The sequence below is a fragment of the Carassius auratus genome, chromosome 28 (genome assembly GCF_003368295.1).
Source record: "Carassius auratus strain Wakin chromosome 28, ASM336829v1, whole genome shotgun sequence".
NCBI lineage: Eukaryota > Metazoa > Chordata > Actinopteri > Cypriniformes > Cyprinidae > Carassius > Carassius auratus.
The window spans coordinates 19,997,456-20,101,796 of NC_039270.1; the positions used below are offsets into that span (position 1 = coordinate 19,997,456).

The 104,341-nt window shown below is 38.8% G+C and overlaps 1 protein-coding gene across 4 annotated transcripts; it reads right to left on the reverse strand.

The window, feature by feature from the left end:
- Positions 1-560: 560 nt before the first annotated feature.
- On the reverse strand, positions 561-75,655 carry bahcc1a (BAH domain and coiled-coil containing 1a). Of its 4 annotated transcripts, none has more exons than XM_026208901.1 (29): positions 75,358-75,655; positions 72,738-73,042; positions 34,856-35,038; positions 29,154-29,279; positions 26,819-28,972; positions 26,399-26,513; positions 26,104-26,309; positions 25,794-25,949; positions 23,170-23,414; positions 22,267-22,612; positions 20,734-21,594; positions 18,826-18,992; positions 18,352-18,488; positions 17,906-18,019; positions 13,586-13,700; positions 13,212-13,428; positions 12,822-13,016; positions 11,931-12,104; positions 11,586-11,848; positions 10,782-10,862; positions 10,452-10,581; positions 10,217-10,334; positions 9,574-9,649; positions 7,995-8,103; positions 7,751-7,861; positions 7,114-7,251; positions 5,756-6,933; positions 5,057-5,293; positions 561-4,695 (listed from the first exon to the last, which is right to left on the reverse strand). In XM_026208901.1, the coding sequence occupies exons 2-29, from the start codon at positions 72,907-72,909 to the stop codon at positions 4,486-4,488; spliced, it is 8,334 nt and encodes a 2,777-aa protein (XP_026064686.1). In that variant the 5' UTR covers positions 72,910-73,042; positions 75,358-75,655; the 3' UTR covers positions 561-4,485. The 4 variants fall into 4 exon arrangements, with proteins under 4 accessions (XP_026064686.1, XP_026064684.1, XP_026064687.1 ...); XM_026208899.1 differs by having other exon boundaries at positions 18,826-18,995; XM_026208900.1 differs by lacking the exon at positions 75,358-75,655 and adding an exon at positions 73,168-73,373 and having other exon boundaries at positions 4,486-4,695; positions 18,826-18,995.
- Positions 75,656-104,341: the final 28,686 nt, after the last annotated feature.

A 104,341-nucleotide genomic window follows, 5' to 3' on the forward strand; every position in this document is an offset into this window, starting at 1 on the left:
CATGTCAGCTTTGCTGAGCACACACACATTGGGATTTTATGATGCATAGATCCTCAAAGATGTCAGTTTTAACTCTCCTTGTCAGGACGCATGATCCCCACAATCTACGATATACCTGGACCACACACACTCTTTTCATACACTCTTTCATAGAAACTTACATTGTACAGGCTGTTTAATCATAAACACAACCCTCACAGTAAACATGCTTAATTTTTCTAGAAACATAATGTAGCACGATTTATAAGCCGTTTTCCTCATGGTGACTAAAATTATCTCCATAAGAGCAAACATCACTTTTTGGACATTTTAAACCACACACACACACACACACACACACACACACACACACATACACAAACACACTTTTTTTTGTATATTAGTAATGTGAGCAGGCTTTTAAACTCAACTTGAAATAAAAACTGACCCACTTTTTTATTAATTAATAATAATCAAACATTTAATTGTCTAAAACTATTTAATAATAATTAAATATCCCTGGTCTCATCCAAAGTGTTGAAGTACTCCACCAATTAATCAAATTAAATCCAAGTCCAACATTTTTTTTTTTTTTATGTGATATTTATTCATAAGCCCTCTATAAAAATGTTTAATACTAAACCACGTTTACAGTTGATACTCATAAAGTTTTTTGCCTTTGTTTTTTTTTTTAGTAAAACATTTACCCCAAAATCAAACCTTACTTTACACATGTACAATCTTTACAATGTTTCGAAGCAAAGAGAGAAAAAATATATATATACTGGAACATGATAAACATATAAAGATATACATCATTTTTCATTCAACAAAGTTATAACATCTCGTTAATCAGAGATTCTTGGACAAGCGGAATATTAAGTACATGCCTTGCGGCGTTTAAAGAAATCTGTTTAATAGGACAGACGTTCCTGCGTCCTCCTCATCACTTCCTGTTACCCACCAGCCTTTGCAAAAAAAGCTTAGAAATGCTGAGTGCCGTTCAAATAGTTAGCCAAAGTAGTATTGCACCTTCGCCATGAACAAGTGACCTGCTCTTGTAACATATCAGACGTGCTGACCTGAATACCCTTGTTCCCTCCGCAACAAAACACCTTTGACCTTCATTTGGGAACAGAAATTAAGTTTCTCCCCTGATATAAAAGGAGACTGTAACCAATGGCAGCTCTGAATCTGTGTGTAACCACTAGAGCTGTGACATACAGACAGGTCCTCTGATAATATGCATGCTTAACGTATGCTAAGTACATTCACAACTCTATCCAGTGCCCTCTTTTGTCAAAACAGTCAAACGTAAAGGCAGATTACAAAAAGGCACACGTACCCACACACTTAGACCTTTTATATAAACCTAGCTCTGATGACATGAGGATCTAACAGATCCTAACATCCTACATTTCAATCATACTGGAAATACAATGACTTTTATTAATGGGGAACAAGTCATAAGTACAGGCTATGCTCAAAATGGAAGAGTAGTGTATGACTTGAGTAGAGTATGAACGATGTGCTGTTTTTGCTGTTTACTGCCAAGTTTGTAAAAATCATAAAAAATAAAAGTCCAATTTTTTGTGTAATTCACATTTGGCATTTTGATCAAATAATTAGTCAGATGATACTTGTTCGTAAGTCACACTGAAAATGTAAGGTCAGGTTGAGCGCATTGCATTGTGGGAGACAGAATTCCATGCTTTATGTATACTGCACATTTTGGCAATGTAGTAGGTGATTCTATACACACAGAATATACATACTATATACTCCAGAAGTAAGAAAAGTGTGCTACTCCAGACACATATCCACACACATGCTTTTCTTCCAGGCTCCCTGCAATAAGCAAATTACAAGGTCAAATGTGGCATTGGGGAGACTCTAGAAGTACATTTGTATATCTGAAAGGATGGGGGTGAATGGTCAGTGAGCAACGTCACTTCCCCTGCAGGGTTGAAGCTGTTTTTAATGGGGTGGCAAGAGGTGAAGGTTTGACTTTAGCTCAAGCCGTATGCACGTTAGTAAAACACTTTTGGGACAAAATAAGACATCTTCATCATGATCTATTGGTTTGGTAATGAAACAGTAACACTGGCAATAAATACACACTAATGATAAAACAATATCTAAAAATAATAATAATACTTTGTTCAATACAGTGAAGATTGCATAAACATAAATGACTATTTTTGGCTATGATTGAGTGAGCCTTTTAAACAGTGGATGCTCCTTCATACATGAATGCGATTGTCCCTCACACTGAACAATGAGTGCGTGGAGTACAGTCTGACTGTAAGCCAACTTCTCTATGAACTCCAGCTGTGCCTAGTGCTCTAACAATCCCTTTCTTTTCTGACCCTGGGATACTAGAATCAGGTGAATTTCACCATTAACAGAAATACTCGTTTTGATGGGTGCTAACTTTAGAAATGCAGTAAAAACGTTGTTGAAAAGTGAAGAAATATGTAAATACAGTGCAGGATGCATTTGAAAAAAAATAAAAAAAAAAATAATAAAATGCATCAGATACAGTAATAACACTTTTCCGTGTCCTTCTAGTATTATATACCAGTATTTAAGGTGAATCTCACAAATTGGGTCAAGAACAAAAAATCATTGTGTCCAGACAGACCTTCTGATTTTCATTACTGTATTATGGTACGGAGAATGACATTATGCTTAAAGGGGTCATATGGCATTGGTAAAAAGAATATTATTTGGTGTATTTAGTGTAAAGAAATGTGTTTATGTGGTTTAAGGTTCCAATAACACATTATTTTCCACATAGTGTACACTACTGTCGCTCCTCTATGCCCTGCCCTTCAGTAGCACGCCATTTTTTACATAGTTCATCGCTCTGAAAAGCAAGGTATGCTCTGATTGGCCAGCTGTCCAGTGCATTGTGATTGGCTGAATACCTCAAGCGTGTGACGAAAATGTTCAATCGCTTAACATACTGTGATGCGTGTCCTGGTTAGAACACCGTCACAAGACAAAAACAATAAAACATAATATTTGGGTTAAATTGTTCTGGAACAGTGTTGTAAATACAACTTAACCACTAATTTCTAGTCGTGTCCTCTTTTGGAAGGCCAAACAAAGTATTTTCACAAGAAACAGCGTCTCCACAACAGCGAGAATCAAAATTACGTCTTCTTTCTTTGCGTGAATGTTCGGACGGCGTTATGCAAATCTTCCCACATAGTCACGTAGACATGTGTGGGCACGTTAAAACAAGACTTTTTAGGAGGGCGAGGAAGAGACTTAACTTTTATTATTAAGCATATCTCTTTGGGTTTGAGACTTTAGTCTTTTCAAATTTTGGGATCTTATTTATACACGCACAGCTTGTAACACTCCAAATAGAAGGGGAAACTTAAAATGGTATCATATGACCCCTTTAATGTTACTATGTGTCAGTTCAAACAGTCCTTAAATCAGACTTTGTGATTTCTTCCTGATTTTATATAATAAGAACTGGACATATTTTATGAGAATCATTCATTTAAAATCACCATTCATTTAAATAACCAATTAAATGTAGCCAATGGATTTCAAATTTGTGGAACTACTTAAGGAGTCAATATTTATTTCCCTTTGTTTTAACATTAAAGTGTTTTAAGTCTGCTAATATAACCAACAAAAAAATGAAGACATTAGAGGAACAAATGCCCAAAGTGCAGCCAATATAAAGGATGGTGCCCTGTGTAACCCATCTCCCTGAAAGAGAAAGCAGGGCAGGGATGACTCCGCTCTCATTGTATCAGCAGGCCGTGTGCAGTGCAATGCATACATCATCAGTCCACCCTCTCACAGAAAACAACAACTTCTATATCACCCACTAATACAAAAATAAATCAATCAGAACATGATAAGATAAGCCTCTGTACATTACACTTATATAAAATAGCTTCGAATATTTACATATAGACAACAACAAAGAAAACACCAGCAACCTGTCCTGTACAATGTACACCTGAAGAAAAAATACACATTAAGAGGTACTGAAGTGTATGGCTTGAAAGGTAATACTTCCCTATTTATACATAAATGAACTTAACATATATTTAGATCTATATGTACTTAAATATCCCTGGAATCATGAAAGTGACGTGCGGAGAGCGCCCCACACTGCCACTGCCTACAACATGGCTCAAGTCTTCATAGACATCCGCCATGCTCTCCAAACCAAGAGTTTTGCTTTGGTGGTCTAAGATCAGGTAACAGTTCATACAAAATTAGAGCCACAATACGTCCATTAGAAAACCTCAGAAGAGAATTAGGACCATGGACAAACTGCATCTACTACACTCTAAGGTATCGCTAGGAGGAGCTCGCACATATCTCCCCAGAGTAGACTGAGTTTATGGGTATGAGGGCGGCAGTCTACTTCCTGGTCCTTTGGCAGAAAGTCCAGCCTCTTATTTGCAGTGCAACATCTCTGACTTGGACCAAAAAAAACTCAGTAGTATACGCAGTCATGCAAGTCCAGTGCTAACAGAGTAAGGACATCCCGTCTGCAGTGAGCAGCTGGCCACTGGTGGGGTCGTAAGTGCCGGCCAGGTAGTACAGGTCATGATAGCTCCCGTTAGACTTCCTGTTGCGGGTCAATCGCTCGTATTCCTCACTTGTGACCACCTGACACTTATGAGAGATTGTCTGGACGTCGTTTTCATCCTCATGGCATGACTGGTACAGAGCATGCTGAAAACAATGAAAATTGTATCCTTTAAATTTCCTAAAACATCTATTGCGTTCTGCTAGCATTGTCACAATATTAACGTTTCAGTAGTTACTTTCAAAACCAACACCAGACTTGGCATAAGAACACTGAATAACACACCTAGCTTTAAGCAGTTACCACATGGGTGCTAATTTATGATTTAATTAAATTTCATGACTGTATTGAAGGTTATGAAACAATGACAGCATGAATTATAATCCAAGGACCATAATCTAACAGTTCCCATTCTATCAATACCATTTACTTTTCTCTGCTGTTTATTGAGTACAACTAAAAGTCCACTGTGAATGACAAGCCTCCATTCAACATTTGGATACTTACCTTGCCATCATGATGTCTCTTGCCTAGATTGGTCTCTTCAGGGTGGTAGAACCACTGGACCTTCACGACCATGCTGCTCTGCCATGACTCCCAGAAACTCTCAATGCGGCCGATTAGCGGCAGATGAGGCTGCCCCGTCGAAAGGAACACAGCACAGTCTCCTACCTGCACCAAGTCCTTGCCACGCACTATAGCCTTGTAGAAAAGCTTCCGGGCCTTTCCCTTAAGTCCACGGCGCTAATGTGATAAAGACAGCTTTAGATTTTTTTTTTTTTTTTTTTTGCAGATGTTTGTATGCAATTATTTCATTTGTTTAAAGGTGACGCTTAGGTGAAAAGATAATGGTGTTTCCAATCGGGCCCATCTGCTATTGTTTGCACTATAACTAACTACCCACTAAACAACTTGTTAAATGTAGTCACTGGTTAGAAACTCACACCATTGGTTGGGATGGACTAAATTTACATAATTATAAAGGTTAATGCTAAGCCACAAGCCTCTACTTTTGGTAATGGTATTGTTACATCCCTAGTTGGACCACAATAGGAAAACATAACAGGATCACTCAATGAAATGCTTTAAAACACTGTTTAAACTCTTTGAGAAGACTTGTAGTGGATGCTGTACATTAAACTGGAATCAATCAGATTACCAGTTACTAAATTAATGTACAAAGTAATCTTTTCAAAAATGACTCACTTGCGTGGGGTTTCCGGACCACCTCCACAGCTGTCTAGATGGCAGGATGGGTTTGGTCTGGTCTGCTAGAAGACGTTGCCTCTTAACCAGATCTTTAGGGGTTTTGGAGAGTGAACTGGGATACTCTTTTCTCTTCTGTGGCTTGCTGTTGGTACTGTGGTTGCCATGCCCTTTGGCACTGGACACTGCCACAGCTTTGGCCACAAAGGAGTGCCGTGGGGGTCCCACAGGGGCTTCAGGGGTCTGGAGCAAAGAATGGTGCGGGGTCAAACAGCTTTCCTCATCCTCTGAGCTGTAAGACGAGTCATTTTCAGAAGAGCACAGACTGGAACTCGAGAGAGAGCCTGAGCTGGAAGAGCTGGACGAACCGGAGGAAGACGAGGAGACTGAGATGCGCGAGAGAAAATGGCCAGCTGTTCTCAAACCTCCAGAGGCAGAAGCAAGTGCAGCACGGCCTGTCCTCCTTTCCACTTCTTCCTCTTCCTCATCCATGTCTGAGTAAGAGCTGTGGCAGTCCCTGTGGCAGCCAAGGGTCAAGTCGCCATACTCACTTATGCGCAATGATGGTGAGGGCTTCCTCTGGACTCCTGTTCCTTTCAGTCGGAGCTCTGCTCGTGAGCCATCTCCTTTTTTGTTGTCCTTGACCAGCAGAACTGGGTGTGAGTAAGCCTCTGCCCTGGGCAAACCACTCACCCCATTGGAGCCAAATCCTGAGGCTCCCAGCAACAGGAGAGCCTTGCTGTTTTTAGTCTTTGGAGATGTTACTCCTTCATGGTCCAATTTGATTAGAAATTCAGCTTTCTTGCCCCGAGATGGTGCTGGCTCCCCAGTCCTCTTCTTTTGACCGTAAGAACTGTTCTTGCCCTCCAGTGAAATCCCAGATGTCTGGCTGCCAAAGGATGAATAACCGTTAGCTATGCTGCTGAAGGAGTCGACCTCAAAGGAGCTACTGCTAAAGAGGCCTTTGGTTGGTGTCGTCATGGAGACTGAAGGTCGAGAAGATGTTTCCGCCACCCTGCCTTTCGAGGCCTTCTTCGATGCCGAGCCATTGAGCTGAAAAAAGTTAAGAGGTATTCTCTTCCTGGGGGCAGCCACCGATGGCCATGTCACAACAGGTGCTGAGCTCTTGGCTACACCGTCCGAGAGAGACTTCTTTATCCCTGAACCTTTAGGCCTCCCTTTAAAGAAAAGTTAAACATTTACAATAAACTTTAGCATGATCAACATTCATAGACAGCATTTCTTTTTCTTTTTTTTTATCATTGGCACATTTTGAAGGCTGTCTAGATAGGCAGCATACTGGGTTTGAGACAAAGAGTAAAATAAGATCTCTGGTGGCATATTGCAGAAACTCTGACCTGGTCTTCTGACAGGCTTCTCCTGAGCTTTGAATCTGTCTGTTCTTGCTGTCCTTTCACTCAGAGTCTTGCTTTCTTGCATGGAGCTATTTTTGTCAAGCTGCCCCTCCGAGTTGAGTAAAGGACTCAAATCAGCACCTGAGAGGCAAGAGGTGGTTATATTGGTTGGTTTATAGACCTTTACAATACATGTCAAACATATGTGAAGTAAGAATACGCAATGGAAGCTAAAGTAAGTTCAAAGTTCTAGTGAGCTACCAACATATACAGCATTTTAAGGCACAATGTGACAAACAGGATTTTAGCATAATCAATTCCAGATAAGGCAATCCCAGTGCAACAAGCAAAAATTCACTCCAGACTGGATTGAATCTAAAGAAATCTAAAGAAATATCAGTCTAGACTCCACCCCATACTATATTTCTGTGTATTTTCATTTCATGTGGGCCAGATGTGTGCCGGATCTGGGCCAACACTATGTTGCTGTCTGGGAAATCTCAAATAATATTGGGAGTTTTGACTCAAGATATTCCAGGTTTGTCTTCACTGCGGGAAAAGCCTCTGTAGCTCACTAAATTTTAGTACAGAGCTAATCAGAATGTCAAGTGAGGTAGAACTATTAAAAGTTTGGACCTACATTGGACTTGGTAACCCGGAGGAAGAAAGCGAATATTGGAGAGAGAGATCCACCCTCTATCGCCATCATCAAACTCCACCATAACCCCACCAGGTTTAGATTCACTGCCTCCTAGAAGATCACCAAAACTAGTTAATTTGATTTAAATACAGTAGCTCTTTAACCCTTGAATTCATATGTGATATTTTGGAAGAAAAATGATTATCTGATTCTAAGGAAAGAGAAAAGTTTGTCTAGGCCTCACCCCTTCGCACATATCCCGGGTAAAGACAACGTGAGCGCTCACTCCAGTAAGCACACACTCTAGTCCCTTCTTTTAGCACAGCCTCCGTGTCAGGGCGTACATCCAGTACCTAACACACACAGGAACAAACTTGTGTCAGGCAATGCCAGTGAAAGTGGTTTTGGACTCCCAGGATGATAAATGACACACACAGAAGTCAATCAGTAAGGCTCTTATGAAAGCAGCACTTATCTCATGCCAGCATGTTAGGGCTGAAAGCCACGGAAGCGGAGGTGCGGTAAACACTAACTTGCTGAGTAATAATGAGGAGTGTGTGAATGGAGCGACTGTGATTGCAGGTTTGCAGCGTTTCCCTGTCTAACAGAGCGCCCAGATCCCCCCATTCAGCTCAAACCCCTTTCAGGTTTCTTGAATTTACTGTTGCTATGGTAACAGGCGCTCTCTGACTGATGGGAAGTGAAGCTGGAAGGTTGTGCGTGTAGATTGGTGTCAAAGGTACATGGAGGAATGGAACGCTCTGGAAAGTGGAAGATCAGTGTAATTAGAGACAGCTGCCGTAGACCGTTTACACAATAAAACAGCTGAATAACAAGTGTGTGTGTGTGTGTGTGTGTGTGTGTGTGTGAGAGAGAGAGAGAGAGAGAGAGCCCCAACCACTTTTTTTGAAAGATTCAAACAATTTAGAACGACCACATTTGCACTGACCACCTTTTAATGTTTAATTTTTTATAATAATGAAAAACAAAATTAACTTAATAAGATCTATCTAAACCAAGTTGGACTGTAATAAATGTATTTCCCAATGAAAACATATTTGTTTGCTATTTTTTGTCTTATAAACAATAAATAGGCAGCAGGATTTGTGTGTGTGTGTGTGCAATTTATTTCAAATCATATGGGTCATTATTTTTAATTTAATGTTATAGTCAAGTCAAGTTACCTTTATTTATATAGCGTATTAAACAAAAAAGAATCCGTCAAAGCAACTGAATAACATTAATTAGAAAAACAGTGTCAATAATTCAACAACAAAAACAAAATTAAATTAAATTAAATTAAATGTATGCATTTAGCAGACGCTTTTTTCCCAAGCGCTTAGAGTGCAGTCGGGCTAACAATTTTCACCTAATATATGTTCCCAGGGTTTCGAACCCACAACCTTGCGCTGCTAATGCAATGCTCTTACCAACTGAGCTACAGGAACAAAATCCTCTACAAAATTCCTTCCCTATAAAGCTTTAAAAGTAATGGGACACCAAAGTTTACCATTGATATAGGCATGTATTCATGGAAAGTTTCAAGAAGAGCATGTGTGTTTGAAGATATAAGAACCGTAGGTGAGAAGGTGTGAAGTGGGGTAGAGCTTGAAGTGGTGTGAAGAAAAGTGAGGCAAAAGGTATGCTGGAAACAGGACTTTAGGAAATAGCATTGTGTAGAGGGATCTCAGGAAAGAGGGTATTGTTTTTTGCTGCTCTTTAATGGAAGAGGGGATTTTGGAGGATGTGGTGATGTGTGTGGGTCCTGAGAGGCCAAAGCTCAGAGCGTAGGCAGGTTTGTTTGCTGTAAGTGGGAAACTCACAGCTTCCTGCAAGAGTTGCTCCAGGGAGTAGATTCTGGGTCGGTTTCCTCTCTCGCCGTCGATAACAATACTGTAGCTGGAGAGAGAGCAGAAAGTACAAAGGGGTTATTTTCAGTGGTGCGTGTAATGCTTGGCCGTCCATGTCAAACTCCTACGGAAGGCTCACTTTCATTGGTTGTGACTGAGTCTCCTCAGCAACACTTTTACTGCCGAACAGAGGGCTTAGAGGAAGTGATGCAGGCTGACTGTTGCATCCAACTAAGGACCGTGGGAAACTAGTGGGTGATAATCACTGCTTACTTAGCTGTGATAGTGAGCATAATTCCATTTGTGGTAATGTCAATCAACATGTCAACAGGCGTTTACGATAGGTGCAGTACATCCCAAAACCAGGCACACACAGAATGCGCACCTGTCATTCATAAACAGTGTTGTTATCGTTAATTAAAACGAAAACAAAAACTAATAAAAAATGACAAACATAACACTAAAGTTAAAATGAACACTGAAAAATAATAATTGTCAGCCATTATACACTTTTGTCCAATTTTGTCCAACTAAGAAAAAGACGGACCTTTCACCTGGACCTTCCCATAAACCGGTAAATATTTAGAAAGGGGCATTTATTGAACAGTGCACTTACACATCGGGCGACTCCAGGGGTTGCACACGAGCAGCATACAGTAGTTCATCATCTTTGGAGATCAGAACTTTGAGTCCATCTGTCAGGAGCTCTTTGGTCAGAACACAGTTTGGAGGAGCTGCAAGAGGAAAAGCAATAACTCAAAATACAATTTAACATAACCACCAAAATGGCTTCACATCATGCTTGAAAACACTTGTCAGTTGTGGTTAAATCACTACAAGCATGCATTTACCTGGAGCACTTCTGCTATGTGATGACACCTTCCTCTCATCCTCCTCTGAGAAGCTACTGTCCTCACCCAAGTGGAAGCCCTCATCTGCTGCAAAACTCTCCATCAGACGGCTGACTGCTCGACCTTTAGACTGAACCACAGAAACAGCATAGACACTGAATCGCTTGAAGGAATGGAGGAAAACTCTTTTCTACATTCTTTTCTACAGCAAAAAATGTCCTCACTGCTTCAGACTAAGCATGTGAACATCACCTTTACATAATATCGCTTCTTACTGAGAGAAGAGAAGTGTTAAATGTACCAAAAAAATGTGAATGCTTGTGTGTGTACCTCTCGAAGTCTGGTTCTCCGCGTTCTGCCGTTATCATCACTGTCTTGGGACTGGGCCTCGGTCGACCAGTAATTTCTCCTCTAAAGTAAGATAAAAACAAAACTTTAAAGATTAGTTGCAGACTACAGTACCATAGGCATCGGAGTTAAATGTACGCAACCAGTCCACAATTTGGAGACACCTACTAAATCTTGATAACTCTTTTTCACTTTTTGGAAGGGGAGTCAATTATTCATGAAACAACACCAACAGAACTATTAGATTGCTCGTAAACAATATCTTACAACTAGGGTTGTCCCAATTAAGTTTTTAACTCCCCCATACAATAATGGGGCAGCAGTGGCTCAGTGGTTCATGTAGGTTGTCAACAAACAGGAAGGTTGGTGGTTCAATCCCTGGCTCCACCTGATCAAGTGTTGAGGTGTCCTCGAGCAAGACCCCTAACCCCTAACCCCAGCTGCTCCCGACGAGCTGGATGGTGCCTTGTATGGCTGACACCATCGCTGTCGGTGTGTGAATGGGTGAATGTGAGGCAACTTGTAAAGCGCTTTGGATGGCCATGGGTCTGTTGAAAGCAATATATAAATGCAGTCCATTTACCATTTAGTTTAGCCAATGTGCCAATAATAAGTCATGGTTCGATATTTGTTTCTTCCAGTGTTAGGTGCACACTATAAGTAACTTCAATTTTTTAAAACCAATCCATTGTAATGAGCTAGACAACTGATTAGCTTCACAATGCAAAAATACCTGAATCTTCCTAAACTACGAATAATATCATGCCACTGTACTGAATTGCTTACCGTGGCTCTCAGCATGGAGCTCTTCCGAGTGGCTCTCTTTAGCCTCTCGCTGTTGCTGCTGCTGGGAAATGAGAGAAGACTGCTGTTCTTTCTGTAATGAACCGGCCTGCCTGTGATCCCAGGCCAGCGTTTATCCTGCAGTGTTGGCCTGCCTGGTCGCCTTCTGACTCCTGGTGGTTTGGAGACAGTGATGGGGATGGATCTACAGGGAGGTCGCCGTTTTACCTTCACGTCCCCATCTGTTACGGCCCGAAACTGAGATCCTGAATGGGGTTCACAAAAATACACAGGGTTAGGATCAAAAGCATGAGGCGGGACAGTCACTAGGCTTTTTGATAGCCATACCATGGAGTTCTTGTCGTTCCCGCTTAATTTTGGCCTTCTGATTGGCTTCCAGTTTGACAACAGAAAAAGTGGAGGGGCCTGTAATGGCCGGACTAAACGGCAGATCTCTGAACGTCGGTGCTTTGAGGTCTTGGCCTTCCTCACTGCCATAACTGCCTTCCTCTCCATCTTCCTCTGTATCATGAAAAAGACATTTCAGTATGGCTGTTCACATCTGACTATAATTTAAATTTCCAAACATGATATGTTGGCATCACTATAAAGAAATGGTCGCCGTACAACTGCATCTTGATCTAATTTATAAATCATTCACTGTGCAAACATTTGTATGCCATATGAAACCGTGAGTTATGGTGTTGTTTTCTGGAGGTTTCTGAAGAAGCAAGTAAACTAAACAGCCATGGGAACAATTTCAGATTCTTTTTTTGTTTATATCAGTAACTGATATTTAAAACTTTTGGACTGACAAAAATTCTGATCGTAAAGTCAGCACGAATTTTCCTTAGATTTACGTAGAACTATATTTGTTTTTCCCCATGCTAGTCTATTACTGTGGTCTATTACAAATGTTGTTGCTGCTCAAGAGTTTGTTAACGCTTCTTCAGCAAAGTGTGGATTTACTTCACCGATATTACAACCAACATTGGAGACCATCATATACAACATATAATCGTCACTTTCCTATTGTTTACTAACAAGGTGTCATCATCAACTACTTTCCTGGCCAACATAATACAGCATTTTTGGCCATTTTCACAGATATGTGTAAATGCATATAATTTTGAAAATGTTGTTGTGTATACGTGAAACTTTTTAAAAACGTGACACATTTGAAAGCTTCACTAAACTTTTCTTACTTTCCCAAGATGACACAAACCGGCTGACTCTCACCATGTTCAGAGGACTCGCTCCCAGGTGGGGATGTCTCCACGTCCTCATCCACTTCTTGTCCCCTGCCCTGCGGGGTCCTTGCCCCTGGCTGCTGTAAACAAGCTGCTGATCCAGGACTTTTCTTCCTTTCTGTTTTAACTGCCACAGGATTGTGCCTCTTCCAGCACTCCTGTGCCCCGCTGTCCCCACTAGTAGCTGGAAATAATTCCATGCATACACAATTACATCAGCGATAATTGGCATTGGTTTCATTGCAAGGACACGATAGAGTTTGTGAAAGTTATGCTCCATCATTTAGTCAGAAAGTTTAGAATTTCAGTACTAGAAGTGTGCATTTTGGTTATTCTTACTGTACACCACATGGTCCTTAAAGAAGATCTACGGTTTTACCTGTATCGCTCAGGCTCTCAGATTCATTGGCTGTGCTGAGCTGTGTGGAGTCTCTTTTGAAGTTACTATGGCCAGAGTACAGGTTCTTTGATGCTGAGGAAAACTCTGGGTCTCTTGACGGAGCTCCAGAGGAATGTCGTCCACCTGGGACCTTCTGCTTGATTTGAGTTATTTGTTGATCAAGGGTGCTGTTCTTCCGATAACACTGCTGCTTCATCTATGAGAGAACAATATGAGCATACACTTTTTGATCATAACCAAAGGTGGTGAAGCTTTGCAAAGGGTTGATAAAAAAGCATTAGCTGATTAATAAATACAGAAGTGATGGTTGGCTGAGGGGAGCAAGAGAAGAAAGGACTTGTGTGGAAACACACCTGTGTAGTGTTAATGCGGCCAATTCCTCGACTGGACAATTTTTTCTTTTTCTTCTGCGATTCTCCACCTCCCCGTTGCTCCTCTGCTAGTGGGCTTAGCCCCGCCCCCACCAACCTGTCAATCAAAGAACAACAGTAGCTGTTACAGTCAGTGCAGCTCAGAGATGATGGATATTTGGATTCATCCCAAAATATTTTACATCATTATCACTGTTTTTTGTGTTTTGCGAGTCATTGAATCATTCACTCAACAGATTTGTTCAAAAGTCATTCGCAACAAAATCAATTCTAGAATAAAACCATTTTCTCCACAGACTGCAACAAATTGATCACAAAAATTACCCAATTTGTTCAGCGCTGCAGATTATTCAGTTTAATTTATTGATAAGTCACCTAGTAGGTTCAACCAATTAAATCCTCCTTCAGAAACTGCCCCATATTGCTTCTTGTGCATGCTATCATCAGTCTCGAAATCAGGTGCTTCATATCTAAATCCAAGAACAGAAGAAGTGAACAACATGATTTGTTCACTTAAAATACTTGTTCAAAATCACTGAGTCATTCATGACTGAAACACCCCTACAGCTCAAGCAGTGTCGGTCTTTTGGAGAAGGCAAAAAAGAAAGATCAGAGAGAGGATGAGGCTGAGCTGCCTCTCAGTGGGCTCAAATCGCTGCCTGCTCTTCCTCTGATGAGTATCGAAAGAGGGAAGAAAAAGGCATGGTCTCCACACCTCACGCTTGAGGAACTGCGATCAGAAGGACATCCCGCCGCTGTTCGAGGACAGTTGCCGGATAAAAAGCCCAGCGTGAATTATCAGGGGAGATTCCTGCTACAAAAAAAGGGGGCCGGTCGCTTTGAAAAGACAGAGCGAGCCGTTTGAGGGCACTGCATGTTTGACGCTATTGTTCTTGGTGAATATCAGAGCCCTCACAGTTGTATTTCCATATCAGTGAGGCAGCGTGTCCCCCTTCGGCGCTGAATGCAGGCTGGGAGAGAATGCCCTTGAATTTCCCTGGAAACCTGCCCAACAGAGCGAACGAACGCTAGACCGACGGCACACAGACAAAAGATTACCTTCCATCCTCAAGCAAAGAGCTGAGCGCTACTGAGCGTCAGTCACATGAGCCGTTTAATCGCCGGTAGACATCTCTAGAGAAGCTGTCTTAGTGGAAACCTAATTGAGATTTTGTTTGCCGTAATGTGCTTCTGCTTACTTAGTCCCAGGGGAAAATGCTGTTTTGCTCTGAGGTGGCTCTTTCAAAGCTCAGGAGACATAAAGGAGATCTTGGTTGTGTTTCTATAAGTAATCAACTTCGCCCTCACACCAAGAACGATAACAGATACGATAACTATTTCTATAACTATATCAGCATCCACAAAATGGACAATACTGTTGTGGGGTGTGTTTCCCAAAAGCATTGTTTGCTATCTATGGTCATAAGTTTCAGTGAACTTAGTGACTACAGAACTTTAATTGTTTTTGTGAAATGCACCCCTGACTGTTATAAATGCCTTTAAATTCTGATGCATTCTATTTGCGGTCAATTTTATTTTATCAGTTATCAGCGAACATAACCAACTACAACATGACATTTATTTATTTATTTATATATTTTGCCCACATTGATTCTAAATCTTGCATGAATGGACAAAAGACTGCTTGATAATGGAAACTTAAGGAAACACATAAGGACACGGTGAACGATTATAGATATCTAAAATGCAAAAATCATAGCTGAGATCATTCTATCTCTATAGAATTTGATAAGAAATGAATGAGTTCAAGTTGAGATCTCTGATGCTGGACTTGCGATCTTGGTAAATCAAAACTCAGTTTGGGACGTCACTGAGAACTTTGAAAACCTGTGAGATCACTGGAGTCTTTTTCACAGTAAAAGTCAATGTCTCCGTTTGATCTCCATTTAAACTCATTGCTGTCCTGGGAATTTAAAGTGATCTTTTGTGATTTTTCTTTCCTGTAGGACGGAATAGGTCTGGCCGTGTTTTGGCTGGGATGCATATGTGTCTATTAACACTAAAAATAGCCTACTAGTGTGTATATGTGCACACAAATACAGAATGTGTTTGTGATTGACAGGCAAGGGTACAGAGGGTGCAGCAGAGTGTGTGTTTTTTCCCCATGAGGTAGGCCCCTCCGTGCAACGAACTGACAAACATAACATGACATGGCCCCTCCCCTTGGTACATGCTCACAGCAGCTAATTAAACAGAGCTCTCTCAAACACACACACACACACTGAATACCACTGTAAGGAATTTTAAGCACAGACACATAGTGTCAGACACAAACACAACCAGGTACACACAGGATGTGAGTTCCTACTTACTGACCCACTGCCCTCAATCTCAAAAGGCTAAATGGAAAGCAGCAAGTGACAATGACTCAACGCAGTCACATGCGTTAGAGAAAACACTGAACATGTGAACCTGTCTGCTTTATAGCTTCTCATTATGCAATGCAGTGTCACGCTGTGTTACCCACGAGTGCAAACAGCAGCAGTTTCATACCATCAAATAAACAAACCAGAACAGCACATTTAGTGAAGAAGAATGTAAAGTATTTTAAAGATTGTAGTTCCAAACCTTCACCTTAATGTACCAGCTGAATTTGATTTATAAATACATTCACTTTTAGTGCTCAGAAAGATTATGCATAGCATAGGTGGCCTGAGGGGAAGTTACTCGCTAAATCTGTTCTCTACCCTCAGTTTAGACTTTGTTCACAAGTGCCAGTGGCGACATTTCTGGTAAACGATATTACTTTGCTTTTTGCATGCTCCTTGTCACTTAAAAATAAAATAAAAATTCCAGTGAGTGGCATTAAAAGCATGTTCAGTTCTATGAGAAACAGATGACTGTTAATCTGTCAAAGTATTATTACTGTATGTTGGTTGTTTTACGTATTGCGATACTAAAATTTATTTTTTACTCAAACATGTCATAAATATTAGGCAATCATAGTTTTACCATACTTCTATCTTTAAGTCCTGGAGCTTTTTTATCATGACTTGTGTTTCACAGGACTCATACCTGAGAACTTAACATCACAAATGCAATGCTGTACCAGGTGCGCCACTGAGCAGGTATACCTTGTCCTAAATACTATATGGAACTGGATAAGTTATGCAAATGTCAAAGTGTATTAGTTTACAAATCATGCACATGGTAAAAATGTTTTAAGGTGCAAAAACTACATCTTGCATTAAACTTTTTTGCTAAATGGTGAGTATGCAGCCCAACAGCAGAATATCTAGTGTGATGTTGTACACAATTAAGATCTGGCTGCTAGCCTGATAAATGCTACAAGACACACTTCCCTCCTTTATATACAGTACACAAACACACAGCCCTCGGTGAGGGACCCTGGCTGCCTGCCCGTGAATCTGGGTGCCACTGTCATATGTTGTGGCGGCTGCTTGGCACGAGGGCAGGCGGGCGGCAGCAAAGAGGAAGTGACATGACAGTGGGACAGCCAAGAACACAATGAGAAAAAGAGATAGAAATAGGTTTTGAGTGTCAATTACAATCTCCAGCGAGATTCAAACATCGATAGATCATTTCTATACCAGCAGGCATTGAGGACCACAGTACAATCACTCATCCTAACTATAGTCATTATATGTGCTATGTTCCAAAATAAAGTGTTCTAAAAACGTGCCTTTGTTTTCTTTCTGTCTATACAGGCAGCTGTCCTCCACAACAGCACCCTCACACTCTAATTAATTACGGTGTAAGAATGCGTGTGTCAATCTGACCTCTTCTCCTGGCCTGCGCTGACCTAAGTGCTAAACGACAGGAATCTGTCACATTTCTGGCAATAAAATAGATTAGAGGAGAATTCACAGCACTCTAATTACATCCACGGCCTGTTGAATCCCCCCCCCCACCACCAACACCCACCCCCGGCTGCTGCAGGATAGTCATGCCATTCACATCAACGATTGGCAGACACAGAACAAGATTACTGACAGGCGCGCACACACACACACAGCGTTTCTACACCGATTCAGTTTACTGTCTATAAGCCTGAACCAAGCAAACACTCAGTGGAACCTTTGCAAGGAGATACGAAGACACGGCCAACCGCTTTGTGCTGCCAAATGCATGTAATGCAATTCAGGCCTAGTACTGATTAGGAGAGATAAAGCATAACTGGACTTCCTCACTGAGGTCAGACGAGTTCTCCTGTTTCCTGTTTATGGCTTGTGGAGTCGTCTGCTGGGTTGTGCCGATATGGGAGGCTTATCTTCTGTCTGTGTGTGAGATGCTGGCAAAAAGGGAAAAGGAGATACTTACTTGACTTTTTTCTGGGGTTCATTAAGGGCCCCGGAGCCAAGACCAGGGACTGATTTGCGTTTGCGTGGTCGACCAGGGCCACGACGTGCTGGACTGCGAGGAGTCTCCTCTTTCCTAAAGAAAAACATGGTTATTTTTGTTTGCAATACGTTTTTCAGACACGTGATTATTTTTAGCATAGAATGACATTTGGGGTACAGGTGCGCATAAATGTTACTAGGGCAACCATAACTAGGAACGCCTACTAACAACCATTGCAATACAGCTCTAGAGGTATGAATAGAGTTTTATTGAATAGCTGCATGTAGCCTAGGATAGGAGAACGAAATTTAACATAAAAAGACAAACTTCACTTTTCAAGGAGAACTAATTTTGGACTATGAGGGCTTGTGTGTTGTATAAAGAATGAAAAGATGAAATAGTTTTGTGATGGTGGTAGCTCTTACTGGTGATCGTGCTTCCTCTGGAGTTTGGCCAGTTCTTTCTGCTTCTCTTTGTAACGCTGTTGCAGCTCTGCAAGCCTCACTCGCATCGCTAACTCCTGCCCATCCATACTGTCCATGGTACCTTTCGCTGGGCAAACCTTTACCAACCAAATCAAAAAACCCTTCAATTAGTTGCTGGTCAGTTGCTCCAGTCTTGGAAGACCTCTGGGATGACATTCTGGTTTTATCCCTGAGTTAATACAGTTCTGTTATCCTACTAACTTTTAGTCCATTACAGTCCTTAACTATTGAGGATGCCAGAAAAGTAAGATGTAAATTACATACTTCTTATGTTCTCTTGTTGGATATGCTATATTTTAAAAAAAACTGAAAAAATTTACATGTATTTAGCATTTGGTTATTTTTAATATGATAGATTATATACTACATTAGGAAAATACATACGAGAAGAAAGAAAAAAAACATGGATGTTACCGGCTCATGGCGAGGCGTCCAGCTGCATTTTCTGCGCAAGTTGAGGGTTCTTCGAACAGGAAACTGCTTCTCAGCATCTGTTGTGCTGTTCTCCTGAGGGCCCAATTCAAGGGCACGAGCCGCTGCCAAAGTAGCAAGGCTCTGTAGGTCAAACATCCATTGATCTTCTTCTTTGATGAACAAAAAAGAAACACGACAATATATTATGGCTCTCATACTGTGACATCTATCATAAATTTGCTATTTATCTGGTATCTACGCTAGCTGGAAACACGCATTGTAGTGAAGACTGAAATGAAAAGCTAATTTATGTCCTGATTTGCAAATATCAGGTAATTCTTCATAAATCAGATGCAGATTGCACTATAAGATATCACAGGAGGAAGGGTCTACACATTTAAATACCACTGAATATTACCAAGACAACTATGCGATGTGAGCTTTTTTAAAGGGGTTATGAGTTGCCCATTTTCCACAAGTTGATATGATCCTTTAGGGTCTTAATAAAAATAATAAAACGGATAGTCACGGTCCTTAATTCTGAATTACTCTACAAACATTCACCTTTGTTTACATTTTTTGTGTTGCTCTGCAAACACTTTGTTGGCACCACAACCGTTTCTGAGGAGCTACATTGTTTGACGGATGAATAATGTTTTTATTAACATCATTACACTTTATTTACTCTGTTTTATTATGTGAAACCTTACATTGTGTATGGAATAACATTTTATGAAAGCAATAAGCCCCATGAAGCTGTGGTTAAGGCTTTGCGTCGTGCCTAACAATGCACCTTAGCTGTTATATATTCACTGTAAACCACAGCTTCTTATTGCTTTAGTCTATAGCATACTTTGGTAACAATTTGTCAATGTTAGGGTAAAAATCAACACTCTTTTTACTTGTCAAAATCAGCTCTCTCATGTTCCGTTAAATGCTAATGAGCTCTGTTCACCCCGCCCCTCTCTTCCGTGGGGTGATGAGCTGTTCTCTTGAGATGGTTTACTTCAGCCGCAGAACTTGCTAAGTAGCATATTATTAGGAAAAGTGATTTGCAAAGATTCATAAAAGAGCCTTAAACTAACTTCTGTAGGTTAGGATGGATCACAAATGATTTGTGCGAACATAAACGCATTTAGGCAGATCTGGGGGCGCATTCCCTTCAAAAACAAAGCTAATCCACTGCATCTTCAGCAGATCAGATGTCGGGAGTAAATGACAACTGCTATGTTCATTATCACATCCAACAACAGAACACCTCAATTATTTAGGTGCCATTCTGGTCTACATCTACATGATCGATTTGAGAAAGGGAAAATGATTTAATGAGATAAAAAAAAAAAAAAAAAAAAAAAACCTGGTTGGATCTTAAGCATTATATGGTAGTTATGTCCACACACCGCCAACACACATTTCAGTTCAAAAAACTTTTTAAAAGTGCATGTCGCATCCGATGACCCCTTTAAAAAAATCTACTGAAGCAACAGAGAACATACAGAAACAATAAAAAGTGAATATTGTATTCACAATTTAGTAGATCCTCTGGGACAAGTTAAATAGTTAAAACCATCTCTAACCGCCACCATACATACTCTTGCATGAATAAAAAACATGATAATATGAGGGAAGCTTTAACAAATAGGCCAAATACCTAATTAGCCTAGACAATGCTCTAGAGTGAAAACACCAACTGCTTTTGTGATTACAGACCAGCTTTTCACTGTTTAGTGACAAACAGGACCACTGTTTGCAGTAAAGCTTAACAGCAGGAGAAAAGAACAGATGCGAAGCAGATATATGGTCCTTACAAGGGAAACAGTGGAGCAAAACCAGTGCCCTGAAGGAGTACAATCAGATTTTTTGCGAAACAAATTGCCTCTCTTCCTTGCAAACATTCCAATAACATACCTTGAGTTTTACCACAACTTTGTTGATACCGTTGCAGTTCCAGATCAGCCAGCTCACTCAGCAATTCCATGCCATGATAGGTGGAGTTGAGTGGGCCACAGTATTTCTGGGATTGGTGAGGGGAAGGTGGAGAGGGAGGAGGACAGTCCCCACAGAAGGCTGCTGCAATCAGGAGCTCCAAACTCCAGTAACTCGTTGTGAGAGTCTGGGAGCAGCTATTCGTTGTTGGAGGAGCAACCTTCACAAAGTTTTTCGTTTCATCTTCCTCAGCAACCACTGCAACATCTGCTTTGGCAGAGGTGTTTGGCAGCTGGTTGAGTGAACTATTAGAGACACATGGTTGTGGAATTGAAATCGGATCCTTCAGTGTGTCAATGTCTTCACTCTCTTGAGGAGGTATATCTTCACCCACTTCTTCCTCAATGGTAACAATTGGTTCTTCTTGATGGATTTCTTCCTCGGATGATAGGGTAGTTACCTGTTCCATGTCACAGCCTGAAACTTCAGCAGGTGTGCAAATGATCTCAGCATTGTCCTGATTGTCCACTATGGGTTCACGGCAGCCCATGGTCATGACCGTCTCGACATCCTGCCCTTGCACAAACACACCCTCAGGCTGTTCTTCAACTAGACTAGTAGCACCAACATCCATTGGTGGCTTTTGTGGTTCTCTGAGTGGCTTCACCATTGCATGACATTCTAGGCCCTCTCCCAAACTGGAGAGAGCTGGAGGAGGGTGCTCAACAGGTTCAGTCTGAACAGCTTCCAGATCAGCAGGCTCTGCCAGCTGTACGTCTTGAGTGGTGGGGGTATTCCTATATCCCATGTTGATTTCTGAATAGGTATATCCAGGTGGCAGATCTGTGACAGGGAATATAAACAAAGCATAGATGTGCAGCATTAAAAAAATAACAGCATATGAAACTTGTCTTATTTTTGACAAAGGGTGACGTTTAGTGATCCTTGCAACAGAGATCTGAACAAGAACCAATTTTATTCCACATGATAGCAACACTGTGCCTTGATCTTGATTCAACTTATGAAGTGCATCTGTTAAGGGGGTACTTCTGAGCTAAAACCGGGCTCTATTTCTGACACTGCTGTACACTATGGCATGCTGTAAAAGTTAGTGAGGTGTTAATGATGATAAAGAGGGTGTGGGCTGGTGGGTGGGGGTGAGTCTGGACAAGGTGTTTCTCCATCATTACTGATGTGATGGCACTAGGGAGCTGAGCTGGCAGCCATTTTCTGCATCTATCAGCAGCTTAGTCAATCGTGTTCCTGCCTATATAGCCACCCACACAGAGCCACAGAGTCTAAAAAAAGCCCTGATTGTTTCTGCATGAATAACAACCAACATGTGGCTCATGTGTTTTTGAGGCACATTGACTTGAAACAGGCACCTAAGCTAAATCTAGAGTGAACGACCACACAAATTTCAGATCGCCTCCTGATGTTATTTTTCTAAGTCAAAAAGTAAAAACATTGCACTTCATTTTTAATATGTATATGTAAAGAAGAATAACTCCTTACCAGGCTCCATGGATTGGGGGTAGTCTTGTGGTGGCTGCCCTTCCACTCTCTTTTCCTGGGACTCAACAGTTTTGGGCATCTGTGATGGAGAAGGGCTGATGGCTGGTGAGCGGGGTGTCACGGCTACTGGACTTGGTGCTGGGCAGGGAGTAGAGGGTGTGCTTTTAGGATGAGGCCGCATACAAGGGGACTGGCAGCAGGGCGACAAGTGGGCAGCGGAGCGCCTGGAAGGTGAGGAGGCCCGGTTGGATGGGCCGTAGGCATAGCACTTATCAGGTTTGGAAGTCCTGGGGTCAGACAAAATGTCTTCTAGCTCCATGCTCTCTTCTTCTGGCTTCTTTTGCACCTATGCATTGAAAGAATTAGATGGGAAAATCCATAAAGAGAATTCAAGCCCCATAATGAGACCTGGGCAGTTTGGTTAATTTAAGGGAACTGACAAATATTCTGAAGTCCGCCAGGTCATGCAATCTCCACATCAACGTAAGTGCAATTTGGCACCCCTTTTCTTGCTGAATCAGATTTTCATTTAGACCCTACTCCCTCAGATCTATTGATTTAGACCTGCAATTAAAAAGAGTAGTGCTTGGCCCAATCTTACCAAAGTCCATTGCTGGCTGCATTTGTTTGTGTATGTCTAAAATGTAACTGGACCTTGGAGGAAATTGTGGATCCTAGGGAGCAGTTGTGGTTTTGTAGGGGGATTTTTTAAATGAAACTCATGATTTATTGGCTCCAAATGTTGTTTACTCCCTGCACACAAAAACGACTGTCTAGCTCCACAGAGATGAGTGCATCCTCTCTCAGTATCGGGTGTCAAGGATTAGCTCATTTGAATGCCCAGCTGTTTCTAAACCACTGCTTTACACTGGTTATATGAGGGGTTGTGTGTGTTTTGTTTACCTGGCTGTGGTCAGCTGTGGCTCTCTGCTGAAGCTCTAAGTTGTTTGCTACTCTGTGTGATGGAGGTGGTGGTGTGTGATGGCTGGGGTGTTGCTGATGCTGCAGCTGCTGGTGTTGCTGGAGAGCATAAAGCTCTTGTTGCCGTAGAAACTGCGAGCGAGGATACACAGCAGGATGCTGAATGTGGGAGTGGGCCCCTCGTGCCCGGTAGACTGGGGGCCACAGTCCAGGCTGCTCCATTACATCTAATGAGAGAAATAGTAGTGTTAGTGTTGGGTGGAATCATGTGGAAGGCCATGTTAGGCAACCGAATGTTAATTTATCTAACATTGGGTCTCACATAGTGAAAACACAGCTTATACTGAGGATATTTTTTCTACTAGTAATGAACTAGAACTACTAACTAGTAGTGAAGTAGTAGAAGGTTTAGATACAAAGGTTTGGATAATTTAATATTGGTTGGTTCGTACATACTGTTTATGTGTTCTATCAAAAATAACTTCCTAAGAAAACAAGGGCACTTTAAAAAAAAAAAAAAAAAAAGAAAAATGCAAAAGTCTGTCATAATTTACTCACCCTTACATTGTTCTAAGCCCATGTTACTTCTAAACATGTTTTACTAAACACAAAAGATGATTTAAAAAAAAATGCTGGTTAATAAACCATTTTGGTTTCTCTTGACTTCCACTGCATGGTCAAAAAAATAAAAATAAAAAATAAATAGTGTTCCACAAACAAAAGCAGTCATACATGAGGGTGAGTAATTGATAACATAATTAGCTTTTTTGACATTTTTTCATCACAATATATTTTTTTATTCAATATCATTCAGAGGATTAAAACTAAGGTGAAATTGGAAACAAAAAAGCCCAATAAAAATTAAATAAAAATAATTCGAGCCATTGTGAGATTTTTAAATCTATAATAACTACAATGAGTGTATGGGAGAGAGAGCGACCCATCAACCAGCACTCCCACGCTCTTTTCAGTGTCTTGCTCCCTGTTCACCACTTTCGTTTTTTCATACTTACTACATTCCTCCCTCATTTTTCTCACACTAGAAGTCTCCAACCCAAATGTGCAGCCGTGTGAGCACAGAATGATACATGCTTTCAATAATAATTATTTGATTAAGATGAAAGTGAACAAATGGAAGCAGTTCCCATTAGAATAAATATTAGCATGAGAAGCTTGCCATTTGACAAACTGTATTCACTCCCTTGAAAAATCCCCTTCTCTGAAAACCACTGTGGACCCATACTACAAGCATGTAGTCTAGGCGACTTCTTAGTTCCCATGTCAGAGATAAACTCCTGCCGTTCCCCTGGCAGGAACAGAAATCCAGCCGTGCACATCTACAGTGACACATCTTCAGCCCCTGCCTTCGCAAATCAAATGTGTTTTTCTACTCTTCCCATTTCACATAGAATCATTAATGTGCATGTTCAGCCTGACCCCTCTTCTCCCTCCCCTGTGCGGGCCTTGACGCATCATGGACCTTTACTCTGGAACATTAACCCAGCTTAACTAATGTTTCCCGGGGGAAGGCTTTTGTGGATGCACTTCCCCTTTCAGCTGGAATTCATGTGGAGCAAGGAAGGAAGTGTGCCTTCGAAGACATGAAGATAATTCGATTTCACAGCCTGTTTGCAGAGTAGAGGTCTGTGTAGACTTATAAGGCTGGGAGGTATTCTTACATCAGCGTGTTTTAGAGCACATATGGCAATAGCTTTAAGGGGGGGGGGGTGAAAGCATCCTGACCCAGACCATTTCGGGGTGGAGCAGGTGGTTGACAGGAAACTGTTTGTGTGATTGTGTGCATAATGTGTGTTTTTCTCTTGCATGTTTTTGCTATTTCATCTTAGCAATTTTATTGGCTGTTATTTATAACTGCTCTCTCATTCAATGTGACATTGTCTAAACCTGAAGAATAGTCTAATAGACTTCAAACAATTCTGAAATTATAAACTAACTGTATTGCTTGCAACACAGTTTTATGCTAACGTTATAATGAGAGTTTTATGCTAACGTTATAATGAGAGCACTATTGTAAAAAAAAAAAATTGTTAATTGTCAGTTGTTCGCCAACATTAATTGTTAGCTATCTGTTAATCAAAACATAAAACATTATTTACCCGGTTTATATCTGCAAGGTGTTCATTACACATTTTCCCTGTATGTTAACATCAGTAATTATGTTAGTCGAATGTCTGACTCGACTCTTGTTAATGTATTTTGCCCTGCCCCCAAACATATGATTCGACTATCAGTCGAATATCAGCAAGATTCGAAAAATTCCGATTCGACTTTGAAAATCCTTAGTCGGGGACAACCCTAGATCACACTATAAGAGCACTGGTTAGAAATTTGACTCATGTAGTATGGACTTGGTTTAAAGTGAACTTATATCCTTGAAACTTGAGTGGAATCGCTGTTATAGAGCATAATTTTTCAGGCTCTGCAACCTGACAGTAAAATCTTCAGTTAGAAACCCATGAGAGCTGCTGTGTGCCTCACAAAAATAATGAATGCTAAATCTGACAAATGGGTCAGGCTCAGCAGGGCAAATAAATTGAGCATATTAGAGGAAATGAGAATACTAGGCAGAAAACACCATGGCATACCAAGGTGAGTAGCTGGGTGTGTGGCAGGCTCACTGGGCAGCACCACCAGTTGGGTGGAGGGGTCCTGGGGCAGGGGTAAAACTGGCTGAAGAGGGGCAGGCATGGCTGTAGAAAACCCAGGAGGGAGATTCTGATGCAGAGCTGTGTGGCCAATACCTACAAAACAAAAGACAACTTTAAGGATACAAGAAATTTTAACTTTTTAAAACAAATGTATAAGTAAAAACCGAAATGAATGTATGAACCTCACATTGACCAAAAAGGGACAAGAAAAATACTGAAGACTCATTCTATACTCAACATTACTGACCGTAGGAGTGACCTGTCATCCATAGGGAGGGACTTCCTGTTCGTTGCATCCAGTGGTGGTGAGCAGAGTGTGTGTGTGCAGCTGGGTCTCCTAATTGGCTCGACTGCATGGAAGTGCCACCTGGCACCATGATGTGAGAGGTGAGGTCACCATGACAACTGTTTGAGGGATGAATGTGTGCAAATTCCATCCTTTCCTTGTTATCCCTGCAAATTTAGATCAGAGACAGGTGAAAGGTCAGGACTTGAGCATATGTGACAAGAGAAAAGAAGTGTGTGAGGGGTGGATCATTCACCTGATATACACGTCTCGTTCTCTCTCTAGGCACCGGTGCCCCATGTGCTCTACGCTCATTCTTTTCCTCTCCTCTTCTCCAGTTGAATCTGATGGATATATGGAGCGTGGAGTGCCTACAAAATGGTTAACAAATTTACATCAGTGATGTTCTCTCATCTGCAACTGTCACTGTCTTTGGCACTCAGCATGCAAACAGCTGTTGAGCAGCCTTTCTCTACAGTGGCATGTGCTCTTTTTCCCTCTGCACTAGCATTTTCAGCTGTAAGAGCAAAAGCTGTTTCCACTTTGGGTTTTGGCAAGTTCTGCCATTTATTTTTCATCAGTGAAGTCTTCCAGAGGTCACGAATAAACAAACTGCTCTGCGTCCCTGCCCATTGTTTGTTTTGGAAGGCCCTGACAGATTAAAGGTCAAGCTTACCTTTCATGGTGGAGTGCACCCGCCCCTGTCGGCTGCTGAGATGGCTGCCTGATGCTTGGCATGGAGGTTCTCTCTGTCTTGCCACAGCAACTGCAATTCCTACCGGAGGCTGTCGCACCTCCCCCTCTACATTTGGGGCATCTCCTATCTCTCGGCCACGTCCACCATAATCAGCTCGCTCACTTTCATGGCTTTGGCCTTTCCTGGAGGGTAGGGTCTGCTTGCCTCCCTGTATAGAGCAGCTGGTGCCATTAGCTGCAGTTTTGAGGTTCCCAAGCCCACCAAATGGGCTTTTTTGGGACAGGAGGAGAGGCTGCTGGTTGCTGTACTTCAGAAGATTCTTCATGGCACTGTTCTCTCCCTGTGAGCTTGTGACCTCCTGCTGGGTTTGAGGAGGAGCTGGATGAAGGGGTGGAGGAGGAGGAGGACCCATTCCTGCCGTCTGGTGCTGCTGTTGTGTGGGCGGTCTATTGTTGGCAGTTCCATTATTAGGTTCCATGTAAGCTTTGTGCTGGTTCTCTTCAGAGTGGATGTGATGAGGTTGCATGGTCCAAGGTGGCACTGATGTCTGCTGATGTGGATGATGCTGCACATTGTTGTTGTAACCGTAAGACATTTCCATCTTCCGCTTCATCACCTGGTTCCCGTTTGCCTGGGCCATGTCTGTGCCAGTGGTATCAGGGCCAGCCCTACTGTGCTGTTGGTGGCGAATGCGGGCAACCTTCTGTCCATCTCGCTGCATAGAGCAGCTACCATGTCCACCTCCGCCTGTGTTCTGGGTCATGGCCTTTCCAGCAAGAGGTGAGGGAATGGTTGGAGGCCCGGAGTGTGAGCAGTCTCTGTAGGGCTGGGAATTGGTGTTAGTTTGGTTGGGTAGAGGATGAACAGTCTTGGTTTCTTGAGTCAGTGTAGATCTGAACATGTCTGTTTCCATGCTGTTGATGCAGTCAGCACTGCGGGAGCGCACAGTCTGGTGCTGCTGGGAATGGCTTTGCTGCTGCTGTTGTTGTTGTTGCTGTTGTTGCTGTAGGTGATGGTGATGGTTGTGGTTGTGTATCCAGTCAGGAGCTTTTTCAGCTTTTCTGTAGGGATGCTGCTGCTGCGTCGGAGTTTGATGCTGTTGTTTCCTGGGCCAGTCACCATGATGCCCCCCATTGCCAGTCTTTTCCATGGCCTTGTCTTTGACACTGTTCCCTCCGCCTCCAACCCCCTGGCACTCAGAGTTGCCCATCTGGAAGGGGCCTCCATTTTTCTCCCCAAGGTGGCTAACAGATGGAATAAATGTGGCTCCAGCCACTCTGGGGTCTCTGCAGCTACCACTATTGATTCCTTTATCATGTAAGGAAGAATTTCCCATTGGGGCTGGCGGTGGAGGGCAAAAAAAGTCATGGTGATGGTGTGAGTGGCGATTTTGGTGTGGGTGATGGGGGTGGCCAGGATGGAGCTGCAGACAGTGGAAGCCACTTGGATGCCCCCCTCCAGCAGCAATGGGCAGTGGAGGAGGCACTGAGTAGGGCAAAGAATGTTGCAATGCCTGACCTCGCTCCAGACAGTCCGTAGGAGGCTGTTCACTGATCCGCATCTCCCCACTTATCACCTCTTTACCACAACGCCCGTTAGTGCCACCACCAACGTGTCTGTTTTGGACATTATTGGACCCTGCATTACCTCTACCCACCCCATCCCCACCGCAAGCAGTCATGGAGCCTTTTGCCCCTGTTCCATTGTCCCCATTTAGCATCTTTCCATTCAGTAGACAGGCACTAAGGGGCTTTCCCATGCTCTGTGGATGTTCCTTATACTCCATAGGCAGAGTGGCTTTGTGTCCCCTGCTGTTCATCTCTTCCATAGTGGCTGGATGTTGTGGGTGGAGCTGGGGTTGATGGGAGTGATGATGGGGTAGTTGTTGATGATGGCGGTCTTTAGAATCATGTTTATTACTAGGCCTGTCTTTATCTTTTGCAGCTGAAACCACACCTCTCTCCAAATTAGGCTCTTTAAGACCCTTTTGTAGGTTCATCCCACTTCCTGCATCTCTGTCCCTGCTGCATGAACCCTGGGGTTGTCCCGATCCTGTCCTTGACATCGGCTGGATGTTGTGGTTGGCTGAGATGAGTGGGGGCTGGGACGGGAGGCTTCTTAAATAGAAGTTCTCTGTAAAGTAGATTAGACGGGGCTGTTAATCATTCTAACTTGCACCAACTTGGGCCTTTCTTGATAGTAAATGTATGGAACTATAGCAAATCATATTTGGAGAATACAACAGAATAGTAGAGTTGCATATAAAACATGAAATAAGCAGAAATGTCAACTCCAGAATTATAATTTTGCCCACCTTTTTGTGTATCATAAAAACGATGCTGTCCATAGAGGACCCCACTGTTGGCATGGTGATCCAAATGGCTTATGGGAAGAAAGGTGTGGGCTAGACTCCCTGAGAAGCGAGGATACCCTGGGACTGCTGTGAAAAAAAAGGTCATAGTATTAATAGAAATGCCTGCAAATATAAAATTACATTATATAAAATACTGTAGCAAAAGAAGACGTAAAAGAGTGTGAGAAGGAGGAGAGAACGCAATAAGGCAAGAAAAGCTCTGATAACAAGACAATAATCACGGAGGCACATTTCTTTTGGCCGTAAGCATTTTGGTCCAGATCTAATCCCCCTGTTCCAATTCAGCTGGTGTTCCATATTCACCAATAACCACAGGCTTTGGATGTCATATTTGCTATTCCTCTTTGAGTTTGCAATGCAAACAAGAAGACAAGTTCAGTCCTAGGGATTCAAGTATTGGATGAATTTGCTCTCTTATTCTCACCGTGCTAATTTCAGAAAGTTCCCAGTGCTGAGGTAAGAGATAACACAGTAAAACAATAAGCAAAGAGTCCTCACAGCAGAACATGTGGTGGTTTGAGAAAAAGGCTAAGGATCAACTTTATTTCAGCTGTCTCGACTAAAACAACAAAGCCATTGGGAAAGAATTTACAAGAAAACCAAACACCTTTCAAGCACAAGCCTTTGAAGCTTAGAAAGGGAGAAGACCTTAACCTTTAAACATGTGATTAATGTTAGCTTCATAACCTTCTGGGACAATTATAGTGCTCTGATAGACTGTGACATTTAAAATACTTACACAAGAGTGATATTTATGATTTTTTTTTCAGAGTACATTACATTATAAAAAAATAAAATATTTCCTGATCTGCCAAAAACAGTTCACCTGCTGCAACTTGGATAGTATGTTTCTAAGCGGAAATAGGGTGAAGTAATAATTATTAGACCCAGACTGTCCATTTGTTTGATTGTTTGTTTATTGATTGATTGATTGATTGATTTTTTCTTCTTTTTCTTCTTCTTAGTAATCTCCAAACTGTTCTGCTTAAAAAAGACAGCGAATCTGCCTAGAGTAAAGGGATATTTCACCCAAAAAATAAAATAAAAAATTAAAATTCTGTCATCTTTCGCTCATCTAAAGTTTTTCCAAAGTTGCATGAATTTCCTTCTTCTGCTGACAACAAAAAAAATGGGTAAATACAAAAGTATCTGGTTCCCATTGACTTCCATTATACATAAATCAATGTGTGTGTCATACAATAGAAGACTTTTTTGGACAATGAATTTCATATATATATATATATATATATATATATATATATATATATATATATATATATATAATATTTTTGCTTCACAGAAGGAATAAAACTGGACAGGTTTGGGGTGACGATTAATTTTTTTTTTTTTTTTGGCATGATTTTGGCTTTCCCTACTATGTAGTTCAGACTGAAGAACAAAAAAACCCCTCCAGTCATGTACAAGCTCCAATTTTTTTACGTACAGTGGAAGGTGATAATTGCAAGCTCAATTTTTATTCTCACTACCTGTCAGCATTAATAAGCACATTCATTTATGCCAATTCATTTAAGAATGGAAAAAAATAAGGTTCCCTCTGAACAATACATTACTCCTGTGGGTTATGCAAAAGTGTGATACAAGCTTGCGGTATGCAAATCAGTCTTCGGATGTTTCTCTGGTGTCTTTGTATTTCTGTGCATGACACTTGGCAGCGTAATCCCGTTTCACAGTGACGTCTGGTTGCGGCCGATAGTGACTGGTTGTTCGGTGCTAGGCAGAGGCCTCTTAGGGTAGGTGAGCAGGCACCGCTGGGCATTGCACAGCACATTCAACTCTTAATCTGACCAGGACAAGGGAAGATGCTGTGCCAGCAGGCTAGAGGAGGCAGGTTTTACTGCTTAGTGCTGACATTAATGCTGCTAACACTGTGGCACTCTCTGTCTGTAAGTGATTGACACCAGCTCACTCAGCACATGCAGAACTGTTATTATCTGAGCAGGAGGTTACTGCAGAATATTTACAGGAAAAAATTTAGGCTTTTCTCAAAATCAGCAAAAAATTAAAAATAAAAAAGTTTCACCTTAACAGTAAATACCAGGACCCTAATACATTTGGAAACTTGCCAATTATATATTTTTTAATATCTATTTATTTATATTTTTATACTTTATACTTTATATGGTTTGCCACATAATTGTGCCATATTTCTTTTTTTTTCTTTTTTTTTTGATTAAATGCCTTGTTCACAGATACAGTGCTCATGGTTGCAGGCTTGGATTCAGGATGCAGAATTCAAACTGAAATCTGAAATAGTATAAATCATTTGGAACTGCTATTACTCATGAATTACTTTTTATTTCAGTTATCCTTTAACTATACAAATATGAAAACAATTATTTTGCATTACCAATCAGTAAATGCCAGTAAAAGCACTTTATCGAACAGGCTAATTCCCAGACAATAAAGCTGTTGTTATGCAGGCAGATTCTTTGAAGAGAGCTGGAACTCCTACAAATGCTAATGGTACACAATTTGCACATTCCTACTAATCCTATCTCTCAATCTTCCTGTTCACATGGATAGCCAATCGTTCTCCCTGTGTCTGCTCATGACAGTGCATACAAGCACGCATCTGTAAATAGCCCAGAGTAAATTGTTTAAGGAGAGACAGAGAGGGGCAGATAAAGCTGTCTGTCGAGATTGCAAACTGAGAAGAAGTGACAGAGCAGTACAAAAATGGCAGAGGGTGGAGAGGAAAGACAGAGGAGGATGGGAATGGTAATCATCAGGACTGCTAATTGAAAGGAAGTGATGGAGCCTGGCAATAGAGGAGGGGGAGGAGAGGACAGCCTGCATTCTACCGACAGAGAAAAGACATGATTGGATTGAGAGAGAAGAAACAAGTGATGCATGAGGGCTATAAAGAGACATAAGTGCTTCTTCCACCACCAGGGACCCGTTGGCCAATCTGCAACTGTTCCACCATGAAAAAGGTGATTCTTTGCCAAAGAATGGCCCCAAATGGTTTTAGAACCATGCAAGAAATGCTAACATTAGGCAACATCAGCAACAACTATTTTATTGTTATAATCAACATAGCTACAATGGAACTGTAATTTGGCAATACAACATGTTCAGATGACAGATCTTCCCATTTGTGATCTATGTTTAATATATATATATATATATATATATATATATATATATATATATATATATATATATATATATATATATATATATATATAGACATGGGGTAGAAGAAAGCAGAGGATGGCAGCCTCTGTTTGGCACAGTTAAAACCTTAATTTGGACATAGAGCAGCTGGCAATGTGCCTGTTGGGCTTTCCTTGTGCTTTCTGTATTTCAGTTTCCCCCTTCTAAATTTTTTTTAATATAGAGTAGTTGTTGTTTATGAGCTACTGACTTCATACGCACTGTTATTACATTATTTTGTCATGCATCAGTAGATTAAAGACAGTTGCAGTCAACTCCTTTGAGCGTCAAGTCCCATAGGAACCCAGAGCAGTTTTGCAGAAGTTAAATGTTTATTCTTACTGATCTAATACCAGCTTAATCCAATTGCGTTACTGCAGAATTGTACTTTTATTTTAAACAACTAATGTAATGCATGCCAATGCAAAATTTATTTGGCAACTACAGAATGGCGATTTGTCTTTGAGACATTTGTAGTTTTCAGATTAGCATCTGATGTGTCCTTGGGCATTCCAGTAGTGAGGAAATTCATAAAACTGTGATTAAAGAGCTGCTGCAAATTGACATTTTTCATATTTATATTTTGTTAGATTTATGATTATGTTTGCTCGCAAGAGGTGTAAAATCCTTAATTCAAGAAATATGTTTGAATAGACTTAAAGATATATCCTATGAAAAACTAATGATACTCAGTTTGCTTGCCAAGTAAATTTATACTGGAAAAATAAGGAAAATATTTTTAAGACAATAACTCACCCCACAGTGCTAAACGAAATATTCAGAAATAAGTTTAATTGATTTGTAGAATGCCAAAATATACCGTTCACAGACGTTGAGGCATAAGGAATTTTAGGATATCTTCAAAGTGCTCTTGCAGATATGCTTATGCTGCTGCTGGCGGGAGACTCCGTCCCACAGGGTGCAGAGAATAGGCTGGGTAATTGTGCTTCTCATTTTGATCACTTGCTTTTTTATGCAAACTGAAGAAAAGACAATTTGCAATTATCTTAAAGAGGAGAGAGCTGAACGATGCTGATGGCAAGCCAGGATTCAATCACTTTCACACCACGTTCTGCACAATTAAACTGCAATACAGATAATAGCTTGCTATCATAATCCCACTCATAATCAGCCTTATTACTTAGCAACGTAACCATTATCATTATCATTCTTAATAAAAATGTCCAGCTTCTTTGGGAACGTGATCAATGTTCCATTGGCCAAAGGAACAAACCAACATCTCTGGATTTATGTCTCTTCATGGCTTGGCAGGTAGTGCATGTTCTGTCACATTGTGTGGTGCACACATGGGCAATTTCTGGGTAGTCATGTCTTGATTATCGGTAAGATAGTCCTCTACTAGTCCTTGCCTTAGAAGTAACACCCACTGACCATCTGATGCATATTGCACATAAAACTGGGAAAAGGTTTCACAAAATTGCATTCTGACTGGCTGGCTTTGTGTAATATCCCGGAGTCAGGGTTCACAGGCTTTTATTGGGCTGCCAACAGTTTACCAGGCTTCTATATTAAGACAAACCAGAAAGAATGAGTTTCTGTATTTGCCTTGGTTTGTGAGGTTTATGGCACCATTTAACCTGTGTTTAAGTCTTAAAACTGAACTCGACTTGTTTTAATTGGTGGTCCTTGACCAGAAAAATCTTCAAAATGGATGATTGATAAGCACAATAATATAAGTCATCTCCACACACCTCCTCTAAGTGTGAACTTCAAATGGAACAGGGTTGTCTTCCGCCATACCAGAAGGGAGGGTATGTGGAGAAAAGAGTGAAAATAGACTGGGGTATGGTGATAACAGGCATGGGGATAGTGCTGCACTCAGACAAGCTGAGTTTGAGGATTACACAAACAACACACGGATGAACTCCTAATGGTTTATGACTGTTTGGCACATTTGGACGTGGCCCAGAGGGGATTTATGTGTGAATAAGTACAGAGTGGCATTGGGCATGCCTGGGCATCTCCTACTCTTGCCGTCTCTCTCTATATTGCTATCTCTGCGGAGCTATAGTAGCCTGTCATCTGTAGGGATCTGGAGCCAGCGCTGAAGAAGGCCAGCTCTTGATTTGGCAGGCTGGGGGCCGGGTGTGGCTCAGGCCAAGCTAGTATAAGGAATGGTGAGAAAAGCCACATTGGCTTTCACACGACAGCTGCAATGTTGTTGACCATTTAGCTTGTTCTTCATCCAATGTTTTGTGTGTGTCTGAGTTTGCACATTGCGCGCATAAATTTTTGTTGATGCACATCACAGACCACAAGACTCTTTGGCTGAACTTTTGTCCCCTTTCTGCACTGCCGAAAACCTCTGGGGCGGCACATTTCGCAGTTTATAAAAAAGGAGAGAGCTGCTTCCTCTTGATGAGAAAGTCCAGAGGCACAAACACATGGATAGACACATATCCAGACAGACGAATGAACAGATGAGTGGAATGGAGCCATCTTACCTTCATGTGAGTGGGGAAACCAGATCTGAGAGGCGCTGGAGTGAGGACCCCCGCGATAAGGTGGAGACGAGGGAGAGGACGGTGGTCTAGAGGGGTGCGGTGGATGTGAGGGAGGAGAGCCTAGACTGCTGGCCAGGAAAGTCCCCATGAAGGAGGCTGAGGAGTTCCCCATCAGTCCACTGCCTGTGTAAAGAGGGGAAGGAAGGTGGAGTGGGTTAGGTGTGTTGTGTTGTAGCATGACAGTGGACATATCTGAGCATAAGGATTCAAAGGACTTAATAACGCAATCCCTATTGTCTGTACACTCTTCGCTTTTTTTGGAGCTTGTTCAGAATTTGATTATCAGCATAAAGTCTAATGCAGTGTTTCCCAACCCTATTCCTGGAGGCACACCAACACTGCACATTTACGAACTAATCAAACACACCTGATTCAACCCATCAGCTCAGTAGATACTCCAAAACCTGAAATGGATGGGTCAAATAAGTCAGTTACTCCCAACCCTGGTCCTGGAGGCACCCAACACTGCACGTTTTGCACGTCTCCTTACTCAAACACACCCAATTCACGTCATCAACACATCAATAGAGACTCAGAGACCCAAAATTGGTGTGTCAGAGAAAGGAAACACGCAAAATGTGCAGTGTTGGGGTGCCTCCAGGGTTGGGAACCACTTTGATAAGTGATATATCTGAAATGTGTACTGTTGGTGTACTTCCAGGAACAGGATTGGGGAACACTGGTCTAGTCCACATTGTTGAATATTCTGGCCATGAGCCACCAACGTATACAGGAAAGGGCATTAGAACAACATATTCATTAACTGACCACGTTTTGCTTTTTTACTTAATGTTTAATGGCACATAAATCTGAAATAAATGTAGAATATACTGCTATTCACTAGGATATCTTCTAACTTTATTACAAAGTGCCTAGAACAACTCTGTTTAGTATATCTGTGCCACTTAAAGGGCTGTAAGATGGTATGTGTTTTAAGCTGATACTAGCTTTTTGGTTGCTTTTGTAAGCAACAAATATAAAATTTATTTGCTTATGCCCAGGAAGCATGTCTGGTCAGTAATGTCTGCCAGATCCACTCATTCTCCACAACCAAGAGTGAACACCACCCATTCAGCACACACACATACATATTATAGTTTAGCCCTGGGATACGTATCAGAGATAACCTCACATCACTGGACAGATATCTCATCTTACAGATGAATGCACTCCCTATCTTTCTCTCCTTTCTTTCTCTCTCTCCTGTGAATTTCCTTCCCAGTTTTTCCTCCCCCTTTCTCCATTACCCTCTTTTTTTTCTTTTGTCGTTCACTCTCACTGACTTAGTTTTGCCCTGAACCCTATTCTCTTTTTCTCTTAATTTCAGCCAGCAGCCTTCTTCATTGTGGTACCTTCTTCCGTCCTGCTGGAATTCTCCAATCTTATTCTCACACGCTCTGTATATGAAAAAATAAAATAAAATAATAATAATCAGCTGCATTTCGACCTCAGAGTTACATCATCAGTCTGACACCCTCCAGAAGGTCGACATGTTTTTCTCTTGTGGGTCCAAAGAATGTGCAAAAACACATTCTCAACGAATGATTTTAAGAGACAGAATGGTGAGATCCTCACAAGGCTGACCTTAACAAGCTAACACTTTATACAAAATTTACAACCTTAGTAAATCAGCATTTTAACCTTTGACTCTAAATCTTCAGTCTGGCATCTTATATACTGTAGTCTTGGCCTTAGACTGCATCATTATTACACAAGAACATTGCATGGTGACTACAAAATGTAGTGAGTCCTTTCTGAGCTCAGAGCAACACCCCTGTAACTGCTTGATGGACTACTGTTCACTACAGAGAGAGAGAGAGAGAGATTGATTGATTGATTAAGCATGGTTTTAATTGTACTCCCAGTTTTCCAATTGTAGATCAAATTACTTTTATCTTCTGAAGTTGTGGTATTGGATACATATGCCGCATGGGAATGCTGGAGCCAATCCCAACATCTCAGCCCAAAGGCAGGAAAACACTATGAATGGATGTGAATGGAAGTTCAATCATGTCTTTTAGCAGAATAATCTGTAAAGTGGACCAGACTTTTGCCAAACTGTGAAAAATATAACCTTAATTCTGTAATAGTTTACAATACACAATAGAAACAGTGACCACCGCAGCGAACTGTTCAAATATTTGCAGCCTTACTAAAAATGTTAAGTACACCAAGCTTATGAGCTAATATTTCAATCATATACAGCCAAACACACAAAAATGAACAGGCGAGGCTCCAAACAAAACACATGAATAGATGTCTCACTCTGACTCCACGCAACAGAGCAAAACAAGGCCACTCTAATGTCAAAGGCAATCAAGTGTGATCACAGAAGAACAATGTGCAAAAACACTAATGTCCACTTTGACAGATAAACATCCAGGAAACCGGAGGTGGAGAGAAATGGAAGCGGCCTTCTTGGGAACTAACAGGAGGAGTATTGTAATTACAAACTTTACACAGCCACCCACTCTCTGTCCTGCCCTTCATAGTATCCAACTAGACAAATGTTGGCCGTACCAAGACACTGGGCAGATGAAAGACAAGATAGAGACTTTACCACTCCCCATGCCCCACACATTCACATTCACTACATAATCCTAAATCAGCATTACCCCACCTCTTGTTTGATTCATTTGTCTGGACAATCTATAGTCAGAACAAACACCAAGTCAGTGTCACTGCCTCAGCCACACATTCAAAATGCTAAATTGGAACGCAATGCAGATTTCCTATTAAAGAAAAAGCTACCGAGCTGATGGGTAGAGGTGTAAACACACAACCAGGGCTGGGTGCCAATAAAAATGAGTTCTGGAGAGGAACACAGACCAGGGGTTTATTTAGAAGGTTATTAAAAGCAAGACGAGGCTCACCAACACTCGTAATGTTCCCTTTTTTTTCTGACCCAACACTGTTTACGTCTTAGGTCATGCCAGTCTGGTGCTACCTTGAAAGCTTCAGAAAAATCCAGGTCATGTGCAGCAAAATCGATGCCGATCCGTGACAGCAAAGATTAATCCTATTATATCATTTTATATAAAAAAAATCCCATTATATCTGAAAAGCATGCCGACATCAGTGCACACCCGAATAAGCGAATCCTTGAATCCACAGGAACCACACATACACCCACAGGCTTGTAATAACCAGCGGGATCCTGGCACATCCTATGTGTACACACTGGATCTCATGTGCAGCCACAGTGGATGCCATGGCCCTGCCACCCGTTAACGGAGGCAGGAAGATTCATTCAGCTCCCTGTCAAGCTCAGAGGGAGGCGTCCGATGGTACTGTTGTCATGGGGATGGCAAGAACGGGAAAGATGAGTGAGAACAGCATGGCCTCATCCAAACCAGACGCTCTGTGGGTTGATCCGGTCTGGGGTGTTGCTAACTTTCTCTCTAACACTGATCTGATGAAAGAGGAGCAGTTTGTCTTCTATTGGGGGAGTGAAGCCTTAGAGGGCAATAACTGATCGCAGGCCTGTGTCAAAGGCAGTAAGTAACACTTAGACATGACATCGTCAGTTTGGACTCACTGCTTGGATTGCTCATATTAACCATGGACTCATACCACATCACTGTTGGAAATAGAGACATACACACTTTTCAAACTTGAATTACCGTCTAGAAGTGGTTAACACATGAACATGCAGGTTGCAGTCCCTGCCTTAAAAGTTGAGAGTAATTCAGACTGACTGACAACAACGATAAAGAAATAACTAACAAGTCAAGAGTAAATTATGTATAAATAGTCTAATCAGCCATCCGGTAGTAAATGAAAATGCCTTATGAAGTAGTAAGGATCCTAAAGAAACAGTTGTCCTGGTTCAGTAACCACTGCGTTCCATGCCAACCGCACACAACAGGCTACAGTGATCAGAATAGAAGCAGAAAAGTAATTTAGTTGGGAAACAGTCTGACTTTGACTTACCCAGTAAAAACATCCCGTAAGGGTCACTTGAGTCCTCTGTTCTTTATCCTTTATAGAAAACAGATGTTAGATGTGGAGTTCAAGAAAGCAGAACCTCAGACTCTCATAAGAGCCTCGGCACCTCGTACGATACTCGTGTAGCGAAAGGTAACACCACAAGCTCTCTTCCAAGCTCCCTAGCCTCGGACAGACTGGGGCACACGCCGTGACTCAGAAAACACTTCCTCGCTGTAAAAAAGGAGCAGGAATTTCAAATGGCTACTAAACTTGGGGGATTTCCTTATAAGAGTCAAAGCCATCTTGAAAACATTAAAAGAATTGGTAGCCAAACATTCCTATTGGTTTGTAGACAACTGGGATGGCGCTCCTGTTTCACAATGCTGGAGGGACTTGTAGAGCGGGAAGTGGAGGGACCCTCAGGGGCCAATCTGGATGAGTGTGTGTGTGTGTGACAGAGAGTTGGTGAGTGGGTGAGCATGTAAATTGAGGGGGCAGGTCAGACAGCGGTACTAACCAGTACCAAAGTGAGTCAAGCTGGTGTGAATCCAGGACTCATGTGGGAAGAGGAGGAAAGCACATGAAAAAAAAGAAAGAGGAGGGATCGGTTGCACATGGTTCTGACACTCCACACTCAGTGCGTTCTTGTCAGCTGAGTATGGATGCGGTCCGTCAGTGGGTGTTGAAGAATGGAGAGAGAGAGAGAGAGAGAGAGAGAAGGGTGTTTACTTAGAGAAGAGTAGGATAAAGTGAAAAAAGTGACAAAATGATAAGGGCAGAGGAAGTGGTGAAATCAAGGCGGTGTGTGTGTGTGTGAGGTGGCAGCCAGTGTTTGTACAGTGGCTTGGTGGTTAGCCACGGAACTCAGAATCAAAGAGGGTGGTGTGACAAGTATTTCTTGTCCAAGATTTATTGTCTAATGTAAACTGAACTGACACATAGCTTCAACCAAAACTAATGAGACTTTTGAACCCTGATTGTCGACATGCACTGAGCCAACAAGAAGGGGATAAATCAAACTAAACCTCAGTGAGTCAACACAAGTCTCAATGTGGGTTGAAAACTCTTCAAATAGCAAGTGCATACTTAATAACATAATATACAATCATATTGAAACATGGTGCATATAAGGACACGTCCTGGAATGTTTGACTTCAATGAGGCTCAACGCAATTGGTTGTCATGCATTAAGTTTTAATATGCAGAACCAGAAATAATGCTCAGAGCTATAGTGGTTGGGGAGATTTACAATCGGATTTTCTCCAAATATGAAATCGAATATAGTGCACATTCATTAACATTCTTTTATCATGCTTTCATGCTTTTCAGGAAATCAAAATGTTGTTGCTTTTAATGAAAAAAAAAAGTCAGGTTTGTCATAGGGAGTGAGTAAATCATGAACTTTCATTTTTAAAAAGAGCTAAACTTTAATGATCAGGGATGGTTTGAGCTTGTAGAAGAGAGTTAATACAGTCACCAGTTGAACTCATATGAACCAAGTGTGAAAGAAATTAAATATAAAACAAAACAGCTGTCAGTATTGATGAAGACATTGCAGGAACATGTGCGTTAATACCTGCTGTGTGTCAACCTCACCCTAGAGTGCACTGGGGTTCAGCTTCGAAAAAAAAAACTTTTTTCTAAAGGTCTATTTACTCATGGATCACTCACTGATAGGGGCTCGAACCTCAGGCAAACAGGCTAATGGATGGCTGTCTGGATGTCAAGCTCTGCAGAAGACACGTTTTATGGGAACTGTAAATAACAGGGCCGGAATGAGCAGTGCCATGACAAGAAGTCTAGCCTCTCTCGAACAATAATAGCTTTCAAGAAGAGCATACGTTTTCTGTGCTGGGATTGTGTGTGTAAAGTCAGTCTATTTGGATCAATCTACAGTTGCAGAGGAATTTCAATCCCATACATTCACCAAAATGAAATGTAGGCAGTCCATACTGTTTTATATCAGCCATAGCACAAGACTAAGAACGTTTTAAAGGGTTAGTTCACCCAATAATCACAATTATGTAATTAATAACTCACCCTCATGTCGTTCCAAACCAGTGAGACCTCCGTTCGAGTACGAGTCAGTCTTTCGTTCGTTATCTGGCTCGGCTCGGTGTTCATCTTCAGTTCTCTCTTCACAGCACTTCAGTCAGTGTACTGTTTGAGTAAATGAATTTTCTCTGGGATATTAGTTTGTTTGAACTCAGAGGGAGTGTCAGACACATTAAAAAAGTTAACGGCTTAAGTCATTTGTGGATTAATGCGTATTGGAGACGCATCAATCCTTTCTGGACATGGACAGTATACCATACACACAGTTTCAATGGAAGGACAGAAAGCTCTCAGACTAAATCTAAAATATCATAAACTGTGCTCCGAAGATAAACGGAGGTCTTACGGGTTTGGAACGACATGAGGGTGAGTTATTAATTACGTAATTTTGATTATTGGGTGAACTAACCCTTTAAGTAAAACAGCACAATAATAATATATTGTTATTGCAATAACAACATAAAGTTGGGGGAGGTAGGGTGAATACATTTGATAAAATAAATCAAATCAATATTGAATAAAAGATTAATCAATTTCAGATTAACTATGCTTTTAAATTCTACCTAATTGCTGAGACACAGCAGCCACTGGCCTGAATATGTATAGAATCAGCCAAGTAAACCCATGTCAGTTCAGTCTCAGCCTCCCGAAAGCTTTACTGCATACATCACCTCACAGGAGCCGCGATTCACGCCAGATTCCTGCCATTTGGCGCAGAGAGGAGTGGACTCCCGCTACACACTGTTTTCTCTCCAAACACCTCATGTTGTTCTTTCATCCCACTCTCACTTTATTCAATTCCACTCTTCTTCTCCACCAGCTAGAATCCTGTCTACACTGAGAGCGGGAAACAAAACTAGAATGATCCTAATATCATCTATGGAGCTGTCTACACCAGTAGAACAAACTCTCTGAAGACATATTCTGACAGAACTAGTTTTGTCTGAGGAGGTTAGAAATTAATCATGTATATATATCAAATATTCCTGTGCAGATATGTTATCACAGCCGTCTGGATGCTTATAATTGTAATTCAAACAGTTCAAACTCATACAGTTCGAATTATAATTATTAACCTCCATTAGATTTTAACTTGAAATTCCTTGAAATAATTTTTCTCTCTTCACTGAAAATGCTGTGACAAAATCACAGTCAGTCAGATGATATCTGATGTTAAATGTGCTGATAGGAAGAGCAGATGGACGAGCAAGATTTTACTGTGAGCTAAAAAGATGTCATGACTGGGTAAGAAAAAAACTTGCTTTGGGTGATTGCTTGATTTTACTTAGTCTTTTCTCTCTCATTCACACGTTAAACTAAAGCATGTGAAATACACCAGCTCAGAAAGTATTCAAATAGGGAGATATAAAAATAGTTTTTCTTTGTGCCTCTCAGCTCTCAACATTTTTCACCTAGACCCGATTTCAGAATCCCGAGTCTTTTTCAGCGACACAGAATTTAGATTGTGTTCCGCCTCATCCACCACGTTCTCAAACTCTCACACACATATAAAGAGCCGCCCACAGCTGTGTCAGCCCATCTCCCTACAATCCAATCTGCTCCCCTTTCCCATGATGCTTCCCATTGGCACAACGGAGAGAAAATCCGATTTCTTCCCCCACAGGGCCTGTGCAGTGGTGCTGATATGGAAAATAATTTCAGAGAGCTGCTCAGACCCAGAAAGCTTATTTCAGTCTCTTTGACTAATGAGACACACTCTTTTTCACTACTGGACTGACAATATATAAGACACTGATATGCATTAAAAATGTTAGAAGAACAGGTTTTTCAGTATGAGTTCTATATATATATATATATATATATATATATATATATATATATATATATATAAACACAACTGTCCTTATATCTACAATATAAGAGACAGTTTATCATAAAGAGAATGTAAATAGATGGCACAAAATATTTGGCATGTCTCAAAACCTTGAATTTGTGCATTTGGTCTTGCATTGTATAGAGTTTACACTGTGTAATTTGTTAATACTAATAAAAATAGAAAAAAATACTGCTTGTAATGTATTCTATATTATTAAACAAATTAAAATTGATACTTGTCGGATTGCATGGTGACCCAGTAGTGCACAACACAACGAAATCTCCACAACACAATGTAAACAAACCGTAACACAACTAAATGAGTCCTATGCATTGTGGCGAGTTTTTGTTGTGTTGTGCCAGGGCCTCTCCTGGTCAAATGGGTGCCCTAAGCAGAATAGCATTGTTAACCCCTCCTTAAAAAAAAGCCTACTAAAAAGGGCCAAAATAGACCTTTAATCAAATAAGTAAATAAATCTATATAATATTTATAAATTACAATTGTAGCCCTAGACAGTTACCTTTGGCTATTCGTTGTCTGATTGATTTTATAGTCTCAACCATTAAGAAATGACACAAAATAAAATTAATAAACAACTTCGATAAAACCATGGTTGATTTTGGAAAGGGCTGTGTTGTCCACATGTTTTTGTTGAAGAAATTAAAGAGGCTGTAGCATTTCTATTGAAAAAATGTGGCATTTTGTTTTTTAATTTTTTTTATTACATTTAATTGGATATTTGAATTAAATGTTTGGTCAATTTTAAACAAGGATTTCATCATGCTTTAAGTTTAATAAAAGCATTTATCAGACTTTTGGTGCCCTTCGCAGGCATTTGTTATAATGCAAATTGCATGTGCTTATACTGTCTAATGCATTCATCATAAAATGCATATTATATTTATATATCTATTAGTATATTATACTATTTAGTGTGACAGTCATGTATTTTTTCTAAGTTGAGCAGCTATCTTTTCCTGTCCCTTCCTCCTCAGACTCAACATTCATGCAGGTTGCCAGATTGAAGACACGCACTAGGAATGAGCACTAGTGACAACGGATAGCGATGAGCCTTACACAATTTAAATCAAAGAACTGAATTATCTGTGTTTTAATATGCCCCTGGAAGAAAAAAAGTTTAGATGGGTGCCAAGGCTTTCTGGGTCTCTGACTCAGTTTGTTTGATGGATTCCATTCGCTGAGTTATCCAAACACTGGCAACCCGGAGTGTCAAAATACTATTAGGTTAATTGCCAGTGTGCAGAATCACAACGATTACAACAAAAACAGACATTCTGACACAGAACACACGATACAAAGCCAAATAACTGACAGAAGCCCTGTTTTTCTAAGAAACAAGTATGTAAACTTGGCATGTTTCCTAAATATCTGCAAACATATCATGGTATTTTTAATCCTTTAGCACAGTCAAAAAGTACATACAGCACATTTTGTTTATTTACAATGGATTGACAGGTTAATACACAATCCTTTACTGTGGTCTGGGGGTGTTCTGGTTGATTGGTTTTCCCAAAACAGATATTATTGCCAGGTGTAAATGGGACCGTACCTCTTAGACATTCAATCCTTGCTTTAATCCATACAAACAAATCAAGTCACAGTTAGCAAAGATATCATAGACTTCACGGAATTGTTAAATTAAATTAAATGTATGCATTTAGCAGACACTTTTATCCAAAGTGACTTACAGTGCATTCAGGCTATCAATCTTTACCTATCATGTGTTCCCAGGGAATCGAACCCACAACATTGCACTTGATAAGGCAATGCTCTACCACTTGAGCTAAAGGAACACTATTGTTACTCAATTGTTCAAAACAAGGTGAAAATTAAGCAAGGTTTTGATGGTGTGAGGATAAGAGTGTTAGTAAAAGAAATGCCAAGTAGCATAATCCTTTGTTAAAGAGCTTCATTCTCACCCCGAATGACCACAGCTCTGGTGGACAGAGATGAACAGTGTAAACTGCTGTCAGGTGTGTTTCTCACAGGCATCACTGAAGCTGGAAGCATAGCTACAGAGCAGTGTAGGTGGTGTGGGTTCTCAGTTGGGGCTCCAAGAACACAGAGATCTATGTGTCTCTGATCCATTGTTAAGAGCTGCCATCTGTTTGAACTGAGCTGGGCTTGAGTCATCGCATTCAATACTGAGAGCGCTCCCATATCCAGCCACTTATTCCACCCAAACGGGACTTCACATGACTAGTATGGGGAAAAGTACGGGGAATTTGAACGGATCTGGTTTGTTTCGGCCGCTGTTGCTCAATCCGTTGGTTTCTCATTGCATGCGGGGGTGAGAATGAATGTCATGCTTAGAGGGCCAGAGTCTCTAGAGTGGAGATACAGAAACTGTGTGGGAGCCCCACGGAAACACTGTTGCTGTTTTTACTCATGAACTGAGTTTAATTTAAAAAGACGCATTAGTGTAATGTCCAGATTGCACTTATTTCTCTTCCAATAAATTGTCCACACGATCCGAATGTTAGTTGTGTGTGTAACTCAAGCCTTTGACTACATACACTGACGCCACTCTGGAGGCTGTTAAAGTGTGCAAGTGTGTTTTAAGAGGGCTTCAAACCCATGGCCCACACATTTACCCTCACCACATCAAAGGTCCCCCTACAGTCAAAAACTGGGTGGTCTTTTTTAGCTGTGTGACCAATAAGCTCGAGAAAACAGGTAACCATGGACAACCAGACGGTTTGCACTGCTGTGCATATGTAACTATTAAGCTAGACTGAGTGGGTGAATCTCACAAATCATGTCTGGGTCATGATTTTCCCCAAAACAAAGAAAGAAATTAAAATCAATGCTTAATGCATATGAAGATTTTTAAGATTCGTTTACATTATGAGATTATTTCATGGCAATTTTCTCATCAAATATTCATTAGTGTATTGCCAAAAAAAAAAAAAAAAGAAAACTCTGTTCTAATCACTTAACAGATCTCATCCATTAAATTTAAAGTCTGGAATAAAACTTCTAACTAGTCTCAATTAGCAGCATGGTTTTGTTCATTACTTGGTTTCTACTTCTGCTGAGTCATGCAAAATCTCACTGGTCCAAAATCACGCTCCATAAATACATAAAGACCTGAATAGTAAAATTAAAATAAATTAAATTAAAATTCATGCATTTAGCAGACGCTTTTATCCAAAGCGACTTACAGTACATTTAGGATATCAATTTTTACCTATCATGTGTTCCCAGGGATTCGAACCCCCAACGTTGCGCTTGCTTGCTAACGCAATGCTCTACCACTTGAGCTACAGGAACAATAGTAGGGATGGGCGAATCGATCAGGAAGTATAGAAAGTATCAATAATTAATATGAAATAGCGATACTAAGATGTTTTTATTTACCATTCTTTTTGTTTTTATTAACAAAAATAATGCATACAATAAGCATTAAATTGGATGAATAACTTATGTTAGCAAATATTTGTGTAGGAGGGATTTTTTTTCCTGCTCATCTGAACCTGTTTTATACAGTCTGTGATCTGAACACACTAAAATTTAGCAAGGCAGCCGCAGAAACAATCAATTAGAGAGATTGTTCACTCACTTCTGACAAATAGAGCTGCATTTCCCAAGAGTAGCCTATAATAAGAAAACGTTGATTTTTTTGAGAACGACAATGCAGAAACAAAACATACATGTTTGAGTTATTTCACAATAAACATATTGAAATTGTACCCTGGTTTGTGCAATACATTTATTTAAATTTGAATGTTAAAAGTTTATATTGCTCATGTTCAATTTTGTATTGTTAATATAAATCATACAGCATTTTATGCAGGCAACAGCCTATTACTGGCAGTCCCTTATGACAATGAGCCATAGTTTAACTATAGTATTTGTATTTCCTTGGTTACCACTACAGTAAACATATTTTAATCATGTGTAAACAAAAATATAACAGTAAGTTGCAATTAAGGCATATTGAATGTTAAAATGCATTTCAAATTTAAAGTAGGTATTATTACCCATTGTACTCTTAGTAATTCAATAATTTAATACATCTAATAATGTAAAAGTTCAGTTTAGAAGTATTGTATCGGTATCGAAATAGACGATCATCATCGGTATCGTATCGAAAACAAAATAAGTGGTATCGCCCATCCCTACTGAATAGAATTAAAATGTACTGTGGTGGGGAACTGAAGTAACCCAGTTTTAAAATTGCTGTAGCACAAATGTCACACAATTTTGGCAACATGCTTCAAGTTATCTCTGAAACAAGTCTTAAAGAGACAGTTCACCCAAAAAAGAAAATTCTGTCATCATTTACTCACACCGTAGCCATTCATTCCCATAGTATGGAGAAAATACTATGGGAGTCAGTGGCTACCAGCAACTGTTTGGTTACCAACATACTTCAGAATAGCTTCCTTTGTTCTCAGCAGAATCAATAAATTCATACAGGTTTGGACCAACTTGTGGGTAAATGTAAAGAGTGCACCACATTTACATCTCAACTTTCTGGCTTAATTTATTAAGCAATTTCCTATACAGTTTAATATTCTTTTGATTTTGGGGGTGAAATATGATCAAAACATGTTCTTGACCGGTTTTCATGAGATTAAACTGAGCGTACGAACAGCCACATAAACACAGCTCCAGTCACTTTAGTTTTTATCATATGTAAAGATCTCCAGAGAGGCTGTTGTATGGATAATGTATGACACATGGAGCAGCGCTATATAAATCTACTCTACACTACTCTTGTGACCTCTTCCGTCTTCAAGGTTGATTTAATCTTCAATATCTTTATGTTTCCTCTTTTCACTTCTTCCATGTGTCTTTTTCTTCCACAACTCTGCGTTTGCTCAGTTTCCCCCTCCCCTACACCTCTCCGATTCCTGTCCTCCCCTCTCACCTCCCTTCTCCTCCTCCGTCTTATCAACCTTCAAACTTTTAAAGTCCTTTTCCTGTACAAATGCCTTTCTCTAGTTGTCTTTGGCCCTGCCGGCTCATTCATCAGTTTGAGAGAGGCTTGGTACGCTGTGTTGTTGTATCCACATAAATCAGAGTCCCAGTAAGGCAAAGAACTGTAACGTCCTGCTTTAGTTTGTCCTCCTACACTTCACTTATAGTCAAGGTTTCTTCCAAGGTCTATAATACCTGGAGAGCTATCCGTTAGCATTCCCATTCATCTCAATGGATGGTGCAGGACCCAAAAAAGTATGCCACCTGCATTTGCCATCTTTGATTACTGGGTTGAATCAAATTTAGAACTGAATAATCTGTTCCTTTTCAATTCACAGGTTTTTTAATTTGTATCGAATTTATTGTCACATTGCATTACTCAAGTACTTTCTTATCTTGACAAGCTGTCAGATTTCTACTGTGGCGTCAGAGCACAGTCCTAATATGGCCTCACGCTGTGCGTCTCGTGTGATCTTTTCAGCTATTTTTATTGTATGTTTGTACAGAGCTTCTTTTTGAGAATGAACAGGCTTCTAGCCGGTGTCCTTTGAGATGGCGAGAAAGCAAAACACAGATGCTGTACATCTGGACTCTGTGCTTGAGGACAGAGGTTGCTACTGCAATCAAAGCATCAAGATTTAAAAGACAACTCACAAACACACTTCCCCCCCAACAAGCAGTGATGTAGCGTCACATTGTGTTGGCTAGCTTTGGAACCGAGTTAAGTCAACAATCAAATGCAGTATTCCTGAAAGTTTGTTTCCATGTGAGTCTTTTTAATATCAGCAGAATGGTTCATCCATTTATCCATTTTCCAAAATACTTATTATACACATGGTCACAGGAAGCCCAATGTCACAATCTGTAGGCAGAAATCAATTCATTTGGTTGCCAGTCATTTTGTCAGGCCAAATTCCCTCACCCAGCTCCTAAAAACACAACTTTTCCAGATGATTTCTCACAGAGCTGGCACCATTTATCTTAAATGAAGCTCAGTTTCCCTTCACAGGCCTTACAGGAAATGCAGCGCTTTGAAGGTGTGGCTTAGCATGTATTAGCCGAGTCTCTTTTACATAGAGGCTTTATTCCCATAAAACATGTCAGCTGGCCTGGCTGAGTGCTGACAGAGGGGTTGGAAGCAAGGCAAGAGTACTGGTGTGATTCTTGGGAATATCAGATGGAGAGCAGAACGAGTGGTGAGGGGGATGCAGCATTTCTACGTGCTTTCTCACGCGGCAAAGCAGAACAGCATGTTTCAGCTGCCTTTCATGTCACGTCAGAAGTGTCTGCGGAGCGGCAGGATGTGTGTTCGGGGTAATATAAGGGTACTGAGCAGAACTAGACCTTCTGAGATGAACCGACGTGAAAAAAAAAGCAGCAAATGTGACATGAGAACTCGAATGGTAAATAGACACCTCCACTAAATCACACAGGCCGAAACTTAACCAAGAGCTACCGGTTATGTATAATTTATATAACAGACAGCTCTGGTTCTGGGTGTTGACGGATCAAAACAGAGTTACAGGCCCGCCGAAATACATTTGTCTACTAAATGTGTGTGGTTGAGATATCCCCTTCATTGTGGGGACCAAAAATCCCCACAAGGATAGTAATACAAATACATTTTGAATTTTATCCTTGTAGGGAAATTTGGTTTGGTCCCCAACAGATTATAAATCATACAGGATGACGTTTTTTGAAAATCGAAAATAGTATGAGTAGGGGTAGGTTAAGGGGATAAAAAAATACAGTTTGTACGGTTTCAGAGCTATTCTGCCTATGTAATGTCTACATAAAATATGGAAACCCAATGCACGTGTGTGTGTGTGTGTGTGTGTGTGTGTGTGTGAGAGAGAGAGAGAAAGAGGGAGAGAAAGAGAGAGAGAGAGAGAGAATAAAAGGTTATACAGATTGTTATATAATGGGCTTTTTTTAGGTTTAATATTCATAAGATTCACACTAGTAATCTTTGTTGAAACTTTGGTTCAGTTTTAAAATACAGTTTTAATTAAACGTTTTATAGTTTGGGAGTCTTCTATCTAAAATCTTAACGAAAGTTAGCAGTGAACAAATATAAAAAAGAGAGAATGAAACATGTACATGACATGTACTTTCTAGGACAATACGACTCAGTTTATTTCAGTTGTAAATTTTCACTTAACACAGCAGTTCTTTTCTGTGACAATATATTGGAGAGAAACGTCGGAGGCAGGCGTTTAGTCTGTCACCCCGGTTGTTCATTCTTAATCGGTGAGGGTGACAGATCTCTAACAGAAAAGAGCGAGATTTCAGCAAAAGCAGCTGATAGATTTGGTATCACGCTCCAAAATCAAGTTTATTCTGAGTTGCCTTGTGAGACGCCACCTTTAAACTACAGAACACAGCGTCTTTGCAAAGCTGGTGTATATCATTTACAGATGAGAGAGCACAGCCACATACACACAGAGCATTTTCATCAAGCCCTTGACCATTTTCAGAAAAAAGCCACAATCCTGTGAATTATAATAGTGCTGCATTATAAGCTCATCAGTCAAGACTAAGAATGACTAGGCAGCCACTGGATCCTAAAATTAAACATATAGAAGACAAGTGACTGTTTTAGGGCCATCATTTGGAAGTTGTGGCATAGTGGTTAGAGAGTTTGACTCCTAACCCTAATGTTGTGGGTTTGAGTCTTGAGCAGGCAATACCACGACTGAGGTGCCCTTGAGCAAGGCACTGCTCCCTGGGCGCTGAAGTAAATGGCTGCCCACTGCTGTGTGTGTGTGCACTTTGGATGGGTTAAATGCAGAGCATGAATTCTGAGTATGGGTCACCATACTTGGCAGTATGTCACTTAATTATTTAGTGTGAGCTAATAATACTAATACAAATGTGTACTTAGACCAGCAATTAAATACAACATAAACAAAAATAAAAAAATACACAGTGCAAGAACATGATTTGTGTGAGGCTGTATGGACTGGTGCAGACTAGATAAATTATAGACTGAGGGTGCGGTCACATTTACCATTGCTTGCAAAACTTTTGCAGGTGAAATACTGTAATTTCAATAGGAATCAAAAAAGCTTCTCAAAAGACTGACAATTTTACTGAAATTCCACTAATGTGACCACACATTTATAATAATAATAATAATAATAATAATAACATTATACTAACCTTTTTTTTTTGTCTATTCAACTGGTAGAAGTCTTTGTATAATCTTTAAATGGGAGCTTTCACTGCAAATATTCATTTGATTAGTTAATGGACATATTCTGTTAATATTTTAATTACTTTTTTATTATTTTTAAAGGTCCCCTTCTTCGTGACCCCATGTTTTAAACTTTAGTTAGTGTGTAATGTTGTTGTTAGAGTATAAATAATATTTGTAAAATTCTAAAGCTCAAAGTTCAATGCCAAGCGAGATATTTTATTTAACAGAATTCGCCTACAAAAAACAACCCGTTTGCATGAATTCACAAAAAGGGGGCGTGGTCTTGTTGCGCTCCAACGGAGAAGAAGGAAGAGCTGCGTTTGTGTTTGCCATGTCGTTGAAACGCTGTTATTTTCATCTCGGAGTCCAATCACCTTTGTTTGGGCTTCCCGGGGACGCTGTACTTGGAGATTAATGGTTACAATTTATGTTTAACTCGGTTCCCGAAAATTATAATCTACATGTAAAACTATGTGCAGCACATTTTGCTGAGGACAGCTTCCTCAGAAGCTGATTATTCTTGATAATTTGCGTGTTTTTTTACACGCGAAACATAAACACATGTTATATTGCACACTGTAAACACAATCAAAGCTTCAAAAAAGCGCGTGAAACGGGACCTTTAAATCAACAGCCCTGATTTCTTTTTTTTCTTTTCTTTTTTTTTAAGAATCTATGCTTCGTTAACCATTTTACACATTTATTTCTATCGTTCATCTTTATAGTCAGTCCAACTTTAGAATTGAGCCCAAATAAGCAAAAATAATAATACTTATAGTTAATAAATAAATAGACAAATACTGGATAATTTATCCAGTAGAATACCATGTATTACAATAAAAAAGTCTGTTAAGAATTTGTATCTTAAACCACATACTCTCATCTTGAAAGGGTTAGTTTAGTTCACCCAATAATGAAAATTCATTACTAAAATGAATTACTAACCGTCATGTCCTTCTGAACCCGTAAGACCTTCCTTCTAGGGATGGGCATGATTAATCGACGATCGATAATTGATTGTTAAGATTTTCCTCGATCATGTTAATTTGTTATCGATTAATCTAAAGCATTTTTTTTTTATCTAATGCAGGTTGCGTTGTGTAGTGCGAGTCTTGAAGCAATTAAATGAATTTCACTGTGTGGCAGCAATTAAATATTTTACCACCAGGGTGCAATATTTGACACCCTACTCGGTTATCTGTGATCTTCCGTTTTGATTTCAAAGAATAATCATGAAGATGTCACGGCGAAGTGTGGCGTGGGACCATTTTGATTTAAAAAGCGAACTAGTTAACTGCAAACATTGCGATGGGGTGTTTAAGTACAACTCAGCCACGACTCAAATGATGTACCTGCATCCCGGCAACGTCATTTCCCTCAGAGCGGGTGTTTTCGGCGGCTGGATTGACGGTCACCATGGTTGCGGTCGCGTCTGACACCAGATCATGTCAACATGCTTATACGGTATTTCTCAGCAAAAATTCGTAGACTCGTGCAGAAGTTGTATGCTAGTTATTAAAGTTAGTTATTTTTCATGAGGCTTTAAGTAGCATAATTTGTAACGTTAGCGTAATTGTTAGGAAGGCTAATATCTGGCCTTTTCTTCTGGCTTGGATAGTTTTGAGTTACATTTTGACAAAATCTGTCAGATCTAAGTATTATAATGGTTTTTTTTTAATGTTATTGTTTAACATGATTCTTTTATCATTATTATTATTTTGGAACAAATGAGGTCTCTGTAGCAGCTGCAGAGCACTGCATATGCACGCGCATATATGTTCGGTTTGCCTGAACGTAGTTTAACTGTCTGCCACAAGTTGATCTTGTAATAAAGGTCTCACCGAGGAAAAACACGCTGTATTTTTGTATTCATTGAATTTTTTTATTATAAAAAAATAAATAATTATATTATAAAAATATTAATGATTAATCGATAGTCGATCGTTAATTCTCCCGACGATCGACTAAGAAAATTTAATCGAATGCCCATCCCTACTTCCTTCATCTTCGGAACACGATTGAAGAGTTTTTTTAATTAAATCTGAGGGCTCTCTGACCCTCCCATAGAGAGAAAGGTAACTACCAAGGTCAACAACACATGTCCAAGGTCCAGAAAAGTACCAAGATGATCAACAGAGTAGTGAGTGACAACGTGGTAGCTACCTTGCTGTCTATGGAGGGTCAGAGAGCCCCTATAAAAAATATCTTAAATTGTGCTCCAAAGGGCTTACGGGTTTCAAACAACATGAGGGTCAGTAATTAATGACAGAATTTTAATTTTGGGGTGAACTAACCCTTTAAAGTGGCAGTATTTATGCTTAAAGTCAATGTTATATGATTGAGAATGAGTGAGAGTGAGTCACATGTTACACTGATTCAAAGTGATCAAACGACTTCTTTAAAAGAAAAAGCTCATAAGAGTCATTCATTTGTGAAATGGAGATTGCAGCACTGTTCGCTATTATGTAAAGTGTGCAAAAAATAACAAAGATACTGACTGCCAGGGCAGGGGAAATAAATGTTTTCGATTTGTAAACTTGTTCTAAGAAAATGAATTTCATAAAATGTCATAATCACCCTTGATTTACCTTTTCAATTTTCCAATCTGTCACCAAATAGTGATTTTTTTTTTAATTATCGTCACCAAATTGAATTTATTTGGGTAGTTTTTTTTTTCTCTCTCTCTAATGATTTAATTACATTTTACTTATTTATTTATTTATTTATGTTTTTTGTCACTGTTGCAGTCCTGACTGGGGATTGTGGATTGCAAGATCACAAAATGCTGTACATACTGCCACATACTGTAAAGGCAAACTGATTTACACAACACATGATGCACACTCTCCCCAGATGGAGCGTGCTGGAACGGCCGCCCGGCCCGCTGGGAAACCGTGAGTTGGCGGGGTGTTCTGGCACGCTCATAAAATCACTCACAGTTATAGCAGTGTTTTAGAGCGGCACGTCTTCAAAAAACACACGCACACACACACACACACGCTATCACATTAAAACAACCGATACATGTACAGGTGAGAGAGACAGATGTCACATACTGCAACTGCAACATGCAACTCACCTTCGTGCATTACATTTGCATCTATTAATTTGCCAGATATTTTTATACAAAGCACGATAAAGTGTGCGAGTGCATTCATTTGTTTATCAGTACATGTGAATCCATGGGAATCAAACCCATGACCTTGGCATTGCAAGCTAAAAGGAGCTAATTTTTGGGGTGGCATAATGACATTATATGTTATATTTTATATATATATATATATATATATATATACATACATATTTATTATATCTCATGCAATGGTGTTGCTATACTGTTTATATTGAGGGTGATATCATTTCCAGGGCTCAACAATTAGGATGGCCCACAGATAGTTTTAGTCAGTTGCTTACCACTGAAAATCTTACATTTGTTGATTTTGTACATACATTTTTATGCCTTATATACATATGTACATACATATAATAGGTACTATAAAAGGGGTCCTTCAATGGCATCAGTTTGAAAAACCCCTTTTATGGAAACACTTTTATTAAGAGTGTACTGTTTAATACAGTATCGCACTGTTGCATGTTTGACATTATTATAACGGTTATTTACATCCAGCTGGAACTATCCATTTTATTAATGTTTTCACATTTTGTGTTACATAATGTGAATCTGGGAGTGATCTAGCAGTGCTGCTAGATTTATCTGTCCTTTTTAGCATATTGTTTGATTTGCATCCATCATGTTCCTAATAAAAGAACAAAAATAGGGCTTTTAAATGGAGGTCTTTTAATGGATTCCCCAAAATGGTCATTAGCATATGGTTATTCAAGCATAAAAAAGGCTATGCAGTATCCAGTTCATTACTTTAACAGTCTGCCTATAGAGACACGATTCAACTAAAAGGCAGAATATATATGAAAGTAACTGCGCCCATGGTAAACTGATGATAAAGAATTGAAGGACTTCATACAAGTGTTCATTAGGAGGCCATCTGTTCAGTAGCAGTATAAGTGTGTCTCTCTGAAGAACACTGCCTGCGATCCGTGTGTGTGTGTGTGTGTGTGTGTGTGTGTGTGTGTGTGTGTGTGTGTATATATGGACACACTTGCACGCCAGTAAGCTCTCGCTTTCCAAACACATCCCACTTGTCAATGTGACTGTCAGTATCTGCTGAAACATACATGCATGTACACATTTACACTTCTCCAATAGCACCAAACCTGTCAGGGGACCACAGCTTAAGGCTTAAAGACATTTTACTCTCGAAGACAAAAGGCCTAAGCAGCTAGAAGCTCACACAATGGGACTGTCCTCAGTTACTGTTGCTATGTCCGACAAGCCTTGCCTCTCTCTCACTACACACCGCATTGAAAAATACACCGCGGAGCACAGAGGAAACTGACAGACAAGACAGAGCAGACTACTTCTGGTATAAACAGAGTCTTAGCTTTAAAACCGATTAGGCTGGTTTTATTTCACAGACCTGGCAACCCTGTTTAGGGGTCAGTATATCAAACTTGGGTTATTTCGCCAAGTGTAAAACGTAAATGCAGATATCAGATATGGGTAACTTTTAAAAGATGATGTGAACTGGTCAACAACAACAACAAAATAAAATAAAAAAAATAAGGTGTGGTCAACAAAACAGAATTGAAATCCAATCAAGTTCTGCAGTGTGAATGCAGCTTCAGTCAACTTTAGTTTAAATTCAGCTAAAATCATTGTTTTTAAGTGCTCTTGATAAGATTCACTAGGATTTGGGACAGAGCCATGTGATAACCTGGTCCCAGGACATGATCCAGTGCAGCTGCCTGTGATTTCTCTGTAAAGCCATTGAATGCAGGTAATACACTGATTTTACTATGCTTTACTGGTTACGTCCTAATTCACAGTATAGTTAAAGCCTTCCTATAAATTTAGAGAGAAGCGTTTTCTGCAAGGAACAAGTACACTTTGTAACTACCGATCACTAAATTTTGATGGAATATCATAAAGTTTCACAAGCTGAAGCATATCATCAGCAGCACGTCTTAACTGTTAAACTCACCAAGACTTATTTTTTTTATTTTTGGGGAGTAAATGTGGAATGGATTAAAAAATCACTATGCTAAATGGACATAAAATGACTACACTTTTATTGAAATCTTAAAGAATGATGAATTTTCTGTGTAAAAGTATAACTAATTATTTGTACAAAACATGTCAAATTTAATAGTAAAAGCTGTGTATAAAAGTATTTATATAGATAGATAGATAGATAGATAGATAGAGATATTTTTATGATGATTATTATTTTTATTATTATTATTATTATTTGTACTTTTATTATATAAGCTTTTTCCATTTTTCAGATCCAAAAATTTTAATTGCTATTATTTTTTTCTGCAATAAGCATAAAATAATCAAATAATAATGACAATAATAATATCTTTAAAAATATAGATCAAAAAATGTAATTGTTTTCCCATGATGGTAAGAGTTTTTGAGCGTCTTAATTTTAAGTTAAGAAATTCGACATTTTTTTAATAGGCGGACTTGATAATGAGAGATAGTTAACTATATTCAGAACTTCTAATTCTACTTCTAATTCTTATTTCCTTTGCAACTACATGTCTACTAACTCTCAGAGCAGACTGTTAGGATAGGTTTAGGGTTAGTTGAATCAGTTACCATATACTTACCATATAGTTGTATGTTGTGGACCCATCAAAATAAAGTGTAAGAAGTTTACATAAACATTATCATTGAAATAAACTATTGAAATAAAGTGTTACCCATTATTTAAATGTATTTTATTGCGTAATAATCTACCACGGATAAATCCATGCCTTAACGTAAAATAAAAACAAAACCAACTGTGATTGATAGCTCGTTTTCCATGACAGTGACTTGGTTTTTCTTGTCTAAATGCATGGTTATTTGCCAGAATAAGCTTCAATAAAGACCAGACCTTTCGCCATTCAGTCGAAGGTCTGGCTACATGAGACTAACCATAACAAAAACCTGAAAAGTGAGAAGATGAAACAAGCTGTAAAAAAAAACAAAAAAAAAACACTACATACACATGAAAACAGATACACACACACACACCCATCTTTACAATGGAATGGCCAAAGGCTCTCAGCCACTTGAGCAGCTACTGACACACCGCCAGAGAAAGAGGAAGACACATCAGAGCATCAGGCAGCCTGTAATCATAGCCTGACCTCTCTGCAATTATCGCCATCTCGAAGGAAATAGCACGCTGTCCTGCGACTAATACATAACTCGCAACTCAGAGCCAAGCAACACACAAACACAAACAGACCAAAAGCAAGTGTCTGTCCCTCCCAAAGCCAAGCTTATGTTTGGAGAGGAATACTAACTGACTACTTACTGAATACCGCACACAGTAAACACTGAATACTAACTACTATTTATTGTAGTATGCAGTATTAATGATAAATGTTGCAAACAGCAGAATGCTACAGTGCTGTCACATGATGTCCTTTTAATAAAATGTCACATATAGTGTAAACTCAGGGAATGGAAAGCTCTTCAAGAAAGAATTATTGAAGTTAAAAGCTCTCAAATTCTAAGAAGTCTCAATTTTAACATGCTCTTGTTTTCTAGATATTGAAGCTTACAAAAAGTCATGTCATGTATTGCATCCATTATTGATCATTTGTTAACTTCGGAGTATTGGTGCACATCCCTAGAAGTAATAACATGTATCACATGCAGTGTTATGTAGTAATTAGTATATATATAATTAGTTATATATATTTACAGAAATAAAAGTTTATGTGTACATAGTATATTTGGGTTTATTGTGTATAGCCTATTTATGTATTAATACACACATATTTATACAGTTATATACAACATACAGTTATATACATAATACATATACACAGCACACATGCATAGATAAACAAAAACTTTTATTTTGGATGTGATTAATCATTGCCCAGCACTAGCAGTAAGGCTAAATTATAATGCATTTTATTCAACCCAATAAATTCATTAAAGTGGTCATATGATGCAATTCAAATTTTCCTTTCTCTTTGGAGTGTTACAAGCTCTTGGTGCATGAAGAAGATCTGTGAAGTTACAAAGTCTCGAGAATCCAAAGAGATATCCTTTTTAAAAGTTAAGACTTGTCCGCGCCCTCCTAAAATGCCTTGTTTAAACACGCCTTCACATGTCTACCTCACTGTGTGGGAAGATTTGCATAACACAAAAATCTTCACGCAATGAAAGAAGGCATCACTTTTTTCTTGTGGTAGTATTGTTGTTGCTGCCGCTGCCAAGTTGTCGAGATGTTGTGTGTTTCATTGTGAAAGCAAAACTACTTTGTTTGGCCTTCCTAATGTGGACAATATCCACTTCATCATGCTTTCACCGTGGACAAAGCGGAGTCCAGCCCAGGGTTGTCACTATCGCTGGGCTGTCACATGTGGTTGCCGCAAGCCGGTGGGCTGCTCCTTCGTCAAATCCACCACTGATGATTCAAAACGCGAGTTTTAAACAGTGTAGAGTAGAGCTTCTTGTTCATCTTTATTCTGATCACAAATGCAGACATGGTTTTATGCTTACGCACCGCATAGGTTTTAAGCAAGTTTTAGATTATAATCTAGAGTTGGCCAATGTCTTCAAATTTGGGATCGCACCATGTCTACAGTGAAACATTGTGATGGACGATGACATCGGCGGAGGGATTGGGGTAGGTGTACCCGAAGCGTGAATCCTTATAAGGGAAGACAACTAACAGTTCCTAACACTGTGTCTACACTGGATACGAGCGGTGCAGCGAGACAAAATACTATAGAACCACTGATCTATAATAGAGATTCATTATCTATAGATATTCAACAGAACTCAGAATAATCAGTGATGCTGTCTGCACTGAATGCAGTGTGGCGTTATACCACAAATCCCTGACAGTAAACTGCTGCCGCGTTCTGTGTATGATGTGCTGACACAAAATTAGACAGACTTTAGCTGATGCGCCGGTGTGCATACAGTAACTCATAGAAAAACAATGTGTTCGAATTTTAAAGACATGGCGCAACATGATGTGGTGTTATGCTACTCATCTGGTGTGCAACCACTGATCTATATATTAATTCAATAGAACGTTAACGCACACTAGGGATTACAAATATGGCGGTGCGGCGGCTTCACTTTCATGACTTCATGATGACGACACATCGTGATGTCTATCAGCCATCGGAGATGGACAATGATATCGTCTATCAGCCCAACTCTATTATAACAGTAGTTATGTCCCCACTGGATGTAACAAATGCCTCATTTGCAATGGGTTTTATTGGTTTTGTATCGTTGCACCGGGACACAAGGCATCACAATATGTTAAGGGGATTAACATTTTCATCACACGCTTGAGGTATTCAGCCAATCACAACGCACTGTATAGCTGGCCAATCAGAGCACACCTCGCTTTTCAGAACCAGGGGGCAAGGAACTCGCCGGAAGTTGAAGTCGGGTGGGGGCTGCCAACTTTTAGCAGAACTTCACTTGCGTTAGCATTCCCATTGACTCCCATTCATTTTGGGGTCACTTTGACAGCGAATAACTTTACATCTGAGGCGTTTAAAGACTCTGTTTGTCCATTATTTATTTCTAAAGATACACATCAATGTATAAAGGGCTCCATTACCTTCTGTTACATTATGGCCCCGTATAAACAGTTTTTTTTTAAAATAGGCTAACGATTGCGTCATAACCACTCGTCTCTCTGTCGCATTACCGTACAGACAGGAGGAGAAGCTCGCAGGCAATTAACTTAATATGGCGTACTGGCGTTACATTTTAAAATACTATACAAAATAATTAATCAGAAAACTTACTCCTGCTCACTCACGCCAAAAAACTCCCCGCTCAAGCTCGCCGTCTCTGCAAGATTAACGATGGCAGTTTGCACGCACAGCCACTTAGAAGATTTACATCTGTCAGACAGGTTGCTGATGTCGTCAAGCTTCGTTTGAGTCTGCGCGTCAGAAACGGAAGTGCTAAAAAACGCTAATAATGGGCTTCACTTGTCTGAATTGAGTTCCAATGGGGTCGCTGTGTCAATTTCTTTTACTGTCTATGTTCAAAACGATGAGCTTTGTAAAAATCGACGCGTTTCAGAAAGGCATAGAGGAGCAACAATAATGTACATTATGTGGAAAATAATGTGGCTTTTTAACCTTAAACTGCATTAACACATTTCATTACACCAAATAAACAAAATACGTTTTTTTTTTTAAAACAATGTCATATGACTAATTTAAACGTCTAACTTTTGGGGTTTTGGGATTAAAAGCAGGATGGATGTTATTTTCATTTTAAGTTATTTACATTGTTTTGTTTTTGTTGTTGTTGTTTTTTAAACATTGTTTTAAAAGATTTGAGTTCTTTGTGTCTTAAGAATAATTTTGAAACAACTTTTTTTATTATTATTATATTCTTAACTTTCTAAAAATGGCAGTTTAAAAGTGGCAGTTTTTATTTTATTATTTTATTTGTTTACACTTTATTTTAAGGTCCAATTCTCAGTATTAGCTTATTAAGTATGTATTTTCATATATTACTTAATTACTGCTTATTAATAGTAAGATAATGCTTTTTCAGTATAAGACAATTAATATGTGCTTTATAACTACTAATAAACAGCCAATATGCCAGTAATATAAATGCTCAAAAGAAAATTGTTAATAGTGAAAAATGGTCCTTAAAATAAAGTGTTACCTTTTATTTTATTAAATTATTTTATTCGAAAGGATGATATATGCACCTGTCCCCTGGTAGTCTGAAAAAATAACGATTCAAGAAAGAGATGTAACAGTTCTTGTCTGATATTAATTCACTCTGCATTATGGGTTACAGTTCTCACAAAGTGTACATGGTTGCACATTTTGTCAAATGTCATGCATCTTCTCCATACAGAATATTTGCATACTGTACACACCATAGTATGCATAGCAATATTAATGTTAGTATGCTATAATGCTATTCCAAATATAACTCAAGTGTAGAGTCAGTTGTTTCCTTGACACCCATTTTCCTCTTTCACATCGTCCTTCTAACTGAGAGCCAGAAAATGGGAGACAATCGGCCGCTTTACAGAGCACGACAGAGAAAAATGGCAGCAACGTGTGAAAAGATGAAAGAATAAAAGCGCCATTATTACTGCACAGTAATGACGCCTGCGGAGGAAAGAGATGGCGGTGAAAGAATGCAGCCTAATAAAGACCTAGAAGTGAAACGCACTAGCACCATTACCCAGTGTGCTGCTGCGCTTGGGTGTCACTTCAAAGCATTCCCAGCTATTAATCAGATGCTATCCTACACCCATTACCCCCCCATTCCCAAATCCCAACTCAACCTTACCTCCATCCACAAGCATTATCCACCTCCAACCCCAGAACTACACACAGAGTAATCATTACTAGACTTAGTTCACACCTCACTCACAAACACACCCTAATCGAACCATCAGCACCAATTAATTCACTTGCCACATCAGCCGAAAAGACACTGATTTATTCTCAGAGCCCTACAGTAAGGATTCCTCTGCTTGCCTGGCTGAGTCAGTGCTTGTACTTGCATAACAGTATTTCTACTGGACCTACCATAAAAAAAATATTTCAGCATCATATTTTTATACGAGTCAGAGATATATATTTATAGTTTCCAGCAGGGCCATTGACATTGAGAGGGGCGAGTCGCCTGCAGTAATCAGATATGGCCAAATTGTCGGCCCTCAATATTTGATATTCTTGATGTGGCTCTGCAGCACTCTATTACACTCTCTTTTAGTTTGCAGGATGACAAAAGGTTCAAAGTTACATTTTTAGGCTAGTCTGCTTCAGTGAACTAAGCATGATTTACATAGCAATGCTTCCATTTTAATAGTGAAAGAGTGTAAGGTATAATATGTATACTTTCACATTCAGTAATATCCGACAACTGTTTTACTGTTTTAGAAATGTTAAACAACCAACAGTAACGTCAATGATGTAAACTTTTTTTTTTTTTTTTTTTTTTAGATTACGGCATTTTCAAAAATAGAAGCTATGATCCAAAGTGATCCGTGTAACAGAGCCTTTTTTGGTATATTGGAAATATAAATATGAGTGAATGTGTAGTGTTTTGCAAAAGTATTCAGAACACTAAAGTCAGGTTTCAGGCCCCACCATAGCACAGAAACTGCACTTGTTAAAATTACAAATGACTTGCTTCTTGTTTTGGACCAAGGCTGCATCTCATTGTTATTTTAGTGCTGCGTTCGACACCATAGCTCAATTACAAAATGATATGGGTATTCTAGGGCAGGCTTCAAGATGGTTTAAATCCTACCTGTCCGATCGCTACCACCTTGTTTATTTAAATGAGGAGTCATCTCAATTATCACCAGTAAAGTATGGAGTGCCACAAGGATCTGTCCTAGGTCCTCTGCTATTTTCAATATACATGTTACCTTGGTAATATTATTAGAAAATAAAGGATTAGTTCCACTGTAATGCTGATGATACTCAGCTATATATATATATATATATATATATATATATATATATATATATATATATATATATATATATATATATATATATCAAGAGACCAGATGAAACTGCTAAAATTATTAGTGTGTTAAAATTGGATGACCAATAAGTTTCTCCTATTAAATTTGGATAAGACAGAGATATTGCTTATTGGACCAAAAAACAGTACACAGAATCTCTTGGATTACAATTTTCAACTAGACGGATGTACTGTTACTTCCCCTAGTTAAAAATCTTAACAGCAACTTGTCTTTTGAAAATCATATTTCCCATGTTAAAAAACAGCATTCTTCCATTTTAGAAACATTACCAAGCTATGAAACATGTGATCTGTTTCTGATGAAGAAAAGCTAGTTCATGCATTCATGACCTCTAGACTGGACTATTGTAATGCACTGATAGGTGGTTGTCCTACATCTTCAATAAACAAGCTACAGGTAGTCCGACAGGTTCAGGCGCACTCTCTCTGTTTAAATCTAGATTAAAGACATTTATTTGGCCAAGCATTCATATAATGCATCTCATAATCTTGCACTGCAGTTCTATCTGATCAAATGAACATTACTATTCTTTAGCTTGGGTTAAACATGAATTTGTTTATGAATAGCCTACTTATGAAATGTACTTATTTCAGTTTTTTATTTGTAATAAATTTGCAAAGTTGTCATAAACGTGTTTTGCTTTGTCAGTATTGTTGTATGGAGTGTAGATTGAGAAAAAAAAGGTAATTTAAAACCGTTATAAAGCAGCTACATAACAACAATATAGATAGATAGATAGATAGATAGATGGATGGATGGATGGATGGATGGATGGATGGATGGATGGATGGATGGATGGATGGATGGATGGATGGATGGATGGATGGCAAGCATGATTTCACCAAGTACAACATGTTCCTGGATCAACATCCTTATTGATCCTGGAAAAGCATTCCAATCAACCAATCAGAACTGAGATATAACTTTCCAAAAAATACAAGGCTTACAATCAGGGTTAGATGCTTCTACACCCTTGTTAATCAGCTATCATTTCACACTGATTTTAGGAGTAAATTATGGGTAGGGTTAGGTTTAGGGGTAGGGATTGGGTTATGTCTATATTTTTGGACAATAATGTTGATCTAGAAAAATGTCTTACTTGGCAAAATCACGGTGACCATAAATAGATAGATTGATAGATTGATTAATAAAGGAATAGTTAATTGGCATGATTTTGACAATATTGTAAAGTATGTAAAATAATCAAGGAGAGAGCTATAGAGGGATGTGTTGACACCTGGCTCTTGTTGCATACAGTGGGCTCTGTGCCTGGACCGGCAGCCATTTACTGAAAACACCTGCCACAGTGAGTTTTTTTTTTTTTTTTTTGGGTGGGGGTGGGGGGTGGGGGGTGGGGGTTGTGTTTGTTCATCAGTTCAGTCCGCTCCCGCCACGATACACCCTCAGAGCCATAAATCCAGCCTGGATCTCCCCACAGCCTCCAGAGAGGAATCATCATCGCTCCTGCCCCATAGCACGGGATTAACTCCTGCACCGCAGCTGTCTCTTTAATATTAGATAGATGTTATACAATTCTAATCCCTCGCACTAACCTCTTCAACCGTCTCCACACTAAACGATGTGCTTTTCGCTCATATCCTAGAAACTCAGCATCTCAAACAAAGCCACTGTTTCAAATTTCCTGCAGAAATTCCTTGCACTGAAGCACTTTTAAAGGCAATTAGGATTCAGTAATATAAACAATTTAGCTGCACTGACACTATCTAACTGAATGAAATAAACATCAACTTAATAAACTGGCTTGAGCTAAATAATGACATTATTGTCTAATGTCTATTGTGTATAACTGATTATAACGGACACTTGTTTCATAATTGATTAATTTAACAACATTAACACTGATATTTTCCTGTTTATTAATGTGGAAGTGCTTTGAAATGATCTGTGGGTGGTCGGTTTTTCATTGGTCGTTTACTGGCCCGTGTCAATAGAGGAAATAAGTGTCTGTCATATTCTTGTCTGTAGATATGGATCCTTCAATGATAGTCTAGAAGATTTCTTGCCTCCTTTTATCATCAGCCAGGTAAAAATCATAAACCCAAATGGTAAGAAAAGTAACAGAACACTTCTCCTCAACGGGCCACATGATTTGAGGCCTTATTCACATCTGGAGCACAAACACTGTGAAACGAGGAAAACAGCAACTCAATGCTAAGTGTCTGGAGTTTGTTCAAATCATCGCTTTGAACAGAAATAGTGATGCTCACCTTTGCCCCAGCAGTTGGTTATAAATAAATAATGTTGCAATAATATTGGAAGTTAATACAAACATAAATAATAAGGCTTTATTTCAGATTTGCTCACTTTTTTTCTTCTTTGAAAACAGAACAACACTGTGCTGTCATTTTAACCTCCCATCTGACAGAAGAAAAAAACCCCACGGATCAGAGAGAGAGAGAGAGAGAGAGAGAGAGAGAGAGAATGACAAAGAGAAAGAGGAGGCAGTGTACTCTAGTGGTCAAAGTGTGCACTAGGGCAGACTGAGGACAAAGGCTATGCATGTTACCATACTACTGTTACTATTTCTGAAGTATACAGTATGTATACCATGAACCATATGCAAATTTTCTGCATACAAAGATGGAAACAGATGATTGACAACATCTTATAAAATGCACAGTAATGCATAATATAGCAACTGTGTCTACATGATTTTTCCTTCTTGGTCCCAGGCCATTTAGTATAAAATCAGATTCTTCTCTTACTGTAAATGCAAAAACACGTCTCCAAACAGTGCGTCTGTGAGCAGCACAGTGACAATGTATTCTATACGCTTGCTCCGAGTGCAACAAGTCGCTGTGCATTTGAGACCCAGGCAGCTGCGCTCAGCCTCCCTCGAGACTGATTAAATTGGAATTTCTGATGCTAATCTTTGTTTTTGCACAAAAGGGCCGACGCATCCTTGAAAACAAGGCAGCATGTATATTTAATGGCACAACTCTTACTCAGTACAGTGTCTCAGTGAAGCCTGTCACTCTGATGACTTACACAAACCAATTAGAGAGAACTTCTCATTCATGAGTGTGAACTGATAGTAAGGAACAGGTTCGACTTAACACAAACAAAGCAATGTAGTGTCTTGAGTCTTGCCTCTTATTAGCTGTAAGAAAAAACATGTATGTATGAGTGTATGAAGATTAAGGGAGTGTAAGAATTATTAAAGACACAATAATCATTTACTATACGAATTGTCTTAATGTGCCACATATTTCCAAGTAAAACAGAAAGTTTAATGGTAATAATGGAATTGGAATTTGATTTTATGTTGGAGCTATGATTGAAAAAAAAATTGTTTTGTTGTGTTTTTTTTTCTGTGTCATTTCACTTTAATGAAAGATAATGAAAACAAATTGATGAAATATACAGAGTAACATCCTAAAAATATAATAATACAATAGAACAATAGTTACTTAATATAATACTAATAATAGTAATTATTTTCAAATGAAAACACAAAATTCCCAATATAGGTACATACAACTGTCAAGTGTGTTTTAAAAATACCATAATAATGGTAGCACTTGACAATAAGGTTCTGTTTGTAAACATTAGTTAACGGCATTAGTTTACATGACAAATAATGAACAATACCGTTCAACCATATATTAATCTTAGTCAATTTACTAATTTACATTTTAAGATCAAACGTTAAAAGTATGTAACGGATCTTGAGGTAACAATGAACAGTTGTAATTGTATTACTAAACCTTAACAGAGATTAATTACTATTGTAAGAAATGTTTTGTTTATTGTTAGTAAGTGCATTAACTAATGGGACATTTTTGTTACCAATATGATAGCTCATGAGGCAGACCCATGACTGAGGACAGTAAACAGCCCTCAACATCCAGACGCACAAGCCACAACACGCTTTCCTCTGCTCTTTTCTCTGAAAGATTACAATGATAAGACAAGAAATTAAAAACAAGTAATCTGGATTTTCTGCTTGAGCCGTTAATAATGTCTAACAGCTGTCACATGCAGCACAAGCAGACGCGGCGGTTGGCCCTTGGCCGCCTGATGAGAGGGAGACAGACAGAGGGAGAGCGACGGTCCCCTTCACCTGCAGGTCCACTGAACGTCACTTTTGCTTGTCTTGTTTAATGGTCGATTCTTCGAAAGCCGCTGTAGTTTAAGGGAAGTGTGAGCTTCCTCTGCTGAAGTGTAAAACACGCGGCAGGGTTTGAAAATGCGATACGGTTATGTGATACAGGAAGGATTGCCCGCCCAGCTTGTCTTCTCTGTGTAGGGTTGCAGCGCCCGTCTGACCTCCAGCGTGAGGGGACGCCACGGCTGTGTGGCACAGTGCCACGCTGCATACACACGCTTATCAAACTAAATATGAACATCACACAGACTTCCATTGTTCTAATAGAAAGCCTCTAAACAAAAATACACTGTAAGAAGTAAAGGGCAGAGGTTATTATAAAGTCCAGTTCAATTAACAAACTATAAACTGTGAATTTACCCTCAGTTAACTCCTAATTTGCTGCTTATTAATAGTAAGTAAAGTATTTGTTAAGTTTAGGTATTGGGTAGGATTTTAAATACGTAGAATATCGTCATGTGCCTTAACGTTACTAATAAACAGCCATTATGTTAATAACAGATATGCTAATAAACAACTGGTTGATAGTGAGAATTGGTATACTATACTATATATACCTATACTAAAGTGTTACTGAAATAAATCTGTAAATAACAGAAAAATTACTGCCAGCTCATTACCAGGACAATATCCTTTCATTTTACTGACATTTTGGTTAATTTTAAAACACAATGCAATATAGTGTAAAATTCCTCTATTATACTTTTTTTTTTTTTTTTTTTACTGAATTAAAATTATTAATTCATACACTTGTCTTTATGACAAGGACTAATAACTAAGTCAAACACATACACGTTTATACAGCTATGGAAATGAGTACCTAGACAGCTATTGTTTTCTCTGAAGCCAGCTGAAATTACTGTATACTAACCCGCTCCATAATTACTCTACTATAGACTAACTATAAGGCTATTTACTTCATTTATCAAATGTTTTTACCATCTTAAAGGTTCTGGCAGGTCCCCAAGTGACGTTTCGTCTAAATTAGCTCACTTCCGCGCACAGTTCTATCACAAAACTAATTATATTGCTGATTGTCCACGCATACACACAACAACACAATGACCAAACAGACATCCCTACAGCTGATTCTGCACCAGCAAAATAAATAACTTTGGACATCCTGGCCCAGTTTATGGTAAAAGGGATAAGGTGAGGTGGTGATACAATAAAGGTCTGTTCACATTAAGAACGATAATTTTAAAGAAAACTATAATAATAATAACTATATAAGCAATCAAAACCAATGCATGATAACATTCTCTTTATTATAAGAATTCACTGCAGTTGTGTTATCTACTATTTTACATGCTCAAGCTCTTTAAAGTCTGGTGGATTCTGACTGGCCGAATGTAAATGTTTTTGTCATTAAACAACTGGACAAAAATAAATCTGAAATTGCTTCCAATGATATTGTTCCTCTGTGTGAATATTCCTGTCGTTGTGGTGTATTTTCATTGGATTGGAATGATTATTAAAACAGGGGTGCATTTCCAAAAATAATTGTTAGTTCCATTGAACGTAGGTAATGACTGAACCTGTGGCCAAAGTTGCTTTTGGGAAACACACCCCAGGTTGGGTTTTCTATAGAAAAGCCAGCCATGAGAATCTCTATGTCTAGTCATATCCTGAACAAATACACACTAACACACACCAGCCACACACAAAATGAAAACTGCTTAATCTTTGAAAATGGTTACCTCATGCCCGTGCATAGTGTGATTTAGGTATGTAGACATGCGCAGTACGTGTTGATTTTAAAGGCAATTGCGAACAAACATACTCAAAAATGGAGTATCTAGTGACGTTGTTGCTGCTCAAGAGTTTGCTAACACTTCTTGAGCAAAGTTTGGATTTACTTTAGCAATATTGCAACCAATAGCGGATACCATCATATACGAAACACAGTCGTCACTTCCTTACAGATACTGTTTAATAACAATGTGACAGTGCCAACTACTGGCCATTTTTCGCCATTTTCACACATATGTAAACGTGTACTGTTTTCAAAAACGTTTTCGTGTATGTGTGAAACTTTTTTTAAATGCAATGAAAAATCTTTTCAGTTTTTCACTACATTGTTGTCGTGTAAACATAGCCTTAAAACGACAAGAACTGATTGGATTGTGAAAACTTTCTGTAACATCGCAAAATCGAACCACTGTGATTGAAGATGAGGGTTATTCAAGAGGTGGAACAAGTTATTATATATTTTGATTAAAAGATTTATACAAAGACATCCTTTTTATTAATGTGCACTGATTAAATGTTCACACAGCGAGCAGGAAAGCGCATTACGTAAAAGGGTGCATTTTGATTTCATGTTTTTTTAAAGCATGCGGGATAAGAATAGAAACGGTTTCTAAATATATCAGTGGAGCCCTTTGATGTGGGCCCTAAAACTGTAATCTCATTTTGGAAGTGAGAGAAACTTTATGGCTTGCCAGCCTCATATCTCCCAACAAACCCCTTCATCAGGTCTGCCGTAAACTCCAGGCATGCTTTCATGACACCACTAAACACCTGTGCCTGCCTTTACATCCCCTTCCCCCTCGTCTGAGATGTTCACGCAATGAGTCCTTTAATAAAATCTCTCAGTGCAGTTATTTATTCCCCTCTGGAAAGTAAAACACAAGGATAAGCTGCAGTCAGTAGGGTTAACCTGTAAACACAGCAGTGTTGCTGGGATATCCAGGCAGGATGTAAGAATGAGGGGACAGACAGGGACGTTCTGCCCCTCCAAGACAATAAAAGAAGAGGGAGGGTGTGTTTTTATCTTTGAGCAACATGCTGTAAAATCCACAAAGCTGTGATCGGAAACAATGGTCCTGGGCGTTGTGGGTGTGTGTGTGTGTGTGTGTGTGTGTGTGTGTGTGTGTGTTTGTGGTGTGGGGGGTTGCAGGAAGGAAGCCAAGACAAGCCATGGTAAGAAGAACAGGAGAATCAAGGGTTTGGAGGAAATGGAGACCAAATGTTTAATGCAACATCAAGCCTCAATAACAATATGCTTACACATGCTATAAAGTTTGTACATTTCTTGAAAGGAACCATGAAACGATTTCACAAACCAGTCATGATGGTGTTTAAACAGTTTGAATTAAGGAACATAAAGGATAGAAATAGGCCTAACTAGATTTTTTTTTTTTAGTGGTGTTGATGCTAAGGTGATTGTGGTTGCTTGGTTGTTGGTAAAGACTAAAAGCAACTTTAACTGATTTAAATTTGTTGTGGTGTTTACTTATTGGCTCAAGTCAAGTCACTCCTAAACATTGCCATTGACGGTTCAATGAAGAGCCTTTAACACCCATGGAATGGTTCGCTGCACATAAAGGATCTTTATAGTGGAATGAAATGAATGTTTTTCGCACTAAGAACTGTTTTTTTAAAAGCTGTTCACTGGAAGTTCTTTGGGCAACCAACCCAAAATGGTTCTTCTATATGATATTCTGATCTCTAGATATGGATTTTCCTTTAGTGAAGGTCTATGACAGTGCAAATCTCAAAGCTAATCAGGAGCCCCTCAGTTCCAAATGAACGGGATTCTAAAGAGGAAACCATGACAAAGTTTTGTTTTCAACGCTCAATTGAGATTGCTTTCATATCTTCACCTGTAACAGGTAAGGTGCTATGCCACAAAAATTTCCCAGAGATTATCACAAAAATCAACTTCAATCCCAGTTTAGCATTAAACCAAAAGGAACAACCGAAATAACCAAAAGAGGAGAAGTGAAATTGAAATTTCGCCAAAACGAGGCCACATTTCATAAGTCTTTGAGGAACATCGCTGTTTCAAAGCCAAGAGAGCGTTGCGACAGCAGCCTCTGTCTCTACAAACCTCCGAGTCCAATAGCAGCTGAATAATAAAGCCACTGAAAGACACCACAGAAGGTCTTTCACTGAGCCTGGATCCCAACCTGAATCTGAATGCATTTGTACATCAATTCCCTGAAATATTCATGTTCTTTGTAAAGAATTCATGTGAGGCCATGAGGGAGGCAGTCCCTGGAGGGATGGAGCAAATCCACTAACGCAGCTACACCCCTTTACGCCTGTGGGACGCTATTGACCGGTCCGTTCGCTTAACGAGAGAAAAACTGGTTTGGTGACCATCCAGCGTGGTTTGGACGGTTTCCTTAGCTTAGCCTTAATTAAATAAACAGTGGTATTTGTTAAGTTTCATATACATTAGTGGTAGACATAATTTTTTATTTTTTTTTTAGGTGTTTAATATTTGGTTAATTTTGTTAAGTAATATTTGATTGCAGAATAATAGGTTGATTGACACTGTGGTGCTTTCAAAGCATTGTATTGTTTGAGCATCCTAAACAGCTCAATTGGTATTTGTTTTTCCGCCAAATGGCAGACAGAGGAATGTTCAGGAAGCAGAAATTATACATTTCGCCTTTAATGGCTGATGGCAATAAAAAAAAAAATATATATATATATATATATATATATATATATATATATATATATATATATATATATATATATAAAATAGCACAGTTATCAAAAGTTTTTTTTTTTTTCAGATCTTAAATATAATTCTGCCCAATATAGCGCTCTACAATTAGTCCTGGTCCAGGATGAAGGTGTAGCGGTGGTGGTGTGGTAATAACACACAGGTTGAATGTCACCACATGAATCAAGCATGAGCCATGTTTGAGACGGTAATATTCCAGACAAAGCTATAAAACTCTGAGCTCTGCGAATTTTATCTCTAGGTACAATACCTCACCTGTCTCAATCATTGAACAGTGATGACAGTTAAGGGCACGGCTGCATGGTGGCGCAAGCTGTGAGTGTACAACCAAAAGACATTGTCATATCCTGTTAACAGCACACCTGCACCCTTTAGCTAACGTTAGCCTAAATAATCATTGCCCAAGTCCAAATGGACACATCTACCACTATAAATATAAGTGTACATGAGTGTACAGAAACTGATGGGAAAATGCCTTGTAGATATTTCCTCATATATTTGATTCAGAAGCAACAAGACATGTTTTTTTAATACTTCTTAACGGTCTAAATTGGGTTAAATTAATCTATATTTCATATATCAATATCTATATATCAATATTTATTCTAAATTACTCTAAAATCATTATATTTTATAAATCAGTTTGTTCCCACTGAATGGCAAGATTTATCTGACTTTGAACATTAAGGCCTTTATAGTACAAAAACAAGCATAGTCATCATTTAACTGATTTTGGTTTATTATTGTCTATGGATGGTGAATTACCTAAGAATTGCTTTAATGATGAACAATGCAAAATGTGGATCTTAGTTCAAGAATGATGCAAAATACTAAGGAAATTGCATCTGACTAAACCCAATTACTCATTCAGTAACACTGCATTGTGTTGAAATAAACAGAAAGCTCGAATTTAGGCTATTGACTTTAAACATTAATTGAATCGCTAATACTCAAATATTAAATAACTATAAATGCAAAACAATAATAAAAACAAATAGCTAAATAATAACCTGCATAAATAAAATATTTAAAAACATCACGTTGCCTATACACTCTGGTATTCAAAACGTTCATTGTTTTCATCTGTTCTTAAATCGTAATTTGAGGGGCAATTTAGGCACTACCTTCCAGAAAACATTAGCTGTTATACGCCCAATATCATCATAACCGTTGCCTGTCACGATTCACATTAAACCGAGATGCGCTCATCTCATGTTTATCAAAATTACATTTACACCTCCACAATTCAGTTCATGTAGACACAAGGATTTAAAGTCTTAAGTAGCAAGAATATAAGCATAACAAACAAAAAGGTAGCCTAATATAAGCTTGTCTATCTATCTACGTTGGTTCTTTGTAGCACCTAAAATAAGCAAAATAATAATAATACCAAATAAATAAAGAAGCCTTCTTTAACCAGATTTTAGAGTAGGCTATATGGTTCTTGAATTGCTATGTGGATTAAAATGTCTTTGACGCTTTTTAAGAGATTTGGTCTATATCATAAGAAATCCTAAACAGCCCAAATAAGCAATAATCAAATACAGGCCTTATCTAAGCATGAACGTTCGCTATTCTATGAAATAGTGTGTAAAATCTGTATCGGACTTCCACGGAAATGAAAGAAAACGCAACCAACCTGAATGCGCCGCCATCGGTAAGTGAGATGGATAATATTTCCCGGCTGGAAAATGAGGCGCATGCTGCACGGCGCCGTGGCCGGAGGAGGAGATGCGAGAGGCGGCGCGGTGCACCAGAGTGGCCCGCTCTGAAAGGAGATGTGCTGGAGCGGAGAAATCACGACCCTCCATTCCAAAGAAAACAGCCGATATAATCCAAAACCAAGCGGAAATCAGATGAAACCTATGTACTGTAATCCGTCTGCGTTTGCTTTAGTGGAAAGCTCGCCTCCCCTGCTCAGGTTGAAGTCCTCAATCATCTTTTCTACAAAGAAAGAAGGAAAGAAAGAAGAGACGTTATAATCTCGGTATGGCACACCAGCTGACATGCATCTGCTTCATGCTCTCAGTATTCGACACATAAAAGAAAACTGCGATATAACTTGAGACCTAATTCTGATGCACATTCATTTTAGAGAAGAACTGCATTCGTTTTTTAAGCGTCCATTGAAATGATGTGAAGAGAAGTGAAAAGGTCATAGATGGCAGTGATTGAATAGGCCTAATGGAGACCGATGCTTGGTGTATGGATACGTGATAAAGATGCATCTTTTCTAGGACGGAGAAAAATAATGTTTTACATTTAAATAGTGTTTTCGTGTTTTTATAAGTGCAAACACAACATAATGGCAAACAAACGATATGAAAACAATGGGTTTGACAACAAGTGACATAGTTTTTCCAGAATAATGGATGTCTTGACTTCAGCCCCGTCTGTTTTTATTGTTAGAAGCCTTAAACAAACCATTTACGCATTAATGAAATCTGATCAAATCAATTATACAGTGTTTTTAGATATGTGCATGATGTGAAAGAAAAATAAAATAAAACTTTGATTAGATGCATATTAATTAAATCATCTAAAAAATTATTTGATATACAATATTTTATATCATACTGCCAATATTTTAGCTTTACATGTATGCACTTTGAATAAACATGGCATCAATCAAATTAATAAAAAGCAGAATACACACCAAACCATTATGATTAAATCAAAAAGGCAAGAACATATAAACAGTAAATACCATTTCCTAACATAAACCAATTTTGTACTTTTGGGGTTTTATCAGAATATAATGAGTGTGTGTGTGCGTGCGTGCGCATGTAAACAACTGCAATTTCCTTTCATATGGTTGACCTGTTTTAGCTTTTAGCCTATGTTGAGCAATTCAATCTAACAGAACCTTGCACACAATATATCTCCTAGGTAAGATTATACCAATGTCCATTTGTTTTATCGGTTCCCTTCAACGAGCCTTCCATGCTCTCTCTTTCCGGTAGGCTAGATTTGAAGAAAATGCAGAATGTCACGCAATAAATGAATTATTTCAATGGGTTCCTTAATTGATATACGCGGACTGCTATCAATGCATGCATTTTCAGAAAATATACAACAGCAATAAATGCAGTGTTTTTCGCTGTAACAGGCCATGCACACAAACCAAGGTGGCCTTAACAGCGAGCAGCTTTTGTCTCCGTGTGAGGACGGCTGCTCTCCGTCAGCCATTACCGTGCAGATCCAACACTCCACAACAGCCGTCCATTACGAGAACACAACATTCAGCCACACACTGCATGCATTGTTTTAATCTCAGTTTTTGCATGCAGTTGAATTCTTAAATGCATTGAATCGGCATCCTAATCGTGAATGTTGTTAGATATTTGCATAATCCCGATGCAAATAGCAGTTGCTTTTGTCTCGTGCAATGACAATGCACATAGTAAAATGCTAGAAAATGTGTCCTTGTATATCAAATTGAGCAAAAAGCACAAGTCAGCTGGGGATCTTTTGTTAATCGAAGACAGAAACTCACAAAAACAATCAGATTATTTTTTCTAGCTTGTCTGTCGGTAATGTTGTTCGGCTGGGAGAACGCCGCTTCCCGGACACGAGCAGTGAAACCAGCCTCTCTCATGCAGATCCGAAATAAATCCGAATTGATCATTACAAATAAATATCGATCAGCGAAGAAAAACACTGATCTGAATATGACAATAAAAGACAACTGGAAAATTCGGTTGATGCACGTTTCAATTTTATTTTTTTCCTTGTCATGTTTCAAATCAGTGACTGAGATGCAATATCTTTAGAGAAAACATTTTACATTTAAAAATAAAATAGGCTATAATTAATTTGTAGATATAATAATTAGTGAGCAAAAAAGCGCAGATACTACATATCAAAACAGATGCAATTGTAAACGTGCGTGATAACAGTATATTCATGAAAATATCACTGGTAATTTGAGTAGTAAACCGAACAAGACCGTACAAGCTTAACATTAGAAAGAATAATTTTGCAAAATTACTTATTAAACAAATGCATTAGAAATATAAATAATAATATGTAAATTAAGAGAATAAATGCGGACTGTATAGCTACCTCGGTGATTAAGTGCATATATTTATTCAATATTTTATATTTATAGACTTTCCATTTCCCCTTTGGATGTTGCACCATAATGTTTTTGTGCTGTTTAGCTAACATTGCTTTCTTTTTTCTTCGAATGTCTTTTTGGATTTTATTTGACGGTAGGCTACACAACCATGACATTAAAAAATAAATTAATTACTTACTGGTATGTTATATCCTTGCATAACAATAAATAATTTTAATTAGAAATCAAGAAAAGTATTCGGAGCAATGATGTCGCGTATTCTTTAAAGCATATTTCAGTGGCTCAGTCCTAATTCCCTTCATACGATCGCAGCAATTGTCGTTCGCCGGTCTGGGGCTTCTCTAGGCCACTGAAGTCGCGAATCGAGTCGCGGAGCGGCGATCCTCTTGTCCGGCGCCGATCGTGCCTCTCAACTCCGCGAGAGTAAACACACGCGCTGATTGGCCAGATTCACGAATCATAATGAGCTGGCGTCTCTCGTCTGGGGATACTCCGCGCTGTGATTGGTCGAAATCGATGACCAATAGGAATTCGCCGTGAAGAGCGTGAGCAATGAGGCGAGCGGCAAATTCAAGCAAAATACTAAAGACAGGTTACAATGTGTTAAAGCCTTCAATAGTCTTTTGCAAGCGAGCACAGGATTCCTGACCTGGAGAAGATTACTATGTAGCCGCTGTCTTTAATAACATCCAGCAGGTATATATAATGTATTTCCATAAAAAAACATCAATCAATAATTGTGACACAATAAAATAAATACTATTTAGCGTAAACTATAGAACCTTTAAAAATTGAGGTAGGCTATAAGTGCGACATGTCCATATATAGGCTACCTTAAGTAAATAATGACTGCATTCGTTTATTTAACACTAATAAAAAAAGGCTCCATTTGGAGGAGGATTTGATTGGTTGGAACGTTGCCAGTGTATTGTCACTCACAGAGTGTAAACACGACTCTGATTGGCTGCTCGCCAGTCCGCATTGGGCTATCTGGAAAAAAAGAAAGAAATAACTGGATCTGCGTTTCAAGGCGTCCCAGGTTAGATGTTGAAAACAGATAAGAAGGAACCGTTTCAAGGCGCTCCTGAAGGCGGACCCTCTATGGCCCTGGAGCTACTCGGGGAACACGAGAAGTACAGAGAAAATGCTCGATATGTTGGATTAAACATTCGTTGTGCGATACTTTCAGACCTGGAACGGAGAAACACGATACAGATTTCTGGACACATCGGTAAGAATGAAGAAAAACGAGGAAAAGAAGTGTCTGGATCAGCTTTACTCGAACTCATTTATTCCGAGCGACAGATTAATCAAGATAGAACTGAAACAAGGATGCACGAAAACGCTATTCTAGATTTTTTTATGACAATATATAAAAGATATAACAAATAGAAAAAGAAAGAAAGAAATGTATTAGACTGTGTTCACACTGTTTTCTTCAATCTGTTTCGCTTATAGTTATGTGCTCTTCAAAGAGGAAATTTCATAATATATGTAAATATATATATATATATATATATATATATATATATATATATATATATATATATATATATATATATATTTTTTTTTATTCCTAAATCTGTCGTTTATATTCCGAAAGGTGTATTGAAAAACATGTAATGCATTGTATCTTTTCTCTGCATCATTGTGACCATGTGTCAGCATGAATTATATGTGCAGAACTGTATATATGCAGATAAAGAATGAGTGACCACATCAAGAGGGTTCAAATGGACTTTCTTATTTGTTTTTGTGTAAATGGTTGAAAACACAATATATATGTGTGTGAGTGTGTGTGTGTGTGTGTGTGTGTGTTTGTGTGTTTGTGTGTCTGTATATCCTGTACATTGTTTGCCATGCAAAACAAATGCAAATATAAAGATTAAAAAAAAAATGTTTGTCTTTTAACTTCTTTGTCTTTACAGTTCAGATGTGTGTGTGTGTGTTTTTTACTGTAATTTATTGTAACTTTTGTACTGCCATCTGTTACTTAAAAAAAATAAAATAATAATAATAATAATTTGCCGATGATGCCAAATTAAGGCAATTTTTACACCCAAATGAGAATTTCTCTTTTAGGTCTGAATTTAAATGCATTGAGTCCACATTGGTTATTGATTAAAAAACAAAACAAAAAACTAATTCTCTATACTCAGTACATGTAACCACCATTACATTTGTCACATCATACATTACATTTGATTATTCTTTTACTCACTGATTCTCGTCTTAATGTGAATATTAGATGTTCTTTGAGATAACCTGATACTTAGCTAGATGCTTAACATGGATATAAACACAGATTGACCAGCCGGCAAGTAATTTCTGGGTAAGCCTATTTACAGACCAGTGTTCTACTTGCTTTAATAAACAATTTAAGTGATATAAAATTGATCTGTCATATATGATCATGTGATTGCATATGACAGATAAGTTTTACCAGTGCTGAACATCTGGGAACTTTATTTAATATTTTGTTAATAAATCCTTGATGGATGGTACTAATAATCTCTCTGTTACTTTAAATTTACCAACCCCCAAATACTGACGTCAGCTGTGTCAGTTAACCCCTTTCCTGCCATTTGAGTATCTCTATGTTCTGTATATTAATTGTTTTGTGTATTCCACACTGTTGTTTTTAGAAGTGTTTCCAGGATTTGGACAAAATCATGAAGCATAATCCAACTGAAATTGTATACAACAATTAAAGGCAACAGATTTCAGCAAGATTTTAAAATACATTCTCATATGTATAATACATATCCAAGATTATAACAAACCAAATTCATAAGTTTCAGCTTTCCTCTCAAAATATGTGTTTCTGTGTTAATTAGTATTGCAGACTTCATACATGAACTTAAGCACTTTCAAGCATCATTCAGTTAAGCATTTGTAACCATAAATGGATAGTTTACCCAAAAATGAAAATTAATTTACTCACCGTAATGTATGACTACCAAACATGCATGGCTATTTCTGTGGTAAAACAAAAACAACCCAGGAAGAAAAGGTGAATTCATACAGGTTTGGAACAACATGAGTATATGTGAGCATATGATGACAGAATTTTCATTTTGGGTAAACTATGCCTTTTAATAATGTAATTATGTTTTTTTTATTATTTTTTTTATTTAAGGAAATGTTGTGTTAAAGGTGCACTCAGTAATTGAATGTGTTATTTGTTGATCAATATGGCAGCAATTCAGGGCTTATACTGATATGTAAATTTGTGGATGAAACACCATGCACGAGCAAAAGTGTAAAAATAAAGTGAGCATTATTTGACCAGCATATATCTGCCCCTATGAGGCTAACTTCTTCATGTACAATAACATATCTATCCTTTGATCCCTCGTGGCAGTGTTCCCAACCCTGTTCCTTGAGGCACACCACCAGTACAAATTGTCTAAAACTCATTACCTCATTAGTAAAGACCTCAATGCCTAAAAATTGGGTCAGATAAGACATCCAAAATGTTTATTGTTCATTTGGCTCAATAGGGCTGCATTCCACTTTGTTTTTAATAACCTTCCCTCACTAGCTTCCCTCCATATCATTGACTCCGGATATTATACTATTGTAGTATTGATTACGTTGCAATAGAGCCTACTACAGGTAAAATTGGAATATCCTAAGCCCTTGATAACTGGGAATCCGTTATGGAGTATATCATATAGTTGTTTGGGGTGGGATAAATGAAACACAATCTGCCCTGATGTCACAATTGTGTTGAATTGGGGTGTATGGAGCTGCCTGAAGTGTACATATGAAGTACATTCACTCCCTTGGTCAAAATCAAAGGGTTGAGGGTCTGTCCATATAAACTTCCCTCAACCACTTCACAAAGTGGAACACACTTCAAAATGGCGGCAGGGATTTCCCAAAGGGAAAGTGCTTAGGGAAGTTCACAGGAGTGTGTCTAAAAGTGAAATGGAACATGACCTAGGAATGGGGTTGGGAAAAATTTCCCTAAAGGATCATGATAGCCAACCCTGCTTCTGAAGGCATACCTTTCTGCAGAATTCAGTCCCAGCAATTTTCCAATGCACCTGCCTATTGTTTTAACTTAAGCCTGGACACTTGTTTAGATGGTTTTGATTAGAGTTGGGGTCAAACTGCTGATTGGAAGCCTTATTTCTGAATTTCTCATCAAACAGACCCATATCGGCTCATTAGTTTAGACCAGTGTGTCTCAGCTCCATGCTCTTGCACCAACCTCCCAGAATGTTTTATTTGTCTTCCTATTTAACATAGTAAGCTGAAGAGCTAAATCAAGTTTGAATCGAGCTGATGAGCTAAACCAAATTTAGATGTCAGTTATTTAAACATTCTGGGAGGTGGGTCCTGAGAAATGGAGTTGAGAAACACTGGTTTAAACCAGTGTTTCCCAGCACTTTTCCTGGAGACACCACAATAATACACATTTCCAAACTCTTCCTAATCAAACACACCTGAATCAGCTCATTACTAAAGGCTCCAAAGGCTAAAATGGATAGGTCAGATAGGATATTGAAAATGTGTATAGTTGTGGTGCCTTTGAGAAAAGAGTTGTGAATCACTGGTTTGGTCATGTCCAGTCCTGATTTTTTAAGGCCACCATACGTGTGTCCGAAAGACAGCTGACTTACTGACTCACTGCCTTATGAGGCAATGACTTTACATTCAGCATTTTTGGCACCTCATGAGACTGATTTCATACAGACTTTTGAGGCAGCGTAATGTTTTAATGATCTACAACAAAATGGGACGAGTTTTGGTAATAACTAAACAAATAATTAATTACTGTTATACTGATTTATCACTAAAAATAACATCAAAAGTGGAAAAAGTGTGTCAGAAATATTAATTTACATACTAACCCGATTCCAAAAAAGTTGGGACACTGTACACATTGTGAGTAAAAAAGGAATGGAATAATTTACAAATCTTATTCACAATAGAATATAAATAACACATTAAATGTAAAAAAAAGTGAGACATTTTTAAATGTTATGCTAAATATTGGCTCATTTTGGATTTCATGAGAGCTACAGATTCCAAAAAAGTCACAACATGGGTTCAGGAATACTTCCGTTAAACATTGTCGTTGAACAAAATGCACCGTGCCATTTGCCGTTGCTGGCTAAAACTCTATGGGCCCTATCTTGCACCCAGCGCAATTGACTTTGTACACCGACGCATGTGTCATTCCTATTTTGCACCTGCGCAAAGCGCGCTTTTCCCTCCACAGAAGCACGTCGCTAAACTAGTGAATGAACTTGCGCTCCCTGGGCGGTTCAGCGCAAAAAAGGAGGCGTGTTCCGGCGCAAACGATCCCTGGTGCTATTTTGCTGTTCCATTAAACAATTGCGCCACTGACCAGAAAAAACCTAGGGCCCTATCTTGCACCCAGCGCAATTGACTTTGTACACCGACGCATGTGTCATTCCTATTTTGCACCTGCGCAAAGCGCGCTTTTCCCTCCACAGAAGCACGTCGCTAAACTAGTGAATGAACTTGTGCTCCCTGGGCGGTTCAGCGCAAAAAAGGAGGCGTGTTCCGGCGCAAACGATCCCTGGTGCTATTTTGCTGTTCCATTAAACAATTGCGCCACTGACCAGAAAAAACCTAGTCTAAAGTCAGTGGCGCGTTGCGCATTGTTCATTATGCTATTTTAAGGGCGCATGCTTGACCATAATGTATAGCGTGCACAACGCGCATACACTTTGCTCATGTAATCTACACAGATGCAACAGTTATTTTTGCAAATCATAAATTGTTACACTTAAAAAAAATATTAACACATGAGATGACGGAAATCATTGTGGTGTGCCACGAAGATGTGAAAAAATAGGCATAAATCTAGCTTACAAATTATTCAGGCTAATTGTAGTAATTAAGGATCAGACCTGTTTGAGGTCATATATGTATATAAGGACATCTGACAAATTGGTTTGTCCGTCAAGAACCAGGAAAAAAAAATCGATGAAACAATTGTGGCTATTTCCTCCCACGCCTGTTTAACCGACGCTATTTTGGGTGGGTTTCTCCCATCCCCATACAACACAACTTCTCTGTCTTTCACTGCTCTTACAAGAACATCAGTCTCCTCGGCTGTGAACCGCTCCTGGCGTGCGCCTGGTAAATACGCCATAATAATAGCAATCCATAATGGAACTTGCGCACCTGCTTTTAAAGGGAATGTTGGATGACGCTCTGATTGGTTTATTTCACGTTACGCCCAAACCACACCTATGAATAATGAAGCTACTTCAGACCAACCCATTTTAGATTTGCGCCGGGCGCAAGAGCCATTTATCCCGCCGGGAAAATAGCAACAGCGCCGAGACCCGCCCACAAAGTTACTTGCGCTTCGCGCTTTGACACTTGCGTTTCAGATCGTTAAAATAGGGCCCTATAGGTCAAAAAAGAAGCCATATCTAAACATGGGCCAAGGCTTATTTAAAATGTGACTGTAGAGTAGAAATTGAAGTAGAAAACTGTTCTATGGGCAGACGAATCAAAATTTGAAGTTCTTTTTTGAAAACTGGGACGCCATGTCATCTGGACTAAAGAGGACAAGGACAACCCAAGTTGTTATCAGCCCTCAGTTAAGAAGCCTGCTTCTCTGATGGTATGGGGTTGCATGAGTGCATGTGGCATGGGCAGCTTACACAACTGAAAAGGCACATGCTCCCATCCAGATGTTGTCTCTTTCAGGGAAGACCTTGCATTTTTCAACATGACAATGCCAGACCACATACTGTATCAATTACAACATCATGGCTGCGTAGAAGAAAGATTCGGGTACTGAAATGGCCCACCTGCAGTTCAGATCTTTCACTATAAAAACATTTGGCGCATCATAAAGAGGAAGATGTGACAAAGACTAGAAGCCTGTATTAGACAAGAATGGGGCAACATTCCTATTCCTAAATTTGAGCCACTTGTCTCCTTAGTCCCCAGACATTTGCAGAATGTTATAAAAAAGGCGATGCCACACAGTGGTAAACAAGGCCTTGTCCCAACTTTTTTGAGATATGTTGATGCCTTGAAATTTAAAATCAACTTATTTTTCCCTTAAAATTATAAATTTTCTCAGTTTAAACATTTGATATGTCATATATGCTGTATTCTGAATAAAATGTTTGAAATTTGAAACTTCCACATCATTAAATTCTGTTTTTATTTCATAATTTGTACAGTGTCCCAACTTTTCTGGAATTGGGCTTGTACAAACTGACCACCAAATGCAACTTTCAGACGCCATCTTCATTTTTTGGCTTAACAGTCATGGAATGTAAACGCACAGGATTGTGGGATATCAAAGGCAGTGAAGGGTACATGTATGATGCCTTCAAAATTAGTAAGTATAGCAGAATTTGGATTCGGACATTCCTTGATGCCCTCATGCCTTGGAATGCTGCCTCCGAAGGCAGCATTTTAGAGCTTTCGGATGCAGCTATAGGTTTGCTCCAGCCACAATTAAACCCACCTGAAGAAGCTTATTAAAATCTTCAGGCTCACTAAAAACTTCTAAACAAGAGTGTTAGTGCTAAACTCAGCAGGGAAGTGGCCCCTTCGGGATCAGCAATGGGCAATCCTGGGCTGCATTCCGTTCCACTTTTAGACACAAGCTCAAAAACTTCCCTAAGCACTTGCCCTTGGGGGAATCCCCAACGCCATTTTGAAGTATATTTGACAGACCCTCGACCCCTCGATTTTGAGCGAGGGAGCGGGTCTGCTTCATATGCAAACTTCAGGCTGCTCCACAGACCCCAATGCAAAATGATAGTGACATCATCGCAGATGGCCTTTAATTTCATTTTTACAATTATAACATATAGAATTCTGCACCAATCAAATTCATAAGGGTCAAATTTAAACAATAAACCAACTCCATATCTGATTCTAAGTGATCAAGGGCTTAGGATGCTCCAGTTCAGCCCATTTTAAGGGTTCTACCAGAAGTGGGCACTAATGACATACATCCAGGTAAATGAGAGAGAGTGAAGTTTGCGAGTGAAGGGCATGAAAAACGCCAGCCATGGTTTAGATTAAAAGGCTTGAATTTGGTCTGTCCAATAAGGGAGCAAATGTGCAATACTGGGGGTCTTGAGAACAGTTTTGAGAACCAGTGGTTGGTCCAATTATGCAAAACCTGTGTTTTTGCTGTGGTGGTTGAAACCTCAGTGCCAATCGAGTTAGATTAACATGACAGTGCCACGAAACTAAATGTGTTGTTCAGGTAGTTAGCTATACTGCTACATCATCAGGCTATGTTTACATGACAACAATGTAGTCAAAAAAGTTTTTTCCCAAAGTTTCACGTACACAGAACAAAGTTTTCAAAATGATTCGCGTTTACACATATCCCCGAAAATGGCCAAAAATACTGTTTTAAGTATGCCAGGCCAGTAGTTGATGCTATCACCTTGTTAGTGTTTGTTCACTCTTGCCTTTAAAAGCGACCCATACTGCGCATGTCTACTGTACATACCTAACATGTACTACGCACGTACTAAACACCAGTATTAGGAAGTATTAGGAAAAGATAACAGTGGCATTTTCAAAAAGTAGCAGTTTGAAATCAATTTTTTTATATAAAATAATAATTATAGTTTTCAGTCTCCAAAAAGCCGTTGTCATGTGAACAGACAGTTAAAACGCATAAAAAGTTTCCAATTTTTGGCTGAAAATGTTCTTGTGTATACAGCCCCAAAATATTTACCTTAGGCTCAACAGCTAGTCACTGGGGCAGTACCCTCAAAGGGACAAATTTGTACCTTATCTACCCCTAAAAGGTGTATTTGCTGTTGCAATGTGAAATTGTGTTTTAACATTTCATTGGTATTCCATTGACCATGAACTTGTATGGACGCATTTGACACGTGCACGCCAAGGCCTTGTTTATACCTGGTATTATTTATTTATTTATTTATTTTATTTTTTTGATCCAATCATAAGTGGACGGAGTTAAATACAAGTGTTTATGAGGTCTTTTGTCAACTTCGAAAAACCTTTCACCTGCTTGCCATCTACTGACCTAACAATATGTGAGAGTGTTTGAGAAAATGTTTTGAGAAAGCTCAACAAACAATTAATTTCAACTTCACTCTGAAAAAAGGTACAATAGCTGTCACTGGGGTGGCGCCTTCTCAAAAGGTAAACCTTTGTACCTTATTTATCCCTACAGGGTGTATGTTAGCATGTTAAAGGTACAAGTTATACCTAAAAGCTATGTAAATTGTGTAATTTAGTAACTTTACACCAGTGGCAGTTCTGGTAGCTTTTTTTTCTAATCACAATCACAGTTATTATTCGTATCTTTGGCACTCACTTCCTTTTCTGCTCACTTGTAAGCAGCATAAAGGCTTCATTCATTCAATCGTATTCATATCCCACAGCTCAGTGCTCCTCCAAAAGTGATTTAGAGTTTGACAAAATAAGAGGGGGTAAAATCTGAACGCAAATCATCACAGGAGACACATTTAAAGAAATGCATGTTAAGATCAGGTGTAAATGGTAATGGGTCTTGGCTGAGCACTTGTGATCAGATCGCTGAAAACTCAGCTTAATACCAGGAGTAAATAGGGCTGCTTTGCATTACTTCACTTGAGTTGTAGACGAACAGTTAGGGTTAGGGTTAGGGTTATCTAATTAACCCAACCTATACAAACCCAAATCATTCACCTCTTTTGTTTTATTGGTGTTAATCATAATAGCTAGTGGACTATAAAAAAATCATGCTGTAAATGATGAGGCTTAGGGCCTGCAATTTTAATTAAGTAAAACAAACTCAGGGTTTCAAGATGGTTTTAAGTTGACAAGATCCAATCAATACAACCAGAATTTGAGTTTCTGAATAATTCATAAGAATATGCACAGGTAAATGTGATAATTGCAGTGCATATCCATAGTGTGAAGCATAAATACCATTGCACTTCCCTTTCTTGTTAGGGTTAACCCAACTGACTTATAAGACGATGAGATAATCAAACAATAAACAGTGATAAAATCCTTATGAATGCACACACAGATCAACTGTAGAACATTAGAGCAATAAATCATCATACAATTATGAAGTATTAAAAAACATTTACCCAGCAAGAAGAAATAACACTAACAAGCTTGAGAGTACTGTTGAAAAGAAAAACACTAAATAAAATATAAAAAAGTTGATGCTTTAATGTTTATAATTTTTTTTTATAATTATACAAAGTGTATATAGTTCCATAACAAAAAAAAAATATATATATATATACATACGTGTGTGTGTGTGTGTGTGTGTGTGTGATTGTTCATTTTTACGTATTCATTTAACATGAACAAAACCTTAATAAAATTACAACAACATATAAAATGAAAGTACAAAAAATATTGTTATGTATTAGATATATATGAAAGAGGGAAATACTGTCATTGACTAAAGTAAAAGAAAAAATGAACTCAATCGAACAAATCTTTAGAATTAATCACAATAATGAAAATCTGATTCAGTGTGCAGTGTGCTTTTATTTAAAGCATCAGAGCCAGGAGGAGTGACTGTTTCAGAAACGTCCTGGTCCTCACAGTTATTTGGGATGTGTGAGTGATGTGTGGCTAGCAACCCAAACTTTGCTTTGTGGTCGGGCACCTGGTGGGGCAACCAGCACACTACAAACTTACACATGCTGGGCACCAGCCACCAAAAAACAATATGTTGGTGAGCAGCCACTCTGTTATGTTGAGCAGGGAGCAGCAGCAGTATAGCCGGTCTGAGCTTCAGAAACTTTCTAATCTAAGACGTCAAGTCCACATCTGCTGCTTTGACCACACAATCATCGCTCTTAAAACATCACAGCGTGCCCGTTTTCCCCTAAATCACCACTGACTAAATCTGAACAAAAGAGACAAATGGTAAGAAAGCCACATATGTGATTCTGAGGTTGCGCCGTGCCTTCCTGGCTGCCTGTGGAAGGCTAAAAGTGCTCCGCTGGGAAAACTGTGGCTAGTGAGCCGTGACACATATTCATTTACACCTCCATTTGAACCTGTTGTGCATGTTGACCCATACTCTATCTTTCCATTTGAAGTCAGTTTTGAGACCAAGCCTGAAATACTTTTTGTATGATGCTTGCTTTTTGTGAAATTATATAGCACAGCTGCTTTCCTTAAAGGGATAGTTTAAGGAACTAAAAATGTTTATCTGCTTACCCCCAGGGCAACCAAGATTTAGGTGACTTTGGTTTTTTTCAGTAGAACACAAACAGAGATTTTTAACACAAACCGTTGCAGTCTGTCAGTCTTATAATGGGGGTGAATGGTAAGCACGGCTAAAACATACAATAAATTATACCCTGCGGCTCGTGACGATACACTGATGTGTAAAGACACAAAACAAGCAGTCTGTGAAAGAAATTAAACAGTATTTATATAGTTTTTATTTTTATTTATTTTTATTTATTTTTTACCTTTGATTCACGCAATGTTCAATGTACCTTTTGCTAACATATTGAAGGGCATTCCTGAAAGGATTCCGGCAATTACAGCTGTTTGGAATCCCCTAAATGGTGTCCTTAAAGGAGGCAAAAATAACAATTGAATTTGAAATTGCCCGATATTTCCTAAATCGTTAACAATTCCAAGTTTTATTTCAACAGTGTGTTTGAATGCTTAAGTGTGTTTTATATAATATAATAGAAAATGACACTCAAGTCATACATGAACTGTCTGTTTGTCACTGCATTTGCATTTGAAAAAAATTGCATCTGCAAGTGTGACAGCTTTTCCACTAATGAGCTACTTCTTTTCTATAGTGGTGGCAGTGTAGCGTAACAAAATGCTAAGTTGTTGTTTTTAATGTCACATCATAATGCACATGCGCCCGAGGTGAAAGGTGTTGACCTAAACTCTCTCATGTCATTTTTTAAGTCTGGTTCATTCAAGCTTATCAGATTATGGTCCGTGCAAATGTACAGATTCAAGTTAATGATTCAGTAAGCATGTATTTGCTGTAACCATAAATGAAATTAATCAGGAAAAAAGAAAAAAGGGTGCTGTCAAACCATTAATCGTGATTAATCGCATTTAAAATGTGTACTGTGTATATTTATTATGTACATATAAAAACGTATGAATTTATACAAAAATATGTTATGTTTATGTATTGAATAAATATATATACATGTTAATATTTTCGAAATATATACTAAATGTATGTGTATTTATAAATACATAATAAAACAGTACACATACATATATTATTCAGACAAAAACTTTTATTTTGGATGCAATTTATCAGTATTAATCACTTTATTATTATTTTTTTATATGATGATATCAACCAAACGGATTTTCTTTTGTCAGTGTATAGAGAACTCATTTAGTATAACATAGGAAATAAGTGCAATCAAAACTAAAATCCAAACAAAGAAAATGTTTGTCTTCATAATCCTGAATCAAAATAATAATAATAATAATAAATGTCTGGTCACACCTTATTTTAAAGACCAATTCTCGCTAATAACAAACCATAAGTTACCTCAATATTTATAATAAGCTTCTAACTTCCTGCTTATTAATAGTAGTTGTTAAGTAGTTAAGTTAAGTAGAATATGGTCATGTATTAATATATTCTTTTAAAAGAGCTCATAACCAGCCAATATGTTAATAATATACATGCTAATAAGCAACTAGTTAATGATAATTGGTTCCTATAGCAATGTTGTTACTAAATGTCTAAATGTAATGTCCTTTTTGGGCTAATAGTTGATTGCAATATTGTTTTATTAGCTTTTGTTTTAGATTACAGCTATAGGTGATGCTTGACAACAGTTACTGCAGTAATTGAGTTCAATAGTAATGTTTTAAAGGTTACAGCAATACTAGAAAAATAATGACATTAATGAAAATAACGAATAGCTTGACCTTCAGTTTCCATGTCCTAGACAAAGGAATGTGCTGATAAAGTTAGCTAGTTACTTGCATTATCCATTTATATTGTCTTGTCTTGTGCTTTACCACACAGTATAAACAAAGACTTCAGCATAACAACCTAAAAACAACAAGAAAACACATTTAACAGTACAAAATAACTGTAACATTATCCCAATGGCATTACACACAAGATAAGTTCTTCACACATGAAAGCTCACACACAGACTCACTCCATTCTGGTGTGTAATGCCCATTACCACTACACAAACTGATCATGGGGAAAAAAAGTCCCGTCCTAACACTGCTGCTCATCGAAGTACACCACATTACAGAATTCATATGAATTTTTCTGTAAAGCAGAACCGTCTTTTACCCAGAATTATGAGTCACAACAAAAATTCTGACTTCTAAAACATTAACACACCATTCTATTCATCTCAGGTAGCTTGGTGTAATGGTGGAATATGACTTAAACTGTGTCCCGTTTAGATCAACAACCAAAAAACCACAAATATCCCAAAATCAGCCATCAATGGACTTCATTGTGTTAGAGCAGAAGACCTAGCATGGCTGGACGCAACAATGACTGCTTCATAGTCTCCTGAGAAAAATGGGCTACTGTATAGTCTCATGATGAAATTTGAGCATCTGTGAATACAGGAAGAACCCAAATCTTTGCCTGTAATTGTATAATACATAATACAACAATATAAGTCATTCTGCTTTAATGAAGCCATTGGGTCATTCAATTAAATGTTTAGCTTTGTCTCTTTCTTATTTTTTAAAGATTATTGACTGGTTACTATTCTAGTCAACCTTTATTTATATTGCCCCAAATCCAAATGCTGCGTCAAAACAACCCAATCGCTGGGTTTGTCCAGATTTGATTTATTTATTTCATATTTGACCTTTTTTGGATCTTCTAAATGTGTGCTGGTTGCATGGACTTCCAGTGGAGGAACAGAAACCTCTCAGGTTTCATTAAAAATAGCTTAATTTGTGATTCAGAACCAAGGTCGTATTGGTTTGGAACGACATGAGGGTGAGCAGACGATGACAGAATTTTCATTTTTGGGTGAACGTTTTACCCTTTAAAGGAATAAAGCTCTGCTTTCAGTCCGCAGGGGTAGTTGGACTCTCAGAAGACGTGAATGTCCTCCAGACAGTGGAGGAGTCTGGTTGACCGTTCCACCCAAATCGAAGTACAGCTTAAATATAGACTGGAGAAATGAGAGGATGGCCGGTTTTGGAGTTTTCTCACTATTATTTGTGTTGACCAACATGGAGTCCACCCTGCAGAGGAATGCCGCCGGTGGCTGGTGGGCGGCAGGAGCCTCACATGAGCGTGAGATTAGGACTATACCGAGAAGAACAAAACAGGAAAAACAGACTTTTTTGTGGTATCTTGATGTGATGTTGCTGTACTCCGTCTATAGATCCGTGACAGGGCTGGGGAGAGACATGGCAGAGGGAAGCTGAATGAAAAATGGCTGTGGAGATGAGAGTATGCAGGGTGTCTCCTCGGCCGTCGCTTCCTGTCCGGAAAAATCCATTTATCATTTTCACGTCTGTGTGTCACGGCTTACTTTGGCAATGAGAGAGACTGCGGTAATGATGACACGAAGGATTGATGAGGTGCGTTCGGGGGGTGGATGGTCAAACCAGATGTGGACAGTGAAGCTGGAACCAGAAGAGGAAAAGTATCACCAGTGCACCCAAGGTTATGATGATATCCTCTCCATATTTACGTCAGATGCTTTCTTGGACACCTTTGAGGAGCATACGTCCACACTAACACTTCAACCAGAGAAATTATAAAATATTATTATTTTTAACTTTCTAGAAGTTCAGGTCTTTTCCAATGACTGCAGGGGAGTGGGAGATTCTCAAAGGCAAAATAGTTCAAATGTGGACCGGTTTAAAAAAATACTTTCAGAAAATATGTGGAATATGGACTGTTTGTTTGAAAATGTATTATATATTTTGTATTATTGTGCAGTAGGAAAGATATAAACACATAATTGCAATATATACTGTAAACTCACGTGTGTTTATATCTCGCCATTATGACTTTTTCCTCAGATTTGAAACAAATAAAGAGAAATAAAAAAAAAATAATTATCATTTTTCTGTATGGCAGAATATGGCTTCCATTGTTTTGAAATGACATGAGAGGGAATAAATTATTGTGTTATTTTTAGGGTTAATTATTCTTAAAGCTGAATTTGAATGTGAAATGCTATGAATGAGGCAGTTGTGTGTGCATCTGATTCATGCATCACTAGATTTTCTTATTTTTTTCCCACCTTCATCAAGATATATGAGATTCCATTTGCCAAACATCTGGATCCGGCCACAGCTGTCACTCCACACACCTGCTCAGATTCCTCAGAAGACAGGCTTTGTGCAACAGTAGAGCTCCCCACTGTGGGACACTGGCCTTTTTAGACACTTTTTAATTCAGAAAGAATATATATATATATATATATATATATATATATATATATATATATATATATATATATATATATATATATATATATACACACACACACACACACACATACATACATACACACACACACACACACACACACACACACATTTGTTTTTGTAAAAAGTGTGTTCATCCCATAGATGTAAGGGTTTTTATATTGTAGAAATTGTATATTCTGTCGCCCTTCTCCAACCCTACCCCAACCCTAACCCTCACAGGAAACTTTGTGCATTTTTACTTTTTACATTTTACCTCTCCTTGTAATACCTGTGTCATTATACAGAGTTGGGTCCTGATATGTCACAAAAACAAGAGCGCACACACACAGGTAGATGGAGGATAAGTAAAAAAAAAAAAAACTAACAAAAAAAATTATATATATATATTTGTGTATCAGAGCAGTCCAAATTAAGTTATTTAATTTTTTTACATACCAAAGGAAGGTCCTGTTCATTTCAATTTATTTACAAAACCAAAGCTAAATCTTGAACTTTAATCCCTTTTTTTCTATTGCATTTTAAGCATGGCTTTTTCTTTAAAGAACTGCAAATTGTATTTACAACAACAATAAGATATAATTACAGTCATCTAAAGGGATAGTTCACCCAAAGATGGACATTCTCCCTAAAGTTGCTCTAACTCTCAAGTTTTGTTCCAAAACAACACACTTCTATTTCTTCTATGGAAACACAATTCTCAAAATATCCTAATTTTTGTTCCTCAGCAAGAAAGAAAATCATACCGTAATTGAAAAACATTTGAGTGCATGACGGCAAAATTGTAGTTTTGAGTGAACTGTACCTTTAAAAGTGCAATATCTCATTTGAAATGCTCAGAATATGTCTAATATGAATGAAAGTACAGTGTGCTGGTCTCCCTCTGGTGGCTGAACCTGAAAACCACCGTTTATTGACACTGTCTCTCTTGTCAAAGGTAATGAAGGTTTATACCATACATAACACATCTGTGCCTAATGACTTAATAATGACCAAGGAAAGCATTCAGTGTAGATCTTCTCTCAAAAGAGCGAGGAATCTCTCTGTGCAGTCTTCAGGCTCTGGGAGTTTGAGCGTGTGGCTGTTCGACTCAGTAGCTGATCAGATCCAGGTGCGTGGCTTTTTCCATGTGCTTTCCATTTGAGCAGATGAAAACGGGGCTCAATTAAAACCAAACACATAGCCTGTCAGCCGTGGAGAGAGCTGAGCTTTGTCATAGTCTGGGTGTAAAGGAAAACACGAGTAAAACAATTACCTGAGACTCACCGAGGATTTAGATGCACCGAGGAGGAAACAAATCATGCATCTTTTCTTCTGCCACTGAGCTGGAGTCCTTTCTAAATCAATAAAAGGAGCTCAGGGCAAGGGCCAGATCCCATCTGTTCATACAGCAAAGTACAACCAATAGAAAAATGTTTGAATATTATCTCTCGTCCTGTCTTTATGATCTGTCTCGAACATTTTTCCTCATGCACTAAGCATACATCTAAAAATGCACTGAAGTACTACTACTTTTTTTTTTTTGATGTGTATTTATATAACTTCCACTTTTCTACGTCCCCTTTAATTTGACTGTTCCTCATATCCTGAGCAGATGTGATCATTTAGGAGATGTGTGGATCATTAGAGCAGAAGTAGAAACAGGAGAAGAAATTAATTAGAAGGAGATCCAGATTAATAAGAGTGGATAAAAAACAAAACAAATATGAGGTGGACGGGTGACTAATGTAAATTGGATTGGATTCGGTTTGATTTGATTTGACTCAGCTCAGAAAACACTACAAATACTGCAGTGACTAATGCATTTAGTTTGAGATTTGATTAGATTTAACTCATGACTTGAGTCAACTCAGTTTAACTGAATTGTGTTGGACTCGCAGTCTGTTTTAAAGTATATTCACTACAGTAAAAGGACAAAGTTCAGGTCATTGTCTCTGTTTGTCACGTCTTTGTTGTCCCTGCAACATGTTTTTGTCAGAAGGGGTTTTGGGTGCTGTGATGATGGGGCGATGGATAAATAATCACTTTGTAATTACTGCTCTCTTTCTATATAAACACTAGTGAACTGGACAGCATTTCTGCCACTGTGACCGAGAATGAGCTCATGTGGAAGGTCGTGCTGGCTTTTTGCAGTCAAACACAACATTGTGCACGGTGTCTGGCTTCAGAGCGTGAGTGGGCTTCTATGGGGTCATGTGTTGCGACTGAGGGCAGAGTTCAATATGCAAGGACTTCTTATCATAGGTGTGGGATATTAAAGAGGCAATGTCTGCCTTTTTTACAATCCTGGGAGGCCATGGATGCTCTCAGGTCTCCAGCTGTGCCAGATGTACACGTCTGCCCACATCTGTGAGTGATGTGATAAGTCACTTTGAATCTGTCTTTTAAAAAAACAAACACTTTTACTAATTATTAATAAGCAATATTTAGGACTTTACTGAGGGAAATGCCACTTTACCTAAAAAAAAATGTGTGGTCAATATGAACTCAAAAAAAAAAAAAAAAATCTGGGATAGCTAATATACTGAAATAGTAAAGGTTCAAAGCAAACAGAAGAGAAGAGAGAGAGTATTTGTGTGTCTATTTGTGTGTAGACTGCTGCTCAGACCTATTTGAAAAGAAAAACTCAATAGAAATCACACAGTTTCAGGATTTCTGAAGCTAAGAGCAAACACAAAGGAGAAAGGAACGCGCGATCAATTACTGCCCCCTCGATGACATGCGTTTACAGGCAGAAATGCTTTATCTTAGAGGGCATTGAGCGAGGCGGTCAGTCCTCGTCGTGTGTGTGCACTGAAAACACCAGCATTAAACGAGCACATTCACTCTTTAAATGCCAATGGAAATAAAGAGAGAGCTATAGCACTCTGAAGCAACAGGGGGGGAAATGAGCAGAGCATGACAGAGAGCAAAGCTAGCACTGCTTGAAGGACTTCATAAGGTCTTGTGGCTCTCTAATATACGGTGGTTGTAAATTCTCTAGTTAGTGTGCTCGAGGTCAGACGTTTAATGTGTTGCTTCAGAAGATAGCGAGAGCGTTTTACTGAAAGATCAAATGTTTATTGTCGCAACAAACACCAGCCAGGCTGTGTGATTTCTTACATAACTCAAATGACTCAGAAACAAGTGTAAATACAGCATTGACTCAAAGACAAGTTCAGACGGCTGTCTACTATACTGTCTCTGACTGTCTACTGGATGCCTGCTGTTCTAGTCACGTCTGCCCTCAAGAACGGGGTTTTAAAACAACTAAAACAGGACAAAATATAAACTGGTAGCTAGCAGTTTACAGGATGGCCTGAAACAAATATGCAGGTACATGAACGTGGATACATCTAAGAGCAAATTCTTAATTTCATGCACCATTGTGTTCTGAAGTGTGTCTGAATACAAACTATAATGTAACAAAAGCACACAGTACTCGCCAAAAGCACTAGCGCTAAATGTCTTCTGCTACAGTGTCCCACAGAAAACTAAAGTTTTAAGACAGTTTGATGTTAGACTGAATAACTACATATAGGCCTATAAAAGTACACACATTTTAAAGGTCCCCTTCTTCGTGATCCCATGTTTTAAACTTTAGTTAGTGTGTAATGTTGTTGTTAGAGTATAAATAATATCTGTAAAATTATAAAGCTCAAAGTTCAATGCCAAGCGAGATATTTGATTTAACAGAATTCGCCTACATCGAACGACCCGTTTGGACTACATCCCTCTAGTTCCTGAAGTAATGATGTCACTAAAACAGTTTTTTGACTAACCTCCGCCCACATGAATTCACAAAAAGGGGGCGTGGTCTTGTTGCGCTCCAACGGAGAAGAGGAAGAGCTGCATTTGTGTTTGTCGCCATGTCGTTTGAAATGCTGTTATTTTCATCTCGGAGTCCAATCACCTTTGTTTGGGCTTCCCAGGGACGCTGTACTTGGAGATTAATGTTTACAATTTATGTTTAACTCGGTTCCCGAAAATAATAATCCAAATGTAAAACTATGTGCAGCACATTTTGCTGAGGACAGTTTGCTGAGGACAACTTTCTCAATCTCAATCAGTTTAATGCAGGATTCGCAAAAAGATTATTCTTGAAAGATGGAGCAGTGCACTCTTTGTCTGGAGAAGGCATTGTTTATGGACCACAATCAGAAAGTGTATTTTATTATTTAAGTTGGTGCATTTAACAGTTTCTGTAACTTATTACACAAAGGGCAACGCTGTTTAGCTTTGTTAACTAGATGTTAGGACTGTGCAAAAAAAAAAAACGAATGCGATTTTCATGCGCATCTCGTCAGTAAAAACACTCCTGTGACTATACATCTCCAGCACATGCTCATGCCCACTGTTTCTCAAAACTACTCCAAAACTAGTCCAATCACGTTTCCAGGAGGGCCGAGGCTCTAAGCTGGTGTCGAATCACAACACAGGAACCGCTGGCCCAATCAGAACCTGTTACGTATTTCTGAAGGTGGGACTTTATAGAACAAGGAAGACATCAGCCCGTTTTTGTGACAGTGAAAACAGCGGTATACATATAGGTGAATTGTGTGAAAAATACAGTTTTTTTTACACACGAAACATGAACACATGTTATATTGCACACTGTAAACACAATCAAAGCTAAAAAAAAAAAAAAAGAGCGTAAAACGGGACCTCTAAGGTAACATCCTTAAGTTCTGACTATCCCAAATATGTAATTATGCTGCTAGTTAGCTAAACAATGTATAGCATAGCCACGCTAATGCTAATGGATAGCTCTCTCTAGATATTATAGATTACAGATATAGATTATAAATTATAGATTCCCAAAAGCATCCCAAGCATACGTACATCATAGAACAATTGCTTTCGCTTAAGTTGCTTAAGTACTTGCTTTATGCACAGTGTATCTGCTGTGTACAAAGATCTGTATATCCTCAATGTATGTATGGTTGGCAACTCCGGAAGAGAAAAAAAAAAAAAAAAAACTATAGGCTAATAAAATACAATACAAACCATTATTTTCTTGATAAAGCTTTCCAGCTGACAGTGACGTAATTTGCATATAAAACACCTCTATACGAAACTCTTCTTCGATGCATACGGGACGATTCTATATTATATGGAACAAGTGGCAACCCTAGATGTATGTGTTTGGGTGAACTGAGGCTTGAGTCCATTTCGAGTCTGAAACAAGAGAAAGACCTGAAGGGAATCTGAACGTGCTTTTCTTTGAGGCGAATAAGGCCTGGTTTCGCAGCAGTGTCACAACTACAAAATGTATTAAGCGTGTTCCTCAAGACTAAGTCCAAATGCTCCCGAGTGCATTATAATACGGACTTTGACTCGAGACTGAAAACCAAGGACTACAACACTGTCACGAACCGTCGAAGGGGTGTCACATCCCGAGCTGCTGCTATTTCAGACCTCAGCTTATCATCTCTTGCAGTAATTCAGTTGAATTGGGCCTTGACTTTATGTAGGTCATCTCTATAATGAGATCGGCGCAGGGTTGTCATTCATCGCGATACACACAACATTCGCATAGTGCTTTGTGACACTTCTCCTGTTCTGTTCTTTCCAGGATGATTTGATTATTCCCTGTACATAAATCAGAATCGAAACAAGCTCCTTCACTCGCATACTTCAGCTGGGCTTTTGACCAAGGGATCGATTTGGCAGCAGTCGACGTGGAGATACATTTCACCTCGGGTTGTATGTTGGGAAGTAGATGAGAAGAGTTTTGAAATTCTAGCCTGGAGGATCTACTGTAAGAGCATCTTGAACAGCATTCCTCTCATTACATGCTGCTAGCTTCCTTTATGCTGTCCGTGTCGTTCTGAAAACAGGAAGCTGAGAAGCAGGAGTACTCCTTGTCTGTTTTAGACAAGAGAAAGCAAGAGTACAAAACCTGTTGGAAATGCGAAGGGTACAAGCGATGAAACGGCAAGCTCCCTGGAAATGTTTTGTTTTATCATTGCTGCCAGGAAAGAAAGCAGCGCCGTGTAGCGTAGAGAAAAACAACAAAGCAATGCTGTGTTTGTATGTGTTAAAGAGCGCTGATCTGTTTTGCTCTCGGCATGAGCGTGGGTCTCTCACTGAAGCAAAACACTGGAGTACAGGCCACTTATTAAAATACTGACTGCGGTGAATGTTACCGCTACATGATAAATGTTTTTAATAAAGGCTTCACACCGCCTGCATTTGCCTCCATTTAAAGTTGCTTTCATTACAGGCACACTTTAATTATGGTCCATGGTACGATGAGGAGTCCAGTGATACACGTGTCTAACGCTGCATTATTAGCAGTCCTTTTAAAAGAACAATACATGTCAATGCTGTTGGGTTTTGATTGGCAAAAGATTCTTCCTTTCTGGACTATTCAAGGCTGAAATGATAGAAAATTTGAAGGTTTCATGTTGAACATGAAGTGCTCCAATGGTGTGGATGTATATAACGGATATGGAAAGCATATAACGTAGTCTTTTTGACGCAATCGACCCGAGTTTGAATCTACCTTTTGCCAAGCTCGTTCTTCTCGCTTTTCACATCACATCAGAAAGGCATTTATTTTCAATAAAAAATAAAAGAAAAAATCGAAAAGTTAAAGATAAAGTACTGGGTATAGGGTAGGAAGGCTGTTTTTGTCCCAATAAGGCATCATCCATTTTATAATTTTAATAAAAATTATAATTTACACTCAATTCGTTATTGTATTTTTCTTTATAATATATCCTACTACCATATATTAGCACATAATAGCATCTATCGCTAAGAAAATATACAATTTTCACTTAGTGTAAATAGCATATACCACACTTAGTGTAAATAGCCACAAGCTAAAATAAACCTAAAGGTTATATTTTTACCAACTATAAAGGCCGTTTCTCACCAAAATTGCAATGAATGTGCCTCAGGCTAAGGAAATGCCACCGTCTGTGCAATTCACTTCCGATTTCTCTCAACAAGGAGATGTTTCAGTAAATAAATGGGCAAACAAAGTAACTTATTTGAAATTCTTTTCATGTACATTTAAAACTAATGCATTCATTTACTAGTTAAGTAATCTGATTACATAACTCATGTTACTTTTTTTTGCTAATAAACAACTACAAAACCTGCACACAGACTTATTTTTTTGGAAGAAACTAAATATATTACATGGTCCCAGATTTTGTGTTCTGATGAATGCCCATTCTCTGCCCCTGTATCCATGTGCCTTCAGCTGTAATGTGGCCATGCTTTGGGGGGCCTATGTTTTATTAATTTGGAGATGAGCTCAGCTGTTGATGGGGTTGGCAGCCCATGGGTTCAATTAGGATAATATGGGGAGTGCAGGAGATTATGGGCTGCTATTTAAGTGGGGGTATATCTCTTCCTGACAGTTATAGTCCAAATGGTACAAATTGCACCTTGTCTGCCGCCAGTGTGCAGCTCAGGAATGAGCACATGGTTACTACACAGATGGGACATGCCAGATCTGCCCTGCTTCTGAACATGAGGACGGTTTAGGTGGGTCTTTACAGATCTGTGTGAAATACCGAAATGCTCTTAAAAGTCAAGACTCTTGAATGGTTCCTTACAGCACCTTAAGTTCAGCAAACAGTCTTGTCAAGAAACTCTTTTGGCTGTACATATAGAAATGTTGAGTTGCTCAATGGTTCTTTAGAGATGGAAATGTTCTTGGTGTTACATTTTTTGGTTCTTCAGATCAGTCTATGGAGCATAGATGGTTAAATTCACTGAGCACATAAGTTCATCCAACTTACAAATGAAAAAGTCTTTTGACCAATGACAAAATCTGTTCTGATTTGCAATGTACTCATACGACGTCTTACTAGGGAACTCAGTCGTTTTCGGTCAGGGACATCACACCAACTAATCGAGAATGTAAAAACAAGTTAATTCTCTGACTTTACTCTTCAATTTCAAAACTTTAGTATAGGAACCAATTTCTACTATTAACTAGCTGCTTATTAGCATGCCTTTAATCAACATATTGGCTGTTTATTAGCACTTCTAAAGCACATATTAATACATGACCATATTCTACATGCCTAATCTTACCCAGTACCTAAACTTAACTACCTTACTAACTATTAATAAGCAGCACATTATGAGTTAATTGAGGCAAAATTCATAGTTAATGGTTTGTAATTAGCGAGAAGCTAGGCCCTATTAAGTCTGTATTTTTCCAATTGCTTTTTTTTTTTTGTATTGATTATGTATTTTAATTGAGGTTTTTATTAAAAGGACTGTCTAATCGAATGGATTTGTAGAATTTCAATCAGCATTTGTTGACATTGACAGACTGTAGGCATGCTATATGAGTCTAGTCTTATAACGAAATAGAGAATAACAGAGTGCACTATAAGTCACACTAGACTTTTCACACTAGAATGTTTTTGAAAATTGCAACAGTCATAATATGACATAATACTCTATTGGTGTCTTTTTGTATAAAAAATGTACCATTCAACATGTAACACATCTAAAATGTAAAAATAAAAAATATATAAGGTGATTTGAATTCACAGGTCAGAGTTCACCAAAAATGAACACTGCAACATAGCATAATTCACCTGAGACTGCATTTTTGGTCTCCCATGTTCTCCTGCATATGAATGGAAGTCAATGGAATGAAAAGTGTAGTGTGGCCTCCACTTAAGTTTACAGACATTTTCTTCAACCTTAACACAAAACACAACACAAGCAACGCATAATTAAACATACAGGTAAAACTGTATGGAAAATTCCTTATTAACTCAGTAAGGCCCTATTTTTATGGACTTTTCTTAGTGTTATGCTAACTTGCTAACATTACATGCAAACAGACCTTACAGTCAAGATGGATTTTAAACATGTGGGGTACGTGACTAAAGTCTTGATGTCTTTAGACATTGTTTTACATTGTTTTTACCCAAATGTTTAAGTACTTACACCTATCTATCTGAAACAGTAACGAAAGAAAAAAGCTGGCCCACCACCATCAGCGCACCTCACGACCCTGCAAGTCAGCCAAAACAAACAACAGCAGACATGGAAAACAAGCATGTGTTTCTAGAGAAGTACGGCACACAAGTCACTTCAGCGAGCCCATCACTCAAGAAAGCCCAGCCAAGAAAACATTGCTTTTGCTCTTCCACTAACATGAAACAAATGTAGGTTTTCTTGACATAATGGCAGTCTTAAAGAAACAATTTATCCAAAAATGATATGTCTGTCATTGACAGCTAAAATGAGGGTTGTTTTGGGAGAAGGTTATAAAAGACGAGATGAGAAGGAGAATACTAGAAAGAGCCTTTCAGAGTCTCAGAACTGCAGTCAACCAAACATTTAATTGTGTTTAAAAAAAGAAAGAAAAAATAAACCTACATCTAGACTTTATCACTTGACTTTTTAAAAATCAACGCACGTGGAGTGCATCAAATCTAGTGAACACAGCTAGAAATCACGTGCTACACATCATACATTTAAAATTGGAGCTTTTTTCATGTTTACCATTTTTGATGCACTCAATGCATGTCGATCATTGAGAAACCTGAAAATGTCGATCACCTTCTTTTTGTGTTTTACATTATCAGCTTTGCATGATAACTGGTAAAGAGGACTCTTTGATTAGCTAACAAGATATCTGTTAAAAAGCTATTTCAAATGTGTATGTCTAATGGGTTTAAACCCTATCCTGTGGAGAGTTATTATAACATCCATCTAGCTGATGTTAGGTATGCATTTGATTTCTATGAGAAGCCTGATCAGTTCCCAGAAGTGTTCATTAGATATGGCTATATAGTTATCCCAATCAGAACATCCAGCCATTAATGTTTCCATCTAACATTAGACTGCATTTGCACCTCTCTCCCCTGCGGTTTTCCAGGGTATTCCTCTCTTCTCTGTATGGAGTCCTTCGAAGGTTATAAGGCTTTAATGACAGTGATTAGCTGGGGATGGAGGAGGCCGTGAAGAGCTTTATTTCCACTGATGGAGCAGATGTTGGTGTTGGCTCACGATTGAAGACCAGCAGCTCCTGTGCCAGCTTCACACCAGTCCCGAGCCATCCAACAGCTACCTAAACAGCCCGCTCTGGCAAGGATCGAAGAAAAGTACCGAAGCTGTGTGGACAGTCGGTCTGAGACCTCCTTTCAGAGCTGTGAGAATCCAGGTTCACATACCGGCCTTTACCATGAATCTTTCTGCCAGAGCTAAACTTTTAAATGTGCTCTGCGTATGGAGAATGGGAGGACTGGAAAAGTATCAGGGATTTGTGACATCAGCAAAAACTGCGTTGATGCATTGATGCAGCATTCACTGTAAGAGAACTAATGTTTATTAAGAAAGTAAATCACAGATAGAATCACATGTTGATTTCATGTTGACTGTGAGGATTTTACTGGCCTTGATAAATATGCATGCGGGGCTTATAAACTGCTATAGTCGTGTATTCTGGCTGCAGTCTCTCATTTCAGGAGCGGGACAAGGACCAAAAGGCCTTGAGTGTAACCCAGATTTTAATGGTGGATGGTAAAAATAAAACAACGTATGTGCACCAGACACCAGAATAAGGACATCTGATTTAACTCTCTCCTTCCTCGCTTCGCTACACACTTTACCACAACGCACAAGCATCAACGTGGAGTTAATATATTAATCATAAATGCTTTTTTGGCATTTGTATAATGTTACAAATAAAGTAGCCGTTTTGATCTGAAATGCCATTATTTCACTTTCACAATGAATTTTAAGAATGCTGCTGCCATCTACTGGTCATCTATTGTGATGCTTTTAGAAGGGCATGGAAGTAAATCAGATAAAACACTTGATTTAATACCATTTAAGTTTTAGCTAATATAGAATTTAACCTAGACAAGAAATCTCTAACTTAACGTCATTATTTTTCTTTGCACACAAAAGAAGATGAACAAATGTTTTGAATATTTGGAACGACATGAGGGTGAGTAATTAATTACAGATTTTTATTTTTTTTTGGTGAACTATCCCTGTGTTAAGTTATAGTGAATTATTTCCAAATATAAATTATAGTGGCGTACAACACAATTAATTCATTAAAGGGATACTCCACCCCAAAATGATTTTGTCATTAATCCCTTACCCTCATGTTGTTCCTAACCTGTAAAAGCTTTGTTCGTCTTCGGAACACAATTTAAGATATTTGGGATGAAAACCAGGAGGCTTTTTATTGTCCTATAGACTGCCAAGTAAGTTACACTGTCAACGTCCAGAAAAGGATGAAAGACGTCGTCAGAATAGTCCATCTGCTATCAATGGTTCAACCGTAATGTTATAAAGCGACAAGAATACTGTTTGTAAGTGAAGAATTAAAGTATTCTCACCCTATGTACTTGCTACATCATTAGAAGAATGGCATATACGCTAATATTTGTCTGTTTCTCTCGTTTCAGGGTCACCGTAGCCACCAGATCCAGTCTGTGTCAGGATCAGAGGGTCACTGCAGTCACCCGGATCCAGTACGTATCCAGACCAGATGGTGGATCAGCACCTAGAAAGGACCTCTACTGCCCTGAAAGACAGCGGAGACCAGGACAACTAGAGCCCCAGATACAGATCCCCTGTAAAGACCTTGTCTCAGAGGACCACCAGGACAAGACCACAGGAAAAAGATGATTCTTCTGCACTGAAGAATCTGACTTTGCTGCAGCCTGGAATTGAACTACTGGTTTCGTCTGGTCAGAGGAGAACTGCCTCCCAACTGAGCCTGGTTTCTCCCAAGGTTTTTTTCTCTATTCAGTCACCGATGGAGTTTCGGTTCCTTGCCGCTGTCGCCTCTGGCTTACTTAGTTGGGGTCACTTCATCTACAGCGATATCATTGACTTGATTGCAAATGAATGCACAGACACTATTTAACTGAACAGAGATGACATCACTGAATTCAATGCCTTTAACTATCATTTTGCATTATTGACACATTATTGTTTTCCTAATGAATGTTGTTCAGTTGCTTTGCTTTTTTGTTTAAAGCGCTATATAAATAATGTGACTTGACAAGACTTTTATTACTTATATGGACTTTTGACAGTGTACCTTACTTAGCAGTATATGGGACAGAAAATGCCTCCTGGTTTTCATCCAAAATATCTTAAATTGTGTTCCAAAGATGAACGAAGCTTTTACGGATTTGGAACGACATGGGGGTAGGAGATTAATGACTAAATTTTCATTTTGGGGTGGACTATAACTTTAACATACTGAATATCACACGTGTGACTTCTTTGATGTGTCTATATATAAGACTCAATGTCACAAATTTCACATTTCATTTTCAGTCCTGAAATCTTTATTCATTTATTTAAATATGGATCTATGGTTGTCTAAATCAGGGAATTCTGTGAATGTCAATTAAAAATGATTTCATTGCAAATTATATTATGACTTCTTTATAACGTCTTAAAACTGGAAAGGTAAATTGTATTTTACTGTAAAATTGCGTTAAAAATAAGGTTAGATATATTACAGTTATTCACACAACTTATTTAGTCGTTTACCATTGAAATTGCAATCACAATTACAAAATTTTTTACAGCATGGGTTTAGTCCCTTCAAAATGAGTATCAAACATATAACATAAAGGTTTAGAACACTACTGTAGAAACAAACACCCATGGCTTTTGAGGCTGTACTAACAATACTAACATGTTTGGCAAAAATCTAGTGAGTCAGTATTGAATATCAATATAAATAAATGTATTCCTCAGACTCAGAGGACTGATAAACTGATCCAGGGTCATTTTAGAGACATCTATCATGCTTGTGCAGTGAAGGAAGGCCTGTGATTTCTGCGAGAGCTGTAATGAGGACGCAGAGACAGGGCGCCGTGCTTACCAGAGACAAATTAATACATGTAATCTGTTATGCAGCGCAATGTGACAAGGACATGTAGTGCTCTAATTAAAGTGACCTTTTCCCACAACTCCTTGAAGCACAGGTCATCTCTCATTAATGGCACTGAGCTGTAATTCATGACACATCCAGTAAAAGGACGTTTTTTTCCCCCTTGCCTGTCATTTATTGCACGCATGTGCTAATGCAGGAATATAAAGGTAGGAGAATAAAGCAGTGCAGACAAGTATAACAGAGCTCAACTTTGACTGCCCACTTTTTAATTCATTTCATATATGAAAACAAAATCTGTTTGGAAATCAGACCTAAAGACAAAGAGAATCTGTACTCGAGTTGTTTTCCTAAGTAATTTCAAAAAGTGGCAATCAAATCAGAAATGACAGTACAATGCCTCACCTCACGGTGTATATATATATATATATATACAGTCTTGTTCAAAATAATAGCAGTACAATGTGACTAACCAGAATAATCAAGGTTTTTCGTATATTTTTTTATTGCTACGTGGCAAACAAGTTACCAGTAGGTTCAGTAGATTCTCAGAAAACAAATGAGACCCAGCATTCATGATATGCACGCTCTTAAGGCTGTGCAATTGGGCAATTAGTTGAATTAGTTGAAAGGGGTGTGTTCAAAAAAATAGCAGTGTGGCATTCAATCACTGAGGTCATCAATTTTGTGAAGAAACAGGTGTGAATCAGGTGGCCCCTATTTAAGGATGAAGCCAACACTTGTTGAACATGCATTTGAAAGCTGAGGAAAATGGGTCGTTCAAGACATTGTTCAGAAGAACAGCGTACTTTGATTAAAAAGTTGATTAGAGAGGGGAAAACCTATAAAGAGGTGCAAAAAATGATAGGCTGTTCAGCTAAAATGATCTCCAATGCCTTAAAATGGAGAGCAAAACCAGAGAGACGTGGAA

Excerpts from the sequence above, each read along its gene's own strand:
- bahcc1a (XM_026208899.1), bottom strand. The coding sequence starts at position 72,909 with ATGGAGGGTCGTGATTTCTCCGCTCCAGCACATCTCCTTTCAGAGCGG. Across the intron at positions 23,415-25,793 it reads ACACCCAGCTACTCACCTTG|ATGTAATGGAGCAGCCTGGA; the intron begins GTATGCCATGGT and ends TTCTCTCATTAG. Across the intron at positions 6,934-7,113 it reads GAAGCCTGTCAGAAGACCAG|GGAGGCCTAAAGGTTCAGGG; the intron begins GTCAGAGTTTCT and ends TTTTCTTTAAAG.